We start from the raw sequence: 140,202 nt of genomic DNA, 5'->3' as shown, positions 1-140,202 counted from the left end.
AATAATTTCCTACTGACATATTTTGCGTCTTTTAGCTTACTACAAACAAAGAGGCAACCAAAAGCCATCCTTAGTCCATGTCATTTGCAATAAACACGACTGAATTTGCGAAAGAAACGATTCGATTTGATTAGCATTACCCCAATTGGCCTTAATAAAACTGTGCGCCGACCAGTGCGTTTAGCCGTTTACTATCTAGTCATTCAGACGGCTTCCAGCACATCCACGCCTCACTCACTCTTCGTCTACGCTACTCGTAGTTAGCGCGACAGTTTTAACCCGCGCCCCGCTGGGGGGGGGGGGGGCAGAATCTGCCCCCCTCCCGTTTTTCGCCAATAACTTCTAAACGCGTTACGCCAGCGACGTCAAACTTCCAGTACCTTATCATACATCAATTTGACACGTTCTCTGAAAATTTGAGCGAAATCTGTCGGAATATTTTTGAGAAATTGACGTTTTGGTGACGTCATGTTCGCCATTTTCGCCTCAAAAACGGCAAAATTTCAAACGCCGCTAACATCTTTATTTTTAAAGGAATCAAGATGTAACAAAAAAGGTTATACGTGATTCTACTTTGTCTATCAAATGGTTATCTCGGTTTTTTTGAAAATTTTGGATTTTGGCCCAATTTTCTAAAAAAACTGACTTTTTTGGAAAAATAATTATAAAATCCAAAATTTTGAGTGTATCGAAAAAACCGGAATATATGTCAGAGAAGTGGTCTATGTGCACCTACATACCAATTTTTAGAAGAATCGGTTCAAAAATGTGGGAGTTATTCAAATTGTGTGACGCCACGACACACAAAATTTTTGAAAAAAAAAAGATTTTTTGGAAGTTTTAGACCTCGTACGGAAACAAAAATAGCACCATTCGATTCGCCGTGAAAAACTGCATCAAATAGACACCTTTTCAGGCCTTAACAACCAACTTCAAAATTTGACCTCACTTGACCTGACCTTGACCTGACCTCGACCTGAAATTCATCCAGAGATGGTCCATATAACTTATTCATCCAGATCCATTATCCAGATCCAGATCCATCCATCCATTATTCATCCAGAGATGGTCCATATAACTTATTGAGTGTGCTTATTAGGGGAGAGTGGGGAAAGACGCCCAGGGTTTTACTATGTCTTATATTATTCGAAAATAACGATCGGAAAGCAAAAAGTTGGAGTTTCAACGGAAGCCGACATCATTTTTCTCTAAAAATATGACACTTTCGTGCCTGAAATATGATAACTTTTTTTGCTATTAAGCATTTTCCTGAAGAAGTGAAAGGGGGCATCTTACCCCACAGGGTGGGAAAGACGCCCCCTGGCGTTGGGGAAGATGCCCCCTGCACTATAAGTGGCATAAATGGGCACGTGAATCGCCTGAACGAATCAGTAGTCTCTTCGAGACTGCAGTAGACACCAAACGTCATCGTAAGGGCCCTCAAAAGTAGTTGTAAGGGGCTTCAGAGGTCATCGTTAAGACCATCATAGTCCAGCGCGGCCAAACAAGCCTCCGTGGTGGCGTTCGGAGACCACTGTGGGGCCCTTATAGGTCTTCATGATGCTTGAGGGCCCTCGAGCCCATCGTGGGGACCTCAGATGCCAGCGCGGCCCGTGGAGCCAACGTGGGAGCCCTCAAAGGATGTCGTGAGGGGCCCTGGAGCCAATAATGGGGCCCACAGAGGCCGTCGTGAGGGCTCTCAGAGTCAGATGCCGCCCAAAAAGTCGCTGTGTGTGCCGAGAGACCGGCATGGGGAGCACCCGACCGTACTGGGCTCTCAATAGTCCCAGATCGGCTTTTGTCTCTCATCACAAGTATGTAATAAATGATTTGACGGGCTGCTTGAAGGACAGCCTACGGATTTAGGGGGGCGTCTTTCCCCATCAGGACAGGGGGCATCTTACCCCAAGGTACCGAAGCAACATTAAATCAGTACAATTTGTTAGCCATAAAACTACACCCTGAAACAAACTGTTCGGGACACAGTACACGCATGTTAATGTATCACGACTATAGCAAGGGACTCAAAAATTATCTACCTTCTTTGATATTTACAATGTTTTGACACCAACATATTTTTTGAAAGTAGCAAATAAAAAACATGCAATTATCAGCCAGCCGTTGCCCAACTGAGCTTCGCAAATTTTTGTGCAGTTAACAAGGCAGGCTTCCCCTTTACGCTAAGAACATTAATTTCCAGGTTCGATTCTTTGTTTCGCCGCTAGAGGGGGTGGGGCGTCTTTCCCACCCTGGGCATCTTACCCCACTCTCCCCTAAATTCTATGAGTAAAATGACCCATAAAACATGTGTCACACATGCCCTATTCTATATTTTGTTTTTGGTGACCTGACCTGACCTGACCTTGACCTTGACCTTTGAATGACATTGTATGCAACGAATATTGTCTTGGTAGTCTAAGAACACGTTTTGGGCAATCAGTCTCAGTCCATTCTTCGGCAACTACGGTGCAAGGCCGATACTGTAGAAACTTGCATCTTGTACCCTTGACCTGACCTTGACCTGACCTCTGACCTACTTAAGCAAAAAAAATTGGGGCTCTTTAGATCCGCCTTGTTGAGAGCTTTCGATTGCCGTTTTCCCCGTCTTTCTACGACCATCGGTTCGGAAGTTAGACAGGGGGGGGGGGCAGAATCTGCCCCCCCCCCCATCTGGGCGCGTATGGCTGAATAGCCCAGCGGGGCGCGGGTTAAGCCATTGCTGGTAGGCCTGTCTATTCTAAAACTCGTGACCAGTGTACGCCAAATTTGGCAGCTCCCTATTTCACATTGTTTTTTCAAGACGTCGCTTGGTCACTTCACCTTCCGGTTCCGCTTTCATCACTAATGTCTCTCAGACTTTGCTCCTAAGTCCAAAGTCGCTTTGAGGGCAGAGTCACTGACTGGGAGAGTTCCACTCTACCGTCTTCAACGTTTGAATCAGTGAGCTCTGCCGTCACTAGCGTGACATATGTGACATCTTTCTGCGACACGAGCTCCAACACTGTCTTGATGACCTCTTTTGTTCCGGCCACGGACAGACAAGTCAGAATCGCTGAACGATCCGTGATCCTGATAGAGATGTTGCTGCACTGATGCTGCAATTTTTTGGCTTACGGGACCCTTTTTCGTACACATTTAAGCGGCTTATCCGCTGTGGGTGATACCCAGGAGCTACCAACACGGTCAATTGTGGACGGCCGATACGGAGTGCCAGCTAAATAGTTTCTCTGCTTTATGTCACGCAGCACCATGAACAGTGTAAACATTAAACAAGACTCGTGCAGCGGCTGCATTCTTTTTATGGTGAATAACTGATTTTTTCGGGATCCCGAGATTGGCGGAATCTCGGGATCGGGATTAAAATCCCGCCGGGATCCCGGGATCCCGATCCCGGGATTGCAATCTCTAGTTCCGGGGGGGGGGGGGGGCTATTCATAGCCCCCTCCCGTTTTTCTGCAATGACTTCCAAACCGCTCAATGTATCGACGCCAAACTTTCAGGAGCTTCGGCTGCATCAATTTGACACCTTGTGTCAAAGTATGAACTACGTAGCTACAATAGATCGGCCGGAAATGACGTCAGAGTGACGTCCTGTTCGGCCGATTTCGACTCAAAACATCGAACCACGTCAATTGCTCCCAATAGCTCAGTTTATAGGTCCAGTTTCTTTTCATGAGAAGACTCAGTCAGGGCTGCGGAGTCGGAGTCGGAGTCGGAGTCGGAGTCGGAGTCGGTCGGAGTCGACAGTTGTGACCGGAGTCGGAGTCGGAGTCGGAGTCGATTTTAGAAACCCGAGCCGGAGTCGGAGTCACCGAAAATCTGTCGACTCCGCAGCCCTGCTAGGTCTGCGGAGTCGGAGTCGGGAGTTGGAGTCGGTCGGAGTCGACAAGTCTGCCCGGAGTCGGAGTCGGAGTCGGAGCTGGTTTTTGAAAGCCGGAGTCGGAGTCGGAGTCGGAGTCGCCGAAAATCCATCGACTCCGCAGCCCTGCTCAGAATAGACTTTGCTATCAAACTGCAACCTCGGATTTTCAAAATTTGGAGAATTCTGAATATTGTAGAAATTAAAATTCAAAATTTATATTTTTATTTTTTTTTGAAAAAGTTATTTACTTTTCGAAAAAATATGTGATAGAACACGTGCTTATGACTTATCTAGCAGGTTTGGGCCACATATCTTAAAAAATGGCCAACTTATACGCATTATAGAAAAAAATCAATTGTAAATTTTTCAAATCATTTTTTTTTTTAAGTACGTATTTGACATCGTACACCAATATAAATAGCACCATCGTGTTCCTGAGCTCAAACTGCAGCCGATAGACACCTTTTTGTTGAAAAAATGTTAACCTTAAAATTTGACCTTTTTTGACCTGAAAGTGGCCTGACCTAAGCTATTAGCTATCAGCTCAAAATGACCTCGAATGACATAAATGACATTGAAATCGAAATCTATGGGCTAAATGGACCTTAAAACATATGTCACGTGACCGATGCATGATATAAGATTTCCGTCACCACTCACCTGTGATCACCTGACCCTGACCTGAAAATCAAAATACAAGTTTGGTACACTCAGGGTATCTAAAGCATCTGTTCACGAGTGTGTGTTCACGTGTGTTCACGACTGTTCACGAACCAAAAATGAGCCTGATGTGACTTGTAAGCGGGCGGCTAGAGCCCAAAATGTGAACAAGCCAAACATGAATAATTTTTACTTAGGCCTGACCTGTGACGTCATCGGTGACCTCGAGGTCAATGAAAGTAGGTTTCGCATGACAGTTTTTGCGGGACTATCAGATGCCGTTTGAATTTTGACGATCGGCCCAGTAGTGTCGGAGTTAGGAGGGGGCTATAAAGAGCCCCCCCCCCCCAGTAGGGCGCGTTATACGCAGAACATTTCAGGTAGAGCGGGCGCGGGTGAACATTTGACATTTTTGTTGCAAGCGTTTTTTTTTTTTGGCAATTGCTTTCGCCACCAAGCTTTTACTTCGTCGACAGTTTTACCCAGTATCGTGTTTCACTCAATGAGACAGTCGAATGAACCTATGTTGACCTTAAAAGGTCATCTTAAAAAGTTCGATCTCAGGTACGCGTCGAGAAGAACGCTCCTCTCCTCCCCACCCGCTCTGAGGTGGTTGCAATTACCCTCGGCCGGGTTTAAGTTCGACCTATTGTGTTCTCCAGGCGCCCTGGGTGACCGCTGCTGCTCGGCTGACGACTGCGGACTGGTCTCGGGACGGCACCTCTGTGACACCGCCGGCCGGTGCGCCTGTCTGGACGGACTGCGCGGCCTGTTCAGCGCCTGTCTGCTGGACCCGGAGCGCGGACAGTTCACCGACCGCGTGGCCGGCGCGCCGCCGAGGCTGTGGTCATCCGCTCTCATGTCCACCTCCAGCTCCTCGGCGCGGGAGTGCCGCCGACTCTGCCTGGACACGCCGCGGTGCCTTTCGCTGCTGGTAACCAGCCACGGTGACTGCAGGCTGTTCGACGCTGTGGCCGTCCCCGCGACCGACCCAGTCCAGTACGTGACTGGCTTTGAAGTGTTTTTGTTTCACGGCGAGTCGCAACCCGGGGACGGGTTTCACGAGGACGACCATGGGCGGCTTTTCAGGTACCTGTCGCAGCCGATGACCGTTTACGAAGCACACGCCGCCTGCATGGAGCTGAACGCCATTCTGTACCCGGCTGTCAACGTGTCAGACATGCAGTACGTCTTCAACCTCCTGAATCTGACGGCCGGGCTGGATCCGGAGCCGAGCGCGTCGCCGGAGAACGGCACGGCGACGACGCCTGGCTCGGAGCTGGAGTCGGTGCCGGTGGATGGCGGAGTGCTGGTCGGCCTCGACCGGCAGCTCTACCTGCAGCAGCTGCACACCGCACACCCGGTGGTGGCCGTCACCGAGCTGCCGCACCTCTGGGACGCCAATGACGAGGCGCACCGCCACGACACGCCGCTGTTCGCCAGCGACGGACAGGTGGTGAACGAGGCGCCGTGGCGCCACGGCGCGCCGTTCGCCTTCGACTTCATCGCGGCCGACCTGCGCCCGGAGCCGCCGCGGCTGCTGGACGTGCCCGACTTTATGCTGCTGCCGGCCGTCTGCCAGCGCGTCCCCGGCTACATCGACACATTCTTTCCGATTGACGGCACCATGAACATCACCCTGCAACTGCCGGGGGAGCGCGCGTACCAGCTGAGGGCGGTGCTGGTGGCGGGCGGCGCCGGCCGGCCGCTGCCGCTCCGCGTCACCGGTTCTCTGAACCGCCTCACCATGGGGTCGCTGTGCGCCGAGCTGGGGCCGCTCCAGGCGCCGCCGCGCGGCGTCAGCCGACTGGTCAGCTGCACGCGGGCCGTCTACGCCCACTTCGTCCACCTCCGCTATGAGGACGACTTTTCGGGCGAGCCCGTCCACTGGCCTCCCATCTCTGTGTACGGTGCTATAGTGGAATAGCCGCACGGCGGTGGCGTGGCATATGCATCATGCAGCCTGCCAGTCCGGTTGCATCAACAGGTGGTTTGTAAAGGTGTGCATTATTCTGACCTGTTATCACGTTTATGGGCTCGTCAGGGCGAACGTGTCGTTCTAGCCAGTCGCATAATTATTTTATATTTCTTCATTGGTTCATACGTATGAAGCACATGAGTAGATTGGTCCGGGTCGGTATTTTAGGGTGGGTATCGCCCATTTTTCGCTAATGCCCCGTTGCGTTGTGCCAGTGCCTGGTTACATAAGATTTTTTTGCGAGTCTCTAGATCAGGTAATCTGCCATAATTTCGATGCAGTGCTCTTCGTAGCGTTGAATGAAATGATTGTATTTATTTCAAGACACCATTGGCATGTTTTGCAACATTTCGGGCCAAGTTAGGCGGGTTCGCAACAAACGCTATGTAAACTTGGCTGGTGTACCTACGCTTAGCTCACTTAGCACGTAAGCCGCTCACGTGACGATCCGCATCAGATCAGTGGTCAGTGTCTACAAGTAGGTAAATATTGTGTTGAAAGAGACACATCTACTCGCGTCGTTGGCTTATTTGTGTGGTGTGTAGATGTATCCACATCAAGACCGCGTAGGTATGTATGCCTATGTACGGTATCTACCTACCTACAGTACTTACCTACATACATCAGCTGCATATCTATATCTCATATAGGTGGAATTTGGAGCGTTGTGCCGGGGTGGGGAAGCCAAGGCGCGACAAATCCCCCGCTACCCTAGCGATGACCTTGTCATGCGCCGTCTATTGCGGCTCCAAAGCCAAGCCGGCGTGGAATTAGGAGAGCTCGGGCACCCTCAGCTGGGCACAAACTTCCATCTATGCCTATGTGTACATGTATGGGCTATGGCTAGCATTTAGCAACACAAAATGAGTCACTCTATGGTCACGCCTAATTTAGGCACGATAAGCGAACCCTGAAGGCTCATAGATAATTGTACACTGTATGCCAATAGGGTACGCGAACGGAACCAACAGCATTGTGCAGCGAACGTCTTTCGCTCAGTATAATATAACACCAAAATACGTGTCCTTAGGACGTGGCCTTGCTTTAGCAAAGGTGATGCAAAGCATGGCTCCTGCGTGATGTTTTCCATAGACTTCGCAGACCCCATCCAGCCCTACCAATTCATTAGCCCTATGGCGCTGCATGGTGAGAGCGGCTTTATTGCTATTGAATATGATATTGCTCCGTTGTCCATACAAAATCTCGTGCTCGGTTTACATTCATTTGTGTATATGCGTAAATTAACCCTCGCACATTATATGGGGTCGAACGGAACGGACCCCTTCGGTTTTTCACAAATGTATCGCGCAAAAAGCAGCTGATCGAGACGAATCTTGCAGTACCCCTGGGCCCTGAGCTAACCCTCGCCCATATTGGAGTTTTGCCAACCGCGATCGCGAACGTATGAGGGGAGGGGGGTCCGCTGCTCACCCCTTGCCGTTTCGCCCCTGATCGAGATAGGGCTTCGCGTAACGAGCAACACGCCGATGATACCCATTTCAAGTTTCTAGGTCATTGGTTGACCTTCCAGGTCAGGTCAATGACTAAAAATTCGGGGAAATCGGGACCTGTTAGAAAGTGTGGTGGCAAAGCGTGGCTGCCATGTGGTTTTTCGGGGTGCTGATCACGAATATCATGTTAGTTTTGATCACAGATGATGTCTTCATGCATTTAGACCAGGTCGGGTGATCGTTGGGCCGTAAACGCTTTTGATTTGCGCTAGTCTCAGCTCAAGCTACAAAATTGCTATTACAGTTCAAAACCACCATATTAAAAGTGAACTATTTCCTTTGAGCGGCTGGCAAAACACCATTACGGGGGAGGGTTCAATATATATAAAGCGTTTTTATACGACGTTTCGTGATTTTCTCTAAAAATATGGCTAAATTGCAGCAAGATAACGGCCATTCTCAAGGATGGTTAAAATTTTCATGACGTCATTGAAACAATCAGGAAATGTAAAAGATATAATTTTCGTTAACCTTGATCTCTTTCGTGGTGTGCTTGGCTGTTTTTTTTTTTAATTCCGTGTCAGTGTTGTAAAGCGAAAAATTCGAGTTTTTCGTCGCGTCTCAGAGTGATTGGGGCGTTCTCGATGTTTTAAATTTTGTAGCCTCCTGACATATATTTACTAGTCACTCAAACGGCGGGCTCAAGGTGATATGGCTGATGCCTTAGCGTGAGTTATTTGGAAGAAAATGTCAAGATGCAAGCCATCAACAAAGTTTGTTCCAGCAACAGTTGCATGGTCGCTGCTGTTAGGATGTACAGGAATCTATTTCTATTACCCGTAAGTATTTTTATATTGCCTTGTTTTAGCTTGTACATATTGAGGCTGGGGGCATGAGCATCAGCCGGTTAGTGTTTTAATTGTTGTGGTAAGATGAAAGTAGGTAATTGGTATCACAAGATACTATTATGCACTTATCTAACATTTTCTGCAAATTAACTGCAACATCTTGCCCTCGAACACTGGAAAATTTGATGCTAAAACACCTCTTGAACAGTACACCAACCTGAGCTATGGAGCCTGGAGCCCATGGTACACTACCCGTGATCCTCCAGGAAATCGTGTGTGTCCTGCAATTTGTCAGGTTTTGCAGGAGGGCATCGGTACGCAGATCAAGATCAGCCAACGGAAACACACTGCGTTGCTACTCTGAGCCACACTGTGGGTCACACACGCTCAGTCAAGGAAGTCACATTCAGTCCAGGAAATGGTGGATAGTCTGGATTGTCCACACATTAAGTTCAGAAGTCTGAACTTTTTTAGAATCTACATGTTTGTGTCAGACAGGAGGAAAAATTTCACAAGATATTCTAAGACCTCCTGAATTCATTTCTGATACTTATTCCTTGGAAATTCTGAAAAGCAGAAACTGACATCACTTAAATCCTGCAAGCATTGAAACAAAGAACAGGCTCATATGTACAGGTCTCGCTGGTTTTAGCAGTAGGTTTTGCACCTAGAAAATGTATTGTACTTCAGGCTATATCTCCGTAGTCTTAAGCTTTTAAGTGTTGAAGATGCGATTGACTTGTTGGTTCACAAGCCGGCCACGATCATGAAAAATGGCTTAATCGTAGATCGATTAGTTTCTGAGATAGGTATAACCGGAAATGTAAAAGTGCAAAACCTACCACTTGATCTTGCAAGAGCCGTACACACTTTCTGGATGGCTAGGTACGCATAGTGTAGCCTAGGCTCTATTCATAGCTAAGTGACATTGATGTTGAAATCCAACCAATTCATAAGAGCATAAAAGTGATGTGAATTGTTTTAAAGCTAACCAAACCTAAACTAACCTAACAGTAACCTAACCAATGTGACTGACTTATCAGTGATCCTTTGATGTCTGTCTGTTGCAGGTGCCAGTGGCTTCTGGTGAAACTTTACCCTTGGGGCTTTGTCATACCTTTGTGTCAGGGTATCCTTTCTTTTTTTGTCATAGCAAACTTTTCACTGGCTACCTTCATGAATCCAGGCATTGTTCCGAGAGGTGAGTTATTCATCCTTTTTGCATTCATCTCATTAAATATTAACCCTTGAGTTCTGCACTTTTATTTGATGTTTATTATGGGTTAGTATATTGGCTAAAATAAGTTTTGCATGGGTGCATCTATGCAAGCCTTTGGAAAGTAGTTTGCTCATCTTCATCATTATTTGTATTTGGAACTGGTGCCTTTAAGTTATTATCCACATGAGTTGTTATTTTTATCTTAATCAGTGCTTGCAGCTTGTAACCAATCTGTATTTGTGGATGATTCCAACTTCAACACCCCTTCAATACCACCTGATTGGTAAAATAAGAAGTAAGTGTATCCTGTCATGGTGTGACTTGACCTTTACCCGAGTGTGTATGTGGGGAGGGGGGCGTTTTTGGCCACACCTGCCAGTTTTTGTGTGTGTGTAAAGAAAACTGCAGCGCGCAGCGCCACGAAATTTGGTACCTATAGCTTATGATACGTCAATTTTGCATCGTGTGTAAAACTTTTGACCCCGGGTCACACAAGTTCAGGTCACCGGGTCAACTTAAGTGGCCATGCCTCTTAAAAAACTTTGTGATTCATTCATTCCTGCGCTTACATCCCAGAAGTCTGAAACTCAGGCTATTGCATGAGGGAATCAGTGCCAGCAATTTGTATATCCCGGAATTTTTGTATCGATGACTTAAGGTCAGGTCAACTTTGTGACCTCTCCATAAGTCAATGTGAAAAATTTAAATGCTTTTCTTATGTCTGAAAACACCCTCAGACATCGGAACACGTGAATATAACACACTGAATAGAAAACGCACCTGTGACCCCGTTTTTGCTCTCAGGTCATCTCGGATCATGAAAAACGGTTCTTTGACAGACTTTTGATAGAAACATGCTGGAGCGCTGAAAACTACCATGGATGTGTTTAGCTCAACAATACGAATCGAATGATATGCAACATGACTTTTTCTGTGACCTTGACCTGAGGTCAAATTTTTAAGCTGACCTTTCCAGGTCAACTATGGCTTATTCAACGCGTCTCAACGAGACAAACGCGATGCCGGTATAATCAGCGTAATACAAGCTTGGAGTCAAAACTTATACAGAAAAACTTTTTTTCCGCAAAACATCCAATTTTGAGTTTTGCACTCTGGAGACTAAACCGTTGACCTTCGGTCAAAGCTGAGAACAATATTCAGAAAGGCATATGAAAGAGCTATCGAATGCGCTTTTCCGCGGCGCTATAGCTCTATTGCTGCCGACTTAGGCGCCTCTTTGTGAAAGGCTGTCAAAATCGGGAACAAAAAGTCGCGATGATTTTATCTTTGGTGACCTCCAGTGACCTCAGCGAGATCGAAAACGACCTTCATAATTCTGAAAGAACTCATGCGAGCTATCCAGTGCTTTTTACCGTTTCTTTCTAGTTTGCTTACTTCCCGAGATAACGTGGTGTGGCCAAAAGGCACCCCCCCCCCCCCACACACACTCCACCATGGTGAAGTTGGCTGAGAGGCCCACCCGGGCGCGGGTTATTGTGAAAACTAGAGCCAATGGACTGAATATCAGGCCTGTCCTATTGTTGCTTGGTTGTTATGCAATGTTAATATGACAATCTACCTATTTTCAAATATACAGTGGAAGTACAATATGTAATGACCTAATGATTTTGATGTGCTGATTTTTATGTGATGGTTTTCTCCTTCCCTCGCGGAGCAGCGTCATCCGACGAAGACCGGGATGACGACTTCCGGATGCCGCTATACAAGAACGTGGAAATAAGCGGCATCACAGTGCGCATGAAATGGTGCGCAACGTGCCAGTTTTACAGGCCGCCGCGCTGCTCCCACTGCAGTGTCTGCAACCACTGTATAGAGGTGAGCAATGAGCATTAGTGCCCCTGCAGTGTCTAACTTCTGTACACTGTACAGTGCTGAGCTTGTATTCGAGCTCGTTCTGTGCCTAACTGTTACACTGTGCCTACAGAGTCAGGTGACTATTGACAAGGTCTGAAGACACGGTGGGCGTCGGGTTGGGTGTGTATCCTTTAGTTCAGCTGATGAAACACATGAGGGTGGATCGATTTGGCTGTAAGGGGTGTCAATAACGACCGCCGAGATATAAATAAGTAAAATGGTAAAATGTGATGGATTAATGCTGCGCTGTTTCAGGATATGATTGATAATGTAACAATATTACACAATTTATTGGACTCTTTTTTTTTTACCACTTCCCAACCGACCACGCCCGTTGGAAGTGATCGTGGTACGATCGTCACCGACACCCCGCCGCTGCCGACACGGGCGCTGACAGTCCGTGTTCCGCCGGCAGACGTTCGACCACCACTGTCCGTGGGTGAACAACTGTATCGGCCGGCGAAACTACCGGTTCTTCTTCCTCTTCCTGCTGTCGCTGACGCTGCACATGGTGGCCATCTTCGGCCAGTGCCTGGTGTTCGTGCTGGACAGGAGGCACGAGCTCGGCTCGGTCGACGTCATCGCAACGTATCCTTTATGAACCGGACGGCAGATCTGCCGTATAAAGGCAAAACCCATTATGTTCGGGTGACCTTTGACCCGAGGTAATGGCCTCTGACCCGACATAAGGGTTTTTGCCTTTGCACGGCAGAGATACGCCGGCGGATGGACGGATGGACAGACTGTTGGACTGACGCTCATTCTTTTTTTCCTCATTCCTCATTCTTTTCCATTGGCTCCTCATTCTTTTCCATCGGCTGTGTGTTTGCGGGGTAGGGAATGGGGGAGGGAGCGGGGTAGAGAATCGTCTTGCAATGTCAGGGGATGTACTGTAGCTAGACGTGCTGGCTGTAGAGTGTAGAGGTACCCTTGGGTGCCATTTTATCATTGCTGGTGTTTTTGTTGGTTCTGTTAGATCACACTCGGTTGTACTCCCCGAATCTGTGTGCCTATTTTTCACGTTTTAGGCCGGGTAAAGCAAACTGAGGTTATGTCTCGCTCAGTAATATCTACCTACCTGTAGTTCTACAATACGAGAAGGTTCGGTTTATTGTCGGCAGTGCCCCCTTAATGGAAGGTGTTCCGCCGCTACTGGCTGGGTTGTCTCCAGCGGTTTTCGAAATTTGCCGTTCTACCTGCTTTGTCACCTAGTTTTATCTATGACTGCCGTTGTAAATGGGTTTCAAGGCCTGTAGTCGGCTAATACAAATACAGAATACGGAATATAGAATAGGGCGCAAAATGACCTTTGTAGTCGGCGCATCCTTAAGTCCCATTAAACAAACCAACAGAATACAACAGGCAAATAAAGCTCTGTAATGGTTTCCTGCCAGCGTGGCTAGTGAACCACCATACGAGGGCTCCAGCCTTGCCGTGTCCTGCTGGCTCTTGGGCTCTGCCACACCGGGCACGCGGTGCGGTGCTGGCGTATTTCCGGAACGATAAGAGATCGCTCACGAGGTCGGCTCACCGGTACCGGCCGCCCGGCGCGAGCGGTGGGATTAGCTCAGGAGCCGGAATTTCTGACAGGTGCCAGTCGCCAGCAGAAGTCTAACTCTAGTTCGGCGTCATGCTGTCCTTTTCTCGTAGATAAGTTTTACAATCATATTTGAATAGTTAATTTTCTTCCTTTCGCTGTATGGGGTGACACAATAGCTGCCGTCCATACCATAAAATGGTTTTAGTTTTATACCATCGTTACCTTCATATTTTGTCTTAAAATAAGTAGCGACCTTTCAGATCATGTGGTGGTTAAATTTGCACTCGATTAGCAAATTGCGAGCTCACACATCACTGCATGCACGTCTTAGGCATATATCTGTATACGAGTAGTGTATATTTGCCATATCTGTGATACTACCTACGTCCGTCTGTATATTACATGCTCCCCTCCGCGCCTTGGGTCTCCTTGACTGTGGCCTCTACGTCTATCGGTGCCACGTGCTCTCCCCGTCGCGTCGCGGTTTTCCTTGACTGTGACCCCTCAGTCTGGCGGTGATGGTGGTGATCGGCCTGCTGTTTGTCCCCATCATGGGTCTGGCCGGCTTCCACACGGTGCTGGCCAGTCGCGGCCGCACTACCAACGAGCAGGTCACGGGCAAGTTCCGCGGCGGGTTCAACCCGTTCTCGCGCGGCTGCGGCGCCAACTTCTGCCGCACCCTCTGGGCGCCACAGTACCCCGAGTGAGTATCAAGTACCGAACAGTACCCCGAGTGGGTACCAAGTACCGTGCAGTATCCTGAGTGAATACCACAGTACCCCGAGTGAGTATCAGGTAGCGCACAGTACCCCGAGTGAGTACCGGGTACCGTGCAGTATCCTGAGTGAATACCACGGTACCCAGAGTGAGTACCGCGTAACGCACAGTATCCCGAGTACCGCACGCTGCACAGCTTCGTGAGTGAGAACTGGACGGTGTTTCACCGACGCTGCCAGCGCGCTGCGTCGGCGTAGGGTTTCGGTCTGAGCAGCGGAGCGGCTCCAATTCTATTCGATCAGCGTGGTCTGTGATCAGTGTGGTGGGAAATCGGTCCGTAGCACAGTGATGCAAATGGGGTTCACGAGTGGCCATAAATACGAAAAAGGCCCAAAATTCAAGTTCACTTAATCGAATAAATCGTAATATGGTCAGTCCGGCAAATGTTTGGGGTGTCTGAAAAAGTATGATTTTAATGTTTTTGTCAAAACCGGCCTCGTGTAGGATTGTCAGAAGTCGAGACATTTTCGATGTCGTAAAATGACTGTCAGGTACTTGAAATTCAAGTGCCGCTAGTGTGCGTTCATGTCATACAAACTGCAAAAATACATGAAAATGATCCCCGAAACCTGCTGCTTCTAATGCAACGTCATACAAAGCCGTATCTATTTTGGTATGGCGGTGAGCTAACTATTTGTAATCATGTTGCAACCGCAGTTTTTTACCAAAAATATTTGCTTTCAATTAACCTACAGCACTTCACACAGTGTGTGCCCGGTAGTGCACCATATCATAGCATTCCCTAATCATTTCTGAGTCGCATCGTGAAAGAATTAAGGTGCTAGCACAGGGCTGACCGGCGCTACAGAAGTTTTCGTCCGTCACGGTCGGGTGCTGCGGCGCAGCGGGCGGCCGCGTCGCCGCGCCGCCCGGACGCCGCGCGGCGGCACCCACCCGCCCAACTGCGCGCCCACTGCGGCACCCGACCGCCCGGACAAAAACCTCTGTAGCGCCGGTCAGCCCTGTGCTAGCGCCTTAATTCTTTCACGATGTGACTCAGAAATGATTAGGGAAGGCTATGGTATGGTGGACTAACGGGCACACACTGTGTTAAGTGCTGTAGGTGAAACGAAAGCATTTTTTTCTTAGTAAAAAACTGCGATTGCAACATGATGATAAATAGTCAGATTACCAGCGAAGCGAATGAGGTATGGCTTTTTGTGATCCAGCATTAGAAGCAGAAGGCTTTGGGGATCATTCCCATGCATAATTTTTCCAATTTGTACGAAATGAACGCAAACCAGCGGCGTTTGAACTTGCGAGTGTCTGACCGTCATTTTACGACCTAGAAAATGTCACGACTTCTGACGATTATACACGAGGCCGGTTTTGACAAAAACATGAAAACCATGTGATTTCAGATGCCCCAAACATTTGTCTACCCGGCCATATCGCAATTAACTCGATTTGGTAAACTTAACTTTTTGGTATTTATGGCCACTCGTGAACCCCATTTGCATCACTGTGCGTAGCGGGCTAGTATCACCGGGTTATGTCGCTCGTAATCGTATGTGACTGGTTCCATTTGACCCGTCTGACCTGACCTATGCGACTTTATGCGAGCCATGTGACCGTCTAAGCAGTGCGGCTTATGTGTACTGTCAGACTGTCTGGCCGGTGTGGTTTGTGTCAGCTAACCGGCGCTCTCTGTGCCGCAGTGTGATGGCGCTGGCGCGGCGCGCCCAGCGGCGGAGGCACCAGTACACGCTGCCCACATCGCCGCAGCTGCCGCCGGCTGTCGCCGCCGATCACCAGGTCAAGCTGTATATCGACAACGGTAACGGTGTACGGGGCAAAGGCCATGCCGCCCGCTACACGCAGGTACGTCAGGTACGAGCTCGGGGCACGCCACGCATGGCCGCCCTCCTCCCCGCCGGTCACTGCACGCGTCGGCACGCCACAGATCGAGCCGAGCGATTCGGGAACTGTGAGCATGTATTTCGGTCTGTGTGAGGAGTTTGGCTGTATGTCTGGACGATCTAAGTTAGATTCCTAACAATGCACTCGATACCGATGCATGTGGGTGTGTGAGGTGTTGTGGTGCCGCCTGTGTGGCATTGACACGGTGCAGTGCCTGGTGTCCTTTGTCGGCATTTGACCCGGGAGCCGGACTAATGAGGATTACGATAGGCCGCGGGACTACCGCCGGTGGGGACCGGAAGGCAGAACTGGTGTGTTGTTCGTGGGTCTGGATGGCCGACAGACGCTCGTTCTGTCGGTCGTCCGCGCCATCACCCATACGTTTGGGCCAGGCTATATTATTGACCGTTGGTTTCTCGTAACTTGCTTGAGTTTTGATTGCTTACTGTTCTAGTTTTGATTGCTGTTTCGGGGCTACGCACTTCTTGGTGCGATCAACAATGCCTTGAGCTAAAAGCAGGGCTTTTGTGAAGTTGTTGGCTTTGAAAGTTTTCCTTTTTACTTTAATTTCAATCATCGAGCGTAAACTTGCCCAATATCCAGCCTTTGCAGTTGTGGAAGTTGAGTTTCAGCGTTAAGGTCCTGCATTATTTCAACAGTACATGTTTGTGGTCCTTAGCATTTAGTTGCTTTATTCAGTTAACCAGCGTTGCACCATTTATGTTTCGTTCCCTTCACGTTCAGCTCCGGAACGTTAAGGTTTGTCATTCGTTCAGTCTTATGTTTTGTCTGCTTACAAGCATTGACGACAGGAGCGTTAGCAGCCAGCACGGCTCGTCATTCTGTGGTTTCTGCCTTGTTTGTGCCCGTCTGCCCGTCGTTCTTAGCTGTCTGTGCGTCACCTCGTCGCCTGCCTGCTGCCTGTGTTTGTCTGTCTGTCTGCCACCGCCTGTGGAGACCGGGACCACCAGCACCCGGCCGAGGAGCCGACACCTCTGTTCGCGGCGCACGCTCAGCCCACCCCCGCCCCGCCCCGCTCGTCTGCACGTTCCAGATGCGCGCTGCCGGCTCGGCGGCCCGGCCGGCCGGGCGGACCGCGTCGCCGGCGCGGTCCGCCGTGGCCGCGGCGCCGCGCCAGGCAGTGCCCCGACCGCCGCTGTCGCCGCCGCGGCCCGCCGTGCCCGAGGTCTCTCACCTGCCCATTTGGCACCAAACGGCCGTCTAACGCGCACTGCCCGCTTCCTAAATTGTGTGGTTGGCCGCCGCCCGGGTGAGTATGGGCGGTGTCCTCGACTGGAAAGCTCTGTGGCTGTTCAGTGATGTAGCGTGGATGTCTTGCTGGTCAAGTCGGCAGTGATGTTTTTAGTAGATCCCTAAAATGTCAATTTGGATGCCATGATACACGGGTTCTTTCAGCATGTGTGAAAAGAAGCTGTGCGAACAGATATGGCGAAAAAATAGATGTCCGGATAATTTCGTTACACCCTGTAGATAAATAAATGAAACAATTTTTTCAATAAAGTCGTGTGGATCTGAGACAGAAAGTTTCACCTTTTTGCCTTGCAGTATCATAGAATCTCTTACGTCAGTAATGTCTTCATCTGTACCGCGGATGGGGTGATATCGCCCATTAGTTCCATCGGTCGCGCGCTTGCCGATGAGAAGAACCGAGTGGCCATGTATCAATCGAACATCCTTGGTTTCGGCCATGACCTTTAATTTTCATCCCCAGGCGGCTGACCTGCGCGACGCCGACCAGGACGCTGGCATGTCTCAGTCGCGCGACTGTGAGCCGTCGCCGCCGCTGCCGCACAGTGCCTCGCGGGCCAGCGTGGTCTCTGGAGGCCGGCGCTCGTGTGGCGGCGGCGCCGTACCGGCCGGCACTGCCGGCTCCCTGGAAAGGAGGCCGCCGCCGACGCACGGACGCACGCACGCCACGCTGCCGCGCGCCCAGCATGCCAGGTAAGGCGGAGGATATATCAGTACATCGCGGGGTATCAGGGTGTCTTCACTCATGTCGTTCGTGTTTGTCGTATGGACGAGCACGTCCGGGCGCCTGTGGGCTCTGTTGACCGGTTCGTGTGTACTGTGACCTGTTGATTGTATGCAGGTACCGAGGCCGTGGTTTTTCACTCACCACCTCCGATGTGGCTGTCTATGGCAGGGACGGCCGCCGGTCGCGCAGTCAGACGCCCGAGTCGGCGTGCTCGCCGGACGGCGCGGCGCCGCTGGTCTGGCCGGCCAGTCCGCCGCTGTACATCAGTCCGGCGCGCCGCTCCCAGCCGGGCACGCCGTGCGGCGGCCGCCGGTTCCCGCACACGGACGGCCTGCCGCCGACCATCTACAGCGGCGCGCCGCGCACCACCGCCAGCGGCCTGGCCGGGGAGCCGCCGCCGCCGCCGGCCGGCGAGCCGCGCTACTGGGCCGCGCCGCCGGGCCGGCTGCCGCGCGCGCGACGCACCGCAGACGCCGGCTACGAGATATCCGTGTAGCGGCCGCCGGGCCGGACAGTACAAACGGCCCGCCCTCCGGTCTGTCCCGCGCCGCGCCGGGTCGGCAGGGCCAATTGCGCTCGCTGTGTGTGTCCGTATGTGCGCCAGTGTGGAAGGCATGCGTGCGTTCATGCATTCTTCCATTGTAGCATACGCTTATACAGCTTCGCGCACACATCCACTCACAAACTGCCGGCATATTCGTTGATCTCACGCCGGTACCAATGCGTGGGAAGTTGGTCTTTCGCATCGTATTAGCTTTACAGGACAATAATTTGTTGGTTGTTTTGCCGCTCCTTGCGCGTTGTACTCTGTGCGTATGTGCGCTGTTTGTTGGTGTTTGTCTGGGCGCTCAATGTCTCGGGTGGCGGCTGTTGTCGGTCGGCGACCCGACCAGGCTCGGCCAGCTCGCCACCCGGCCAACTCATCTCATTCCGCGGCGCGCCGGTGTGGTCTCCAGCGTACCTGACGCCGTTCTTGACGCCGTGCGCCGGACCGGTCAGTGTGCCATCGGCGCTATATGTGGACGCGGCCGTGCTGCCGATTGAATCCGGTCCCGGCATCGGTTATATGTGGTCGGAGGTTGGCCGCTCGCACGTGCCATCCGGTGGGGGGGATGAGTGATCTCGGGGGGGGGGAGGGGGGGAGGTGTAGCGATCTGGCCGCCGGGAGTCGTGTGATAATCGACTCAATCCTCATACTCCGGTGGGCAGCCGGCGCCCCGCCCGTCGGTGTGGTGGGGTCGGCTCGCGCGCGGTCTCTAGGTGTCTGTGACCGGCTGGAGCGCTCGTCACTCGCTGTTCTGTTTCCGCAGCCCGTGAACGGCACCTGCCGTGTACGGCCGCGCCGCCGAGACCCATCAGCTACGTGTTTTGAATATCACTAGACGAAATACATTACCTCAAGCTCAACTAGACTGAGTGTTGCTGCCGACCGGTGACGACAGATCAAAAATCGAACACCAGCTGCATTGACGGCTCGGATCGACGATTCTCCGAATAACCTCGGGCTCGATGATAACGGCGTGTATTTCTAGGAACCAGCCGTTCTGTAATCAGTCTGTATCTGACATGCAGCGGATTCGACAAGGGGGCGAGAAACCGGCGCCCTCTGTAGCGGTTTCTCTTCCTGGCACCCGAGCTGTGTACCCGAGCTGGTCTTGTACAGGGACCCGCAGTTGCTTCTGTACACACTAGTATTTCAGCGTATTCTTTGCCTGTGACACCGTTGGAGGCGAATTGTGAAATGATTGTGTGCTTATTAAAACCACCATCTGAAGGGCTTTAAACTGATGTGCTGCTCTCCTAATTCAGTGAACTTTTTATGGCTATATCAGCAAAACATTGTTTTCAGCGCTTTTTCCTGTCCCATTCCTTCTGAAACCTGGAACCGCTTATTCCATTTACTCCTGCCATCTGACGATGGTCGTGCTGACTACTAGTTCCGGCGCTAGTTACTGCTCCAGTTTTGCACCCGGCACAAACTCAGGCGGCACCGGGCCGTGGCTCGACCAGGGGAGGGTCGGACCGAGCCGACTGCCTGGGGCGCGGTTAGATCGGACGCTCTGCTGGGGAAGGGGACGGGAGTGAGGGGAAGGGGAGGTGGTCACGTGGTCCGTCCAAGCTCGCAGACGGCCTGTCCTGCGCCCAGCCATGTTCCGTGATCCAAAATGGCACGAGAGCTGTGGAATGCCTGGAGGAGACGCTTCGAAAGCGAATTTCAGCAGCACTAATTTACCATATTCTGTGGAGATAAATGAATATTATCTTAATGCAGAAAAAAATTATATGCCTAAGCTGTATAAGCTGTATCTTTTTAAAAGTTGTAAATAGGATTATTTTTAGGGACTTATAGGTTTCGTATACACAGTGAATTATGTTACATTAAGCCGTTTCGCTGTTATGGTTACTAACTGAAGAGTTATCCTTTTTTCTCACAGGGAATGACAATACAATAACAATACAAATAAAACAGACGTTTCGCACAAAAAGTGCCTCCGTCAGTGGCAAGAAATAAGTAATTAGGCATGCATGTTTTCTTTCGATAAAATCGATGAAGTAGTTATTTTTTAAGATATATTTTCAGCAGTTTTTTAAGCACATCATGGAAGCTTATAAACATTTGTGTATTTTATCGGCAACCCGGCTGGCCAGACCGAGACGGTGCCGCATATAGTTCTCATCGATGTTAAACCTATACACTTATTTTTCTCCACTGACGAATGCACGTTGTTGTCCGAAACGTTTGGTTTTATTCGCATTGTTTTTATATTGTCATTGTCCGTGAGAAAAACATACCCATATGGACTGGTCTCAGTTCATGTAGAAATTGTTGCATATTAATAACACAGATAAAATGAATATTAGCCCTCACCACACATATAAGTACAGGTAAGTAGACCGCGCCCCCTGTTTTTCACGAATAAATCGCGGCAAAGCGAAGGATTGCGACGATGCTTTGGTGCCCTGGAGTTAATCAATTTTACAACTTCCCGGAAAATTAAATAGCCCTGATAATTTTTGCATCTTGTCTGATAATTTTAAATCCCTGAACCAAATAACCTTTAACCTGTGATTATTTTTCTCAAGATCATGTCAGGCCAGAATAGCAATTGAAAGTCAGCGCACATCTGTGTGTTTCCATAGTCGTTTCGTGATTAGCAACGTGACAACATGTGAAATATGCTATCTAATGTTTGTCTCATTGATTGTTGTGGGTGCCAAGGTCACGTGAAACTCAGGTTAAGGTCATTTACTTGAAATGATCTCGGTCAACTTCCTTAAATTTACACCTTTTTACTGTGGTTTTTAGGAAGTGTTGGTTTGAAATTTAGCACTCATTTTAGCATTTGAAAACTAGGCATACTTAGGTATCAGTTATAGTGCCTATGCAATATGTTGCAAGGCTGTAAGTGCTGGTTAACCCTCGCCCGTATTGGTGTTTTTTTTTTCCAGCCGCGAACGTATAGGGGGGGGGGGTCCGTTGGACCCCCCTCCCTTGCCGTTTCGCCCCTGATCGAGCTAGAGCTTCGCGGAAAAACGAGCGTGTTGCCCGTGACGAGAGGAAGCCGATGATACCCAATTTTAAGGTCCTAGGTCATTGGTTGACCTTGCAGGTCAGGTCAATGACCCCAAAGGCGGAAAAATCGGGACCTGTTAGAACGCCGTAAAGTGTGGCTGCTAAGAGGGTTTTCGGGATGCTGATCACGAATACCATGTTAGTTTTGATTACAGATGATGTCTTCATGTATTTAGGCCAGGTCGGGTCAGGTCAGGTCAGGTCAACCAGTAAGGGTATTCGTAGTAGGTGGCAACCGCCTCTGACAGCTTCGTAACATGTTACGAAGGCACCAAAACTGCTTCGTAAATGTTCATATGGTTGCTAAATTCGAATTCAGCTCCAAAAACTGGCCTAGAAACATGTAAAACTCGAAAAAGTGAACCGAGGTCATCAAAGGTCAATGACCTGACCTTCAGGTGACCTTGACACCCACCCTAATGCATGGGGGCAACATCATATCACATGTTTGAACGCTTGAAACCACGAAAAGACTGCAAACGCGCGTCTAATGCGAGCCGACACACGCCGAATCGCGATTCCAGCCAAACATGGTCTCGAAAAGTAGGTCACAGGTCAAAGGTCATTTGGGTCAGGGTCATGAAATTTTCAGGGTAGGTGTGAAATTGATGAACGCGAGGGTACTGAAAGTTTCGTCGCGATCGGCCGCTTTTTACGCGAGTTATTCGCGAAAAACCATGGCGGGGGGTCCGTTCGACCCCCCCCCCCTATACGGGCGAGGGTTAACATTCTATGGATAGCCGGCAGAACGCCTAATGGGTGATCTGGCGTGACCCGTCCTACCCCAAATGCTTTGATATATCATCTTTGATCAAAGCAAGTGCAAATTCGGAGTCAGAAGCAAGCCAAGTCCCAGCAAACTTCACTTGTAGAAATTCTAGCAGGACCCAATTTTTCGTGCTTTTGGGTTATTAACCTGATCTGGGAGGTCAACCAGTGACCTAGGATCTCAGCATTGACCAGGACATAAAAATAATTGGCTTTCTCTCGTCAGCGATGACCAGGGCCCTCAAATCATCGGATTTCTCTCGCCACGAGTAGCTCGCTCTTTTTTTATTGGCTATTCATGAATGGCTGAGGTTTCTACGCCCCTCCGCTACATATAAGACGCTGAAAAGAAATGCCTAAGTGGGTGAGGGTTAAATATCGATTGGTTTTTAAGTGCCGAAGCCCGAAACACTTTAATTTACTTCGATAGCAATTTTTTAAGACCAACGAGCTCGAATACTACTTCTTGAACAAAGTAAGCACCACATAAAATGAATCGTAAGAGAAGCGGCTCAAGATTAACCATATTAGTGGCAGGCTCCTGGCTACCCCTATTAGTGGCAGGGGGGGGGGCTGTTTACGACCCCCCCTTGATATCTCGAGATCTAACGGGCCGATTTTCAAAATTCAAACGGCATTCGACTTCGCTCAACGTGATCTACATTTCTAAAAAAAAAAATTAAGAAAATGTCAAAAGGGGGGTTGAGGGGGGTAAAAACGGGCAAATTGCAGATACATTTTAGACTGCTTATCACGGCCAGGTTTCTGAACCAATCTTAACGCAACTTTTGCCGATCGATAAAAAATGAACCAGGAATTCACATGGATCCTAAAAATATGCATTTTCAAAAATCATAGGCGGATACAGATCATTGAGATTGGGGGTACACAAAAAGTATAGCAAATAAGGTTTTTGTTGGTACTGTTTCTAAAAAGGGTGGTAATGGTCTTGTTATGTTACAATTTTCTTATGAGAGAACGACTACAATTGTATTGGTCATGCATAGGCGGTGTCAGGGCACCTATGTTGGGAGGTAAAACATAACCCCCCTTTTTGGACGCCTGGATCCGCCTATTATAGCAAAAACGTGTCAAAAGAGGATGCACAATAACTTTGTATATGTTATCACATGATAAAACTGGTGCATACAGTTATAATACATCAGCATCGTGATCATCACCCAAATGACTCGCTTCACGAATAGGACCCCCCAATTCCCAGTGCTCTGGAGCCGCCCTTGGTAAAGTTATGAACTTGAAATTTTCAGGGAATGTGCCCAATTTAGTTTTAGGAAAAGTCAGAAAATTTCAGCATCGTAGCTTCAGCGGTTTCGGAGATATTCCCGAAAAACCTGAGGGGTGGATGAAAACAACCCCCCCTGCCACTAATAGGGATAAGGAGCTATGAGACACTTAATAAAAACGGCATAGGTTAGAAACTGCACCTAACTTGCACCGGTTTTTAAACTTTTTCGTTGCAGACTGGTAGATTAAATTTTAGGATTGATTTCAGCTGATGCTCAAATGGAGCTATTCATTCGTTCATTCATGCGACCATCCAATTCCATTCATAAAAGAAGCCAGTGACAAAATTGTTCATTTTAGATAAGTGTGAAATACAAACTCAATAAAAGTTAATGATACGGTAAATTTGACAGCTTTTATAAATAACAGACAAACAACTTTAACAAATCAAAGTTGAGAGCCCCAAATAGGGGAGAGTAAGGTAAGATGAGCCAAGGGGCAAACTTAGCCACCCCATGTTTCTCAGCTCCTATGGCGCTAATTGACTTGAGCTTCCATGTGCCGTTCGCTTACGATGCTGCAGTCTTTCACGTGAGACGGCAACGTTCTCACGCTCAGCACCCGGTAACATGTGGTATCGCCCCTGATAACTAAGACATGTTTTGCCTTTAAAATGAGATGGTTGTTATCTGCGGTGCATGGTTATTTTCCTTAGCGGGTGTCATTAATCGAAAATGGCCACGGGTGGGGCAAGATGAGCCATTTTCACCTGGGGGAAGATGAGCCGGATAAGCCATTGTTGTCTCCGCTGTCGAAAACCAAACTGAGCTGCGCTTGTTTCTGCTGAATAAAAATGGTAGCAAATTGTTTTTCTTTGTTGATTACACAAGTTGTAAGTGATTTGCAGATTATCTGAAGGATAAAATGATTTCTTCCGTGATAGAAAATTGACGAGCTATTGGAAGGCTTAAAACAGTCACTTTTTGATGGAGGAAAAAACTTTGCCATAAGTATCTATGCCATGGAGTACATAAAAGAGCCCACTCTTCGCCGCGCCCGGGAAAAGAAAAGGTTCGCTTTTTCTATCCATGCTCAACTTTCCCCACGACGTGTCTCAGCTTACCCCGCCCATGGGGTAAGATGAGCAACGTGCAAGATGATTTTTGACGTAGCCTTTCCAGTACAAAAATAAGCGGTATGAACATTTCTGGCCACCATTACATGCGCAAATCACCGCTCTGTCCGTCCAACCCGTAAACGCAGAAAAATGATCAGTAAGTTAGCCTGTAGCTTACGAAAAACAAAAAGCGGCTCAACTTACCTCATTCCCCCCTACGTAACACATTTGAGAGCATTTTTTAGGCCATCACAGTATTTGTCAACAATTGTTGTTTGGGGGACTGGGGAGGGTGGTTACTGGCTCATAATCTGTCCCCCCCCCAAAAAAAAGAAGAAGAAAGAAAACGAAATCGATCATCCGCGAAAAGAACTATTGAGCTCGAACCAAGATGACGAATCGATTTATAGGTATGCAGGATGACTAACGATGCCACTTTTTGACTTCTTGTGTCAAATAAATTCCATCATCTGGATAGCACGTCAACATTCTATTTGACATTTTGCAACAAACGTATACTATTTGGCGCGACTAGCCTCATAAATGTTCTGAAACTAAACCGTTTCTTCGCAATTAACTTGAACCACGTCATCCCAGCTTATGCACGACAAAAATAAAATAATGCTTCAGGATCAGTGGCCTGAATTCCAATGCTTAAAGTTTACTCAAAACCGGTGTGGCTGAGGCACTCTTCGCTACATCCCGTGACGGCCACCATTGTGTTGCATTTTTCGGTAAGCTATAAGTTAATAAGGAAAGGATTGGTGAGTGGGTTGAAACAGCCCTCACCCTCCACCCCCCCCACCCCCTCCTTCTTCTGGAAACATAAGTAACCGAAAGATCTGGCGATGGTTTATCCACCTCCTCTGCCGCCGCGCTGCGAGGCCTCGATTCGTTCGGTATGTGGCTTCCTGAGCGGTCCTCCCCGGAGGCAAGGTGAAAGGTCATGGCCTGTATCAGAAATTTATACGTTGCTGAATATGTTTTATAGTTCTTCCAAGGCCTTGGACACCGTTTTATTATATCGGATAAGCATTGCAATTTCTTGTCAATCAATACATCTAAAGAAAACTTTATCATAATCTCATACTGCGGCAATTGTAGTTCTGCTTACGGTTGCCTCTTTATGATACGGGCCACCACCACCTCCACTGCGCTGGAGCTCTGGCGTTCTACCCCTCCCCGCTACGGACCGGCCCTCGGGCTAGGTGTGTTAGTACTGAGCGCAAACCTGTAGTAGTCACGTGGCTTTCATTCACGTAGCGGGAACGGAAGCTATAGGCGATACCAAGGACGGGCTCTGGGGAGGCAACCGGAGCGGAAAAATAGCACGATAGTAGTTTTGGAAGAATATCTGTTGTGGTAAGAGGAATTATACAAAACATACGTCCTAGGAGCAAACATGTGTTATTCCTCCATACTTTGCACTACATTTCCTTTCTCCAATGGCCAGCACTTGGCAAATAATAGCGCAATTCTAAATTGGTAATATATGTGTACAGTAGCAACTGCGGGTCCCTGTACCATAGGCACACACGACCCTACGGTGCGGGTGGGTGTAACACAGCCTTCTAACGCCCGTACTACTGTCGACGAACCATCGCACAGCTGGATCCTTCCAGCCGATCTCGCACACCCCAATCACAGCTCTGTTCGTAGTCAGCGACCGGACTGGCCAGCTTAACCACCAATCTCGGCCCTGTTTCACCGGTGATAGCAGCAAGCTACTATCAAATTGCGCGAGCTGACGTAATGTGATGACGTCATACTGCTGACGTAAGGGGCAATTCTGGCGCACGATTGCCGCAATATTGTTTTACGTCATCAGCTAAATGTTCGTAGTTAATGTCAAAATTTTTCCTAAACCCAACTTCTTTTAAATACATCATATTGAAAAAATATATACCAAAAATATATATACTATCATGACTGCGTAAACTCTTACTTTTAGGCTCATACGTCACTTAATGCCGCCGCCAAGGTCGCGGCAATCGTGCGCCGGAACTACCCATTACGACAACAGTATGGCGTCACGACATGACGTCAGCTCGCGAAACGTGATAGCAGCTTGCTGCTATCACCGGTGAAACAGGGCCCTCATCACATTCACAGGAGCACGGTACAGCATTACAAACTTGAAATGAAGCCAAGCTCAGGCTCCTTCTCCTTCCACAAATGCTTGTCCATGCCTCGGACATGCCGGATGACTCAACGCGTAGCAAAACACTTCACCGGGCAGCTTACTGACATGAGATGCACTTGTCCATATGGTAACGTTGACCCGGGTATCGCCCCAGGCGGCGCCGTATCAAAGTCAGTGGTCCGCTACCGGCGACGGGCATTCCTGTTACGACCGACGCTGTCCAGCAGTCGAAACATGTCGTCATCGTCGTCCTGACGCGGCTGCCGGACACACAGAATACAGACGTTAAATATTTAGACGGGTGTGTAAAGTGTGGTTGTCATTAGCGGTCACAACATGAGCCAAGGACGGGAGCAACCAATACGGGGCATTTTTAGCTGCAGACACCGGCCTGCATGGGTGAACCACTGTAACATGGACAGACGACAGTGGACACGGGGGTGGCATGGACAATGGGCATTGGCTGATCTGGGACAATGAACACCGTGAGGAAGAAAGTGGACAGGGGAAGCGTTTCAGATGGACGCTTACGGACATCGTATACACAGGTTGTTTGTGAAAAGCTGAAACGCTATAACCCGCGGTTAGAGAAACAACCTACGGCATAAAACACTACCGTAGGCAAAGTCAAAGAACAGAAGAGGAAAACATACGATAGCGAGCGGCAACACGATGTGTTTTGAACGCGTACGCTGCTCAAAATAAACAGTACCGTGCAAAACGTATCATCCACTGTCAGGCATAAAGAGCATCATATTCTAGTAAATTTGTGCGCGCCACACAACACATACTAAGCCGCTGACCGGGTCGGAAGATGAAAGGAAAAACATTCACAGCACAGCCGCCGGAGATCCAAACAGGTCATCTGTCACCGAATAATATAGCCCCACTTTCTTTGACACTGCCATTCCCTCTGGTCAGTGATCGAGCTAAAATAGCAGGTTTGCTGAGCATAGTTTGCTTCAAGACGGCGACTGTTGGTGCACGTTTTCCCGCACCGTCAGCCAAAGTTTCGAAATCGTGCGTCACCGCCTACCGCATTATCTGGCCTGTAAAACTACAGGGTGTCTGCTATACAAGCATTTCGGCTTGTATGCGAGACTTGTTTTGCTACCGTTCGGATTCGGTCTCATCGATTTGAAGAAGACCGACGTACGAAAGAACAAGCCATCCATGTTGTCTTTGATCTCTCTTTGAACCGTTTACTTAACCGATCTCATATGACAGGAGCCACAAATCTATTCTATATCTCCAACACTTTGATCTATACTGTGCCTCCGGTGGCGTTGGAACTTTCTGGCCACATCAGCCTCCCCTGCCGTGCCGAGGAGACAGACCGGCGCCGCGTCCGTCCTCACCAGGATGCCCCGTCCCGGACCGCCGGTCGGGGAGGAGCTGCTCCGGGCTCCGGCTCCGGCTCCGGCTCCGGCACCGGCGCGGGACGCACTCCGCCGGTGGCTGGACCTCACCTCTCTGCACGGCGCCGGCCGACTGTTGCCGGAGACCAGCCGCTGGCGGCCGCAGAGGCTCGTCTGGCTGCTGCTCACCGCCTTCAGTCTGGCCATGGCCACGGCGCAGATCAGCCAGCGCGTGCAGTTCTTCTACTCGAACCCGGTGACGGTGGATATCGAGTCGGCCAGCCGGCGACAGCTCACGTTCCCGGCGGTGACGGTGTGCAACCAGAACTGGCTGCGGCTCTCGGCGCTGGCTAACACCAGCACCTACCACTTCTGGCGCACCTACTGGGACCCGCACCAGCCGCTCACTGAGGCAGACGTTAACCGGACGTTCGGCCCGCTGACGGACGGCGACCTGGAGTTCTACCTGTCCTTCTGGTCCCACCGGCGCCGTCATCTAGTGTTCAGCTGCAGCTGGCATGGCCAGCACAATAACTGCGGCGCGGCGCACTTTGAGCGCACGTTCACCGATTACGGCCTGTGCTACACGTTCAACTCGCACGCGGCAGCGCCGCTGGTGTCGCGGCGCAGTGGCTCAAAGTTCGGCCTCCGCCTGGTGCTCAACGTCGAGCAGTACGAGTACGTGCGCGGCCCCGAGATGACGGCCGGAGTGAAGGTGTTGGCCCACCACCAGCGGCAGCCGGCCCTGATGCAGAACGCCGGCTTCTACGTGCCGGTCGGCTTCAAGGCGGACGCGGCGCTGCGCCTGCGCACCCGCTCGGGTATCCGACCGCCGCACGGCCGCTGCGGCGAGCGGCCTCTGCGCTTCTACCGGCGCTACTCCAAGGCCGGCTGCGAGATGGACTGCATGTTCGAGCACATGGTGGAGCAGTGTCAGTGCCGGGACGTGTACCTGCCGGCCGGGGCCGGCGGCGCCCCGCCGCTCTGCAGCCTGCGGGACTGGCTCCTCTGCGCTCTGCCAGCGCCCGACCACTACCACGCCGCCGGCCGCCAGTGCCGCTGCCCAGAGTCGTGTCACAGCCAGGGCTTTGACGCCAGTGTCACCTACTCCAAACTGTCCTACCGGAACACACCCAGCGTGGTGGCCGGCCACCCAGCCGAGTACAAGGCGGCGCGACGCCGCTTCCTCCACAGCCTCAACACACATGAGCGGCTGGCCCCGGAGCGGGTGCGGCGCCGCCGGCGACTGACGGAGCGCATCACAGCCGCCCTGACCGGCTTCCAGGCCGCCCTGGATGCCTGCTTCGACCGCGCGCATGTCACCGTCCAGGAGTTCAGCGGCACCTTCGACGGCCTCTGGCACCAGTTGGACGTGCTGCTGCAGGTGACGCGCATCCTCAAAGGCGCCTACGAGTCGTTCATCGTTTCTGAAGCGGTGGAGCCGTGCGCGCGGCTGGTGGACGCCGGTCGCGCCGCTCTTGTCACTCTCGGACGGTACGAGATACCGACCGTGGCGGCCGGGCTGGCGGCGGTCCCAGCAGACGCGCGGCCGGCCGCCGCCGCGCCGGCCCGCACGCGGCTGGCGTTCGGCCGCGGCACGGTGGAACAGATGTCCGCCTGTCTGGCCGAGGTGCACAATCGGTCCACAGTGCGCTACCCAGGCCGGTACGGCGTGCTGCGCCGCCTGCCACAATACGCCGACGTCATGACTCGCATCAACGAGCGTCACTCGGCGGCTGCCGACGCTCTGTCCGCCGTCCGCGGGGCTCTTTCTGCCCTGGAGGGCGCGCTGGAGGACGACCCGGCTCTGTTGCCGCCGCTCGGAGACCGGCTGGCCGAGACGACTGAGGCGGCAGCGACGGCGGCCGGCCGGCTGGCCTCGCTGCTCCGACACCAGTACCTGGTGAGTGCCGTGCAGAGCGAGCTCGAGCGGGAGGTGGACGCGCGCGGCGCCGAGCTCGCCAGCCGCCTGCAGGAGTTCAGCCACACCATCGACCTAACGGAGACACTCAACACCACCCAGACTGACGCCGGGGAGCTGTCCGAGCTGCTCCGGACCGAGCTGGCCGAGTTCTGGGCCGACCGCGTCACCAAACTCCAGCTGTCAGAGTTCTTCACGTCTAGACGCATCAGTGACGCCGTGTCGGCACTTCAAAACACCCGCACTGGCCTGCTGACCAAGACCGCCACGCTGCCGCTGACTCGTAAATCGGTGGACACGAGTCTCAGTCACCTGCTGGCCACAACGCGCACCAACAGCTTCAGTCGCTCGATCCTGGAGAACGCCACCAGCAGCACGCTGCGGCAGCTGTACCACTTCAACATAACGGTAACACAGACCCTGGAGCGCGGCACACAGCGCTCTCTGGAGCAGCTGTCGGCGGCTCTGCGCACTCTCCTGGACGCGCTGCAGCTGGCGCAGACTGACGCCGCCGAGTTCCTTCAACAGACCGAATCCCACCATCAGTTCATCCAGGACAACTTCCTCGAGCTGAACGTGTTCTTTTCGGCGTTTGACGAGGAGCTCGTCAGTCAGCGGAAGGCGTACACATTCACCAGCCTGCTGGCCGACATCGGGGGCTCCATGGGCCTGTTTGTTGGCGCCAGCCTGCTCACCTGCGTGGAAATGGTCGAGTTCGTGGCTATCTACCTGATGCAGCTGTGCAGGGCCGGCTGGCAGCGCTGTCGAAACGATCGGCGCCGGCGGCAACGCGCGGCGCGTGTATCCCCCGACCGACCGCGCATCGTCAAAACGATCATCACTGATGTCTGGATGACGTAGACAGCGCATCCGAGGCGATTCTAGCGCGTTAGTTACTTCTCGGTGTCACATAGTTATTATAAGGTCCCACTTCACAGATTCTCCTGACAGCTTTCCAGCAGCAGTCGACGTGAAAGAGCTCTCTTGAATAACCATCACTACTTGTGTTCTACTGTCCCCCCCCCCCCCCCCCCGGTACAGCTTATTCTATGGCATTGAGCGGTCCAGCCAAAGTTGTTTCGGCCCCGCTTACTACCAGTTAAAAGATAGTTTACGACTCCACTGGCACGTTCCCTCACAGTTTCTGCTAACAATTCACAACACATATTTATTAAATCCCGTATGTCATTAGGCATGCAGTGAACTTCGAGATAGTAAACTTCTTGTTATTCAGACTGTGATATTATTTTTTCACGTTCTTACATGCATTCCGTGCTTTATGTGCACGCTCCTACAGACGCTTATGCAAGAGTTGAGGATTGTCACGTGTACTCGACCTTTGCTCACTATTGTCTCCTATGACCGAGCAACCACGTGTGTTTGACCCAGTGCCTCATCATATTATTATCGCCTATGGCAGGTGCGACTTTGTAAGGACGGCCAGTGGGAAAAGAGATAGTAAACCATGCACAAACACACCTGACACCAGTACAAACAAACCCGTCTAATCCCCTCCCGATCGCGGCCCGTCAGTGACCCACCTCGTCGCCTGGAAGATCATCCTCCCCGTCTGACGCGTCGTGCCGTCCCAGACCGTTGGTGGGCCGACCAACCCCATTGGTCATCGGCGCCGCCGAGCGCGGTCGGCTGCCGACGTACAGGTCGGAGCCGCCGATAATCCGCGGACACAGCGGCGCCTGCCGCGACTGGAACGAGACGGAGGGGCAGGTGAGGTCTCCGATCACCCCGTTAGGTGTGCGGACTAACGGGGAAGGGCTGCAAGGACCAGCGGGCAAAGGTGACGAAGGCGAGCGTTAGTCCAGACCATGTCCCAGAACTGTTCCGAGAGATTACCAGTCACTGCAGCCCTTAGAAACCGGGAAAAGTCACAAATAAGCTTCTAAATGCGAGGAGTCACTCATTGTAGCATATATTCAATATTCACCCACAGACAATATAACTTAAAAGAACCGGAGCCATCGAACAATTTGTAAATACACGTTGCTCTGAGATCTGAAGCTCTCAGCGTTCTTTGATCACACCTACCCTTTTGAATCGTTTGAAGTTTGGCCCGCTGATCGAAGTGTCGGCAGCAGTCATGTCCGTTTGCGGCCTCCGGGGACAGATGAGGTCGGAGATCTGTAGCCGGATACAGCTGTGGACCAGGCTCGAGGCGTCGCCGTCCTCCGTCACTGACATCTGGCGGTACACGAGGCAACTACATTGAAATACAGCTCCAAATGTGCGTGCATACAGTGAACTGTTAACTTGATCGAATCAAAACTTTTGAGTGTAGTAATAATGGTGGCAAGTAAAACGTTAGACGAGTCAGCACCAGCAATTTAATAAGCATATCAGAAAAACCCTTCATATAGAACACAGCCACAGCATCATACGATTCAAAAACACATTGAATACCATCACCAAACATCCTCCGCTCATCTCGGCTCAGTTGTAACATCTACAGCACATTTCCAATCCCTTGGCTGCGCCCAGCGACGTCGACCCCTCCCCCTCTTCTTCAGCTCACCTTATCCCGTTTCGGCGGCGTCACTGTCGCGTCTTCTGCGGGCGGGGGCGGGGGCGGGGGCGGCCCCGTCCGGCGGCAGGAGCTGATCCAGCCGTCATCGTCCCCCGGTGGCTCTGTCTTCACCACAGTTGTCCGCTGTTGCTGACCTGACGAACTGGCGTTCGGCTCCCGGGAGGCAGGCGTCTCCGGCACCGGCGAGGGACCCCTGAAGGTGGCCAGGGAGAGCAGACGGGCTGTCAAATGTCGAGCTCGAATCCAAGCAGCCGCATGGACACGAAGAGAGCAAAAAACACTGGCACTTCACAGCAAGCTCTGAATGCAATCGGTCAGAACATCACATGTCAGTGGTTCAGTTTGATACATACTAGATTATATAACCTGTCGTTTTTCTCACCTTTTGATATTGGGTGCGGCCGCGGGGGCAGACGTAGTCGCCGGCGCGGGTGACGCTGGAGCCGGGGCCCGGCCCGGGCGCGGAGGCCGGTGGCCCGACTCCAGGTCAAACTCAAACAGGTCCTCATCGGCGGCAGATGTGGAGCGCGGCCGGGCGGTCTCGGAGAGCCGGGGCTTCTTGAACAGCGGCTGCGGCTCCTCGGCTGGCGGGTCCCGGGACCTGGGGAAGGTGGCGGGGAGTCGTACAGAGCAATTTACGCAAAATAGCTACAAAATGGCACGCTTCACCTATACCGCTGGTAGTACTTATACGGCGTCTGGACGGAGTTCACGCAAAAAGTTTCAATAAACGACCTACAAGTTTCCGATACTCAGTGGACAAGGGGGGGGGGGTTGGGGTCAACAAGTAGCCAGCTAAACTCCATCCACTAGGGTTCCTCAATCCTCACCATCCACCACTAGTTCCAATTATCCGGAAAAATCCTATACTACCCAACAAAATCACCACTAGCTTTATCTGTTACTAACTTCACAGTTCACAGTTACACGATACACTTAAAGGAATATATCGTGTTTACTCAGCGGATTTCGTCACTGTCCAGCACCGTCTACCAGCGATCATTATCCACCACATGTGCCCACCGCTCACCTGCGGGTGACGGGGGTGGTCGCGGCCAGCATCTCCAGACTGGGCGGCGCCGGCCCGACGGCAGCCTCCAGTGTGGATGAGCCGGTCTGCTCCGGGTCCCGGCGCCGCCGTTTGGCCTCCGAGCCGGACAGCCACTCCGACTCCGACGGCCGGCAGGAGGTCGGGCTCGGAGGTATCGCGGCTCCAGCAGGAACTACTCTGGAGGCTGGAGTAGCGGGAGCGGCAGGAGCGGTAGGGGCGGCGGCAGCGGCGGCGGGAGGGGCGGCAGGAGCGGCGGACCCAGCGCCACCCGTGGCCGGAGTCGGAGGTGTCGGCGGAACAAACCGCCGTTTCTGGTGCGGAGTGGCGGCCGCCGGTCCCTGGGACGCCGCCGGCGGCTCAAAGGCCGACTGGGTCTCCTTCGCTAACACAGTGCCGATCTGTGGAAATGACGGAATTCGTAGGTCACTGAATTTAATACACCTAAATCACTGGTATATATGAAGGTAGTAGATCGAGAGAATCAATGATACCACAGGTATCATCACAGACGTCATGATGACACTTGATTTTGTAACTTTTTTCTTTTACGCCATACTCAATATCTGAATGGGCATACGCACATGACAGATAAATAAAAATAAATAAAAAATAAAAATAAAAAGTTTTCCGTTATTAAATGAGGTTACCAGGAGGCAGCACTACAACAGTCACATCCAACAAATCACCGGCCGGAGTGAAAGACATCAGTCTACCACTAACCATGCTCTGGCTCTGAGTGCTGGCGAGCGGTGGTACGAAGGAGACACTGTAATCGAAGGCCGGGTTACAGTCGCGCTCCATGGAGATTCGCAGGATGGCCAGTCCGATCTCCTGGTCCTTCACCATCCGGCGCCGGGCCCGTTTCAGTACCGCTGCCACACGGGGGACAGCACGGTCATTTCAGTACCGCTGCCACACGGGGGACAGCACGGTCACGGCGTGCGGTAGATAGGACAGAAAGATAGCGGGACGGTTCTAGCCACGAACTGATGATAGCTGGAACCAAAGCTGCAGGCTGTCGGGTGATTTCGAATATGTCGTTTCTTTTTAGGTAGATAGCTTTTTTAAGGGAGACATAACTTTTACCGTTGACGACGAATGAAAAGAGGTCATTCGCTCGCATATGATATTCCCCAACTTTTTGCTATTATTGAGCTCACTAAAGGCCAGCCCTCACCTTTGAGTTTGTTGATCTCGGGTGTTTTGAGCTCGGTATGCATTATAATCACGTCCCTTTCGGCGAGCTCCGCAGCCTCCAGACCACAGCTCGAGAGAAGTAATGCCGTTCCGCCTGAACAGAAGACAACACACTGAATGCAGAGACATTTAGAAACCAGGGCAGCACACTATCGTCAAGCGAGAGAGATGCAAAGTGAGATAATACTCTTAGTACGAACACTCCCGAGACAAGGTATACAATATGACTACATGTAAGTAAGAAACCAAAAGAAATAATTCAATTAGGTATTGTTTGCGATATCCTGATCCCCTGGCCGATCAGTGGTCTACTCACCGGCCATCTCGATAGCTTGCTTCATCCGCTTCAACTGTGCTTCCTCCGCGAACACAAACCGCTTCCCGAAGAACAGGGTGCTCCGCTCCTTTGCCACCTACGGGGGGCAAACGGGCATTGAAGTCCCAGCGCGATCAGAAAACATAGCGTAGACGTAGACAGATCTTTGATATCTTTGATAGCGTAGACAGATGCCCGACAACCTTCTCGAGCTAATGAGGGACCAATGCCCTGTTCGGGTATGCGTAAGTTACCGCATAAATTAACTGAATTGCTTGTAATCAGCATCGCATTACAAATCGTACACATTGATAACCACTACACCACCATCAAACGCTCAGCATCGTCAGTCACGAGTGCCACGACCTCCTTCACAAGTTCACCTCTCCACTGGGCACTCCACTCCACTCTCAACAACCCATCTTCTTACCCCGATGGTGCAGCCGCTTCCGATCAGGGTCGGCTCGTCCATGGCCGGCTCAAAGTCGGTCGGGTTGACGTCCGGTGACATCTTGGATCGTGCGCACGTCAGCATCTCATTCAAATACTGAACCTTAACCACCGGAGTACCAGAGGCTAGCGCCAGCACCGCCTGTCACGACAATAAAACACGACGGGTTACGCGTAACATGGGATAACATCGGGTAACATCATAAAGTTCGCCGTATAACGTGTAAAGACGACGTAAAGACAGCGTAAACACAACGTAAAAGGCAACATAAAGACGTAGAAGACAACATATTAGGACGACGTATAAGCAAGCATCACATTGCATCATCGAATCTTTTACTGATTAGTGATGCATTGTCCATACCCACCGCAACCAAGTAACTGAGGGCGGATAGAGCCATTGTGAGCTGTGACTGACCTTGACAGACATTTTGAAGGAGTTCATCACCAGGTAGTTGACTGTTGGCCCCCACTCGGACAGCAGCGTACCGCCCAGCTCCTCCAGCACCGCGTTCAGAGCGGTGCGGTCGGAGGGAGACAGCAGTGAGATGACCACCGCCAGCGGACGCCAGCTCAGGCTGCCGCCGCGCACACAGAGCTCAGTCAGCGCAGCAAACACGAGCCATGGCGCCCACAGAACACGGGTCAGTGCAAAAAAAAAAAACGATCTTTTATAAGAACACTGTCCAGTTGAAAGCTGCCCCGACGAGCGAGGTTAAGACTGCCTCGACGACGGAGGTCGAATCGAATCCTTCCGCCCGTAACGTATGCAAAATACCGATAAAACTGACGGTTCACGACTATTTACAAACTGATAACGAGACCGCAGAACCACCAGCGCGTCGCAAGCACCCGATGGCCGGACTGAAGTTTGTCGCTTATAACCCTCATTTTGCTGGTTCCTTACGTCCAGGAGTTCCACTGGAGCCCGAAGGTGACGACATCTCCGTCTGACAGTGTGCAGTCGCCCTGAGGCTCGATACGCTGACCGTTCACAGATGTGCCGTACTTGCTACGATCCGACAGAGTCACCCGGCCACGCGACGTGGGCGACGCCTGGAAGATGGGGCGATCCAGTGAGGTGTCAGATGGTCAGACCAGGGATATATGACCAAAGCAGCTACGCATTGCCAACAAATCACCTTGGTGTTGGCGAGGATATCCGACAGAACCATCAACTATAACTATGTACCAATCAATTCAAAATATGGACATGGGCCTGCTAGACTGACACAGACTGAAAAAATGTGGGCACCATGTTTATGATAATTGAATAGTGCATGGATGAATTTTGATTATCAAATCTTCATCAGCACAAAAAATATATAACAGTGGTATATATCGTTTTCTTTATGATTATGTCATGCTGATGAAGATTTAATAATTGAAATGCATCCATGCACTATTCATTTTTCTACTTGTCTCTATCAATATACATGACTGATTGGTTGGACTTGGGTTGGACCACAAATCAAACAAAGGCAAAATGCAATGGAAAGAACTGGAATTGAATGCGTTGTAGGGAGAGCTAGTGTTTGGTTACCATCTACAAAAATATGTCATTTCACTGCAACAAACAAATTAATTGTTTAAGTACCAGTCACCTGCTTCAATAACCAAAACTTACAGAGCAGGTAGGTAGGTATCTAAGCCTACCAATGGAATGAACAGCAAGGAACAACCAGCAAATATTCCACAGCTTAAAGCTGCACTTTCTAAATTGCAACAAACCAGTTACCCCATCCTTAAAAAGTATAAAGGCATTCCAAAAGGAATGAATCATGCCCATCCATCTACCCACATTTCTAATGAAGCAAACCATTTAACAACAATTTCAACTTTACAAGGCACAGAAGCAGAAGGCAAATCTTCAACAGGCATGAGGCATGCACATTTTCACATGCACTTGATCCAGATCAACACAATAACATCCTTACCACATCCTCTTGCCTGTAACTGATGTGTATACAGGCATGCGTACGGCTGATGGACTTGTCATCCTCCAATCTGATATCAGTTCGTCTCCCCACCAAGATGTCACGGTTGCAGAGTAGGTAGTGTGTCACTTCTGTCAGGAAAACATCATGGTGATTTAGCCAAAGATATCAATGTCAACAGCAGTAAATAATAAAGTACTTATATGCAAATGATCATTTAATTAATACCAATTCAAGTTGGCTATCTTGCTTTGAGCTAGTTCACTCACCAGGTGACTTCTCATTTCCGCTAAGGACCCACATGACTACACCGGATATGAGCTATATCAGGTGGAACTTCAACTATTCCTTCGCATTCACTGAATAGCATACAAAATTGTCAATTATTAGCGCCAGCCTGCGGGTTGGGCCGAATCCAAATCCAGAAGGCCGAATCAGAATGCGAGCCAAACATAAAAAAATCGTGCACGCGGTACCGCGCTTTGTTTGCGCCGTAATCGAAACTACTGCGCCACACTGCAAAAGAGAAAACTATTTTTTTTGTATTTTATTTTTGCCTCTAACAGAGTTTTATCATTCCCAATAAAATTCACAGATACCATAGATGATACAGTCTCGAAAGAAGCGAAAAGGCTAAAAAGTATGAAAATGTTTTAATGAATATATAGCATCTTGTTGATTCGTGATACAAAATAAATTAGTAGACGTGCTTCAGCTGGGATATTTTTATGTCCAACAGCTTTTATCATATAGAATGATGACGTAAAAATAAATTTCGCAAATGCAGTTTTCTAGGTATACTACAAAGCCTGGCGGATTTCGCTGATAAATGATCAAAAATAATATGTCAAATATTAAAAGAATAAAACCAAAAATAGAATGTGGAAAAGATTGCCGTAAGATAAAAACATCATCAAAATAGTAAAATATTGTATTTTGGAAAACATACGACCTCAAAACAAGTGTCAGGGGAAAAGAGGGCTGTTCACGACGTCGGTTTATCCCGTTTAATAAACCGTAAACATGTTTATTTTTTGAAGCACCAATCAGCGTCGACCTGATCCTGACGTCACATCCCGTCAATGACGTCAGACCTCCGCCGTAAACCGTTTATGCGGTTGATGCCTCCGAGCATCAACATGGCACTGCTGTCAATTTAGCAGCAGTTTGATTATCCAACTACAGTTTGATATTCAGGGTGCGCCGATTTCGCCCAAACCTACCCCAGGGACCAAGTCTGTCACGCTGAGCACGAATCTGGTGTCAGAAATCCGCTATTCTCAACCGATCACCCAAATTTACCGTTTTTGAGTTCGTCCATCTACAGATTGACAAACTCCAGGGGCCCTCGATTTCGCCTAAAAATGGGTCTAGGGGACCAAGTCTGACACGCTGAGCACGAATCTGGTGTCAGAAATCCACTATTCTCAACCGATCACCCAAATTTTCCGTTTTGAGTTCGTCCATCTACAGATTGACAAACCCCAGGGGCCCTCGAATTCGCCCTCAAATGGATCTAGGGGATGGAGTCTGACACGCTGAGCACGAATCTGGTGTCAGAAATCCGCTATTCTCAACCGATCACCCAAATTTACCGTTTTTGAGTTCGTCCATCTACAGATTGACAAACTCCAGGGGCCATCGATTTTGCCGAAAAATGGGTCTACGGGACCAAGTATGACTCACTGAGCACGAATCTGGTGTCAGAAATCCGCTATTCTCAACAGATCACCCAAATTTACCGTTTTTGAGTTCGTCCATCTACAGATTGACAAACTCCAGGGGCCCTTTATTTCGCCCAAAAATGGGTCTAGGGGACCAAATCTGACACGCTGAGCACGAATCTGGTGTCAGAAATCCGATATTCTCAACAGATCACCCAAATTTACCGTTTTTAAGTTCGTCCATCTACAGATTGACAAACTCCAGGGGCCCTCGATTTCGCCCAAAAATGAGTGTAGGGGGCCAAGTCTGACACGCTGAGCACGAATCTGGTGTCAGGAATCCGTTATTCTCAACCGATCACCCAAATTTACCGTTTTTTAGTTCGTCCATCTACAGATTGACAAACTCCAGGGGCCCTCGATTTCGCCCAAAAATGGGTCTAGGGGACCAAATCTGACACGCTGAGCACGAATCTGGTGTCAGAAATCCACTATTCTCAACCGATCACCCAAATTTACCGTTTTTGAGTTCGTCCATTTACAGATTGAAGGGGCCATCGATTTTGCCGAAAATGGGTCTACGGGACCAAGCCTGACACGCTGAGCACGAATCTGGTGTCAGAAATCCGCTATTCTCAACAGATCACCCAAATTTACCGTTTTTGAGTTCGTCCATCTACAGATTGACAAACTCCAGGGGCCCTCGATTTCGCCCAAAATGGGTACAGGTGTGTAGCCACTCTTACACACCTGCACCAACGTTTCCCAAAGTGTCCCTTTGATAAGTGGCACTTTGGCAAAGTGACACTTGCCGACTGGCCTTTCTATATGAACTGGGCCCGGCCCTGGTGAGTTGCCGGGGCTGCGCCTGACCAAAGGATAGGCCGAGCAGCCCCCAACACTCACCGCACCCTGCTACGGGCGAGCTCGGCTTACGGGCAATCCCAAATGGGATAAAGTTTCCCGTCCAGTCCGGATCAGGGGGTTGCGGCGTGGAGGAAGATTTGAGTTTCCTGAGGATATTTTGAATACAGAAGCTCTTTATGAAACATGAAACATGTATTTTATATTATTTTAACGGTCAAAACAGCGGCCGATGTCGGTCCGACGTCGCCCCGACGTCGGCCCGACGTCGGCTGGACCTCAGCAATTGATCTCGGTCCGACGTCGGCCCGACGTCGGCTGGACCTCGGCTGGACGTCGGTACATGCAGGCATATCCGACATCCAGCCGACGTCGTGCCGAGGTTGGACCGGCCGATGCCGAGATGCCGACGTCACCCCGACGTCGGCCGACGTCGGGCCGACGTCGGCATGTTTACTGGGTAAACTCTAGGGGCCCTCGATTTCGCCCAAAAATGGGTCTAGGGGACCACGTCTGACACGCTGTTGTTATAGTCGGACTTTTGTAGATGGACGAACTCAAAAACGGTAAATTTGGGTGATCGGTTGAGAATAGCGGATTTCTGACACCAGATTCGTGCTCAGCGTGTCAGACTTGGTCCCCTAAACCCATTTTGGGCGAAATCGAGGGCCCCTGGAGTTTGTCAATCTGTAGATGGACGAACTCAAAAACAGTAAATTTGGGTGATCTGTTGAGAATAGCGGATTTCTGACACCAGAATCGTGCTCAGCGTGTCAGACTTGGTCCCATAGACCCATTTTTCGGCAAAATCGATGGCCCCTGGAGTTTGTTAATCTGTAGATGGACGAACTCAAAAACGGTAAATTTGGGTGATCGGTTGAGAATAGCGGATTTCTGACACCAGATTCGTGCTCAGCGTGTCAGACTTCATCCCCTAGATCCATTTGAGGGCGAATTCGAGGGCCCCTGGAGTTTGTCAATCTGTAGATGGACGAACTCAAAAACGGAAAATTTGGGTGATCGGTTGAGAATAGTGGATTTCTGACACCAGATTCGTGCTCAGCGTGTAAGACTTGGTCCCCTAGACCCATTTTTGGGCGAAATAAAGGGCCCCTGGAGTTTGTCAATCTGTAGACGGACGAACTCAAAAACGGTAAATTTGGGTGATCGGTTGAGAATAGCGGATTTCTGACACCAGATTCGTGCTCAGCGTGTCAGACTTGGTCCCCTAGACCCATTTTTGGGCGAAATCGAGGGCCCCTGGAGTTTGTCAATCTGTAGATGGACGAACTCAAAAACGGTAAATTTGGGTGATCTGTTGAGAATATCGGATTTCTGACACCAGATTCGTGCTCAACGTGTCAGACTTCATCCCCTAGATCCATTTGAGGGCGAATTCGAGGGCCCCTGGAATTTGTCAATCTGTAGATGGAAGAACTCAAAAACGGTAAATTTGGGTGATCGGTTGAGAATAGCGGATTTCTGACACCAGATTCGTGCTCAGCGAGTCATACTTGGTCCCGTAGACCCATTTTTCGGCAAAATCGATGGCCCCTGGAGTTTGTCAATCTGTAGATGGACGAACTCAAAAACGGTAAATTTGGGTGATCGGTTGAGAATAGCGGATTTCTGACACCAGATTCGTGCTCAGCGTGTCAGACTTGGTCCACTAGACCCATTTTTGGGCGAAATCGAGGGCCCCTGGAGTTTGTCAATCTGTAGATGGACGAACTCAAAAACGGTAAATTTGGGTGATCGGTTGAGAATAGCGGATTTCTGATACCAGATTCGTGCTCAGCGTGTCAGACTTCGTTCCCTAGACCCATTTTTGAGCGAAATCGAGGGCCCCTGGAGTTTGTCAATCTGTAGATGGACGAACTCAAAAACGGTAAATTTGGGTGATCGGTTGAGCATAGCGGATTTCTGACACCAGATTCGTGCTCAGCGTGACAGACTTGGTCACTGGGGTAGGTTTGGGCGAAATCGGCGCACCCTGAATATCAAACTGTAGTTGGATAATCAAACTGCTGCTAAATTGACAGCAGTCAACATGGCGCGTAAACGCGTTAATGTGACAATTATGGCGATATGCGGCAAACTCGTGAGGCGAGTTGTGAGTTAGGAAATGTGAATTCGGATAGTTCAGGGGCTGGTAGGTGGGTAAATGAGTTTTAAACAACCTTGCAGAGGACTGGAATGGTAGATTTTATTATTTCATTGAAATTAATGCCTATTTTGAGCATCGTTGGCTGATAACTAGCGTCTGGCGGCGTGGATATTTTGTGGTGAAAACTGTCATTATTCTTGTAATATGTCATGATATGAGACATATTTCCATCAGATTATCTTTTATTTCCAACTTATACAGTATCGTCTCAACTCTCAACTGCTTATTAGTTGTCACTGTGTTTCGTAAACATTTGTGTTTCGTAAACGTAAACGCCGTGTGACGTCACAGCCGGGAACGTGCCCCGAGGGCAGTTTATGTAAACCACATAAACCGACGTCGTGAACAGCCCTAAGGTTGTTGTAGTCAAGGCCGTTGTAGTGGGTTTTGTCGTTTTGCGCTGTGGGGGTGATATAAATAACGGGTGGCGCTTACTCTGGATTTCTTAAAATTATAAGACTTTTTGTCAGTAGACTGATCGACGACGGCTGCGTAACACTATTATATTTCTTTATCTGGGCCTGGTAAGTCAGATGAAGTAAAACAAGAAGTGCGTAGCTCTACTGCAGGTTGATGTGAACAGGTGTTTTACCTGGTGCCTAGTGCGCTCCATAGTCCATAATCTTATTATTCCAGCGAAGGCAGTCAGTACCAGTGAGTACCTACCTACAATTCCAGCTAAAGAAAGTTGGTGCCAAGTTCAGACATGTAAATCAAGCTAAGCGATTCCTTATGGTGCAAGATCTTCAACCAACATTACTGAATGTCCGCCAGGCGCCAGTAGTACCTATATATTCCCTGAGATTGAGATGTGATGTTGATGTGCATTTGCTGCAAGAATGGGTAATCATAAAGCAGGCATCCTGCGTCACACTTGTTTTTTCAACCAAGGAGAGGCACTTTACTCAGAGATGCTTTCTAATCAAACCAAGCCTAACCATACCTGACCTAACCTTACCTACAACCTAAAACCTATCACCTAAAACATAAAACCTATATCCATTGACCTATAGAAGTGTTATTGAGGTCAATGGGATCATCATAGTGTGGTTTCTGGGCTGTTTTGTGTGTCATGTGAATTTCTGCTCAGTGAAGGCTATTACAGAATGGCTGAAGTGAATACCAGGGGTAGAAAGTGACACAGATAGTGTGCTGTTATTTTCAGAATATCAAAAGATGGACCCTGCTGGAAGAGGTGTCAGCAACGGCTACTATGGTGATGACAGTGGTGGCAGAGGAGGGGGTGACAGCCAGCAGCAGAAACCCAAGGATGACTTTGAGGACTACATGTGGATGGCCAATGAAGAAGAAGTGGAGAAAGAGGTGGGGAGCATGTGAAGGGAGTAGGTACTCTATCAGCATTGTATGTTTGCTTTGGTGTGGTCTGTCAGGGCAGCAGCTGCCTTCAAAAGCAGAAGTTACCTACTAATTTTTTGGATAATGGAGGGCTTCAGGATATATACTGGGCGGGACAGCCAATGTATAAATTCCCCAGGAAAAGAAAGAATTATTGCAGTGCTCCATTTGTTTTCTTTCCATGTCCTTCGTAAATTCACTCAAGCTACATATTCTTGTTTCTCTATTTATCTCAAACATTTCAGTCTTTCCTGATGATAGCAAGAAGTAAGCACATGATCATGGTTTAAAATATGAAACTATTTATCAACTGACTCATAAAGAGCTTGGATAGGTATTCTGGCTGATCTTTTGACCTCATTGCTCTTGATTCGCTCAGATGCTGAAGCAGATCGAGGATGAGCAGATAGCTCAGAAGTGTTTCAGTGAGATGCTGGAGGAAGAAGAGAGGCTCACGTCCCGGCCAGGAGGCTTTGATCAATCAGACATGTGGCAGACAGGGTGAGTGAATTCCTGCAGCGGTTCAGCTGGCTTTCCAACTTTTTATTCCTGCCCCATTTATTTTAATCGGAATCCCGACGATCGATATTTTATGGTTGACGTGATGCAGCACACGACGGGCACCGGACTTCTGGATGATGTAAACGGCCGAATGGTTTTGTTGTTTGTTTGTTTATTGGGGCTTTAGGGCGCGTCGACTGCAAAGGTCATTTTGCGCCCTGGTAGACCTATGCTGAGTACACATGCCACAGACAACCCTTTAGTTACTGAGCAGTGAGCATCAGAGTGTGTGCTTGACATCGTGCAATCAGCTCCAAGCTGTACGCGCGAGCGAGCGTGTCTTGGGGCATCGGATCGTGTTTCTCGGAAGCATATGAGGCATATGGTTGTGGAGCGCGCACGGCCGGTTTTGACCTGTACCTACGTGTCACTGGGATACTCAGGCAGATGGGCTGGTCGACCGGCTGCCTGCCGCCGATGGAACAGCCAGGCCAACAGCAGCAGCAACAACAGCAACAGCAGCCGTGGAGCACGTGCCAACCGGGCGCTCAGCAGCCAGCGGACACCCTGGCACGCGACATCGGCTCCCTGTCAGTCAACGACAGGCCCAAGGTATGTACTCTCCCGGCTGGACCGAGTTGCGAATATCACAAGTCATGTATAGAGGCCAGTTTTACCAATAGACAAATAGCCGCCTGCCGGAATTTTTTGCCTAAGGACCACAGAGCGTAAACGTGATGGGAACGTAAGCGGATAGGGCTTTCGTGTAGGATCGCGCTTACGCTCGGTATGTGAAGCGGCCTTTGGGGAAAAAATCCGGCAGGTGGCTATTTTTCTGTCGGTAAAACTGGCCTCTGGTGACCGGTTTTAGTAAATATGTAGTTAGGGTTTGCGGGCTCAATGATTCACCGCCGCCTTATGCCTAACTACTACATGTGCGCGTGACTAGTTTCGATGGATGATTTGAGCACGCGGATATTATTTCGATGGACAATTACCTGAAATACGTTTTGATTTCTGACATAGTGCGGCCCTTCATAATGCCCGGCCCTGTAGAGGCAGTGGCACACGCCCTTGCCTTGTTTAGTATCGTCCCAGCGCCGTGCTGACCGGTTCGTCCGCCCCGGCCCAGGTGGAGCTGAACCCGCTGGCCGCCGAGTTCGTTCCCGGCCAGTCGTTCCAGCCGGCCTCCGGATGAGAGTGTCTATACCGGCACGGTGACCGGTCGGCCGCGCGCTGAGCCGCGGCGCCGGACCGGGCCGCGCCGGTGACGTCACCGTCCGGTGTGACGTAACCCGTCCCACGGCGCCAGCCCGGGGCGTCGGCCGGCGCCCCAGCTCCGGTGTGGTGGCCTGTCTCGCTCCTCTCGGCTCGCTCAGGTGTCCGGACTTAACGGGAGTACAACTTGCCAGCTTCCGAGCCCCTGCGCTCTCTCGGGGTCGCCGCTGGCGGAAGGTAGCCAGGCGGACTCGCCTGGGACCTCAGCCGGCGTCTCCCGGGATCGGGACGCGGCGGGTGTCTCCATTGGCCGTGTCTGTCGTTCTCTGTCTCGATGGTGCTGTTAGGTGAGTGGGAGCGGTGGGAGAGCGGTGCGACGGCTGGCGGGCTCAGTCGGCCCCGCTGCCGCCGCCGGCACCGCAGTGTGGTACGGGTGAGTGACGGACGTCTGCGTGCGAACCGGGTGGCGGTGCGAGTAACTCGTGTTGTGCCGGCTGTGTCCCAGATGGTGAGCTGATGTGAATGGTACGACAATAAACTCCCAATCACGTTAGTGATCTGGCATAATATCTCGACAATCGTCGCCGATGAATTTTTATTCATGTTTCGCTTTTGTTTTCTGTTGTTGCGCGTGTCACCGTCCGGTTTCGGGCTGTTTTCCACGCTGACTGGCTGAGCGGGCTGTAGCGAGTGGCGCGAGTCATCGTTCATGTTTGCAACAGGGTGCTGCGGTCAACGACCTGGTGGTACAACGGTCCCATATCTTTTAGATATATTTTCTGGTTTTGGTTGTCGGGTTTGTGCTGGATCTCCTGTCCGCGACGTCGCAGAGCCAATATAAATATACTTAGACAAGAGCTGTTTTTTTTTTTTGGCCAAAGTGTTGTGTATTTTGACAGCTGGTTCGAAAACCCCCACGAGCCACGGTTGGTGGGCTTACTACCTCATCAGTTATATGTCACTAGGATCGTGACCCTCGTCTACAGAACACAACTCCGGCGCGTCGGTCCCACCTCTCAGACGCCGCACCGCCACTGTCAGATGGGTGTATTGGCTACCAGCCGGCGTCGTAGACGTACAGTGACACAAAATGGAGCGGAGCAGAGCACGGTCGGTGGATCCTCCGGTCGCGGAGCAGCACAGTGACCCGACACGTTGGGAGGTACTGAGGCCGAGGAGATGTTGTCCTCCCTCCCGTGTCTCCCTTCCCGCCGGCTGTCTAGCCGATTGATGGATCTCGGTAAAGGAGTGTGAAGCCTCACTTCTTCCGGCCTCCTCTCTCCTTCAGCTGAAGCTGAATTGTACTGCCGTTTGCGACGTTGTAATAGGCCAGTGTGTTTGAGTCCTTGAAGAAAATGCCCTGCAACACAGATCAAACAAGCATCGGTCAGGGGGGTTGAGGTCACAAGGTACGGGACCAATTGTCAAGGAGACCTGCAGAATGCATCGCTGAACGGTAATCAACCACATCGGTAAAATATCACTCAAAACATGACCTTGCAAAGCTCCATTTATAATTTGAATCACCGCCGAGCCATCAGCAGCCGTAATGTGACCTTCACTGACATCAAAACTCTTGTCCCACCCTGACCATCCTAGGTCAACTGCTGCTGTAATTCATACGCACCTCTCCGAGCAGCTTCTGTTTGCCGGGCGGCAGGCCGGTCTCGTCATGCAGTCTCGCCTTGACCACGGAGACCAGCTCGGTGAGCGGCATGGTGAGCGACAGCGCCTGGCCGCTCAGCCGCCACTCGGGCTTGTCGGTGACGGTCGGCACAGCCACGCAGAAGGTGACAGTGCCCTGCGGGTGGCGCGCCAGCCACATCTGCTCAGGCACCAGGCTGTCCTCGGTGCGCGCGCGCTTGTTGGGCGGCTCGTCGTCACCGCCGGCCACCATCGGCTCCGGCGCCATCTGTCGGGGGGGGGGGGGGGGGGCGTCAGAGCCGGCAGCAGGGGAAATACTCCAGTGGAACAACACGTGTCGGGAGAACGAGGCCGACCAAACAGGGTTATGGAAACAGGGTTCTGCCCTTTTATAAACGCACTGAGCAAGCTGGCGCTATATCAGTAATACATATGTAGATACAAAATACAACTATGGACCAGTCACTTCACTTTTATCACGTTACGTCGATAGATAAAACAGCGAGCGATGAATTCCTTCAGCATAATAAATAGCCAGTGAATGTAAGTTCGTGCAAAAATCAAACAGCATTGTCGGCGGCGAAGTCTAAACGTTGAGCTGTAGGGAACGATGTCAGCGAGGTTTTCTCACCTGCATGGGAGGCCGTGGCGGCCCGGGCTGCATCTGCGGGATGAAGCCGGCCGGCATCGGCTGCATGAACATTGGCCGCGCGGGCACTGAAACGCATGGTCATAAAGCATGGTTAGAGTCGGGACAGTGAGCAACGAGAATGTGCTCAGCTGAACCGCTCACGGTACACGAAAAGGGCAGCTAGCCAAAGGATAGCAGGTGAAAGGGGTCTGTGAAACGAAATGGGGTAGTGATACATGCATGATTGTCCAGTTGTGAAATAATAAAGTTGTACGTTTAGGGTTAAGTCGAGATCCACAAAGCAACTTTGGAACGATTCGATGCAAAGCAGAAAGACAAGGACAATCAATACATTATTTAAAAGTGTTTCAAATAATTCAAAGACTCGATCACGTCCATCACCTCAAGTCCAACAAGGCAAAATCTTTCGGAGTCACCAAAATTACCACCTCGGCACAAGAGTGAGTGAAGCGTCGCCCCACCCGCCGCTCCGCTGTGCCGCGGTACTCACAGACGACGGGCGGTCTGGGCGCCATCATGACCCCCTGCGGCGCCATCTGTGGAGCCATCAGTTGCGGCCGCAGCAGCAGCGGCTGGGGAGGCTGCGGCGGCTGTGCCGGCGTCAGGCGCGGCGCGGGCGGCGCCGGCGGGGGCGGCTTGGGCGCCTCGCGGGGAGGCGGTGGCGGGGGCGGCGCAGGAGCTGACGTGGGCGGCGGCGGCGGCGCCGGTGCCTTGGGTGTGGGCGGCAGCGGCGGCGGCGGCGGCGGCTGCCGATCGCGCTCCTCACGATCGTCCCGGTCGTCGCGATCGCGCCGGTCGCGTCGGTCGCCACGGCCGCCGCCCTTCTTGGGTCCGATGCGTTCCGTCTCCTCCATCAGACTCCTAGCCTTGTTCATGTGGCTGATCTGCTGGTCCAGTGTGATACTGGCGCGCGCCGCGCTGCGCGTCGACTCCACGCTCGACGAGTGGCCGTCCCAGATGCTCTGAAACAGGCCGGGCACAAACGTCAGGAGGCGATGACAGGTTCCATTGCTGGTTCCAAGCTAATTTCGTCCTTGGAATCAGACGCCACAAACCTAGTCAGTTTCTAACATACGATCAACTGCTTTCTAGCTATCGACTGAGGGACAGAACAGCCACCCAGACAACCAGTAGACAGCCTGCCCCTAGGCACGTCCACCGAGCCTCACCTTATCATCCGCCCTCTTCTCCTCTTCGCCGATCTTCTTTCCGATGATGGTCTCCTCGTCTCCGGCGCCGAAAATATCCGTTCGCCGCTCTGCCAGGTTCTGCAGGTGGGAGCCAATGTCGCCACCTGGTTGACACATGGGTAGAGTCAGAAAACTGAAGAAGACTCGTGGCATCGGCATTCATCTCGCCAATAAAGTCAGTCGAGACTGAATTACTTTTTCTATGGAACTAATGGAAAGACAGAAGCAAAAAGTAACTTACGATGACTGATCGATTACATAAATTCATATTAAAGGCAGTAAATAGCACTAATCACAGACTCAAAACTGTACTGCACATTTCGGCAAACCCGTCCCAAACAAATTATCCGTCAGTCATCACAACTATTCTGGTCCTCAGACCGTCCCAGCATGCCCACGCTATTCCTCTCCGCGTTCCAGCACATCTCACTGACCGGTGGCGAAGACGGTCTCCTGGTTGACCTTCTCGTTGAGCTGGCGGTCGCGCTGCTCCACCCAGCGCGGGTCCAGCAGGCCGATGCGCATGTGTTCGGCCACCTGGCTGGCCGGGATTCTCTCTCCCGTGATGGGCGAGATCAGGTACTCATCCGGAGCGGGGGCGCGAGACGGCTTGGCAGCAGCTGCAGGAAAACAGTTAGATAAGATCAACGGTGGGTATATCGATGGAGGGAAACACATCAACCCATCAGTTCATAAGCCTGGCGTGAGCAGAAGTTTAGTCAAAAGGAAACGTGACTTACTGCGAGATTGAGAGGGTTGCAGCAGATAGCTTCTGAAGACCAGTAAATAAACGGATTACATGGCGAGATCATATGGCGTCTGGTAATAATAATTATTGGTGTTCTACTTCCCTGTTCAATGCTCATAACGCAGCCGAATCTCTTTTATCACCAAAAGCCACTCCTTTCAAACCAAATACCGCGTCTCCTCTCGGGCTTACCTTTCGGGTCGTATTTCTTGATGACCACCTGGTCGGGTTTGGGAGGCATGGGCGGCGGCGGCGGCTGCATGCGCGATATGGAGGGCGGCGGCGGTGCCTGTCGGCGCGGCTCCTCGGCCTCCTCGTCCGAGTCCTCCTCCATGTCCTGCACCTGGGTGTTGTCGGCCACGCCGCGCTCCGGCTCGGCGCGCCCCTCCTGCTCCTCCTCCTCGTCCTCCGAGGACGACGAGGAGCTCTCCTCGGGCTCCGGCTCGGGCTCCGGCTCCTCGTCAGACATCTGCATCTCCTCGCCGTCATCGATCCGCTCCTGAGGACCGAGAAACAGGCAGCTCTGTGTCAGCGATAGCAGAAGAATACCGAACTACGACAGTACTCCGTGAGAAGCGCTACTACATGGGACTTTGTCCACGCAAAGTCGACGAACGTGGCCACCATTACCATATCTGCGGCCGCTCAGTTGCCGTTTGAAATAACGTAACTCTAGAGCTTTGTCGCCACCCCGTCACTGCACTTTCACGTCACAGCTATCCGTTACCATTCCTTGTCACCATCCCTACAACATTCCCAGTTGCCGCACTGCCATTTTGCGGCACTTCCCTCGCCACCATTCCCATCTCCACCTCTCTCACCAGTCACCGCCCCAGTTCATTCACCATTCCCCGCCCCTCTCACCATTCCCACTCCTCGCCCCTCTCACTACTCCCCGTCCCCACCCCTCTCACCCTTCTCCGCCCCACTGACCTGCATGAGCACGCGCTGTCCGACCTGGGCCGGTGTGGTGGGCGGCGGGAACTGGCCCTGCTCCCACGGCTGATAGTCCACCGTCTCCACCACCACAAAGTCGTGCCAGTCGATCTGCGCGTACGAGATGCGCTCGCGCTCGACGGCCTCCTCCTCTCGTCGTTTGCGCGCCTCCTGCACCCGGTCCCACTCGACTCGGTAGCGCACCTGGTCCAGCACCTTGGCCGGTGAGTCGGCCTCGGCGTCCAGCTTGGCCATCAGGTCCTTGGGCGGGATCAGCACCTGAGGGACACGGCGGCGGTCAGATGGACGATCAGGTGGGGTCTCTTCAATCGCAAGCCAAGATTTGTGAAACAAAAATATTATCCGCATGCCATTCCTCCGATGCATCGCGAAATAGATATAACAATAGTATATGTATGTATAGTATATGTATAGTAAATGTATAGTATATGTATATATAGTATATGGAGTATTATGTAGCTCTTCAAAATAAGCTCAACAAATAAAACAGCAAGCAGCACTTCAAAACAAGAACAAAGGTAGTATGATCGAGCTAAAAATGTCGTTTGACTAGTGTTTACTAAGCAGTACATGATTGCGCAGATCGATGTGCAGCGACTCGCTGAGTAATCTCCTGGAGGATTTCCAATTGTTTCTCGTCGTAAAGCCCCCATCCCGGAAGCACATAAAACACTGGTAATGGGATCCATGCAATCGACTACTATATATAGAATGCGGTTCTATGATAATCACTGACCAAGCCAGCCTCATGGCGACAAGTGTATTGGAGGAGCGACATCAAAGACAGAGTGCCAATCGTTGAAAGAGAGAGAGAGAGAGAGAGAGAGAGAGAGAGAGAGTAAGAGAGAGAGAGATAGAGAGAGAGAGAGAGAGAGAGAGTAAGAGAGAGAGAGAGAGAGAGTAAGAGAGAGAGAGAGTAAGAGAGAGAGAGAGAGAGTAGGAGAGAGAGAGAGAGAGAGAGTAAGAGAGAGAGAGAGAGTAAGAGAGAGAGAGAGTAAGAGAGAGAGAGAGAGAGAGAAAGAGAGAGTAAGAGAGAGAGAGTAAGAGAGAGAGAGAGTAAGAGAGAGAGAGTAAGAGAGAGAGAGAGTAAGAGAGAGAGAGAGTAAGAGAGAGAGTAAGAGAGAGAGAGAGAGTAAGAGAGAGAGAGAGAGTAAGAGAGAGAGAGAGAGAGTAAGAGAGAGAGAGAGAGTAAGAGAGAGAGAGTAAGAGAGAGAGAGAGTAAGAGAGAGACAGAGTGAGTAAGAGAGAGAGAGAGTAAGAGAGAGACAGAGTGAGTAAGAGAGAGAGAGTAAGAGAGAGAGAGAGAGAGAGAGTAAGAGAGAGAGAGAGAGAGAGAGTAAGAGAGAGAGAGAGTAAGAGAGAGAGAGAGTAAGAGAGAGAGAGTAAGAGAGAGAGAGTAAGAGAGAGAGAGGGTAAGCGAGAGAGAGAGAGAGAGAGAGAGAGAGAGAGAGAGAGAGAGAGAGAGAGAGAGAGAGAGAGAGAGAGAGAGAGAGAGAGAGAGAGAGAGAGAGAGAGAGAGAGAGAGAGAGAGAGAGAGAGGAGGGGTCAGGGGAGGTATTGTTGGATGGCCCAGAGCCTGCTCGACGCGGGTGGCACGGATAGCTGACAGTCTTGGATGTAGCAGCTGTTGGGATTATTCCAAGTCATTGATCAAAAATGCCCCAGAGAAGATAATCCGTATATGCAGCCTTGACACAAAACATTGCGCAATCGGTGAGTCTACAGACTGACGTTTCCCCCGCCATACAATGCACGATCTCGTCACGAGGCAGAGCGTTTAAAATGAATTTGCTGACAGTCAAGTGCTGCTATCAACCGAATCGAATCGTTTTAGCTCCCGAGCATGAAAAATATCCTTGAAATAACGGCACGATACTGGAACCTAATAAGTTAAAGAGGATTTACTGGGGTAATTCACAGGTTTCAGCATTTTTCGGAAGATGACGGAGATGGTCTATCCAATTAAAGTCACCTTCCCTCTCATTACAATCGTCCGATAATACAAACCGCGTGTCATTGCGGTTACCAACAGCAGCCCGTTCTTCTGCGAATTAGCAGCATAAGCCACCTACTGCCGAGGTAACTAACCGACCGTGTCGCGCGCCCCTTTCCCTTCCCCATCCCCGGGACGAACAAACCGACATGTTACTCCTCTGGGATTGCGAGACGTGCGAATAATGAGTTGGAGATGTAATCTGATCTTGACAATGGCTACATCGGCAAAAACCGTGAGCGAATCGACGACGCAGCGGGGGAGCAATGGTGATCAAGCCTCGAGTCGCATTTTAAGTACGGCTCTCGCGAGATTAAGCGGTAGGTTTTGCACTTTTACATTTCCGGTTATCTCTCAGAAACTAATCGATCTACGATGAAGCCATTTTACATGATCATGGCCGGCTTGTGAACCAACAAGTCGATCGCATCTTCAACATTTAAAAGCTTAAAACGACGAAGATATAGTCTGAAGTGCACTAAATTTTCTAGGTGCAAAACCTACCGCTAAAACCCGCGAGACCTGTACCTAGTTCTAGGACGCGGATCACTCTCAGTGTATGCGAGTAAGATAACAAAGCAGATAGTCAGAAAGTTAGCAGTTGCGAAACTATAACCTGCCTCTCTTTGGGATATTTTGAAAGCAGTGATGGAAAATAAAATCATTCGTAAGCTAGTGATGAAAATATCAGTTATGCGCAGTCGGTTTCCCTGTACTTATTAGATCAAAGCCAGATGGCTGGTATTGAGGAATAAATAACAAGGGAGAAAAGATAACATAAATGTGATTAAAAACTTAAAACTCATGCTAAAAATATTATTAGTCTAATTCTTTTGGCCATTTTGTAAATATACTTTAGCATGAGGCTTAAGTTTTAAATCACATTTATATTTTCAATCATGAGCCTCAAAGCAGCGCTATCTTTCATCATTCAACATAAGAGTAACGATAAGATAAGAAAAGAGGAGCAATTTGGATACAAATAATCACACAGAATCGAATTCGATTTTTTTTCTATTTTCGAGGCCCATTAGCAGCACCAATTCCAAACAACCTAAAAATAGCGGAAAATAGAAATAGTATAGAAATATATAATTGTATATTGTTCATTTTGACAAATGTTTACTTTAATGAAAAACAATATCAAATTCTTATCTGTATTCAATGTAAACGCGTTTCGATTATTTCTTTATCAATACATTGATACAATACAGATAATGAAAACATTGAATCGTGTGTTTTCATTATCTGTATTGTATCAATGTATTGATAAAGAAATAATCGAAACGCGTTTACATTGAATACAGATAAGAATTTGATATTGTTTTTCATTAAAGTAAACAAGTATAGAAATATCGTACTTAAAGAAGCACAGCATCTCCAACATGAAAAGCGGCTCCAACTCGAAAGAGATAAACATTCTACAAGCAGCTACTCCGATAAGCTGGCCATTAATTTACCAACAAGTATTAAACGTCCATGATTTTCGCGTTCCAGTTTGCATTATGCATGAACGGACCGTGGAGTGCAGCAGCATCCCAAGGACGGGGACTGGGAACGAGCCCGCGGCGCGCGGCTTAATCCCAGCACTCGACCAGTCGGTCAGCTACCGTTCGTCCCCGCCTAATCCTGTCTGTGTGTCTCGGCGGTCAGCGCGGCGGGCCATCGCTCAGTCGGAGTCACACTGCCGGACAGGCAGCACGTCCAGCGTTCAGTGCTATCGGTCCTGGGATAGCTACACCGTTCAGTGCCGGCGATATAGGGACACTGGAGCACACAAGTCAAAGCCGCAGTCCTGTGGCTCCTCTGGTTCCCAGAGCTCAGTGTTGTGAGACGACTACAGATCAGGCAATTGCAGGAGCCGCCTGACTGTGACAGAAAACATCCAGCATGACCGCCGATGTGCCTCGTATGCTCTGCATGGTCTTGTTCTTCAGTACCGCGTTCGCACCGACAGCGGCGCTGGGCCGGCGCCCTTCGCGCGTCTGCGCCCGCTCCCAATACGCCTGCTACTCGGGCGGTCAGTGCGTGGCCAAGGCGGCCGTTTGTGACACGGTGACCGACTGTGCGGACGGTTCAGACGAGATCGGCTGCAGGACGGACGCCAGGGCCGAGCTGGGAATGGGTCAGCTGATCGGACTCCTGGGAGGTGCTGGTACTGAGCGCCGCCGGCCGGCCGGTCCGCCTTGCGAGCCTGGTACTCTTTGTACGGAGGAGACAGAAGAGAAAAAGAACACAGCATCTGCAGTGACTTTCCGAAAGAAATTCAGCACCAAATCCTCTTGCACAGGCCAGCAGTTCGCCTGTGTCGCCGGCGGCTGTATCGACATCGACTACCGCTGTGACGGTGACGCCGACTGTCGTGACGCCAGCGACGAGGTCGGCTGTGAGCGCGTCACCTGCGCCGAGGGTCTGTTCAAGTGCACAGACAGCGGCGTCTGCCTGCAGCCCTGGCGGCAGTGTGACGGCACGGCCGACTGTGGCGACGCGAGCGACGAGGCTGGCTGCGAGCGTCGCTGTGCCGCCGGTCAGTTCCACTGCGGCGCCGGCGTCTGTCTGCCGTCCAGCCGCGTCTGTGACGGCGCCGATGACTGCTCCGACGGGAGCGACGAGCGCGGCTGTCCGCTCTGCGGCGTCGGTCAGCTGCGCTGCGACAACGGCGCCTGCGTGCCGACCGACTGGGTCTGCGACGGTAGCGACGACTGCGCTGACGGCACCGACGAGTCAGAAGCCGCCTGCGCTGCTGTGAATGCCACTTGCGCGCCCGGCGAGTGGCGCTGTGGCCGCTCACAGCGCCGCTGCGTGCCGCGGTACTACCTCTGCGACGGCCACCGCGACTGTTACGACGGCGCAGACGAGACGCCGGCGGCGTGCGCGGCTGCGGCGACCGCCCGCCTGCCACCGTTCGACTGTCTGAACGGCACGCAGCCGTCGCGAGTGGACGCTCGATGGGTGTGTGACGGTACGGCGCACTGCCAGGACGGCAGCGACGAGGCACCCGCAGCTTGTCGGGCTGCCCAGGCGCCGTGTTCCGCCAACCAACTGCGTTGCGTCGGCGCCGAAGGCCGCTGCGTATCCGCCGCCGCCATCTGTGACGGCTTTGACGACTGCTCGGACGCCGCCGACGAGACGGTCGCCGCCTGCGAGCGGTTTAACGTCAGCTGCGCGGCCGGTCAGTTCCGCTGCCGCAGCGGCCAGCGCGCCTGCGTCTGGCGACAGTGGGTCTGTGACGGTGACGACGACTGCTCCGACGGCAGCGACGAAACAGCCGCGGCCTGTCGCGCCGTCGGCGTCGAACCCTACTCGAACAAATTCCGCTGCAATCCAGACAGCCGGCATGAGGACGCCATCTACATCTCCAAACGGCAGATCTGCGACCGTCGTAACGACTGTCCCAACGGCAGTGACGAATCGGCCGAGGCATGCGACCGGCCGTGCGGCGCACGACAACTGCGCTGCGACTCTGGTCACCCGCGCTGCGTGGACCGCCTGAAAGCGTGCGATGGCCACAACGACTGTGCTGACGGCAGTGACGAAACATTCGCCGTCTGCTCGATCACCGGCCACCAATGTTTCGCCGGCCAGTTCCGCTGCCGGGGTGCGCCGAAACACTGCCTGCACCGCAGTCAGGTATGTGACGGGGACCGCGACTGCCCTGACGGCAGTGACGAAACTCCGGAGGCCTGCCGCGCCATCAATATCACCTGCGCCGACGACCAGTTCCGGTGCGCACGCTCCTACACACGCTGCGTGTCGCGCTTCCTCATCTGCGACGGTCAGGACGACTGCAAGGACGGCTCGGACGAGACCGAGGCGCTGTGCGGCGCGCGGCCCGCCTGTGCCGCCCACCAGGCCGCCTGCAGTGCCGGACAGCCGGCCTGTGTGTCGCGCACAGCTCTCTGTGACGGCCGTCCCGACTGCGCCGACGGCTCGGACGAACAGGGCTGTCCCGGCGGCCGGAACCAGACCGCCTGTCTGCCGCACCAGTTCCGCTGCGCCGACTCCAGCCGCTGTCTGTCCCCGCTCTGGGTGTGCGACGGCGACGCCGACTGCGGCGACGCCAGCGACGAGGCGCCGTCCGCCTGCGGCCAGAGCGCCGTCACCTGCTACGCCGACCAGTTCCGGTGCGTGTCGCCGCCGGCGGCCTGCGTGTCGTCGCTGCTCGTCTGTGACGGTGAAAACGACTGCGCTGACGGCAGCGACGAGGCGCCGGCCGCCTGCGCCGTCCTCGCCGTCCGCTGCGCTGCCGACGAGTTCCGCTGCGGCTCGGCGCGGCCGCGCTGCGTGCCGCTCGGCGCAGTCTGCGACGGCTTCAACGACTGCTCGGACGCCTCAGACGAAACGGAGCTGGCCTGCAACAAGGCGCCCATCGGCGGCGGTCTGGCCTGAGTGTGTGTCTGGGGCGAGCGTATTGTCCTGGCTTGTTTTTTGCTCCCGATTCCATAGTCTACTTACCATTGAATGTCATTTCCAACTTAGATCTATCTAGTTGTGTGCTATCTGGAATGAGCACGCATGACAGCATGTCTAAAAACGTCTGTTAGCAGTAGCGATATCGCCATTTCACCACCTCTTCCGTTGACAATGACGCAGTTTCGGCGATGTCTGATATTAACCAGTTACCAAGAGTAGATTACCTTTCAGAATAAAGGGCCGCCTCAATTGCTACACAGCCAATACCGCAGAGCCAGAGGTGTGAGCTGTGAGTAGCTTCGGGAAACGTGAGAACGCAGCAAGGTCTTGACAAATAAATGAGCGAAGGAAAACGTGTATGATTGAAAGCAAACATAGAATTTAGGGCCAGAAATATAGAATGTGCGAAGGAGAGCTCCCGAAATACTATGCTGAATATCATAAGCAATCCGGGAAAGCAGTCCATCAGTCATCACTACAAGAGTTTCCATTAATAAATCAAAATCATTACATGAAACATAAAAGCAATAATCTCCTAGCAAAGCTACACAGTCATCTCCTGGCTATCATGCTTAACACCAGCACGCGGCTTTGAAACATCCACCTTCAATCAATGAATAAGCTCCAACCTCTTTGCTGGATGTCCTTCAACGCACGACATGACACCGCCAAGCGTTCATCGGAAGCACCCGATGAGTAACGACCCAACACCAGCAATAAAGTTGCCAGCCGCATTGTTCGCTGCGGGGGTCGTAAGCTGTCCGCAAAGCTATCAGTCGTAAATCCATCGGTCCATCAGCCAGCAGCCGATTCGGAGAGGACGCGAGCTCCGAGTGGTGATTATCATATAAGGTAGCGCTGAATTCAATCCACCGAAAATATGGCAACTCAATGCTACTTGAGAGGAAGATCACTTACGTATGATGTTATAGAAACCATAAGATAAGAAGATGACAGGCTGATTAATTGATCCTGACGATAATTTGACACCCATAGGCTGAAGTCACTAAAAAGCGGCTAATGACGATGACAACCGTTGCCATCTTTTCGAGGATTTAAAATTTACTGCTGGATAAGTGGGCGGTCGTGATCCAGGGCTTCCCCGAGTCGAACATGCAGTAAAAATAGTTGTATGCTACGTAGGACAGAAAACGGAGGATGGAGCAAAGGCTTAAGATTTACAATGATTATTAATCGCTACCCAAGGCAAGGCCGGCTAATCTACGTCCTGCCATGCGGTAAAACCGCGGTATTAAGTGAAAAGCCCTCCTTCAATGTAGCAATGAGTCACCTATATAATTATCCTTTTATTCCAGACGGATCCTGAAAGCCTGCCGCCGCCGGCCTCTGACCAACCTTTCTGTACTGTTCCAGCAATAAAAGTGAAGTACTGTGATAACGAGTGACCCACACTCTTGTGTACTGCTCCCGCACCTTGGTGAAGCACTGGTTACAGCCGCGCCGGACCCACCTTTGTGTACTGTTCCAGCAGCTTGGTGAAGTACTGGTTACAGCGCCGGACCCAGTACCCACCTTTGTGTACTGTTCCAGCAGCTTGGTGAAGTACTGGATACAGCGCCGGACCCACCTTTGTGTACTGTTCCAGCAGCTTGGTGAAGTACTGGAACAGGCTGTGCTGCGGCCGCAGGAAGTCGAACTGGTAGTTACGCTGCTCCCGGTTCATCAGGTTGGTGAGAAACTGGCGACCGTTCCGCGCAACGAACTGGGCAGTCAGCTTCACAATGTCGCTGCAAAACAAATGCCAATTAGTATACATCGAGAGTGATACCTTCATTGTAAACAGGACTAAGGTTGGACGAGAAGGCCGTGCAGGTGCCCACTGCACACTCTACATGCCGCACTCCGGCCTAATGATGCGTCAGCTGGGTCGGTCAGCTATTACTAGCCACTATATCCCACTCACAGGCCACAGTCTTACAGGGCTAAGGTGATGGAAGACCAGAAGAAGACCAAGACCAGAAGAAAATGGTATAAGGTTCGTTTGGGTCAGCTCAATATGTAATGTATACCTCGCTTGCAGATCCACTGAGCAGAAAGATGACAGGTCAGGTCAGGTCAGCTCCGTTCGGGTCACGCCGCACTCACAGGTCGACTGATAAGATGGGCAGCGGGTCGGGTCGGGTAGGGTCGACTCAGGTCAGGTCAAATCACGCCCCACTCACAGGTCGACTGATGAGATGGACGGCGGGTCGGCGGTGAACTCGTAGGCCGGCGGCGGCTCAGTGACCACCAGCTGTTTCTCGGCGGCCGGCCGGAACATCTCCTGACCGGCCCGCACCTGGGTGCCGGCGGCCGCCGCGCCGCTGGAGGCCGCCCCGCCTCCGGGAGCCGTCTGCGGCGTCAGCTGCAGCGGAACCAGCGGCTTCAGCGAGCCTGACACCGGCTCTGGAGGGACACGGAGACGTTACCGGGGATGGTGGAGGGACAGGCGGGGTACCAGAGCTGTCCTCAGGGGGCACAATGTGAAAGGTATAAATGACAAGTTGATCAACAGCCAGCAGAAGCAGAAACAGAGAAAAAAATTGTTGCATCATCATTTCTTGAACCGGACATACCGGAAGATATTGTCGACAACAGCATCAGCTACAATGTACCGTATGCCTGCTAGTTTAGCTAAGCCACCAGTCATCTTCAAACGTAACACGCCACAGAACAAAAGGACCATTAAAACACCCCATCACCGCCCCTCACTGACCTGCCTTGCCCTCCCGAATCTCCTCGACACGGTGCTGATAGTAGGCATGGTACGGGTCGCCGCCGTTCAGAAAGTTGAACTTGGGATTGTTCAGTTCGTTCTGACGAATTCGCGATTCGAATTCCGGGCCGTTTCGGGCCACAAAACTGGCCGTCTTGTCGACGATGTCTATTTGTCTTGGCTAAGGAAAGTATCGCCATACTGGTATTGCTTGCACCGCAGCACCCCATGACAAGACACACATAATGACGGTGTTATATTCTCCAGACTAGCCAAACGAACAAAAAGTGTGCAAAATATATAGGTAAATATGATCAGATATACAATATGTAAATGAAGGTACCTACTTAAACCTTTCATAATCTGATATCTAACACATTGAAGTCTTGCAACTGCAGCAATGTAGTCTTTTCAGGAACTATAAATTATTGTTTCATATAGATAGCTGAAATGCACATGAATCTAGTTGTGTGTGCCAATAAGACTTTATGATGACTTACTGCTGTCAAAAACAGTGGACTTAGGTGATACGTACCTTTGAGCCATTCCATTTTCAGGAGGAAGATGGTTACCTTGGAATACAGAATGGTAATATTTAGCTAAATTCATATTTCACCATGTTGCCCTATTTCATAAAACTTTCATAACATGAATATTACAAGCAGGATGTGCCAAAAGGCAAAAGCAATTAACCAATTATAGAACATGTTCAACACAAAATTTAGACTTACAAACGTTTAGCTTGACCTACCAAAATGTACCTACCTATGGTTCATACATAGGTATCCCAAGAAACAAAACAACAATAAAATTGTAAAGTTAATTGAGCGAATTGAATATTCACACTAAATTATTTTTCACATAGGTACCAGCAAGAATAAGTTCAATGGTCTCATGCTCAAGCTCGATGCTTCCGCCTCATAACCAGCCACTTTCCACCAGTACCTGCGCCTCAGCTCGAGGCGGCAGTCCACCGTCGAAAAAGGATACTTCTAACTTCTGGCGGCGGCAGGATGATGCCGACCACATGTTTGGGCTTGTGCACCTCCTGTGTGGAGGTGTCGGGCGCGTCGGTATCGGCCGCCGAGCCGTCCATCAGCGCCGGCAGCTCCTTGACCACCCGCTCGCCCGACTCCGGGTCCGCCACGGCCGGCGGCATGGCTGGCTGAGGGAGGGGCGCAGAATCACTGTCAGACAGACTGTCGAGTATCGACTGTGGCGGCTGGCTGAACTGGGGCTTCAAAACAACAGCAGTTGTCATGGTAGCAGATAGGCAGTGGTTACCAGAGTACATCTTACTCAGTGAAAGGTCGATGTTTATCAGACAGTTAACATGAATGAATTACACTGAATTGGCGATGTATCTGACTTTGCAAGGGATTAGCAGCTCTCTCAACACTGCATGTCAGACTAATGCAAGGACACAACACAGCTTTGCTGAATGTAAATGTTGACTTAGAAAGTTGGATAGGTAGACTCATAGAGTGTAGTATCACTTGCTGCTTCTGGATGAGAAGTGGGTACACGGAACTGTGTAGTGTAGTGCATGTATTAAGCTACACAATATTTACCTTGGAAATTATTGAAAACAGGTAATAGGTTGCCGGTCCTAGCTGGGGCCTTTGCTTGTAATGGAACAAGGGGCTGAAGGCAAGGCACAGTGGCAAGTGGTGACCTGGAGCTCAAGCCTTGGCTTCATCCATGAATGGCCATCCTGTATATCATTGGATGACTGACTAGAGTCCAACTGACTTTGAATTGGGCGTATGGGTGCCAGCAGTCAGTGCAGTTTGTCATGTTCCCAGATGGATGTGGTTAACCCACATCACACTTGGCTATTTAGCTAAATGTGCCCTGCAGCTGAGGGAGGGGCCAGGGGGGGGGGCACAGATTCTGCCCCCTAAGTTCCAAACAGATGGTCATTGAAAGACAAGAAAAATGACAATCGAAAGCAGTGCTCTTATCCAGACAGATCTTTCGAGCACAAAATTTCTTGCCCAGGCAGGTCATAACTCACAAGTTGGGTCAAGGTCAGGTCAATAGTTCTACATTCTACACCAACAACCAAGTTTCTAGATTACTTGCTAATATGGCTTGGGAGCCCAGCTGGCAAATAATGGAATGAGATCGATCACCCAAAATGCATCCTTAGGCTATCAAGACAAGATCATGATGCATTCCGTAAAATGATGGCCGTTCCGGAGAGTTGGCCGCTGGGCATGCAGCCGTAACCCTAACTGATTTACCAAAAAAATTAACAATACAATTTTTAAAACGTATAGCTCACAGAATCTAATAATTTAAACCTTCAAGAATTTGAATTAATATAATTAAAAAGTGCTGCAATTTCAGTTATGGTCTCAAAATATGTGCCCTCTATTTACCTGCCCCGAAACATCCACATGTCAAACCAAATTCTGAATTGTCCACCCATAACAACATGTCATGAAAAGGTTGAGGTCAGGTCAAGGTCAGCTCCTGCAAGGTCAAAATTAAAAATTGGTTTATGAGACCAAAAAGGCATCTAATTTACTGAACAAGGTCGAGAGGCTAGAACGTAAAAAATAATGATTCCACAAATCTGTAATCCTTTTTTTAGTGGCCCTAACTTACGTTACCGGCCTCGCGAGGAGGGCGGCGACCAAACTACGCTGTGCAAAAGAAACCGGCCATCCTAACTAAGACTGGTGGCCACTTTTACAGCAAGAAAACATGGGAAAACCCATGTCCATGTACTATGCCACGAATATGGGGAAAACCCATGAATTTACGTAAAGACACATAAATGAGTGAAACTTACCATTAAATTAATGTTTGTGAAGGGAAGAAAGGAGGAAGTTTGTGAATGGTAAGGTTACGATGAGAGTTGGATGACAGGAATCAGAATGGTTTGAAGAGTGGGAGATAGGTCGCTGGGAGGTTCCGTATATACTTATGTACACACATAACATGTATAGCTTACCGATTTTCTCGTGCTATCAATATATATATGCTATCAAAAACAATAAATAGTTCCAAACCACTCCCATCCAATCTTCACACCGGCTGCGCACAGCACACACGCACACGCACAGAATATGGAAACGTTCATTGACGCGAGATGCAGATCTGGCGCATCTGTGACATTCCTTGTAAAGAAATCGACTACCAAATTGAATTTTCTCGGAAACGTGTTGGATGATTTATAAACGTAAGCTGCTAGGTAGAAGTTATCTGTTTCGCTGTCACGTGCCTCTCTACAAAACTTTTGCACTAAAATCTGCAGAAAATTTGACCATATCCTACTTATAAGTTGCACAAAGTAATGGCCTTGAGTAGTGGTTAAAACAAACCTTGGTTAAAACTACCACACCCGCAGAGCCCGTCAGCCGTGACCCGTGAAGTCGGCTCAATCTAACTCAATTTGCACATTACTGGCTTTGACAACCTCTCTTTCATTTTTTGTAACTTTCCTTGTCATTCAGGATATTGAGCAGGTAGCTAAATGCCACTCTCAGTGGTCCAATGTTGCCAATAATACTTGGGGTAGCAATTGTCGGCGTGGTGACCCAAGTAGTTCATCTTCTTCGACGAAGAAGACTGGCAGGCGTTCTGAGAGGACGCGAAGCTGCAAGAACACTACTATGCGACTCCCAGGCCTGTTGACATTTTTAGCCGTTTGCACTGTTCAATGCGAGCCAGCTACCGAAGAACCTGCTAGCGGTAGCAGTAGCGACCGTCACTGGAATAAGACCCACACCGCCCCAGCCATTCACGCCCAATTCGCCCTCATCTCGCTGCTGGAAGTGAGCGAGTCGCGCAGCGAGATCGTCTTCTCCTGTTTCCTAAAGGCATCCTGGATTGCCGACCAGGCGCACAGCGGCCAGGAGGACCCGTTTAAGCCACGTCTCATTCCGGCCGGCGCGCGGCGCGTGGACAACGCCGGCTTCCTGACGCCGGTGGTGTCGGTTCACCGGATCGGCGAGCGGTTCCACCAGGTGGCGATGGTGACGGTGACACAGCCGTGCGGCTTCGACTACGGCCTGTTTCCGTTCGACACGCAGACGTGTCTCATCCGGATCTCCCCGGCGCGCGCAGACGCCACGCTGGCGCGCTCCGAGAACGCCTCTGACGTGCAGGTGGAGCCCGGCTACAACTCGTTCCAGCACGAGTTCACAGCGCGCGTGCAGAGGGCCGAGGATTGGTCGCCGGTGGGCGCGGCCGCCGGCGCCGGCCAGCCGCACGAGGCGCTGGCCGTGCGTGTGCGGCTGCGTCGCCGGCTGTGGCCGCAGCTGGTGCGTCTGTTCGCGCCCAGCGGTCTGCTGGTGATGGCCAGCTGGCTGGCGGCGCTGATCCCGGCCTCGCTGATCCGCAGCCGACTGCCCATCACCATCCTGAGTCTGCTGACCCTGCTGCTGGCGTGCGACACGGCGCGGCAGAGCGAGCCGGCCAGCAGCGGGCCCGGCACCGCCGGCCACGTCTGGGAGACCGGCTGTCTGCTCTTCTCGCTGGTCAGCGTGCTGGAGGCCGTGCTGGACATGCACCTGCTGGTGCGCGCTGTGACGCGCGGCGACCCCGCTGCCGAGAGGACCGAAAGGCGCGGCGCGCGCATCTACTTCTGGACGTACGCGCTGTGCTGGACCGTCTTCTGCCTGGCCTACTGGCGCGCTTATGTGCCCAACTGGAGACGCAGCCTGGACGATGACGAGTTTAAGTGACGAGCCGTACGGACTGTAACGAAATCCGTAAAAAGAGACCTTGTCAAAGTCAATTACGTTGATATCATCATGTTGATCGTTACCTATTTGTTAGCGATCTCGCAAGTGTTAGAAGCCGGGAGTGTTGCCGTAATTATTGTTCCCCTTATCGGTGAGACACTGTCGAATGATTCATTATTCTATTGAAAACCACATATATACAAACGTTGCTGCACTATGGTGAGACACGGCAATAGTAATTCAGCGCGATGGCATGGTAAAAAAATACCACAGACAGGTGTATGACTGCCTCCGACAGGCTCGTCGATGAGAGACCGGCGGGAGCCAAGGGGCGCCGCCGGCCGCCGATCCGACTTGGTCGCGATCTCATCTACAAAAGGTGCGCGCACAAGGCCTGGCACGGCTCAGAAAATAAGACTGAGATCACAGACACCGGTAAAGTAACGGCACAGAAACATTGCTCTCATCAGGTGGACATCATCAGCTATCACCGACAAAACAAAACAATAAAACAAAATCGTCAAATGAGCATGCAATATAACAACTAGCATGGCGGAAATTCACCGTCAACAATCGTATAAATAGCATCTAAAATGAAGGCGATCACAGGCCGAGCCACCGCAGGCACAACAGTGGAGGAAGCGGGCAGTGGCGGCGGCCGGTGTTACCGCACAGGGTCGCGGTCACGCGGCGGGTACAGCGTCCCGGGCGGCGGAGGGCCGGCGGCGCCGGGCAGGTCGGCGCGCCGCAGCGGGCCCGGCGGCCGCGCCACCGCGCCCGGGCCGCCGAACGGCGACGCTCCGAAGCCCGGCTTTCCGAAGCCGCCGACCAGCTGGAGTCCACCGGGTGGCGGCGCCGACATGGGCGGCGGGGGCGGCGCCGGCGGCCGCGGGTAGCCGGCCACCGGCGCGCCGTACATGCCCGCCAGCTGCAGCTTGTGGTCGAGCAGCTGCCGGTCGCGCTCGAGCGCCAGCCGCTCTAGCTGCTGGTGGCGCGCCAGCTCGGCGGCCGGCGGCTCGCGGTAGAGCAGCGGCGCCAGCCCGTTCAGCTGCATCAGCTGCCGGTCCCGCTCCAGACTGCGCAGCGGGTCGCTGCCGGCCGACAGCGCCGCGTACGGGTCGAGCCGCGGCCCGGCCGCCGGATCCAGTCCGTACGGCAGCAGCGGGCGGGGCGCGGCCGCCGCCGCCGCCGCGCCGTACAGCTGCGACAGCGGGTCGGGCCGCGGCGCGTGTCCATTCAGCTGGTGTCGGCCGGGCGCCTTCAGCTCCAGGCCGGCCGGCCGGTCCCGCTCGTCCGTCTCCCGGCGGCCGGCCGGCGACTGGGACGGCTCGGCCGGCTTGCCGCGCACCGGCGAGCGCGAGTGGTGTCGGCGCGGCGGCGTGGCGGCGGAGGCGCGCCGCTCGGCCGCGCGCCGCTCCCGGTCCCGCTCGGCGGACGGACTGTAGGCGCTGCTGCTGCCGCCGCCGAACGCCGGCGGCCCCAGCTCCGGCTTCAGCGAGCCGACAGAGATCACCGGCGCAGGGGGCCGACTGAACCTGCGGACAACGGACGGCGGTCAGCGGGCGGCGGTGGCGTCACCGGACACAGGGCACACTACCAGCCTAGATGGGTTTGTCTACCTCCCTGAATATCATAGGATCGGCTATTTATCAGCCGTAGCCGTGACTCCGAAGCCGACCATCGGCCCTATGACAGCCGGCACATGACTAAGCGTCAAGGAATTGGAGGCACGTCGTGCCACTATCCACTACCAGCTGTAGGGGAGGGCGGTGGCCGCATAGAGCACAGCTGCTCTCGTAGCGGAGCATCCGCCGTCCTACAAAAGCATTTCCGCTAAATGGTTCATTACCGAAAACCTGCCAACCGAGCGCCGATTGTCGCCATCGTTCCGTGCCGTGGATCACACAGCGAGATCTCTACCATCTACAGCAACATGTCACCCCGCGTATTGTTCACCGTACACAAACCGTATGCAACGTGCAGATATGCGGCCTATCCGCTCACGGTGATAACCATGTGAGGGGAATTGTGTAATATAAAACATTGAGCGAATAGTTCACAAATTGTTGGTCGGTGCCCGGGGTTTTAAATGTGAGGTGAATAGTTGCGGGTAAAATAGAGTTCATGAAATGATTTCCGAGAATGGTCGAGACTGGCACAATAACCTTAATAAACAGTGGAACAATGTTGCAGAAGTATGAACTACAAACGAAACTAATTTATAACCACCTAGTATTTTCCCTTCTACTAAGGTACTTATGGTTAAGAATTTTCAAACCACCGGGAAACAGATAAGAGTTAAAAGAAAAATCCATATAGCGAAAAGGGACTCAATAAAAAACTAATTAGCTTCTGAAAAACTTTTGGGATTCCAAAAGATAAAGTAAAATAGGTATGATAGCGCTAAGGTTGCCAAAGGTATCATGATGAAAGTGAACACTAATCGCAATCGATCCCCAAATCGTCAGACAATTTAAACACGACCGCCGGGTGCGTATTAATGTTGAACTGCTGACATTTGAGAAATGTGCGCGACTCGGTATAATGGCCAGTCATCTGCCGGCATTTAACTCTGAACGACACGTCAAAGTGCTACTGGCACCGCTGTCAGACTAAAGTGCGTCAAAGACATACCGGATGTCGCGGTCCGATCATAGGCGCCCCACTCCACCAACCCCTCGCGACTGCAAGGATCCGTCACTGCGCGGACGTGCGTACCTGGCCCACGGGTCCAGCGCGCTGAGGCCGGGGTCGGCGACGCTCCTCAGCGGAGAGGGACCGGGCCCGGCCAGGCCGCGGTAGGCCGAAAACTCCGGCAGGGAGGCCTGCAGCGGCTCCGTGGCGCTGGAGCCAACCGGAGCCCCGCGCGGCGGCGGCTGCAGGCTGGGCCGAGCTGCACGAACAGAGGAGGGGACCGGTTAGCATTTAGTACGGACTATTTCTAACAAAGTGTAAAACAAAGCAAAGCACAAAACTCTTCCACAATGCACACAAAACAGAAGAGAAAGCACTGTGTTTATCAAATTACTAAAAATAAACCATTTGTCTACCATCCAACCTATACTTAGCCGCAAAACCCCTCCAATCTCAACACCCATCGCGACCCCCTCCCTCCCCCACCACCACCGCCCTCCAGTCCTCACCTAGCGCCAGGTGCCGCGACGAGGCAGGCTGCGAGTGCAGCTGGTGGGCGCCGAGCACATCCAGCGGGCCGGCACCCGCTGCGCGAGACGGCTGCGGCGCGGACGCCATGAGCAGCGGAGGACCGGCCGACGCGCCGCGCGCCGGGTCCAGGCCGCCGCCGCTGCCCGACGCCGCCTTCCGCTTGTTTTTGTAGATCTCCCAGGCAATACGCACGTGCATAGCGTTCCAGCGACCCGTTTTCTGCAGCAGAAGACGAGAGAGACGGATGTTAGGATAGGACCATACAATAACAGCCTTGGTAGTCAGGTCCATTATGAGCGCTTCATCATCGGGGACCGTTAAGTTTCTTCCCGTTGGGCGTTGAGGGATGATCAATTATGAGGGGGAGGGGCACGAAAGTGATGCCACCGGCCTATCAACCCCTCCACTCCACTAATCAAGTGCCGTTGTCCCAGGGGAAGAAAAGGTTGAACATTGATCTAGCGGTTCTACATCCATTAAAAATCAATTGTCCTATCATCACAAAGCGGTGCTACTCTGATTCAGCGAGTCGGCCAGCCGTGTCGTGATACGACTTTGACGCGGCTGTGACATTCACCAGCGCGAACGGTGACACACGACGGTCGGATTCGAGTGGTCAAATGTCGCGCGCAGAGGGGGTAGGTGATGTCGTCAGCCGGAGCGCAGAGGACGAGGGACCGACGGAGGGAGAAAGGCTGACGGGTCAGCCGCGCCGTCCGGGTCAGGATGTGGTCGTGACGTCATAATACAGGTCAGCATGGGACAGTTGTCATGTGACGGACGAGGAACATCGTCTGCCTCTGGTGACACAGCCAGTGCCGGCACCAGGTCACCGATTGACATAAATGCCAATGACGCACGTCGGATTATTGGAAATTCAAATGCAAACGGATTGCTAGAAAATAGCAGTAGAACTAGAGACGAGTGTCACTGAAAAGTTCAAAAACTTTTCAGTTGTGCAGGACATGAGTGAATAAAAATCCAAAGGGCTTGTGCTTTTCAACAGTGGTTCCCTCTTCCATCTCAGATATGAAAAAACAGCATAGGGCAAAAGCTTAAAGCTCAAGGCAACAAAAAATTTACCCTACGCAAACAGAAAATATTGACCAACGTAATTAGTTACGATCGCACGTCATTTACGACAGTGAATAACTGGCGCTTTTAAGGCTGCAACAAAAAAAAATCACCACAGTAACAGAAAATATTCCCGATGGGCTCAGTAATCGAGCGACTGAATATTCTAACTGAGCTTCTCAGGTAAACATGCTACTCCTTCCAGGCGGTGGGGCGACATTTTTGCCCCCCCCCCCTTTTTAGTTTTTTTTTTCGATATATCTCCAGAACCGCTGCGCCCATCATCACCAAACTTTCAGGACCCTCCCGTGAATAGCTTTTACACATTGTGACCAAAACTTTTCCAAAGGCTATGATAGGTTGGCTGCTAATATCGTCGGAGTGACGTCATTTCTGCCATTTTTGACCCACAAAAGGTTTCGCGGGAAGAGCTGTCAGGCCTACAGCTTTAGAAATACATAAAAAAATGTTTCAGACATAAAAGGTGTATAATAAACAGGGCTAACAAAACTGCTATCTCGGATTTTTTTTTTTGACCCCTAAAAATATTAGCCGAAAAATCCCATAAAGTTTTTTGAATTTCGAAAAAAAAACGGAATATATGTGATAGTTCCTACCGCCTTCTATCCACATACCAAATTTGAGATCGATACCTCTTTTTTAGCCACGTTATAGCGGAAAAACTGTTCAACATTGATGACGTCAAATTTTCGAGCTCAATTTTTAGCGATTCTAGACCACTTAGCGCAAAACAAAGACCCCCATTAAACTCCCGTGACGAGCTGCATCGAACCAATACCTATCTTATGCAAAACTATCACCTTTGAAATTTGACCTGTTTTTACCTGACCTTGACCTGACCACTAGATAATGACCTAAACCGTACCTGATGGTCGTATAACCAGCACCACTGGGTTGGAAATGAAAAATTGGCCATAAAACATGCATCGCACAACCTTAGTAAAGTTGGGTTCATGTGCTGACCTTTGGTGACCTGACCTGTGACCTGACCTGGTATTAGCAGTGACCTCTAATAGCAACATATGTACTAGGCACTAGCCAACTGACGCCCTATCGCTGGTTTTCGACAAAATGCGTTTTACTCGATGTTATAGCGCATTCCCCAGAAGACCCGTAAACGGTGAAACATTTTTATCTTTGACCTGACCTGTGACGTCATCGATGACCCCGAGGTCAATGAAATTTAGTTTCCCTCGACAAATTTGACAGGGCTATCGAACAACGTTTAAATTTTACGGATCCGTCCAGTAGTTTCGGAGATACGGGGGGGGGGGCAAAAATGCCCCCTACACCGCGCGGAAGGTGGCCGGGAGGCCCACCGCCTGCCGGGTTAACCCATCATAATAAACCATCACCCTTACGAAATATCAGTACCTCTTAGCACCAGCCATCAGCCACATCATCGGTCACCCATCAATTATATAACCCGTGACAGCGGTGTCTATCAGCTGTCAGTGGAGCAGCGACCTGCCCGCGCTCTGAAGGTTGCCCTGGCCACGGTTCGCCGCCGTCGGCCGGGGGTCACCGAAAGGTCACCGGCTCCGGTCACCGGCCTGTCGCTGTCACCGCTGAATTACACTGACACGACGGCCGGCGGGTGTATGACAGGCGGCCGCCCCCGCCCCCGCCACCGGTGGGCGGCCGGTAAAGGTCCACAGGTGGGCGGCGGACGGAGTGAACCGGGGTACGACGGACCCCGGGTCTGTGTCAGCGCCATGGCAGACCATGACTGATGGACGGGTGGCCACGACGAGTCAGCGTTTGATTTGTGCAAAAATACCATGCCAGGGAAAACAGATTATTTATAGACTAGTAGCAAGATGATGCGATGCATTCGCATAATTGCGCTGGCATGTGTAGGGTATGAATCAGCTGTCAGTACATCAAAAGTGATCAATTATCGGAACAGCGGCAGATGATGACGGAAAGAGGCACGATGTCCTCTGTATCCGTGTTCCCGTAAATTAGGTACGCTCTGTACCTCCTGAATTTCAATCATTTCTCTAGGTAAGATGCTCTCCCTTAACCAAAACAGTCATCAGACCGGGGCACACGACAGCGGCCCGCGGCGGCGGCGGCTCACCTTCGGCCCGGCCGGCTGGAGTCCCACGCCGGGCAGCAGCGAGCCCGCGCTGACCGAGGCCGCCACCGACGCCGGGGTTAGACCCGAGGCGAGGCCCGGCGTCAGTCCGGGGTTCAGTCCCGCCGTCAGGCCGTGCGCCAGGCCGGGCGCCAGGCTCGGGTTCAGACCGGGCGGCAGGAGTCCGGGCGCCAGGCCCGGAGTCAGGCCCGGAGTGAGACTCGGAGTCAGGCTGGGCGCCAGACCGGGCGTCAGGCTGGGCGGCAGGCCCGGAGTCAGACTCGGAGTCAGGCCGGGAGCCGCCGAGCGCGGAGTCAGCGGAGTCAGTCCCGGTGGCAGGCCGTTCCGGAACAGAGGCGAGTGCGCGCCGCCCATTTTGGGCGTCGCCTTCACCTGCGAATGAGCGAAAAGCAGCCGGTCAGAAAGCAAAACAATATGCGGAAACGTCCGCGTTCGTTACAGCAGTACTCACATCGAGTTACTAAGTGTAGGCAAACCATTCGTCAAACATTGTTTGTGCATCAGTTCAATGACCACGGGCTAGCTACTTACAATACAAATACTGAGACAATGTCCATTCAAACAGTTACTGCACATTGTTATGTCGTCGAACAACGACTTACCATAGGTCTAAACGGCCTTTGCAGCACGGGGTTGCCTACAGAGGCAAAGCTGAATCATAATTTACCAACAAGCAAAAGGTTATTCATCGGCTGAATCTAAATGTAAAGTGATGATTCGAAATTTGCCCACAGTCGAACAAATTCGTGCTCCCTCAGTCTCGCTCGGCACGGCAGCGCACTCACCAGTGGTGGCACGGGCGCCGTGACACGCATGTCGGACGCACTGCTGGTGCCCGGCTGGTGATGCTGGTGCTGGTGCAGCTCCGGCGGACCGACGGCCAGGCCGCCGCGCTCCTGCGACGCTAGGAAGCGGCTGTTGAGCTCTCGCCGCAGCAGCTCGGCACTGTCTGTGGACGGGCGGCCGGGGCGCGGTCAGACTCGGGCGGACCGGGCGGCCGGCGCGCGGTCAGACTCGGCGACTGAGCCGCGGACTGCAGCCGGCGGCTGTCACAGCGACACTGACGGCCGAGCGGGGCGGCACCGGCACCGCCGGCCGCCGCAGGTGGGGGACGCTATCACTGCGTCATCGGCACCAGGCCGGCACTGACACCACACCGCCGGCAGCGACCACCCCGCACTGACACCATCGAGCCGGCAGCGGCCGCCCCCAGCATCGGGCAACGGCCTAACGCACCGGACACAGGCATACATACCTAAACTATATAGGCTGCAATATCACCACCGTACCCACAAAAAGTGATCCATTTTTCCATCTAGTCAAATGAAGCTATAAAAAATGTGCATAGGCGAGTGTGCAGATTGATTTCGTGATGTTTAGGTTTACATAAAAAACATCAATAGCCTGAATAAAGACAGGCAGGCCGTTAAAACTTAAAATGCATTAACCAAATTTACAGAAGCACAATGCATAAAAATAAACAATGGCTAGGGTTCTTGTTCAGCTGAATGGAAAGAGGAAAGGTTACATAATGTTTCCACAAATAGGTTGCACGGCGACCCGGCCGGGGACAGAGGACATATGACTGCGGCGCCGCCCCCTTCTCTACTGACAGCGGTCATACCGTCAGTTAGCAAAGCGAACTGAAATTGTCAGAGCTACTGCAATAAGCGTGACGAGATCGCACATTCAACCAGAAATACACTATATGTGAAACCATTGTGGTCGTTCAATGAAACTCTGCAATCCCGTTGAAACAACTGTCAAATTCAGGTTCACAACGCTGTTTAGGCATAGAAAAAATGACCACCTGCACTGCTACCGCTGGTAACTCATTTATGCTATAAAAAAGTAACATAGCATACAGCGAAGTGGCACGTTACATGGATAACTATATCCCCGCCTGACATCACAAAGCGAATGAGAAGCTCACAGCATCATACTGATACAACTTCAACAAATTTTGTTCCCCACAGTATCTCATTGCCTATGTGATTTTCAAGAGGGTATGAAAATCAAACACCAGGCGATGTATGTACGATTCATATGATGAATTGTAAATTTCAAGTTCCTCTCTAGAAATGGTTCTTTTTCACAACGATATATGGCTAGAAAGCAAGAGATTACGTCTCCATTTTAGATACCACAATTTCACCTATTTCACCTCAGTTCAATAGGATTGAGAGGAGCTTATAAGTTAAATTTGAGCATAATCATTCACGCATCCCCGACTTCAATATTTCGATAGTAAAAAAATACAAATATGACGGCGATGATTAGAAGGCCTCAGACAATGTAAGGAAGACAAGCAGTTCCTGGTGTTGATGGCCACTTACTGGCTGGCGGTGCCGACTCGGGTCCGAGTCCGACGGGCGGGGGCGGCGGCCCTCGGCCGTGGGCGGCCGGCAGGGGGCTGACGCCGAGCCCGGAGTGCGGCCCGGGCCTGGCAGACGGCGCCGCCGAGCTGTCGGCAGATACACCTGGTCAGCGGCGACAGCACGGGATGGGACACAGGCCACGCAACAAAACAACACACGACACTCAACAACGACATTCCAACACGCGGGACTAGGGCACGATATAGGCATGGTTCGAGGCGAGCGGTAGCCGTTGGACGTGCTACACAGTCTGAAGCAACAGTTCGGATGCAGAGACAAGCTTCTACGCCGAGATGCAGCAGGAAAATAGCGAGACAAACATTAAAGGAAGGGTGCCACCTTCCGAAATTTTTGTTCTATGAATCTATTTTACTTATTTGAATTTGTAGACGTGGTTAGCGCGTCCACAATATACAAAAAACCGAAACATTGCATTTAATACATTGGCCAAAAAAAAGATCGTTGTTTATATCACCACTACAACTCAAGGTCGTTTGATGTGGCAGCTAGGACGGCTGGCATATCCTGTTGTCATGGCAACATATCATTCTGCCATTTGCATTGATGGCGCAACTGAGACAAAAAGATGAACAAATAAAAAGGAAGAAGATAACATGATTTGAACTAAGTTGTAGGTAACCAAGTAGGTAACTGTTGGCCATATTTGCCAACAGTTAAAGAACATCAAATAAGTCTAGTAAAGGTTTTTCCTTTACAATGCTTAAGAGATCTATGGAACCCTTCACCCTTCATGCAACTTACTAGAAACACTTCCCAATTAAAATTTTAAAACTTAAGTGTATACCATAAAGAAAAAATATACCCTTTCAAAATGATAAAACATGCTTCAAAAGTATAACTTTTATACATACCTTTGCTGATTTCATGTTTTATAAAATACCCTTAACACGACGAGGAAATAGTGCTGAAGATTTTTGCCTGCCCGAATGCTGGCAGCAAAACTCGCAAATGATAACTTCACGTGCGGATTCAATGCTGACCGTCTCGAGCATAGGTAAGTGAAGCCGGTTTTTAGGTTCATGTGAGGCTAATCTTGTAAAAACTGCGTTGTGTCCAAAAGGTGGCACCCTTCCTTTAACACACAAGAGCGGAGATTATTGCCTATCCGAATTATTCTTAACATCATAAACCATGCTTGTCATTCGCTGCACAACAACCCAATTACGGTTACATCGTGAAACTAAGAACTATTCATTGCACCACCTGCGGCTCGTCATACCCGACTACAGACCCTCCACGTCATCATCATTGCGGCCCGCTTTGTCCCTGTGTTTGTCCGACCTCCGTCAGCGTCGGTTACCTGAGGGACTGGAGCCGGTCGGGCAGCGGGCTGGCCCGACTCGACACCGAAGCCGGAGACTGACTGAGTCGCGCCGCCGGGCTGTGACGAGCCGACAGAGACGCCGGGCTGTAACTGACCGCCTGTGGATGTCGGGAAACAGACGGTGGTGATTAGTACCGAATGGCGTTTCAGGATAAATCAGTGATAATTTCGGTGTCGGTGCAAAACACAAAAGACGTCCCTGCAGTTTTCCGTGGACATTGAACATCTCCAATCCACCAGCTATACAAACTACAGAGTACAGAGTCATTGCAGACCGCCACTCGCACCAGCAGGCGCTCCACAGCTGATCATCCCGGACGTACCTGTCGTCTGGATCCGGCAGGGGGCGGCGCCGGCGAGCCGCCGCCGTTCGCCAGACTGGTGGCCGGCGGTGACGGTGTGGCCACCAGGTCCGAGATGCCGAACTTGAGTCGCGGCGGGGCGGCCGGAGGTGGCGGCGGCGCCGGCTGGCCGCTCGAGACGGTCGGCCGCGCGCCCTCCACCGGGGTCTGACTCGGCTGGCTGACCTGGCCCCCACCGCTGGAATGGATGGGATGGCCCGGATACCGGAGATGATCCGGCGGGGGCGGATGGGCCGGATGGTGGCCCGGATGGCCCTTGTAGGCAGGGTGCGCCGAATAGTCGACGGTTGACGGGTGCGGGAGCCGTATGGGCTGTCCCAGGTGGCTGGGGTGGCCGGCCGACGGCGGCCGCGGACTGGTGTGGTTCGCAGGGGGCGGCCGCGGCCCGGGCTGCTGGCCCGGCCGGGGACTGGGGTGGGGACTGGGCCGGGAGCCGGGGCGCGGACTGGGGTGCGGACTGGGGCGGCCGCTCTGCGCCGACTGTCTGCCCGGGTGGGCCGCCGGCTCGCTGGTCCTGCCCGGGTACGGGCCGGGGTGGTGGCCCGCCAGACCCGACAGGGCAGACAGCGGGCTGGAGCTGCTCGTCGCCGACGGGTACGGACTCAGCCGACTGGTAGGGGCCATATGAGCGCCGGGAAGACCGGCCAGCGCCGGATGGCCGCCCGAGAAGCCGGGCAGGCCAAACACCGGGCCAGGGTGACTGCCTAATAAGTCAGGATATGGGCTGGGAAAGCCTGCTGCACTGGAGACGGGACTCGAGTAGCTCAGTCCCGGTCTGGAGCCTGACAAGCTACTTGCTGAGGTAAGATACTGACTGACAGTTGTACCAGGGTACTTGCTCGTCTGCAAAGACGGATGCTTGGCCATTGCTGAGTAGGAGCTCGAGTGGCTGGGGACAGCAGAACTTGAGCTGGGGTGTCTACCAGACAAGGGATGGGAGTCATTTGGATGCAAGTAGGAGCCACTATGGCTTGATATAGGTATGTGAGCAGATAAGCCCATATGGCCAGCTAGTCCAGGGTGGCCCGTCAGGCCTGGGTATCCCACGAGGCCTGGGTGACTGGTAAGGCCGGGGTGGCTCATCAGACTGGGATGGCTTACTAGGGCCGGGTGGCTGGTCAGACCTGGGTACATGGAGAGAGCGGGGTGGCCGAGCGAGCTCGGGGGTCGGCTGGCGGAGGGGCGGCCTGCCGGCCGGGACGAGCCGTCCCGGTGTGCGGCCATCGACTGCTGGGCGCTACCCTCGCCGGCCCGGCTGGCCTCGGCGGACGCCGGTCTCATGTCGCGGCCCGGCCGGCCCGACCCGGCCGCCGCCGGGTCCGGCTGGCTCCTGGCCGCCTGCTGGTGGCGCGGCGGGCCGCCGGCGGCCGGGTGTCGGCTCGAGTGGCCCCCGGTCGCCGGCGTCTGGCCCGGCTGGCTGGCCGCTGTGGCCAGCGCCGGCGGCTGCTCGGGCCGGCCGGCGGGACCGGCGTGGTGACCCGGCTGGTCAATCAGGCCCGGATGCGGCAGGAACCCGCGGGACACCAACTTGGAGCCGCCCGCACCGGTACCGGTATCCTGCCGACAAACAGTACGTTGTGAGCACGTCCTTAATCAACTTGAGAACTACCTAAAGAAGAAAATAAACCATTTTCTAGACATATTCGATGACGAGTGAAGATGGAAAATGATGTGTGCACAAAGCAGTTCTTATACGGCTGAAACTCGGTCTTACGCAATGTAATTTAGAATGTCAGAGCAGTTGTAAGAATATTGAGATGACAAAGGTTTAATAAACGTCAAACTAGAAGCAAAGACATCATTCAAATACCTAAATCCTAATGTGACTAAACTCAGGTCAGCAAGAATATGTTTGAGCATTACCTGTCGGCTGGTGTGCGGCTGGGCTGGGGTCGGAGGGCCTTCACCGGCGGGTTCATCCTTGATCGTGATCGGAGACGGTCCGGCGGAGCCATTGGTCATCACGGAGGCTGCAGTCGCCGCCACCGGTCCCGGTGGCTCTCCTGAAGGGAATGGAAACAACGGTGTGGTCATCCTCTGAGAAGAGGCTGGGTGATCGAGCAACTCAGTCTGATCATGACTTGAAGCGAAATTACCTAATCAAACACTGGTCACTGAAATGAATGTGTCAGCATTTACTGGAGCAGAGAAGAGAAACACAAAAGTTGAGACAGTCTCATGGTAACATTCACCATGTTAGCACAATTCAATGAATGATTAAATGAATGATTAAATGACTGAAATTCAATGAATGAATGATTAAACAATGATACCTAAATTAATGTTTTGAGCAATATAAAAGGAATTAGTGGAAGTCATAAGGAAGCATATAACAAGAAAAGTCAGAACAGCAGGCATTTGAACACTTACGCTTGCTGACTGAGTGGAAGATCTCTGAACCAGCATCTGAGATCTGAAATATCAGCAAACGAACATGAAGACAGGATGCATTTCCACCAAATAACTTGGTCAAATAATTTTTCTGAGTAACTTTTTGCTATTTGAAGTGCTACAGGCTGAAAAACTTCAATCCTTCACTATAGCTAGGCAAAATGCTTCCTCTGACACCCTGAGTAGATACCTGAGATTTGGTGCACCATATTCTGATCAAGAGTTCATAGTTTCTAAAGAATGCTAAATGTTGACTAGTTATCTTAACCCTCGCCCGTATAGTGGGGGGGGGGGGGGGTCGAACGGACCCCCCCCCCCCCCATAGTTTTTCGCGAATAACTCGCGTAAAAAGCGGCCGATCGCGACGAAACTTTCAGTACCCTCGCGTTCATCAATTTCACACCTACCCTGAAAATTTCATGACCGTGACCCAAATGACCTTTGACCTGTGGGCTGTGACCTACTTTTCGAGACCATGTTTTGCTGGAATCGCGATTAGGCGTACCTATGTCGGCTCGCATTAGCCGCGCGTTTGCAGTCTTTTCGTGGTTTCAAGCGTTCAAACATGTGATATGATGCTGCCCCCATGCATTAGGGTGGGTGTCAAGGTCACCTGAAGGTCAGGTCAGGTCATTGACCTTTGATGACCTCGGTTCACTTTTTCGAGTTTTACATGTTTCTAGGCCAGTTTTTTTAGCTGAATTCGAATTTAGCAACCATATGAACATTTACGAAGTAGTTTTGGTGCCTTCGTAGCATGTTACGAAGCTGTCAGAGGCGGTTGCCACCTACTACAAATACCCTTACTGGTTGACCTGACCTGACCTGACCTGACCTGGCCTAAATACATGAAGACAATAGACATCATCTGTATTCAAAACTAACATGATATTCGTGATCAGCACCCCGAAAAACCCCATAGCAGCCACACTTTACGACGTTCTAACAGGTCCCGATTTTCCTGCCTTTGGGATCATTGACCTGACCTGCAAGGTCAACCAATGACCTAGGACCTTAAAATTGGGTAACATCGGCTTTCTCTCGTCACGGGCAGCACGCTCGTTTTTTCCGCGAAGCTCTAGCTCAATCAGGGGCGAAACGGCAAGGGGGGTCCAACGGACCCCCTCCCCCCCCCTATACGTTCGCGGCTGGAAAAACACCAATACGGGCAAGGGTTAAGATGACAAGCCTTTCAAGTCAAACTTAAGGCTGGCCAATTAAAAGTAAGTTGGGTAGATGCAGTATAGTAAGTTCCAATATGTTCCACAGATGTGATAAAAAAAAATCGAAGTAAAATTTTTCAACCTTGCATATGACAAATAATTAAACAGCTTTGTGATGTTTTCAATAGGTACAAAAAGCAACGAATTTGAAGTTTTAATCAGCGACTTTCAACAGATGCTATAGCTGAGCACATATGGATCCAAGAAGGTGGGTATTCTTACCTTGCCATCATCACTTGCACTATGATCACACTGAAAACCAGAGAAATTATAGATTAGTAAACATTAGGAACAGGTAAGTATTGTCTTGCTTTAGCTTTAGTCATCACAAACCATGGTCTATGAGCCTTGCACACATAATTATTGGTAAAGGTATGTTATTATTGGTAAATTATGCTAGACCTCTTATTAAAGGCAAGAAAAAGGTTAAAGAGAAAAATATGGTTTTATATATTTTGATATCGCAGAACTTGTGGTCACACTAAAGAATGCCAGGTAAAAACTAAAAATAGGAAGGCAACAATTCAAAAATTAATCCTTTATAAAAAAAATCTTAAATATTTGATTGAATGGGAATGATAATATCACATTATGTTTTAGCAAACCCTGATATCCATGCAATTTGCTACAAATAACTTGACAACACTTGGGTAGCTGATGTCAAAAATAAAACTTACAAAATACCCATCTCCAGAACTAGCACCAGGATCCTGAAAAATAAACAACAAATCAATTATGGTAAGCCAGCATGGCAGATATATATGGCAGAATAGCTGAAATCTGCCTTATGCTGATCTTTATTGAATTGTGATGTACTAATTGGAATCAGACTAAATAACAGATGCCTTGAAAGACATAATTACACCATGTGGTAACAAATTACCTTCAAATGCTAATTGTAATAATCTAGAATGTGGGAATGTGAAACAGTCAAGCCTAGAACAAGCAATAATTAACAGTGATTATGTGAAACAACAGGAAAAGTTATAATCTAATTCTTTAAAAAAGATGAATCACAGCATCATTTATGACTTAAGGTGTTCATTGTCATGCAATGCAAAGAGTACCTGAGTGTGATCATCATGGTGCTTTCTTTTCTTTGCACTGACTGAATTCTCTTGAGTTGAGAGTAAGGGATCTAAGGTCTTGAACCCCTTCTTCTCAGCCAACTTCACAGCTCTCTAAAAGGGTGCAGAGGTACCATGAAAACATGTGAACATCAGCAATCTGAAGGAACATCTAGTAGGCTGGTACTTTTAAACATCTTAAATAACTATTCCCAATAATCAAATGAATTGTCAAAATTGAGGAGTAGCAATTACTTCACAATATTATGAATGCTTAAGATTCAGCAGGTAGCTCAGTAAAATGAATAGATAAAAATGGACACCTTTTCAGTTACATTGCACTGACTAACAAATTACTAATTCATAGTAAAGGTATGTTATTGTTGGTAAATTATGCTAGACCTCTTATTAAAGGCAAGAAAGAACAAGCCTAGAACAAGCACTGACTGAACAGACAAGGGATGGGAGTCATTTGGATGCAAGTAGGAGCCACTATGGCTTGATATAGGCATGTGAGCAGATAAGCCAGCATGGCTTATCTGCTCAAATACCTATATCACAGTAAAGGTATGGAAATGTCACTCAATAATTAAAAAATGGACATGATTGTTAATGAACACTTGACGTGTACTGTAGTCTGGCAAACCTAAGAAAGAATGGGTTTTAACAGCCCCAAAAACATACTATAGTCTGCTGCAGCCATTGATGCATGTGCATTTATATTGTGAGAGCATATTTTCTGTCACAACTTTTCACAAAAATTTCTTCCAACCATACATTTCAAGTGACCAAAACATGTGCAAAGTGATTCAGGTGCTTTGACTCCATTATTTCTTAGGTTTGTCAGACTAAAGGTACTGGAAATGTCACTTAACAATTAAAAAAAGAATAAATGAAAGAACAGGTGGTAAGGAAGCTTACCTCAATGTCACTATATGCTTTGAATGAATAAATAGCAAAACCATCAATAATATCTTCTTCGAAGAGAGGTTCTTTTAACTTTCGCTTCCTGTTGGGAGGCCTTGCTGGTCTTGGTTCCAATATATCATCCCCCGTCTCATTTCCATTATCAACATCTTTCACTCCAACTTCCTTCAGCTTTTGGGCCCGTGCCCTTCTTCTGTTTCTTTGCCTGTCTCGGTCCATCACACTTGAGTATATGGACTCATAAGCCCGAAAGCGATGGGGCAAAGTTCAATATCATACTACGCGAAGTTCCAAACACATGATTAGAAAGTCACCTCCGTCCCTTCGCGGTCAGCTGTGGAAGAGGAAAAGCACCAATTCAAATTAATTTTCCAAGGCAATGAGTTTTCTGTTTATGTCAAGGTACCTAAATGGCCGCTGCAGACAACACCAAAACCATGAGAACACCTTCAACTAACAGAACACATAAGAAAAGATGAGAATGATTCTACACCACATATAAATACAAGCATATCAGCCTCACCCTATCAATATTATTTTTCGAAAATATCACACGCTGAATCAACATCCCAACAAAGTCCACGCATTTTGTTTTGCTTTAGTTTAATGGCGGAAGCAGCCCGGCGACACAAATGTGGACTGAGACAGGCGGTATACAAGCTTCTTTTCATTTCAAATGGATAAAATATCCGAATAATACTTGCGAAACGAATCTCGTTTAAATAACATAATGAATTATAAGATAGATAACCATAAATTATCACCTAAAAACCACGTTTTGCCCGACCGTATTCTTTGCCTGGATGTGCTCCTGATACAATGTTCATCCGCAATCCCTTTCCATAGAAAATAGTGACATTGCACTGCGAGATGAGTTGTTTGTAAGCTAAGAACTTCGTTAAAATAAATATTTTTTGTCGTTATTTAATATTTTAAGCCTATGGAAATATCGAACAACTTGGTTATAGAAACCGTTCGGGGATAAGCAAAGCAAAAATATTGGAAATGTCGTTTTTTGTAATTTATTGAATGTGGTAGCTCCAGGATGTTGCCAGTAACGGCGCAAAGAAGGCATTCCATTTTTAGAAGCGACCAGGAAATTTTATTCAGGCATCTTTTCCAGTTGTGGAACCGCTGAATGTGGAGCGTTTTTTCGCTAGAAGAGAAAATCTTATCATTTATTTTCCTTTTGGGCAACTTCACAACAAATAAACGAAAAGATACAATGCGCTTAGGTGGTTGGGTATACTAAAGGCCGCGGTACAATATAGGTATAACTCTGTAACAGTTTAGCCCGCCCCCGCTCGCTTCTTTTCGCTATCCGAGCAGGCAGACGTATCGGTTATCAATCCCATAGGCGGCGGAACGGGGAGGGCACCGGGGCACCTTGCCCCCCTTTGATTTTGGCATTTTAACATTAGCCCTATGGGCGTTGCATGGAAAGAATGGGACCAAAAGTCGGCAGTGCCCCCCCCCCCCTTAATTGAAGGTGTTCCGCCGCTCCTGATCAATCCTGGTAGCAGAATAGTGAATTGTTCTCAACTTTTTGTCTCAATCGCCAGTCCCTCCTCCCAGCCCCAGTTCCACCCAAAGTTCCTAGTGGCACAGCCCTCCCGACTTCTTGCCATCGACTCAGCCCCTCCCCCCCCCCCCCCCCCCGACCCAATGTTAGATCCGTTTGGAGACCGGTCTGTCGTCTGATCTCTGAACTTCATTCAGATCAAATGCAGATCGGTGTGAGACTCCTTCAGACTAGTATTGCGTCCTGAGGCTGAGATCGTTTTAGGCTCCTCGAGTCTTTACCTACATAGACTGGCAAGTGATCTCAGACGGAATGAAGGCTTCCTGAAGACTGAAACAAATTATTCGGAAGTCAGGAAATCGCACATGAGAGCCCTTTTTAAGTTCAAATATAATTAAATCCCACTCGCATGCACCTCCGTGCCTGCAACATGGTGTGAGCGAGAGCTAAATAATTTTAAGGGGATGTTATTTCCTGAGTCCTTACTGCATAAATAATCTTTCAGCATTACGGGCGTCAATGGACAATGTATCATTTTTGTTTTGCCAGGCGACTCCCGCAGACTTTGGGAATTATTCGAATCTCGCATGCGCTGACGCTAGGCAGGCATACAGCGTACCTATACCTACCATTTAGGCACGATGGACGATAAATAAGACAAGCTCGTCTATTTTTTCCTCCAAATATTCATCATTTTCATGATGTTTCGCGGTTACAATTGTGTCTATTTTAGATGCATTTCGTGAAGGCAACGGTGTGATGTGCATTGTGCAAGACACAGTTTAGGTCAATGGGATATATTGGGCTTCAAGTTCAGACACGATCCGGAATATTTTTTCAGTCAATGGCGGTCGGGGATCTTTATTCTTTCTGATTGTCAGCAAGTGTACCTAAAGATCGCTTTGGAATGTATCGATTTCGAATCAAGGCATCTTTTAAAACGACGGGCGTGATTTCGCTGAGCTGCGCGCTTTTTATGTTATTACGGCGTTTCCTTCGTCGTTTTATCATATTTTATATTTACTAGGTAGTAGGTACCTACTTATCAAATGGTCGCACTCGGCACTCGCATTATTTTGTTTTATGGTCGTTTGTCGGTCTGAAATTCACATGCCGTTTCTATCCACGCAAAATAACTATAATTGCAACGACAATCACTAATTAGCTATTATAAATATACACAATTAATTGCCTTCAGATAGGATTTAAACCCGCCGTTAAGGCCCAGGGGAATGCCGTTTCGTACTTATGATCCTCACTGCTCAGTAGGTAGTGACAACATATTTCACTGACGACAGACTGCTTAAATGTAAAAAGCACCATATTCAAAGCATAGTCGGGACGATATTTAAATTCGTATCAACTGGGTGCGATGGAACTCGTAGGTACTCAGAGTTGGAAAAGCCCGGTTGATCTTCTCGTAATAAAACGTCTTTTGTCTGGTGAAGGGCACCATAATTCCTACTTTCTAGAAGGGCGAAATGCCATTGACCGTCCCCACGTTTAGCGCCGTATCGCACCGGGGTGGCGTCGGCCTGAGAGCCTCCCGCCCGCCCGCCGACCCGCCCACGAGCTCCGACCCGCGCTGGCGTTGGCCGCCCGGCCGTGCATTGGCAGCGCAGTCGATCGCGAGCGCCCGGCGGGTCGGGTCGCGCCACCGTGGAGGTGTTCCTGTCGAGTGGGTTGTGTAAACCATGGCGGACCGACCCCCGCCTGTGAAGAAGGTGCCGCTGCATCTCCAGGTAGGCTTAAAAAGTGGCCTCACTTTCTGTCCTGGGACTTGTTATTTGCCATTGTACCTAATTAAATGCGTACGGGTATTGGGCATTTTTCTAGATCATTATATGAATAGACATATCTACGTGCTTTGCTGCTATACATAGACGTCTCATCATCATAAAAACACCATTCTCCTTTAGACATTTGAGGCTTTGTATTCGATCATTAACAGTGGTTCAGAACTAGGTGTAATCAACAATAATTATTCAACAGTATTATCTAACGTTTTCTTACGAATATGTATATTAGAAGCTTTGAACATAAGTGCTATGATTCCATTGTTTTCCGATGTTTGCTTCACACCAGATAATTTTCTAAGGGAGAATGATATATTTATATATTAAACCGCTAGTAGGTAGAACAAGTCTTGTAAACGTGGAGCCGATAGGCGAGACGTTTAAAATATTTTTATACCTACGAGCGGTTTAATATATAATTTCATCCCGTACCACCGATATCTTTCAGGCATATACAGAATACGACATATTTCACACTATAGTCTGTACCATATCAAGCTTGCAGTTGGAGTTTCTTCGGCAGATCGCTCCTCCGCTCAAGAATTTGAGTCTTAAAATGTAAGAGCTGTATATACAGAAATTACGCACTGCTTCCAGCAGGGCACTTCGGCTGCAGCCTGCAAACTTGAAACGGAACAGAGTATAGACAATATCTACTAGACGTTTAACAGTTTAATCGTCTAGACGTTTAAGCACGACATCTGATATCTCTGTTTGCACGCGAAGCAATTGTATACGGTGCGGGATCAATACGATTTTAGGTATAGGTATCACTTCATCAAGCATGTGTAAGTCCTGAACAAACCAGCCCATCTGTTAATCCGAAGCTGCGACGTTTATCAGCAAAAGCTTATATGTTACACTCTATTGTATTCTATTAGATCGCCGGTCACTTGGTCGGATAGTGAGGTACCGGGGCCACCGGCTGCTATTCTGGGGCGATGCCATGGCAGCGAGGGGCGGAGACGGGGGCCGCTGGCAGCGAATGTCAACAGCCGCCTGGCAGGGCTCCGGCTCCGTCCCTGACCCTGGCAGGCCTATTGAGCTGCAGGGCCCGCAGCTGAGCTGACTGGTCAGAACGGGCTGCCAGCCAGCTAGGTGGGCGGGTTCCGCAGTCACCCCCACTCAGAAGCACCCCCCCCCCCCACAGCTGGCATTCACACCTGATAATTATTGTTGTCAATCCGCCAAGTTCTCTGAACGAACTAGGTCGGCTAAGCCAGGTCCAACAATGCCATCTTTACCTACAAAGCAAGACATTAATCTCGAGTTCTTAACACGTCTCCCAGCTTTCAACCGGACGCACAACCAATGTCGTCGTCCCGTCTGACATTGCCAACAGAGCGCCCAAAACCGTCTGCTCATCAAAGGCGGTCGAGTCGTGAACGAGGACCGCATCTTCGACGCCGACATCTACATCGAGGATGGCGTCATCAGGTAGGTCCATTAGTCCAATCAACTTTAAATAACCGCGACGATGATAAAGTACCGTACTCTTTACGTGCCTTAGTTTCCCGATTACTTATAAAATGGGCAACTCGGCTGTTCTAATCTCCAGACTGTATGTGATAACACATACTTTTACAAATTAGACTGTTTGGAAATTGGCGGTTACTGCCACCGTTTACCTCCCTTGCGCGATACAAAGCGAGCGAGCCGGACAACGTGGTAGGTATACATACGATACAATATCGCTCTCTACTTTTGATTCTGCGGGTGACATCGCACAATGCCGACAGGTTTCTCCGTACCTGTTTGTGCGAAAGCATACCACATGGATCAGCACCTGAATACTCGCGGGTGTCACGTTATTTACATTTAGAATAGCTGCAAGAGCCAACAAAACTTTGGACTCCCTGCCCTCGATGCCGAAACATCATGCATGACATACATTTAAAATGTGGTACATGATTGAAAACAATCCATGGAAATACCGATGGAAAATAAGAAATAGCGATCTGGAAAACTTCGACAGCTGGGCTGTGTGTGTTTGTAATGGCAGATTTACGAATAGACGTGATACATTTTTATTTAAAGACGATTATCGTTTGGTGTTGCTGTTCCTTTAGCGCTACTTCTCTACATAACGTTCCGTGTTTATTTACAGGCAAATAGGGCAAAACCTTATAACGCCAGGAGGGGCACGTGTCATCGAGGTCAACGGCAAATATGTAATGCCAGGTAACACACGTCAACTCTCACTCACTATGTTTAATAATTATTTTCTTGGTAAAAACGCTTTACATTTATTTAACCGCTAACTCTTACCAAAAACTCGTACGCTGTGCCTGTTTATGTTCCCTAAATCGTGCGTACGTATAAGATGCCGCACCGTGAGAACCTTTGAACTAATTTTTGTGCCTTCCTTCTTACCAGCTCACCATCTTGACATTTTCGAACTTGTACAACGTCTAAATAGTTTGCAAGCATTTATCCGAAACTATTCTGTTTTACGAGTAACTTATTGTTGATTTATAGTACCTACTTATATGAAGTGTAGTTTATGTCTATAGTGATAAACGCTGCGAAATTGACGTCCCAATGAATCTTAACAAACAAGCAAACAACTGAGACAAGCAAATAATGGTTATTAATTAATAACGAAACAATACCGTGCCGCCACAAAAGTATGTACGTACATAGACACTGAATTTCAATGACGTCCAGACTCCCAAGTTATTTCAATAACGTGATGGTACTGGCATTTATTGGTGTCGGTGGCACACATGATTTAGCCCGAATGCAATTAACAGACACCATAACAGACAGTAAGGTCACCTGACAAAGTATTTGCTTGCTCGTAACCGTCTAGCGTTTTCACAGTCTTGCTCTCGGCCATGCCACCATGTCCTTCTCATCCCTACCCTCATGTTGATGCCGGTGCCTCCCCGCGTACCCCTTGTTATCGGCGCCACCCGTGTGACATCCTGTTTATTCTCGCCTGGAAGTCTGAGCTCATCTCCAGCGGCGACAATAATCAACCGTACTGTTTATAAACATAAGCAGAACGGAGTCGCTGCGATACCAGATGTGCGTAAGGTCATTCACCCACAGTAGGTATACCTGCAGCGCGGCTGCAGAACCTGATATCAGCTGCACGCTGACCCCAGGGGAAATGTCTGCTATCTACGTACTTCCGGCGGCTGGCGGCAGGTGAATGTTGGTGATCTGCTGCAGCCTATCCTTGATCTGAAACGTGGTAGTTAGATTTTAGCCTTTTAGTTTTTTCCTCCTTGCTAATAGTGCGGGTAAATGTCAGCTTACATTGTTGCTTTCTGCTTTGGTGTTCTGGAAACTAGCGGCATGACATTATGTGCACTTGCCCTCTGTACGATTTGTACGCTATTAGCTTCCTTGATAAGGAAAGAGTCACGAAAAATATGGCTACCTATTCCGAAGAAACATGCAACAGTGTGCGGTCAGTCTACTGGGCGCTTATAGCAGTAGTACGTCATGACTTCATTCACAGAGGAAAACCTCCAATATGGTACCTATAGAAGCGGGGAAAAATCTGCCGAGAAGTGGATACTTTGCAGTTTCCACGCTGGGAATGGGAACGTTCCGTTGACCGAATATCATTTAGGAAAAAAACTACAAATCTGCCCTGCTACTCGCTGGCCACTGACTACTGAGTACCTATCTCGCATGCCCTGAGCGGAGGCCCACTTCCCTCCCTGCTAACCAGGCGGGATCGACACGATGACGCGCCTGCAGCAGCCGGCCGACGCGGCCGGAGCGGGCGGCGCCGCCTCTGCCGACGATTTCTACAGCGGCACGCGCGCGGCGCTGGCCGGCGGCACTACCACCGTGCTCAACCTGGCAGCACCGCGCCCCGGGGAGCCGCTGGTGGCAGCCTTCGATAGGTGGAGGGAGCTGGCCGACGAAAAGGTCTGCTGCGACTACGGCCTTCACGTGGCGATTACCTCGTGGACCGATAAGGTACGCCGGTGCGCCCGACTTGGGTGCCAAGTGAGTGAAGTGACCACTTTTATGCTTAACGAACACGGGAGTGCAGTCGATTAGACAAAATTATTTATCCCACAAAACACGTTCGTTTATCGGCTCTGACCGAAATTCTAGCCTTTCTTTTCACTGTGCCTGACATTTGATGCTGTGTCCCTTATCTTCTTTCCTCTGTCTATAACCGTACAACAAATAATGTTCTCTGATCTAGACGGCGGCCGAGATATCTCAGCTCTGTTCGGAGCGCGGCGTCAACTCCTTCAAGATGTCGATGGCCGACGTCCACCAGCTATCGGACGCCGACCTCCTCAAGGTCTTCACTCACTGCAAAAAGATCGGCGCCATCGCCCAGATTCACGCCGAAAATGGAGACGCTGTCAGAGAGGTAAGCTTTTAATTTGTACGCTTTTTGACATTCCACTCCAACATTTAAACTTAACCAGAATAGTTGGAAGCATTGTATCATCAATGATTGACTATCAGCCACGAATAACGGACATCAGTTTGTAAGGCTTCAGGCGGAAAAGCGTATGACGGGCTAAAGTCTGGGCTCTGGAGAGGTCTCGACCGCGAAATATGTTAAACTCATGCTGGCAGTTAGGTAATTCATGAACTTCTAAGAAGAAATTTCAGTCGTACCTACATTTATACACAAATGACCATGCCTCAGATCGATTTTGATATGAAACGAGGTAGCTATAGGAGTAAATAAACGTTTGCTTTCTCTTACATCTCTGTCTTTTGAAATCTGAACGATCCCCGAAACAAATCACGAACTATGCTGTACCGCACGGCTTGACATGTATGTAGGTATATTGGGCTTCTGCTTATATCCTTATCCCTAGATGGCGCGGGTGAAAAGCGCCTGAAGATATGCTGTGCCGCAACACTGTGCTGTACTTTACATACTCGCCGACAGATGTCAGCAGCAGTATACGCCTGAGGAGATACTGTGCCGCGCGACACATTTAGAGCTGGCAGTTTACAATTCACACAGCGGGCAATCAAAGCAAGTTGAATTCATATTGCGGTGTGCTCAATTACCTACGTGTGCCTATGCTAGCTCTTGAGTATAAAAAAGGCACAAGACCCGCAATGTCCGAATAATTACCTGGGAATATGGCATACAAAGATAGGAGACTGGATTTGGAAGGTGGGAATTTACTATCTAGCTGCAAATACTCGAGCTTCCACAAAGTATAAAATTTAGCATCATGATTGCGCCTATATAGCAGTGCTTGTTAATACTGCTGCTGACTAGTGAAATGCATATAATGAAATGAAAAATTATCGCTACCCACCCAGGGAGTACCTATTAAAAAATGCCTGAAACGGCTGGAACCGGCTGCTGTCCATAATCTGCTGGACCGGTCAGGGAAGCGAAGCCCTTCATACACGTGGGATAATGTCTTGGTCGGTGGGCCGGTGTTAGCGCTCGGTCGATAGTTCCAACCTGACCCGACCCAACCCGACGTCAGACGACATCGGGTGTCTGAAATAAAGGACCGACGTGCCGCTGTGCCGAAAGGCAAGCCATCCCGAACGTGATTCCGGTGGGAAGGGAGGGGGGGGGGGTCATCAAGGCTCTTGAGCGTCTCAGCAATAACTGCTGCAAGGTCATTAATGCTGTTCCGTATCTTGCCTGATGGATCAGGATAAGATATATGCCAAATTATGACAAACGGCATTCAGCCGTCACGATGTAGCTACAATGAATGCGACTTGCGATCATTCTCCTTCTAGGCGCTTATCAGTAACTATCACTTCTAAGAACTATCATATGACCGACCAGAATCAAACATATGACCCGGCGAGCTACGGCTGCGTCTGACGCGTCTGACCCACCCGCGGCCCTTCAGATGACCAGCCGGCTGCTGTCGGCCGGCGTCACTGGCCCGGAGGGTCTGGCCCTGTCTCGGCCGGAGGCGGTCGAGGCCGAGGCGGTCCGGCGCGCCTGCATGCTGGCCGCTCAGGTGGGCTCTCCGCTGCACCTGCCGCACCTGAGCTCGCCGGCAGCGGTGGACGAGGTGTCCGCCGCTCGCCGGCGCGGTCATATCGTGTACGGCGCAGTGACAGCGGCCGCGCTGGCCACCGATGGCACCCACTACTGGAACCGCTGCTGGCGCCACGCGGCCGCGCATGTGACCGTGCCGCCGCTGCGACCCGAGCCGGCCACCCCAGATCGGCTCGTCGACCTCCTGGCCAGGTCAGTCGGGAACGCTACAGGGGATGTTGAATTGATACAAGTAGTTCAGCGTTTAAATTTGCTGGCAATGTCTTCATAACGTAATGTAGGCTTCGTGGTGGTAAAATAATCAAGCTCACCTTCGATTTATTTGTGAATTATTTATCGTTGTATCCTTCTACATATTTTACAAACGGCCTTGTAATATTCTAAATCCCCAAGCCATAATATGTCGTCTTTTCCCAGCAACGACCTGCACTGCAGCGCCAGTGATCACTGCACGTTCACCTCAGAGCAGCGCGCCGTGGGCCGGGACGACTTCACTAAAATCCCTCAGGGTATCGGCGGCGTAGAGGAGCGCATGGCTATCGTCTGGGAAAAGGTCGTCGCCCAGGGCAAAATGGACCCGATGCGCTTCGTGGCGGTCACCAGCACCAATGCCGCCAAGTTGTTCAATCTGTATCCCAAAAAGGTAGGCTACCGAACGATATAAGTGCACTTCTACTATACTAGAATTTAGTAAGTGAACCAGATATTTACCAACAACTTAGTCTTCAAATATGCTTTTATCATTTATGTATTGTGACAGTGGTAATTGCCTGCTTATCTCCACTTGTTTTTAATACCCGGTACATTTTGGTTGAATACATAGGTATATGTAGCTCAACTTTCTTTTGCATACGGTCCAATCAGTAGTGGCCGCTTTCTCTCAGGGCGTGGTGGCCGTGGGTTCGGACGCCGATCTGGTGGTCTGGGACGGCGAGACCAGCCGCGTCATCTCTGCCAGCACGCACCACCAGCGCTGCGACTTCAGCGTGTTCGAGGGCCAAACGGTGCGCGGCGTGGCCGAATGGGTGGTGTCGCGCGGCCGCGTCTGCGTCGAGGAGGGCCAGGTGCGGGCCGTCCAGGCGGCCGGACGCTTCTTGCCGATGGCCGGCTTCGCGCCGACTGTCTACCTGCGCGTGCAGCAGCGGGACAAGGCGAGGGCGCCGCGTTCGGTGGACCGCAGCAGTGCCGCTACTGACGGCGGTCCCGGCGCTCCGCCGTCGGTGGCCCCTAAGGAGCCGCCCTCGCCGGAGACTGAGACGGACGGCACGGTGCCGCCGCAGCCACCGTCTCCGGCGGCTGGCGATGGCGGTCACCATCCCAGCTCACCGGACACACCGGATTCGGGTGAGAAAGGGTCGCTAACGGCCCGTCACCAGTTCAGCTCACCGGACACACCGGATTCGTGTGAGAAAGGGTCGCTAACGGCGGTATCGTGTGTGGCGCCATGGCTAGAACAACCATGTTCAACGCAACCTTGAACAATAATGAGCAACAATCAATCGACAAATGTAATTAGTACGTACAATAAAAGCGGAAAATAAGGAAAACATTTATTACGTTCGAGCCTTGATGCATTGATATGGCATTAATTTACAAGTAGATACTTTTATATTTTCTTTTATAATCATATTATCCTTGACTCGAATAAGTCTCAAGCAGAGTCAGTTGATATGGAATAATATGGTTACTTATATTGTTTGTAACCAATGCATTAGAATGAAATTTTTCATATGTTCTCTGAATTGTTTGACAATCTAGGCATGCGATTATGTAGGCACTGGGCATCCATGAATTATGGCCGTGAGATATATATTGCAGCGTACCTATATTGTCTCCTTATTTATTATTCAGTGCAATTTGTGGATGTGACGCTATTCCACCTACTTCCTTTGACGAGACGCGTAAATCGACATTCGCGTCTGGCTGTGCCCCAGGTGACATCATGGGCAGCAGGGTGCCGAAGAGGACCGCAGTGAAGGTGCACGCCCCTCCGGGGGGACGGTCGGCAGGCAGCTTCTGGTAGTCCGGATCGTCCGATCTACATACAGCCTGATCCGGATCGTCTCCGAATGACGGAGTTCCGAAAAGCCGATTCACCCGATCGATCAAATGACAGAATTTATTTACTAACCCAGCCAATGCTATTGGCAATTGTAGGCCTCCCATCCCAGTGGCTGCAGTAAAGACCCGTCGGTCCTGGTAAGCAAGTCACATTTTGTGATGCTCGCTGATCGCTCGACGTGCCGTGCCGTGCCGTGGTGGCGTTTGGTTAGAAGGTATCGGGGTGCTATGTAGTTGTCGAGCCTTACTTTGCGGGTTGATTTTTTCAGCTTGTTCCAAACGGCAGATTTATTGTGATGCGATGTGAGCTATTTTTTTGTCGACCATGTTTTCCTGGGGCGATAAGATATATATGAATACGTTTGATAAGTAGGTGACTTTTATGTCTTTTGGTCAGCTCATGTCTCTGAATATGTTCAGATAAGTACATACTAACGCCCCCACGGCCCACTCGTTTGTTGCACACAGGCCCCAGAGCGTAAACCGCGTATCGATCGGTTCGTACTTCAGCCGATTGCTGAATGCTGAACATGGCTTGGAAGTTGGAACGATGTAATATATTGTGAATGCAGCTAATATTTTTTTTCAAATAACGGTTGAATTTAGCGACCACGTCACCATTGTTGGGCATTACTACTCGTCTCGGCTATCTTATGACTATATACCTACCTAAGCCTTGACTGTTGGAGGTGACAGAGATGTAAATTTGGCTTCGTATTCAATGCAGTTGACTACTACGTCCTCGTTGTTTTGTGAGATCAAGCTGGCCATCCTTGAGGGGCCTTTTTTCACCCCAGTCGCCGGAGCCAATGTTGCTCCGACCTCCCCGGCTTCCGGTCTCTGTGACGGTGGATAAATATAGGTACATTATACCTACAAATGACGGCATGGCGGGAGAGCCGTTCAATCCAGTTCCCATGAGCCGCATGGTGAGAGTGAGTGCCCACTGTGCAGGCTCATCTCTGATTTTTATCACCGCTTGTTCTGAAATCGGAGGAAATCGTTAGTCCCGATTGTATCGATCACTGCTAGCTTGTTTCCATTACTGGATCCGGCCGAGGGTACCTAGGGTGGGTTAGCCAATCCAGTGGCAGGCGGTATTGGATCGGGTGCGTGGACGTGATGAGTGGGTTTTTACCCCCAAAAAGTTTTTAGTTTTTTTTTCAAAATTTCTAGAACCAATCGCGTCTCACTTTCGTAGGTATACCTACTTTGCTAGCTAACTTTAAAGTTTTTTTCTTCAATAGATAGAATAAGAAATGATAGGTGAATAGGGTAGGTAGGTTTGGTAGGCACCTACCTACAGCTGTAGGTAGGTGCCCTAGCCCACCTACACTTTTGGTTTTATTATTTTTCTTGAAAAATGACCTATCGTCAATTTTGGATGTTTGAGTAAACGCAAATGCACCAAATGGCAAATATTATCACCCCTAGGATCTACCAGTGCCCGGACGCTTATGAAATCTGAAATAACCACTATCGACCATTGGGAATTTGGGATAGCCATTATGCCTATGCAATAGCCCACATGCCCGTTGGAAGTCGTTGAAATGTGAAGCAGGCAGGGTTACCAACGGGAATTTTTCTAAATCCCAAGATCGCCGCGCGAATTTCCCAAAATCGAGCTCCATATCCCAAGGTCGACAGAATCAAAGCCCAATGTGCATCCCAAGGTCTATAGAAACCAAATATAGAGCAAATAAAGTGTATTTGACGTATTTCCAAATCTTTGGTTGACTAAATAAATCAATATCGTTAACATAACTTGCATTCGGCACAGTTACACACGCAGGCATAGGTACAGAGACACAGCAAGTTACCTGTCTGGGTTTTACGTTTATTTCCCGTTTCACGCGGTTTCAGTCTGGCGGCAAAACCATCCAAAATGTGCGCACTTGACTAGCATCGATAACCCGAACAAATATTGGGACAGCTCACACAGCTTTAGACAGCTTTAGAAGGTGGGATAGTTCCTTAAATCGACGCGGAAGCCACTGGGTATTTCGCTAACTGCCTCACTTGAGAGCTGAGACGAGGACGAGAGAAACAAAGTGAAGACGCGTCAAATAAGGATAACTTATTCAGGGGCGGATCCAAGGGGGGGGTCACATGGGTCATGGCCCCCCCCTTGAGGCCCGGTGGCCCAAAGACCTTCCAGGGGCACCACCGGCCTATCAGGGGTATCACAGTCCTGACAGGGGCACCACAGGACCGCCAGGGGCACCACAGGCCTAGCAGGGACACCACGGGCCTGGTGCCCCTGGGCCCTGACAGGACTGTAACGCCCCTGACAAGCCTGAAGTGTCCCCGGCAGGCACGTGGTGCCCCTGACAGGCCTGAGGCGCCCCTGCAAGGCCGGTGGTGCCCCTGGCAGGCCTGTGGTGTCTATGGCAGGCCTGTGGTGCCCTTGCTAGGCCTCTGGTGCCCCTGACAGGCTTGTAATGCCTCTGGAAGGACTGTGGTGCCCCTGGGCCCTGACAAGCCTGAGGTGCCCCTGACAGGACAGAGGTGCCCTTGATAGGCCTGTGGTGCCCCTGGCAGGCCTCTGGTACCCCTGACAGGCTTGCGGTGCCCTTGGAAGGACTGTGGTGTCCCTGGGCCCTGACAAGCCTGAGGTGCCCCTGACAGGCCTGTGGTGCCCTTGTTAGGCCTGTGGTGCCCCTGGCAGGCCTCTGGTGCCCTTGCTAGGCCGCTGGTGCCCCTGGCAGGCCTCTGGTGCCCTTGCTAGGCCGCTGGTGCCCCTGGTAGGCCTCTGGTGCCCCTGCGCCCGGAGAGGACTGGCGCCCCTGAAAAGTCTGAAGTGCCCCTCGGCAGGCCCGTCGTGCCCCTGACAGGCCCAAGGTGCCCCTGCGAGGCCGGTGGTGCCCCTGGCAGGCCTCTGGTGCCCCTGGCAGGTCTGTGGTGTCCCTGGCAGGTCTGTGGCGCCCCTGGCAGACCTGTGTTGACTGGTGCCCCTGCTAGGTCGCTGGTGCCCCTCACAGACCTGTGGTGCCGCTGGGCCTTGACAAGCCTGAGATGCCTGGCTATGACAGGCTCGTGGTGCCCCTGATAGACCAGTGGTGCCCTTGCTAGGCCTGTAGTGCCCCTGGCAGGCCTCTGGTGCCCCTGCTACCCCTGCGCCCTGAGAGGACTATGGTGCCCCTGAAAAGCCTGAAGTGCCTCTCGACAGGCCCGTGGTGCCCCTGGGCCCTGACAGGCCCAAGTTACCCCTGCGAGGTCGGTGGTGCTCCTGGCAGGCCTCTGGTGCCCCTGGCAGGTCTGTGGTGCCCCTGGCAGGCCTGTGTTGACTGGTGCCCCTGCTAGGCCGCTGGTGCCCCTCACAGGCCTGCGGTGCCCCTGGAAGGACTGTGGTGCCCCTGCCCCTAGGGGTGCTCATGGGCCCAACAGGCCCGTTGTGCCCCTGACAGGCCTGTCGTGTATACTTGCTAGACCTGTGGTGCCCCTGCTTCCTGGCAGGCCTGTGGTGCCCCTGGCGGGCCTGTGGCGCCCCTACAAGGCCGTAGGTGCCCCTGACAGGTTTGTGGTGTCCCTGGAAGGACTTTGGTGCCCCTGACAAGCCTGAAGTGTCAAGGACAGACCCTTTAGACGCCAGGGTCAAGTTCGTCGGACTGACAACGATTTGCTTACCTGATAACGTTCCTGGTAAGTACTCATTACTCAGCGTCCACAACATATATACACATAGCACATTCATATATACTTGCTTACAATTGGTAAATGTGGTTGTGGCTAAGAGGTAAGATACTGACTAAAAATAAAAAATAAAAATAAAAAAGTGAAAATGGGGGCACCACCAAAATGAAGTGGACGAAATCCGTTGAGTTTTTAATTTTGGGTATAGGTAGGGGCACCACTTCGATTCATGACCCTCCCCTTGGAGTTTTCCTGGATCCGCCCCTGAACTTATTCGTGCTTCGTTGGTTGCTTGGTAAGGTACAGTGAAACCAAACGAAAGAACGCTCGGTTGTGTTCGTCCAAAAAGGACGGTTTGCAAAAAAAAAAAACAATTAAGTTGTGTTAGATGTATTCCTGATTCCTTTGTTTGGTCTTTATTAATACTTTTCCTTTTTCCAATGATTAAAAAAATGTGCTAAAATTAGCGGGAGTCGAAAGCTCGGGACAAATCCCAAGGTTTGCTGTTGAATCCCAAGGTCCCAAGGTCGGGTTCAATATCCCAAGATCTTGGGACAAATCCCAAGCTTTGGTAACCCTGGAAGCAGGACGAGCAGATGCCATTCAAGCCGTTGACTGGGAAAATTTATGGTCCTGAAAACTGAAGGGCTCAATGAAGTATCTTCTTTTCATTGATTTAATGATTCATCACTTCTTTTCTCATCTATTTCTAGTTATAACTTATATTATTTTAAATTGTAACATCATAACATTTATTGATTATGTAATGGTAATGAGACTTTTGATTTAGTAGCAGCTTTCTTCAAGGGTAACGTACGCAAAATTATGCTACGCCTAAATGAGTTTTCTTTTCATTTCATATTGTCTTTCGAAATGATGTTTTCATTCATTTACTAGGCTATTATTTAGTTTGAAGCTACTTTGAAAGAAATTATCGAAAAAGTAAATTTATTTTGAAAACTATTTCTTATAATAATTTCATTGTCAACTGGCGGCAACCGACGCGCAGTTTTCTCGACGCCATGTTGTGTAGCGTGGTCGGCGAATCTGTGTCGCAGTGATGGCTACCCAAGATCGATGGTTTTTCTCGAAGGAAAAGCTTGTAAACACCCCAAGCAAGAAGGATGGGATAGATATGAGGAAGGAGCTATTCTACAGGCAACAGGCGGCAACGCTAGTGCAAGATATGGGACAGAAACTCATGGTGTATCCTTTGCGTGCTGCGCTTTTGCCGCATTTTTATCAGTCTTTCATTTATTGCTTAAAATTGTGTTTTATCGAGCTTTTAGCTGTATAAAATCGTTGAATTTGTTTTCTTTAATATCTCTTGTATGTTTGTTATTGGTCTTTAACTTGGTTGTAATGTTTTGAATCTTTCTGCCATAAAGTCGCCATGTTTGTCGTGAATCTTTTTGTCAACTTTCCAGGTAGAGGTGTTCCATTTTTCAGAATTTTGGGTAGAAAATGACACTAAATTATCGTTTTTTCATCCCAGTATTAGAAAAGAGGGATTATTTTATCTTCAAATTAAATTACATGCATTTGAACTAGGGTACGTAATGACTTGTCAGTTGATGCTTCCACATCAATTTCTTGCAAATCCTGTCAAATCCCTGACATTAAATCATACTTAATCAAGTGGCACTATAAATGACATTTCATCATTTCCCTAAAATATGGATGTTGCTTACATCCCCTTTTCTCCTCCTAGGATTTCTTTCTTCATTGGCATACTTAACCAATATCCAGTTAAAGGATGCTGCCAGGTTGATTGTGTGGTCTGTCGATACTGAAATATTAAGTAAGGTTACTTTTATTTTAATTTTGCTAGAATATAATAGCTCATGGTAATAAAGATAAGCTTTAAGCTAGGTATTTCAAAAGGATATTTTGAAAATTGTTCTTTTTACACTGGTGATGCAGTAAGTTAGTTCAGTAGGGATGTAAATTGGTGTGGTGTCAGGTAGTTGTTAAGTTAGAACATGCCTTTTCCACAAGAATGGATTTAATGCGATCTTCTGATAGGGCATAACAAAATCTGCCATTTTATGCTGTATTTGAGATTCTTTTTTATTGAAGTGTCCAGAATTTTGAACAGGCTTGCACCTTTTTTGATAGATGAGTGGTGAACCTGAAGTATTATCTTTTTTTCCATTGCCTGTTTTCATTGCTATTAGTGCTCTCTCCAATGAAAGCTTTTTGTGCTTGTGTATCTTTGAAAATCTCCCTAGCTCTCATTGTAGATATTTCTTATTTTTGTTACACTTATTTTATCATCATCAAATTTTCTGTTACTATAAAATGCCAGCTTTTTGAACAATCTTGGTCTTATTATGGTTTAAAAAAGTTGAAATAGGTAGACAGTTTCAAGTTGCAAGTTTTACTGTAAAATTTGCACTTAGGTTGAAATTATTTGCCTCCTGTTGATTGCAGATAGGTAAATGTTTTTTTCTTGAACCTGCCTTTTGTCAAATCCGCTCATGACATGTTTATTACAGCATACCTTATCAAAATTTTATGCAAGGCTGCCTTTCTTACTGGTCTGTGACATTAAGCATACTGAAGGATGGTTGTATGTAGGCATCAGATAACCCTCAGAGGTTGGGCAATGGTCACATTATCAAACCCAATCATCAGAGGGATGTGTGTAGGGATTTTGTGTGATTCAGAGAGGAAGTAGTTGCTTCAGGAAGCAGTTGCTTCCTGTAATTCTCTTTTACTACTGGATAATCCCAACATTATATTTTGGCTTGGGTGTTAAAGGGGAAAATTTATCACCAACAAACAGACTAGTGTTGAAAATTGCTGGTCAGATATAGACTAAGTTCAATCAGTGGGAAAAGGATCAGCATAAATTTCATTGGTAGAATGTAGAGTGTAAAATGACCATCCACACAATGCTTTTCCTCCATGAAATTGGAGGGTGGAAAATTGTGTTAAGAATTTAGGGTAGGAGTGCAAAATGATTTTTATTTTAATGTCATTTTCCGCCCAAATATTGGGGCACATAAACAACAAATCTGGGGATCCTTACTACTGGCATTCAAATTCAGCTATTCTAGTTTACCAATTGCAGATGTTTCCTTAGTACTGACTTGGACATAATCAAATGCTAGCATGAGCCATAAGGACTACCGACTATCTGTCAGCTTTTGTAATCACATCCATGATGGAAATGTTGGTCCTTAATCAATAACCACTGCTTGCTATCCTCATACAGAGATAAGGTTTCCAGGAATTTTTTGCATTACCTACCTATCACATTTTCCCCATGCTTCTGAAGTAACACTGAAACAGTATGACTTCTATGGGGTTTTTGGGGTGCTGATCATGAATATCATGTTAGTTTTGATCACAGATGATGTCTTTGTGCATTTGGGCCAGGTCAGGTCAACCAGAACATAGGAGTCCTGCCAGGTTTTCATAGTAGGGGTCAACTGTCTGACAGCTTGGTAACATGTTACGAAGGCACAAAAACTACTTTGTAAATGTTCAAATGGTTGCTAAATTCGAATTCAGCTCCAAAACGTAGCCAAGAAACATGAAAAACTTGATTAAGTGATTGTGAACCGAGGTCATCAAAGGTCAATAACCTGACCTGACCGTCAGGTGACCTTGACACCCACCCAAATATGCATGGGACCAACATCATGTCATATGTTTGAACGCTTTAAACCACGAAAAGACTGCAAACCGAGCCGACATACGCCGAATCGCGATTCCGGTCAAACATGGTCTCTAGAAATAGGTCACAGTCAAAGGTAATTTGGGTCAGGGTCATGAAATTTTCAGGGTGGGTATAAGATTGATTAACTCGAGGGTACTGCAAATTTCGTCGCGATCGGCTTCTTTTTACGCGAGTTATTCGCGAAAAACCGAGGGGAGGTCCGTTCGACCCCTCCCCCTGTACGGGCGAGGGTTAGTGCACTATGTCTGCTTGTATTTTCTTGCATAGTCTCACAATATTTGATAGTGTAGCTGCCTATTTAGTGTCTGTCAGTATTATCAAGTGGATATTACAACTGAGTTTCACCGTGGATTCCTTAACCAATAACATCAGATCCCAGCTGTGCATCAACTCAGCCATCGTGTACATGCATCGGTTCTACATGTTCCACTCATTCTCCAAGTTCCACCGAAACCTGATGGCACCATGCTGCCTCTTCCTGGCCTGCAAAGTGGAGGAACAGCCCAGGAAGCTGGAGCACCTTCTCAAGGTCGGCTGGAACTGCATGAACAAGGAGCCCCTGGACGTCAAGTCAGACGTGAGTTGCCGTTTGGTTTGCAGCTGAGCTGCTTAGATAGACAGGTGTGACTGTGTAATTCTGGTTCCATACTGCCTTCAAGTGCACTTAATGGGATGTTTTTGTTTATTGTTGAGGTGCTTACTGGACAAATTGTCAGTTGGGTATTGCATTGGTACTTTCTTGTGTATCGTTGTCAAGGGGCTTTTAAGCCCGTTGTACACGGGCAACTCCCGTCGGCAACTCCCAGCAATCGGTTGCTCGGCGACAGCCTTTTCTGTTGCTCTGGGTTGCTGAAGTGCTGCCAAATGCTATTCAGGGTTGTTCAAATATTGCCCAATATGTCGGCAACATCCGACGATCGCCGACGGTCGCTGAGCGTGACGTCACGATAATTATAACCAATGGACGAGCTGTTGCTCTCGATCGCCGAGAAGTTGAATATTTTGAACTTTCTGGCTGTTGCTGCGGTGTTGCTGGCCGCTTCTGCTGTACGAGCATGCAGCTATGGAGCAGCAAATAGGCAAAATATTTACAAAATACCGTCCTCTTAGATTTTTCAATGCCGATTACTAGTCAGGATATCTGAAAGGGATTTTGACAGGTTGGATATTGGTCTCAATTCTGATTTGTTGGTGGGGATCAGTGCCGGAGAAACCGTGGGGGACCGTCCCCCCGGGCCCCATTAATTCCATTTTCTGGGGGGACCTGGGGGCATAATATATAACGAAAGTGGGCCATTTTTACTTATGTTTAAAGAAAATTAACCACTTGGGCCTGTATTGGTGTTCTAAATCTCATTCCAAATATCGGAGCCCTATATCAGTGAGTAGATCTCAATAAGTCGGAGTTCACAGCAAGCTAGTGGGCCCAGTCTGAAGATTCCAGAACAAATCTTCGTATGGCATTTCTTCGTCGCGCAATTCTTCGTCCGCAAATCTTCTTCGGCGCATTTATTCGTGTCGTTTTATTTCGTCTCGCATTTCTTCGTAGGCGCAAATATTCGTAGCGCATTTCTGCGCCCATGAAGGGCGCAGAAATGCGCTATGAAATGCGTATGACCCCTGAAAGCACCCATTCAATAAAACAATCGCTTTGGACTAATTATCATTTTAGTGATTATCAACCCATGCCACAGATAAACAACATACACAAGCTACTCCAACCTTTGATATTTGTTTTAACTTTTAATACCACGTTTTGGCGTTCAAAAGATAGTGGCATCACTAGCGAACGATGGCACAGGCAAGCTATCATTACCTAATACATATCGTCTATCGATGCATATATAATATGCAGAAAACTTTAATATCCAACGCCACAAACCTCAAACAACATCTGCGTCCGGTTGTCGGTGGGCTCTGGAATGCCGGTTGTCGAGAGTCGCCCAGTTCCTCGGCGTGACGTAATTGTGACGTCAGCAATGTGAAAGCAAATTCATCGGTGTTGCTAGGAGTTGCTCGCATGCTGCCACCGGTTGCCCGGCGATCGGTTGCCCAGAGTCGCCGAGCAACCGATTGCTGAGAGTTGCCTGCGGAAGTTGCCCGTGTACAACGGCCTTTAGAGTTAACAGTTATGTTGCTTTCATTTGCCATCATAAGTTGATGTATTAAATCATTGTATTCGAAAATCACATCCATTCCTATCTTAATTTTTTATTTGCTGTATTATTTCTGGATGTTTGTATTCTTTGTTCTGCAGCTAATGATGTCTGTAGCTTTTCATTTACACCAGATGTGCCAAGCTTGACTTTTTGTGTGCATTTTCAGAAATTCAAGCAGCTGTATGACGAGCTGGTGAGGAACGAGAACATCCTCCTCGCAACTCTTGGGTTTGACTGCTCTATTGATCACCCTCACACTCATGTTGTAAAATGCTGTCAACTCATTAAAGGTGAGAATGTCATTCACAATGCTGGTTCAGCTACAGCTGGCGATAATGTGATTTGTGTGTGTTCTTTGTTTGTGCATCTTAGTAACCACACTGTATCTTGATGCAATTTTGTTTTGTTTTGTCTATTTATGTCAGTGCCAGTGTGCTTAGAGGGATAATCTTGCAAATATTTTATTTGAATTGTTTCCCATGTGATGTCATTTTATCATGCTAATGATAAAAATGTAAGACAACAGCTAAGTCTATATTTTCTTCTGCTGTGTTTTGAGCTAGTTTTTGAACTGTTTCTGGCTCTCATAGTATATTACAAAGTAGATTATTCTAAGCTCAGTAAGTACAGTTAGGGTGGGTTTTTCCGTCAATGGGGCCAGTTTGTTAGCCTGTCGCTGGAAGTGCCCGTGCGGAGGGAATGGTAACCCAGTCGGCAGCAATGCTAACTGGAGGCTCTCCATTTTCCATGGGTCGGCCGGCCGGCTGACCCGCTCCGCACCGCGCGCTGCTGGCTGGTGTCTCTTGTCCGTGTGGCAAACGCACCCACAGCTAGCAGGGACTTGGCGCAAACGTCCTACTTCATGGCCACAAACAGGTGATTGCCCTGGGAAGGACGGGGGGCCAGCCTGGCCACCGGCCGAGACTGGCGCGTCCCGGCCACACGTTCCCCGGCTCGCGTCGTAGGTCTGGTCAGCCTTCGGCCTCACCATGTATGGTCAAACCACCCTTTTGTATTATGTAATAGGGACTTAATGCTTTCGGTTTTGTTCACCACATCAGTTATTTGATTAAGAAATGTAGCCCGAAGTGAATTTCATCCCATGATATCTTTGCATTTTACCTATTTTTTATTTAGTTATGTGCGCATGCAGTAGTTATCTTCGATTCTATTTTTTAAAGTTTTTATGCGTGAATAGACGTTAGCAATGTAAGCAGTAAAGCTTCAGCTCTAAGGCGACTCTGAGTCAATTCGTCGCTTCTCTTGTGCCACGCTTCCCCTCTTTACGCCATACTGTTAGGCCGAAGGCTGACCACTCCTGTGACGCCGCCGGGTAATGTGTGGCGTGGCTGATACATGCGCCGTCTCCGGCCGCTGGCCAGGCGGCGACTGCTGAGTAGAGGTAGCGCCGGCTCTGGCCGCTGACTGATCGGTGGCGGGTCTCTCTTCTCACTGTCCCACTCCGCAGACGTGTCTCACCGTACCTGAGTGCGGCCCGGCGGCCGGCGCCCCCAGGCCGAGCCGTGGCCGCGGGGCGCCGCCGCCCCGCCCAACAGCACCTTTTCAGGCCGACACGCGCCGCGTCGGACACGCCTGAGCCCAGATATTGTCTGCGCGCATGCGTGCTCTTTCTCGGTCTGGCGGGAGCGCGGTTGTGTTGCGCTCGGCCGGACTGGCTGGTGAGGCGGTGTGCCGGTGTTGGTAAGGAGCGCCGCAGTGTGTCTGTGTGGTCTGTCCGCGTGTGTGAGGTGTCCGGACTCGGGTGGCTGACAGTCCGCCTCCCCCTCCCTCTGCGTGCTGACAGCCTGCACCTGACCATGATGTGCCTGGAGTACCGCTCCACCCTGGTGGCCTGTGTCTGTATCTACCTCGTCCACAAGTGGTCGGGCCACGAGGTAAGACACGCTGATGACCGACCGCTACGTGTGCTGGACATGCAATTCTTATAGAATTGTAAATCAGTATGTGATTGGTTGTTCTTACGGTTAGCTGTTATTGCATTTCTTGAAAAGAAACAGCGCACTAATGTGAACGAGGTGTTGCAACGTAAACCCGACTAGACAGGAATGTTTAAAGGTAGTGTGCCACCTTTGAAAGATTTCCCATTTTATTTTTCCTAGGATAAGAAGCTTCTGTTTTTACCTAATATCGCAAAAAAATCAAAAATGGGCCTGGAATAGTGCCTTTTTCGCCTAAAAGTTTTTTCGGTTTTTAGATATGTATAACAACTGTAGTGGGCTCACCTGCAAACAGGCGTCGGGCAACAATCGCGATTGCGGCGCACTTGTGACAATAAGCAAAGGTCATTATAGTGTTACGACCATACGACGTACGGGAATGAGTTATCAGCTGTCTAATCGTAGACAACACAATGTCGAGCCTTAAACTGTAAGCCCGTATTGGTATTGTTTCTTTTATTTGGCTGTCGAACATTATTTATGGTTTGAAATATGATTTTATGTAAAATAATTGATATGAAAAAGCCCTCTTATAAGTTATGACCCCATTTCACCACACGCAAGTGGCAGAAATGACAATGATCAGCTGACGCATTTTTCTTGGCCGAAGTCAGAGCGCGCGGCCCGACGCACCACGCGTATTTGGAAATTCCGACCTCGACGAGCATCAGAAGCCACCTAACAGGCGTGTTCGAAACCGCAGGAGATGATGATGAACGGGTTTATCGAAACTTGATTGGATGAGCATATCGATAAAAGCGATTTCAGTGTGTGCATTTATTGTTCATAGTGGTGTGAAATGTGGTTGGGGTACGACCGACAACCCGTCGGGGCGAATTTCGCACTGGGGTACTCAAAATTTGAAGAATTTAAGACGTTTCCATGAGTTTTGAAGGTATGGATAAGTTCTAAAAATCCGGTTCTCCTTATCTGGGCCATTAACTCCATACGGTCCAAGAAAGCTGGCACACTACCTTTAAGATGCTTAATTTTTGTCTCGTTCTTTACCAACATTGTGTCGCTTTCCAGATCCCGAAGTCGTCCAAGGGCAAGGACTGGTTCTGGTACGTCGACCGGGACGTAACTTTGGAACAACTAGAGCGCGTTAGTGAGGAGTTCCTGCTCATCTTCAATCAGTGCCCCTCCAAGTTGAAGAACAAGATCATGAAGTCCAGCCGGGCCATCAGTGATCAGGTAAGATGATATATCTTGTCATTTGTCAAGTCTGAAAGAAGGCCATGATTTCTTTACCTTTTTTGTTATTTCTTAATTTCCGTGAAATGTATTTGCAAGCTTCATTTGAAGGCTGGGGAGACTTGCACTTTTACTAACCAAATTGTTCAGTGTTCACAGCTGTCTATTCAAGTTGCATTGACTAGTTTGATGTCCACTTGTCCCGTCTTCTCCATTTCTGAGCCGGGAGGGGTTAGGTAGCGCGCACCGATCGTCACACCTCTGTGCCCGTTTGTGTGTCTCCAGGAGGCGGAGCAGATGAAGCGGCAGCGGAACGAGGCGTCCCGTCCGCGCCAGCCGGCGCCGCCGTCCGCGGCGAGCTCCGGCAGCGCGCCGGCGGCGGCTGGAGCGGGACCGTCGGCGCCGCTGCTGGCGGGGCCGCCGCCGCCGCCGTCCGGGGCCTCGGCGTCCGCCGCCGCTCCACCGGCCGCCGCCGCCAGACCCACCGGTCAGTGCCCGACAGTCACAGTATCAGCTATCCGTCTCAGCAGTTCTGCCTATATCTGTCTAGATCGTCTCGCTCTTCTCTCTTCAATTATACTTGCTTCTCCCATCCCTTCTTCTCTGTTAATCACCTCAATTCTTCAGCCGCTTTCACCCACCCCTCTTGATGGTTTATCCTCTAACCTTTTCTCCTCTCCTCTTCGATCCTCTTCATGTTCTTTCACCTGACTCTTTTCGCCTCTTATCTCTTCTCTTTTTTTACAGTGAGCTTTTATTTATTTACTTTTTGTGATGTTTTGTAATTTTTTTGTGTAGGTCTTTTACCGACCACTGAAAAAAACTTGCCTTTGACCCGGTGCACCCCGAAAATAATCAGCTGCCAAAAAACTTACCCATCACTCAGTGTACCCTGAAAAATGTAGCTACGAAAAAAGTAACCTATCGCCTAGTGTACCCTGAAAAAGATAAGTTACCAGGCTATGCGGCTTGTGCTGCGCATGTGCACTCGCAGGTTTGTGTTGCTCCAGCTGTGTAACTGTCTCGTTCCCGCCCAGGTGCTCCGGAGCACGGCGGATCGTCGCGGACGGCGCACCAGCCGCCGCTGCCTCCGTCGCACTCGTCGAGTGGCTCTTCCTCTGGACAGCGGCCCGACTCGCACAAGCTGGCAGCGCGCGCCTACCGCGACAAGAAGGAGCGCGAGCACTTCAAGGTCGACAAGAAGCGTGACAGCGAGCGCGACCGGAGACCAGCGCCCCGGCCGCCGCTGAAGCAGGAGCCGGGTGCCTCTGGCGACTCGCACAAGCCGCGCCAGGACGCACTGCACAAACCGAGCAGTGTCAGTGACGTGCGCGACTTGCTGAAGGACGTGGACGCTCGGCACAGTCTGCTGAATAGCATGGAGCACCCGGCGCAGCGCGGCGCCGAGCCGCCGCGGCAGTCGCACTCTCGGCCGCACCCCGGCCACGCGCGGCCGCACCCGTCCGCGCCGCCGTCGGCCGCCGCCACCGCCGACAAGCCGCCGCACTCGCGGAGTGGCCAGGAGCTGTCGGGCAGTCACGGGGCGCGTCACCCGTCGTCGCAGCGGCACAGGACTGACGGTGACTCGGCCCACAAGTCGGGCCATCACCGGCGGTCGGCGCCGTCCGCGGCCGCCGGCTCCGGCGCGCCGCCGCCCTCCTCCAGCAAGGCGCCCAAAGTGGAGCGGCCGCCGCCACCGCCGCCGCCTCCCGTCTCGTCCTCGGTGCCCACCAAGCAGGAGAAGCGGTCGCCGCTGCGGCTTGACCAGCCGAACGGCGTGTCTCTGCCGACGGCGCCTCCGCCGCCGCCGGTCCGGGACCCGCTCTCGGCCAGCCTGGCTCTGGCGCAGATCAAGGACGAGTTCATGCCGACGCCGATCATTAGTCCGCTGCGATCGCCGCTGTTCAGCACTACCTCACCGGACCTTGCCGACGCGCTGCCGCCGTCAGAGCCCGAGCCGTCGCTTGCCAGCATTGTGCCAAAGATGGAGAAGAAGTTGTCTCCGCTGTTCTTCACCGAATCGTCTCCTCCCGCCCCACCGCCGCCGCCTCCGCCGGCTCCGGCGCCGCCGCCTATAAAGGTAGAGCACAAGACTCCGCCGCCCGTGGTGCCGCCCCCGCCACCGGCCGCGGCGCCGGCGCCTCCGCGCGCCCCACCTGCCGAGTCCAAGTCGCGACCGAAGCCGCTCTCGCCTCTGAAGCTGCCCACGAACGGCAGTGGTGGCGGCTCCATCTTCAGTCCGCCGGCGACGCGGCCCTCGCGCGGTCCGCCCACCGATCCGGAGCTGGTGCTGCCCAAAGTGGACGACATCCCCATGTTTAGCCCTCTGAAGGGCGGCACTACGGGGAGCATCCGTCTGCCGCGCGGCGGCGGCCCGCTGCCCGGCGAGCCGCGCTCCAACTCCATCAGCAGCCACGACAGTGACTTTGAGCTGGTCGCTCCCGCTCCGTCGCTGCCGCCTCCCCCGCCGCCGCCGCCGGCCCCGGTGGCGCCCGTGTCTGCGGCTCAGGCGGCCGTGCCGTTCAAGACGGCTCCGTCGGAGGACGTGGCGCTGGCGAAGGTGCCGTCGGCGCCGCCCTCTCTGATGAATGCTCCGATCTCGACGAGTTCTCTGCTGGGAGAGGCGGGCCGCGAGGACCGCCACAAGCACAAGGAGAAAAAGAAGAAAAAGAAGGAGCACAAAGAGCATAAGGAGCATAAGCACAAGAAGGAGAAGAAACACAAGGAGCATAAGGAGAAGAAGAAGGACAAGCACCGTGATCGTGAGGAGCCCAAGCTGAAGATAACCATTTCCAAAGACAAGCTGGAGGGCACGGAGTCGGCGGCGGCGGCGGACACGTTCATTCCCAAGTTGACCATCCGGCGTGAGAGCAGTCCGCTCTCCAGCCCGGGCAACTCGCTCAAGATCCGCATCGGCAAGGGCCAGGTGACGCCGGCCGAGGCGCCCAAGGCGAAACGTCGCCGCGAGAGCTCCGAGTCGGACCCGGGCAGTCTGGTGGCCTCGCTGCACACCTCGGCGCCCAAGCACAAGCACAAGCACAAACGGCACCGTCAGGTGAGTCCCGCCGCCGGCTGAGCGCCGCGGCCGGCCGAATCGCGACTCATTGCGCGGGGAACACACTAGGGATCATTAATATTTTTATAGGGGTGTTTTGGGGGACATGGTAATCATGGGCTGGCAGCCAGACCGTTCCAGTTACTTATTGCTTCAGATTTAGCTCACTTGCGGTGGTCAGTTGTGTCTGTGGCTGTGTCTGTCTGTCTGTCGGCCGAGTGTGGGTCTGATTGGCTGCGGCTGACCGGGCCCCCTCCACCGGCAGGACTCGGACCGCTCGGACGCTCTCCATTTCTAGCCGATCGGCCGACCGCCGCCGCCGGCTCGCCCCGCGGCCCCGGCCCCGGCCCCTGCGCGGCGGTGGCGCTCCGCCCGCCGCGCGCCAGCCGCCTACCCCGGGCTCTAGCTAATGTGTATTGTGTTCATGGACTCTGTGATGTATGGCGTGGTGCGGACGCGCGCTTCCCGGCCCGCCCGGCGCTCTCCAGCGCCAGGGGCGGCGCCGGAAACTTGAGTGCTGTGATGATAAAAAACGTGTAAGTCTTTCCGAGGTGGGCGCGCACGTCCTGGAGCGCTGGACCCGGCATCGGCACTGTCTCCAGCCCTCCCGTCCGCGCTACCCCGCCCGGCGCCGCCCTCGCTGCGCGCCGTCACTCACTACGCGCTCCCATCGCGCGTTGTTGCTCAGCCGGCCGGAGCTGGCCGGTCCGCCGCCGCGGCGCCCCGAGCGCGGCCCGCGGCTGTTGGTATTCGTGGTGCAATGTGGCCAGAGAGGCTGCCTAATCTGCGCCCGCCGGCCCAAGGTCCTGTTTTGTACCTACGTATATTTTGTATGTATCCGTAACATGCATGTTAATGTATGTCTAGGTATGTTGTGTGCGGGGATTCGTCCCTATGATAAATGCCTGGCTACCGCCACATTTATGCAATATATCGTAAAGTGTGATGCTGCCTCTCGGCCACGGCCATCAGTCGCACACCAGATACGCAGTATCCGCGCTGCAAGAATATCGCAGAACTGCCACTTAAGTGAACTCTTAACTTAAAGTATTTAACTTGACTAAGTTAAAGTGGGCCCACTTAAAGCGGGGGCGCGCCCCGTTCGGTTTCCAAATATGAGAACACGAACTGACTAAATAGGAGCCACACACGTCTACAGACGTCACATGCTAGAACCGAACCCATGAGACATTCATCACCAGTGACCCAGACAGTTTGACCTACGCGACACAAAGTCCTTTCCTTCGTGACGTGGCTATCGAGGCAGAACGCCGTTATCGCGCCGCTACGCTAGTGTCAGTTCGTAATCAGTGCAGGCTCTGGATGTTTCATCAGTCAGTCTGAGAGTGGCTCTGACCATGATGCACTGCGTGGCCCTCCGTAGCCGTGTTACTATCGGAGATAACGACGCTGTGGTTATCGTGTAGCGGATTGTCGTCAATCAGTACTAGACGATCACTTTTCTTCAGTGTATCGAAGAACGACCAAAAAACACGCACTAACACAATGACAAGTGTACTGGCGTATCTCAAATGATTGCCCAAGGAAGCTCCAACAAACATCACAAACACAACATGGCCCAGTTTGTTAACAGATCTCGGCGCGCACCCCCATCAATACGGCAATTCTATTCCTGCACACTCCCCCCCCCCCCCCCGAGGTCAGGTCGGGCGGTCACACTCCCGGGTCGGTACGGCTCAGAGCGTCCCTCTGTTTCTGCTCCCTGCGTCGGCGCCGGTGGCGGGACCGGTGGACCGCCGGCAGCTCCCCGTCACCCTCGCTCGTCGCCAGGCCGGCAGGTGCGCTCAGCACTGTCTCCGAGAGCCGTCCACCGGCCGGGCCGCCGCGCGCCACCTCGATCACAGAGTCCAGACGGTCCAGGATGGCCTGGAAGCGGCGGTTCTCGTGTTCGTCCTCGGGAGGCTCGTCACGGGCCGGTGGTGGGGTCAGCGGCGGCGCTGTGAAGTCGTCAGTGGGTGCCGGCTGGATGGCTCGCGGCAGCAGCGACAGGCCCAGCTGCTCCCCATCGGCCTGCCGTTCGTGCTGTATCAGCTGGACGGTGACGCGCGGGTCGCGGTGCGACGCCACGGCCGTCATGTGCTCCCACGGGTGAAAGTGGACCCCTACCACGGGTCGCGTCCCGCCCAGCGCCGTGTAGGTGGCGCACCGCTCACCCGAATCGAGCGCCCAGACGTGCAGGCACCCGTCCTCCGCCCCGCACAGGTAGTAGGTGCCGCACGGGGTCACCGCTCCGCGCACCAGCGTCCGGCTGTGCAGGTGTCCCCCGAGCGTGCGCAGCGTTACCAGATGGTCCGTGTCGAGCACGGCGATCACACCGCGGCGCGCCTGCACCAGCAGCCGCCGGCCGGCCGGGTGCAGCTCCAGGTGATCGATTGGCGCGCCTCCGACCTCCTCCGGGGCCAGTCGACGCTCCAGGGTCACCTGAGGTCGGCCGCCGACCTCGCGCCACGACCAGACGCTCAGCCGACCGCGAGCGTCACCGGCGTACAGACGACGACCGTCCGCCGAGCAGCAGAGGCTGTTGACGGGCGTCTCTCCGGCGACCAGCTCGTCCGCGAGCCGCGGCTCGGCGCCGGGCGCGTCCCGCACTCCGCTCTCCCAGAGTCGCACCACGCCGTCGAAGCAGCCGGTGACCAGGAACTGAGGGGCAGTCAGGTGGAACAGCGCCGAGTACACGTAGCCCGGGTGTGGCAACACGAGCGCCGTGTACCGGCCGGCCTCGTTCAGGTGCCACAGACGGGCGGTCCAGTCGGCCGAAGCGGTCACCAGTCGGTCGTCAGCCCAGCGCAGGTCGTACACCAGACCAGCGTGGCCGAGCAGCGCGTGCGAGCGCTGGCCGCTCGCCACCTGGTACACCAGCACGGGGAACTGGGCGGCCCGCTGGACGGCGCACGCCAGCCGCTGCCCGCTGCCGTCGAACCGCAGCGTCTGACAGGACTCGCAGTCGTCAGCGAGCGTGGCGCGCCGCGTGTTGGGCAGCCGGCACTGCTGGCCGCTGAGCCGACTCCAGGTGGGCAGCAGCGGCGAGCTGGGCCGCCGGGCTCCCGGCTCCGGGCTGGCTGCCGCTCCGGCCGCCTCCTCCGGCTGGGTGGGGTACAGTGAGCGCCGACCGGGCTCCAGAGCCGGCGGCAGCAGCGCGCTGACGGTGACGTGCAGCGTGGCGGCCAGCCGGTGCCGCCGGCCGCCGGAGCGCCACCAGTTCAGCGCGGGTGTGGTGCGCGCCGCCCGGTCGCCCGGCGGCCGGTACAGCTGCAGCCGCAGCCGGCGCTCCGTGTTGAGCCGACCGCCGGGCGCGGCGCTGCGCAGCCGCAGGAACGCCCAGGCGGTGGTACTCAGCTCCGGCCGCGCCGTGGTCAGCTCGAACAGGAGGCAGACGCGCGGCTCGTCGGCCGTCAGCCGGCTGACCGGCTCGTTGAACAGCAGCAGGTCGTCCCAGGTGATGAGGCCGCCGCCGATTGCCGTGCCCGGCTGCGTCAGAGCCGGCAGGATGGTCTCCACGCCGTCGGGCTCGTAGAAGTAGGTGACGTGCCGATGCGGGTCACACTTGCGCACTGGCTGTCCAGTGGCGTCGTCCACCAGCTGCACGCGCACCATGGGCCGGCTGAGGTGCCAGCTGGCGCCGTCCAGCCGGTCGGCCTGGTGCACCAGCACGCCCAGCACCTGGTCAGCCGCAGCGGCCGGCTCTCCGCCGCCCTCCTCAGCGGTGTGCGGAACGCCGTGCGTCTCAGCCAGCTCAGCCGCCTGCTGGTCGCTCGGTACATGGGCCTTCTTTCTGCCACGGCGGCCCGGGCGACGCGGGGGTCTGCTGGGCGGCTCGCCAGGGTTCGCCGGCCCATCGCCCTGACCGGCGGCAGTTTCATCGACCACCCTCAAACTGGCGCCGGGATCAGCGGAGACACTTTTACCTGGCCTCTCTTCCATTTCATGTTCTTCAACGAGAACATCCGGCCTCTTACGACGTTCGCGATCCTTTCGACGACCTTTTGATGCGTGTCGATCGGTCTTCTTGACCCTCTTCCCACTCTCGACATTGCCATCATCCACATCGGCTTCCTTGACCTCGACCTCCTTGCTCTGTTCCATTTCGGTCATTTCATACGAAGGATTCTGCCAGCCTTGCAGTTCATTATTTCCCTGGCTGTTTCTGCCGGTCGTCTTGTGCTTTTTGTCGCCGAGCACCGCCGACAGAGAGCGCCGCGTCCGTTCGACCAGGCCCTCGGGCATCTGACTGCCGCCCTCTGCCGCCGTCAGGGGCTGCTTGTCGCCAGCCGAGACCATATTTACTCTCAGCTGCTTGCTGTTCTCAACACAATCACAACCATAAGGCACGCGGCACAAACATCAAAGGCGATGGTCCACTGCGATACTCCTCGAAAAGGGAGAAACACTGTAAGCTCTGAACTCTGAAGTTTAGGGAACACTGTTAGCTCGGCGGACTGATCTCTCGAACATAGCCTGCTCACCCAAACACGGTATCCCACCCACTCACACCGTCTACATCAAACACGAGCGTAGTCTGTTGCTCGGCGTTCCTGGAGCCGTGCTATCGGTGGTTTGTTGTGTGGAGAGGCCGTTGCCTAGCAGCGGAAATCGATCGCCCGGCCGCACCTGCCTCCCAGTCCACCGCACTGGGTCCGTCCTATGTGGCCACCAGGCACCAGACGGCGCGGCCGGCGGCCTGTACCACTCACAGGGGACGCTGGTAGCTCGAACCACATCCACTCGAATCCTGCTAGCATCTGCTCCGGCTTCGCTAGTGCTCAACGCACCAGAGACATGCATTGGGAACTTTAGCTAAGCCTGAGCCGGTAAAATGCGCATTATATAAGAATAGGTTAATCGATTTAAGGGGCTAGTATTTCATTTGGCCTGCCTATAGTACCTAGATCACACCCGTCGGATGTAAGTGGGGATGCAAATGTAAGAAAATGGTGCGGCATATAGGTAGTCGGCGCAGGGCTAAATCCGTTTTTACCAGTAGTTCAGGTATCGACTATCGAGGAAAAGGGTTTCCCGGCTTTTTACATGTATGTTGAAGCTCATATTTGTGGTCATATTTATGGTGCACCAAGTATCTGCTCCTGTTATCGAATGAACATTTATTTTGCACCGCATTTAAAACAAACCTCAAAGAAAAATGCAGCAATATTAAACACATGATATGAAATATAACCCAACATAAACGGCGAATAATAATAACATGAACACTGAACAGTAATAAATAGGAACACGATCAGTTCTGAGCAGCATGTTGACGGCAAAACATTCGACTCTTACCGAAAGAAAATGCACGACGGCGGACGGAGAAGCATATTTAGCACCGAGCTCCGTCCAACAGTATTAGATCCTGAGCTGCAGGTCTCTGGCCACCTAACCGGCAGCCGGCACCAAAGTCTGCAGCATTTCCCACGACACACGTGTGCCCTCCAAAGGACCTTGTCAGGCACTCAATGAGACAAACGGGAAATCGAGCGGTAGGTGTGTCGGTACGGCATTCATCAAAGGCCACCATATCAAAATTTAAAGTTAAAACATCAGTGAAAAAAATAAGTTTGGATGAGGCCCTCGATTGCAATGAAGGTAAAATTATATGAAAAGCAAACATTCGTATAAAAGGACTATAAAACAAGCAATGACGCGAGCGAATGTATTCAGTCTTCGATCCTGCCGATCATTGAATCTCCATAGTGAAGGCAGGAAAAAGACGCGGTTCACTTTAGATAAACGAATCGATTACATAATAGGCAATAGGCATGCCGCAATGATGGGCGACACATGGACACACATAAAATATCAAAAATACACACAAACATAACTCGCCGCCAGCACCCTCCGCCGTTCCTCCCACTCTGACCTATAGTTCCCCATGTCACCCAGCCTTTGACCTAGCTCAGTACTCCTGAGACAGACGGGAGGCCGGTGACTGCGGGGGTGGCAGCAGCGGACGGCCCAGCTGACGAAGCAGCACCCGCTGCACGTGTGCTGGGGACAGCTGTTCGCAGAGCGCCAGCCCCTGGTAGCGCGACTGGCTGCTGAACTTGTTGCGGGCTCCCTGTCGTACATGCGAACATATCACACACGCACGCAACCGAGTAATTTACGGCAGCACAACGCTCCTACGATTTTTGATACATAATCAAAATGTTATGCAGGCGTTATAAAGATAAACCTAAGTTATTTATTGTGCATACCTGCTGTAAAGACTTACTTCAACAGGTCAATTGAATGCTTATGCTGAAAATATTAAATATGTAACAATAGGTATCTAAGTTGAACAGCAGAAAACTAAACGGCAGTTTTAAAACTTAATTGAGCCTTGTTTAGGGTTAAAGGATGCATTTGTCAGTTTGTGAATCCTTTACCTATTTAGTGTTGTCCATATATCAAAAGATTAACGCGCATATGCTATAGCCATTTAAATAGCGTTTAACTTCTATCTCTCTAGCTATCTCCAATAGCTCATAGCTCAAGTAACTAGACCCAGGGATTTCCCGAGCAACATGGACGTTCCGATCGATACATGGTGTAGTAATGTCAATAGACAGCGGAACGGGGGGGGGGGCACCGGGGCACCGTGCCCCTTTGATTTTGGCATTTTAACATTAGCCCTATGGGCTTTGCACGGAAAAATGGGACCAAAAGTCGGCAGTGCCCCCCCCCCCTTAATTGAAGGTGTTCCTCCGCCACTGGCAATGTCAGTTTCAGTTCATTTAGTTAGTTACCGCTAATTACCTTTAGTTTTGAGGTATGAGAGTCACGCAGCTCCAACAGAAGTAATGTCGATATCGACAACACGTCTTCTTCCCTGGAAGTGGAAGATAAAGGCATGAACAAGCGCATCGCTGGAGAAAGTACGGCGATCCATAATTTTCACTACTGGGGCGTGGCTCGATGATAACCATTGTTTAGTGTGGGTTGTTAAAAATGTGTTCAAATAGAACAGATTTATTTAACCCGGCGGCCGCTGGGCCTCCGCGCCACCCGCCGGCCGCTGGGGGGGCATAAAGTTGCCCCCCCCTTTACTTCTGCGACGATATCGTCGCAACGCGAGGAGATAGAGAAGCGAAACTTTGCACACATCTTCCTGAATACCTAGCCGAGGTTGTGTCCAAATTTGGTGTCGATCCCATTTGAAATGACGTCACAGTGACGTCATAAGTGAAATTATAGATTTGCGACTCTCATATTCCTCACGATACATCACATATATGGGACCGAACATAAAAAGCCGATTATTGGTCAGAAACTAGATGGAAGTGTAGTAAGATGTTTTAGGATGACAGCAGGTGCTGTCTAGTTCACTTACAGTCGAGTTTCATGCTCAGCGTCATCAGAAACGGTCCATATCGGAAAACGACAAAACTTTATGACGTCACTGTGACGTCATCTTAGGTGCTACAACCACCAAACTTTCCTCAAACATTGCCTAGGTATTCATTTGAAGCTATGCCAAGTTTCACGTTCGTAGCTCATCAGGTTTCGGAGATATTTCACAAAACGTAAAGGGGGGGGGCAACTTTATGCCCCCCCCCCAGCGGCTCGTGGGTTAATCGAAATTTGCCTGCAATTATTGAAAGACGCTTCATAGACACCTGAACTGTATTTTAGCATCCACAATTCGTTAAATGGTCGGCAAAATAAACAAACCAAATAGAATACAATTCTCAGCTGCTAAACCATGGACAAAAAGTGTTGCAGTTCAGCTTAATGTACAGAGTACACCAATCCGTCTATAATGCAAGAGTAGATGTTTATTATACTAAACGTCTTTCCCCACACCAACTTTTTTACGCATTTTCCAAAACGCTGTTCTCATCTCATCGAATTTCACAGCCAATTCCACTTTGAACGAAAAGTTCTCCGTATGCTGCCTGACAATCTGTTCGGTATTCAGTGGACTTCCCCTTCGCGATTATTATTCTGTCAGTTTTTTCCTAGTCTCTCAAACAATATCCGATTTTCTCAATTTTCTCAAGCGAACGCCTATCCAATGCGCGCCCGCAGTGCTTAGTTCATACCCCTGCCAATAGATGGCTCTCGTATATGCGCCTGTAAGATGCTGTGCCGCACGACCCCATGCCAACGCACCGCTGCATGCACGCACTCGGTGAGCTCGACCCGTCGAACCTGAGCCGTTGAGGCTTTGAAAATGACCCTTTTACTCAAATATACCGGTGTACCTGTGGTAGAGGAGATCGTCGGGCGAGCAGGGAGGCGTCTCGTCTCCGTGTCTCCCCGTCACGTCTCCGTGCCTCCCTGCCGCGTTTCCGAGCAGCAGCAGAGCTGTGTGGATGACTGCGACGGCGACCAGCGAGGGCGGACGGTGAACCCCGCCCAGACGACAACCGGCCAGATCCAGCAGGTACTCACAGGTGTGAGTGAGCCGTTCACCCTGCGGACAGACCGGTCGTAAGGCCACTGACGGCAAAGCTCAGAGAAGACGGTCTTATTGCGAATGTAGGCAAACTTTCCGTGCAGGTAGCCGTTCAAGGACTTGAGACATCACAGACATCTCGTGCAAAAGCTACGTCATACAAGCAAGCCATAAGATTACTGCTTAGAGAAGCCGAATTGAGAGGCGACAGGTAGGTTTACACGATAGAAAATTACCTTACGGGTACACTTACTTTGCATCACTTATATTTACGAGTACCTATAAGCAATGGTAAGGACATTGTGTACCTACTACCTTCAAGCAATGTGCCATGTTTACATTTTAGCAAGAAGGTCCTTGTAGTTGCAAGGTAAGTTAATCATTCGCCGCTTCTCGCCAGAGAGAGAACATTGCTCCTTTGACCCTGCAGGCTTGGAAGTCTAGGAAAACGTTGCTTTGATGAAGTTGAATTGAAACAAAATAACCAAAGTAATTAGGGCCGCCAGAAATGGTCGGTGCGCCGCCATTTTGTCAGGCATATTTTGCGCTGATAACACGTTATCTGGCTCCCACAACCTGTCTGACCTCCAAACACGGTGGACACGAGAATCCGGGCTTAGTGCAGACCCATTGCTAGCCGCCATTAGCTCAAGGAAAACAAAGGCTTTCTGGAGGCACATCAAACACACAGATAAGCCAAGGAACAGCTCTTCGTTTCAACAAAACAGGGTGTATAAGACCTAGAAAGTGGAAACGCCTGATGATGTGCAAAGGCAGGACTTAATTTCAGCAGGAGAAGCATGCATGTAAATATTTGAACTATCCGAGACAAAGGAGAAGTTATCTAGTAAAGTTTGCGCAAGGATAAAAAGTTAAAGAAAGTAACTAACTTTTAATCCAGGAAAACAAAAAACAATGAAGTTGTCAACAAACACTAGCGAAGGAAAACCAAACTTAGGCATCACGATAAGCTGAAATGCCTTAAAAACCATACGGCATAGCGACAGACGAAGTGGCTCACTAAATTATATATTATACCATCCGGCCAGATGCATATGTCGTACAATTAATTGCACTTTCTGATTAGGACCCGGTGAATCTAGGCTCCAGAATGTGGGATGCCGGAGTCTCTCGAGGTCTGGAAGTCGGATGTCAGGGCTCACCCGATGTCCAAAAGTCAGGAATGTGGGGGAGGCGGGAGGGCCTGAGGTCTGCTGACGTATGGTGGTCAGAGAGCTAATCGGTTGCGATCAATCACCTGCTCTCCGGCGGTCAGACGTCGCCGGTGCAGCTGCAGCGAGACGAAGGCGCCCGGGTGGACGCGCAGCAGCCGGAAGTCGGTCACACGCACCACCAGCAGCTCCATGTTCAGCAGGCTGCCGAGCGCGTACCCGTCCATGGTCAGCTTCAGCAGCTGGCGAGCCTGCGGCAGACGAGGACGGCCGTCAGCCGCCGCGCCGGTCTGTCCTCTGCGGTCTGCGGGGCCGCCTCGGTCGGTCGATGACTCGCTCTCGTGACCGCACAGGAGTGACACTTTATAACAGACCGGCTCTCTCAAAAGATGAGGCGCCTTTGTTGGTTGAAAAATTGCGGTTGTCTGTTAAAAGTGGAGATCACTTCGCAACATGCCGTGAACACAACTGGTCTACCACAGATAACATCGTTTTCTCTACGTATATTCCGGCGGAACAAATACAAACATTATTTCATTTTATCTATCTTCCTCATATCTGGCCTTCCCGGCAGCTACGTTATTAAACCTACTGCAGCACGTTCCTCTTAACCTCATCGAGCGCCTGGCTCCATCCGTGGCCTCCCACCCACACCATAGTGCGTTAGTAATCAGGCCGTTCCTCACCGAGGGCAGGCGGGGATCCTCCATTTTGGCCGCCAGCCAGAGACAGGCGACTCCGAGCAGCTGCAAGTTGTCCAGCGGGCAGCTCAAGTCAGCCAGCACCCGGTCCAGCAGCGCCAGAGCCAGGTGCAGAGTGCCGCCGGTCAGACGCAGGTAGTGCTGCGAGCAGACGTGCCTTCGACGTCACAGCAAGCAATGATGGGAGTGCCACGCCCGCGTCCAATTAGCGGAAACGGTAATGCGCAACGAAACTGGCTGCTGTATATCACCTTTGGAAAACAGAGCAGATACCTTTCTCGATGCACCTCAATCGCGCAGGTTTAGCCGGATGTCAACAAACCAAAATTACTGGAAAACTCAAAGCGCACTTCGTTAGTTTAAAGCCGACAATCAACAGGCGGTAGATAAGGTTTGTGATACTTAACCATTCACAAGGGACAAACTTCTTACAAAGCATCTCGGAAGTTCACTTAAACTTCAAAACTGTCTTCGGTCTCTTGGGATCCAGGACACTAAAAGAGACGCGTGCGTGACTGATCCCTCAGCAGCCGACGAGGAATGAGGAGAAGCTGCCTTTAGAGCCTTAGACTATGGGCTAGGAGGGGCAGTCAGCGTAGGGATCGTGCCCAATCAACATGCATGGCCGCCGCCTAGACCAAGAAGACCGCCGAAATGGTCAATAAAGGAGGCGCCGCGATATCCGTTGCGGTCTATATTTGGTCTGATTGGTGCACCGGGGAAAACTGACCCCCGTCGTCGGCTTTCCGAAAAGCATCAGCGGGGCTATGCCAGCTCTGCGCTCTCAGCCTAACAAGATATCAACGCATCAAGCTACCGATCCCGGCATCGCACTTTTGGTGCACATCAAGTGGCGAATTATGAATATAAATTATTTTCGTTAGCAGATAATTCTGAACTTGTTTTATAGTTACGAACTTTTTTAACGTTAAGTGCTTCTGCTGCTAGATAATGCACATGCCAACGATCAATCAAAACCTAAAGGTACAATTTGCTGTCCCCGCAAAGCACTCAAAACGTCAAACGCTTTCATCAGAATTCAGAAGTTTAACAATATAAATGAACTTATTGAATATAACATAACTTCAGTAATAATTGAACCGCCCACAATTCTGCGTAGTAACCATGCTCCACAATATACCGCCTATTTGTGTGCAATATTGCAACAAGAGAACCTGCCATCCCATCAAGCCTCGCAAGCCGCGCGTGCCTCGCCACAAAAACCGTGCCGGCTCTAGCTCCCATTTGAGCCCGGGGCGCCGGCTGAAGAGCGGGAGGAGGCCAGGTATTAATGTGACGACACAAACCCATTAGACGGACAGTCGAGACCCGCGCCAACAAACCGCCGCCTCCCGGCCCCGGGAGGCGCTCGATACCGACTGCGCCGGTCCCGGGGCGACCCGGCCCAACCACCGAGAGTCGGCCCGGGCCGCGCCGCGGTAACTTCCCACATCGATCGCCCATGGGAGCGATCTGGACCGCAGCCCAGGGGCGGCAATCAAACCGACGACCAAAGTAGCCGAAATTAGTCCCTCGGTAAAATAGGAGCGTGACTTCTTCAGTTGAGTGGGTACAACTTGAAATAGATCCAACAGTGAAAGACTCGCAAGTAGCGGGAAATTTTAATGAGGAAACTTCTCCCTGTAATTAACAGCTCCTGCCTTCTATATTATTCTTTTATGCGATTTGGTATCAATATTCCCACGGGGTCTCACGCAGAGTATCAATATTCCTTCTATGCCCTGACGCCCTGTTGAGCTGTGCTGATGACCTCACCTGGACCATAATCAGCCAGTCGACCACCACAGCTCTGTCGGAGGCAGTCACCGAGGGCTGGCCGGCCAGAAAGTCCGTGTCCAGACGCTGGAGCTCCTCCTGATCCAGCAGCTCCTGCAGGATGTCCTGATGGACACACGTTCAATCAGTGGATCATGGCCTACAGTGGCCTTTCAGTGCAGCGGGTCAAAGCTGTATCATATATGGCCTATGCAGAGGAATGCTATAAGACACACGTAGGTGAAAAATGAAGAGAGTAGCACCAAAGTTACGAGCAATTTGTACACGTTATATCGCTCATAGCGAAGGCCGGGACCAAATCGCAATAAAATTTTGCAATCTACAAATAACCTAACATCAGACTAAAGCATACTATCCTTATGCTGATTATGTAAGAACATATTTGTGTTATGAGGTTATCGGTGCAGCCAACAAATAACTAAATGAAATTACTTTTATTGACGTTTCGGTTCCAAGCAACTTTTGTCAGAATTACAAGTTCTAAACACACGTATCAAAATGCACATATTTCAAACACACTGCGACTGAAAATCGTTTGTATTTATTTGTTGGCTACACCGATAACCTCATAACACCTACTATCTTTATAAAAGAGTACGCAATACGCATACCGCCCAGACTTCATCTAAGCCAAGCCGGTTGCTAAACCGTTAAAGAGCACCATTTTACCTCAACATACTCGTCCTCGGCGGCTTTTGTCGTCTCGGGAACACCGCTCGCTGCTTTCGTCTGGTCAGCCGGGAGGAGCGGCTGAGCGGTCCCTGGCTCGGCTTCATCAGCTGGTGCTGTTTCATCAGCAGACGGTTGTCGCTCCTCAGCAGACAGTTTTCGCTCCTCAGCAGCCAGCTGTCGCTCCTCAGTAGACAGTTGTCGCTCCTTAGCAGACAGTTGTCGCTCCTCAGCAGCCAGATGCTTTTCGCTCGCTGGCTCAGATTTTTTCTCAGCAGCGGCCGCTGCCTCCTCTGTTCATAGTCACACACGGACAGTGTAAAAAGGTGACTATAAATTATGCTAACGTACGGATGTGCATTGCCCACGGATGCGAACGTGATGGTTTCCTTATAGGCCTGGATGTGGTCAACAGCGTATGCTGTCTAAAATGATCCTGAAGACCCCGTCACGATTGACGGTGTCTTCTCAGCAGCCTTTTGTTGTTTCCAAACGTCCAGCAAATACATATGTCGTGCACTGCTCAGCAGCTTTTTAAATTGAATGCAATGCTGGATGGCTGGCACTTATCAGCAGCTCATCTATGCTGGTTTGTCCAATTTAAACAACCAGTTTTGAGTTTACATGGACGACGCCATGTTTGACGTGACCATGTTAGACAACATACGCTGTTGAACACATCTCGTGTTTGTGAAAAATACACGAGAGCTCTCAAAACTTCTCTGCAATCTGGGGGACGGGAAACATGTCGGTCCATTTCTCACAAATACGGACGGCCTGGGCCGATAACCAGGCCGGAAACCAGCTTACGTCCGCACACGTCGGTCCGGAGTAAACAAACTGATGAACCGTCGCCGGACCGTCCGCGCGCCGTCTCCCCTCACCGTTGCCGACTGAGCCCGGGGCTGGGATTGGATTTCGGTAAGGCTGAACATGGTGGCTCGTGTTTCATCACGCTATTGCGACCTGACTGCTAGATTCTTTTAAAAATGCATATCAAAATAACTGATCGGCAATGAATGCAAAAGTTCAAACACAAGCTGTGGACACTCAACCCCAGCCATTCGCCACACGCTCAGTTGCTCCTTATACTCGTATCTCGCTACGTATGTACCTGCTCGTTTCCTGTTGACCGCTGCTCGCGTTTCGTACCCATGACAGATCTTGGCCGGCTGACGGGGCTGCGCAGCGGTCGTGGCTCGCGCCCCACCCCCGGCCGGCACCCGTGAGCGGGGTGCCTCTACACACCCGTCCACCAGCGAGGACCTCTTGACGAGCGGCGGTTTCGGGCGACGCCGAGACTGCTGAATCGGTCTGAGCGGGGACCGGCTCTGCGGCGACAGACAGAGTTCCACCGTGAGGAGCCCTTCCATCCTTTGATACAGTGACTGACGACAGAAAACTGAACGACAACAGTCCGAGACTCCTTGAAACTGTGAAACACACATCACACGTTCAAGTCCACTTAGCTCTCTTACACTAACAAGCCTACTTCTATCGTGCAATGCACGGGATAATTTTTATGATTGCGCTCAATAACTTAATATGTATTGAAGAAAATAAACATGTGCTCGGGGGGGGGGGGCTCTGCAGAGCCCTCCTCCCGTTTTTCGGCAATATCTTGTTAACAGTTTGACGGATCGACACGAAACTTGAGTACCTTCAGCGGTATCGATTTGACACGTTGTGTTACAATTTCAATCTTCTAACTACCATATTTTGGCCGGAAATGACGTCAGACGTTGGCCGATTTTGATGCGATTGAACTACGGCAAACGCTCTCAAGAGCTCAGTTTTAAAGCTAGATCCAATTTCTTTAGGTACATGAGTGGACTACAAATACACGTAGGTAGCTTTCAAACTGCAATCTCGAATTTCCGATTTTTTATTATAAAATATTTATTTACAATAACAGAAAATATAGGTATTTTTGATTTTTTCAGAAAGCTTCATTTCTCGCAAAAACCGGAATACCTTTATGTGATAGAACACACCGATAAATTACTTTAGCAAGTTGTAGCCCAATATCTTCAAAAATAGCCAAGTTTTTTGCATTAGTATTAAAATTTTACAATTATATATTTTTCAAAACCGATTTTCAGCACGTTTTTGACATCAAACAGCAACATAAGTGGCACCATCGTGTTCCTTAGCTCAAACTGCATCTGATAGCCACTTTTTATTTAAAAAGCATTTTATTTTCAAAATTTGACCTTTACTGACCTGAAAGTGACCTGACCTCCGGTAAACTCAGCTGAAAATGACCTCAAATGACACAGACGACATTGTTTTCGAAATGTAATAGTAAAATGGACCATTAAAACATGCGTGACATGCATAAAACATGCGTCACGTGACCGATACATGATATACAATTTTTGTGACCTAGGATGACCTGGCCTTGCCCTGAAAAATTCGAAGTAAAAGTTCGGTACCTTCAGGGTTTCTTAGGCATCAAAGAGTGCGTAAACCAAAAATGAGCCTGATCGAACTTGTCAGCCGGTGGTCAGAGCCTAAATTGTGAACAAGCAGAAATGCTGATAATTTTTACTTTGACCTGACCTGTGACGTCATCGGTGACCTCGAGGTAAATGAAAATAGGGTTTGTTCGACAGTTTTTCCAGGGCTATCAGACGCTGTTTGAATTTTGACGATCGGCCCAGTAGTTTCGGAGATAGGAGGGGGGGGGGGCTCTGGAGAGCCCCCTTCAGTCACTCGCGTTACGGGGAATACCCAAGTCATGCGCGGGTTAACGTTTACGTGTGCGGTTTAACATAACGTTTTGTGAGACACAATCAATCCGTAGTCAAATTGTTAAACCATGTTCTAGCAACAGCTACAAACCTCTCCATGACAAGACTCGACTATCTCTGACATACCTATCTCTGCTCCGGAATCTCCGTCAGTGCCGACTACTATTATGGACTATGGTACTGACCAGGACAACGCTGAGTCGGCAGTGCTTGCGGTCCGGCTCCATCTCTGGTGCGGAGGCGTTGCTCAAGATACGTTTCCTCCCGGAATGGCCGGACTCTGCCCTCATCACAGTCTTTTGCCTGTGGCCCGGGCGTGGCAGGTGGAACAGACACGGTTAACACTGCTCCAGTTCGTTAGCATATGTGAAAGAAAACAGTCGGAGGAATGCTAGCGATTTAACTTTAATTAAGATACATTAAAGGAATAGGTAGGTGATTTGAACGGTTACTGAATTTTCGCCATGAGCACAGCTGTGAAAAATGAAAACAATGCGAACTCGATAGTCATGTGCAAACTGTAGATCTGTTTGATATGCGTTTAGCTGCAGTTAATCGCGTTACTCACTTTGGCCAACCCGTCTGCAGACCGCCCACCACCAAACCTACGCGCCGGCCGCGGCTCACTGGCCTGCGCAGGCTTCAACTCCAGCTGAGCGCTGCCTGGAGTGACGTCATAATGCCTCAGGCTACCGGGTCGGTCAGATGGAGATGCCGATTTACTTGGCCTGATTTACTGGCAAACGCGGTTACAGCTCGATAAAGTGATAAGACGTGCGGTAAGACGAGTGATTTATTTTGTTTAGATTACAATGCTGTACGAGGGTGACGTTTTTTGTGATCGTTACTGATATATTAAGCGTAAATGTATAAATGCCTACTATACGAGCAACATGAGCACATCTATAAAACGATATGCGAGGGATTCATAACATTTATTTCAGTGACTGAGAGAGTGAGTGGTTGAGTGAGTGAGTGATGAGTGAGTGAGTGAGTGAGTGAGTGAGTGAGTGAGTGAGTGAGTGAGTGAGTGAGTGAGAAAGAGAGAAAGAGAGAAAGAGAGAAAGAGAGAAAAAAAAGAGAAAAAGAGAAAAAGAGAAAAAGAGAAAAAGGGAAAAAGAGAAAGGGAGAAAGAGAGAAAGAGAGAAAGAGAGAAAGAGTGAAAGAGAGAAAGAGTGAAAGAGGGACAGAGGGACAGAGACAGAGAGAGAGAGAGAGAGAGAGAGAGAGAGAGAGAGAGAGAGAGAGAGAGAGAGAGGAGAGAGAGAGAGAGAGGAGAGAGAGAGAGAGAGAGAGAGAGAGAGAGAGAGAGAGAGAGAGAGAGAGAGAGAGAGAGAGAGAGAGAGCGAGAGAGAGGAGGGAGAGATAGGGAGGGAGGGAGGGAGGGAGGGAGAAAGACATGGTAGGAATATGGTAAGGAGGAAGGGGAAAACAACGGTACAACAATGATGGAGACTCGTTCAACTGTTATTATGACTGCAACTGTTTTGCATTCTGAAGGTAAAGAAGCGGTCGCATCTAATGCGATGTTTGCCTCACTCGCAGCCAGCCGACAGAGCGCATCGTTACTGCAGGCCTGTTTGTAATAAAAGACGCGCCCGCTGGAGAGAGAAACTACCTGAGTCAGTTTGACAAAGCTGCATATATGTCGAGTGAGTCTAAAGCCGAGTGGGTTGGGTTGTCATATCGCTATCATCTCTGAGGAGGTCGCCTTGTGAAGACTGCGACCGTGAATGCCACACTGCGTTCGGAGTAAAGATGAAAATGTACTCAGCATGCAGACAAAGCGAAAGAATGGAAGGTCGAGAAGAATCGACTCATATGCTTCGACAGCGTTTGAAAAGAAAAGAATGCACCTTGTCATCAGAAGAACGTTTTAAATCCATAGAAGCTCCAGGCTAGCCTTGGAAATTTGTATACCTACTTAACTTGATTATTTCACCTTGCTGGCCATAGAAGTAATCTGCTTATGAAGTCCACCAGCGTAAAAATGTTAAGTCGGTATGCGTAGGACATAAAAGTGACGCATTTTCGGAAAGATGATTTTTAAAACACGGAAGCTTTCAATTGATACTAATTGAACTCAATTTTTATCAGATATCTTAGTCTAAATACCCAACCGTCCTTTAACCCTCGCTGGCCGAGGGGGGTGCCTCCCCCCATAGGGTTTTTTTCGCGATAGCTCCGAACACGCTGGTGATGGAGAGCTGAAAGTTGGTATACCTAATTGTTGATTCAAGCCGTATCTTCTGACATCAATCGAATTTTCGGGTCAGGTCAGGTCACTGACCTATGACGTCATAAGTGAACCTCTGCACGGTCTTCAGATGTCGCAACTTCGCAACGTCCTCAGTGCCAGAGGAGCTTTCACAGGGAGATGAAACTTATGGAACCTAGTATCCATCAGAGTTCTCACAACTTGTATATCTCGGATTCTTTCTAAAGGTCACTTGGGGTCAGGTCGGTCACGTGACCTCACCATTATAAGTCAATAAAGAAAAATGAAAAATGCTAATTTGGCGCCGGGAACGATTTCAAACCATCTCAACCACACGGAATCGTGATTTCATGTGCACTCCTGGCAAGCTTCGATGCTTCACTTTAACATTGCTGACCTTGCGTGACATCATTTAGGACGTCACCAGGGTCATATTAGTTTTCGTCAATCTCCTGTAAATGGGAAGATAAGAGCCCGTTGGAGGGAAGCCTGAATACAAAAAAAAACGATCAAATTGAGCTAGCGAGTCGGGACAGCCACCAATGGACTCGGGAAGGCCTGCCAAATCGAATGACATGCAACATGACCTCCTTCGACCAATTTCGTGACCTGGGGCTCTGACCTGACTGTGACCCGAGGTCAATACTTCAAGTTGACCTCACCCAAACAAAAAGTAGGCATTCCATTCGACGCGCCTGAGCAAGTCGAACACGATGCTGTCAAAATCTCGGCTCTGCGGCCATTTTTACGGAACTCGTACCGTGGTCTACTTGACCTGACCTCAGAGGTCACCGGTTGACCTGAGACCTTAAAATCGGGTATCAGTCGCTGCTTTTTGTAACGGTGCACACGCTCGTTTTTTTCGCGACGCTCTAGCTCTATCTGGGGCGAAACGGCGAGGCGGGGGGGGGGGGGGAGGGTCGTACCCGTCCCCCCTCGGCCGGCGCGTATGTAGAAAACCAATAGGTCCTGCGAGGGTTTTAAGTTTTTTTTTAACGAATGCCGATTTATTCAAGCCTGTATTTCACTTTCACTTGACAAAACAAATACCTGGCCTCTGTTCTATTTTACCCAGACACCCTGTTCCTGCCATGCGCTTTACGAGAAGAAAACTATCGGCTCCCTGCTGACACGGACACTCCTTCCTGCTGCCCCGGGCGTCTCGGCACCTCGCCGAAGCAGTTCCAGCGCCTGGCGTTGCGACTCCGGTGGGCGCCCCGGGGCCGCTGACCACCGTGTAAAGTGTCCCCGGGGTCTCACTGCACACCCAATATTGCCAGCTGTCACGCCGGCAGCGAACAATACAGGGCCAATTGGGAGCCGGTCGAGCGAGCCGGGCTATAACGCTGCGGGTCCGAGCAGGGGTGGAGCTGGTCAGAGCAGGTCGGTCAGAGTTTGTGGTCAGAGTTGGTCAGCCAAAGTTGGTCCGTCAGAGTTGATCGACCAGACCTAATCGGTCAGAGTTTGGTCGATCAGAGTTGATCGTTTAGTGCTGGTTGGTCAGTTATTCGGTCGGAGCTGGTCGGCCAGAGTTGGTCTGTCAGAATTGGTTGGTCCAAGCTAGTCGGTCAGTTGGACCGTCTGAGCTCGGATGGTGGTAGGGGAGCAGAGTTCGAGCTAGCCAGAGCTGAGATCGTTACCAGGACAGGGTTGTTTAGAACAATACCCGAAAACCATCATTCAAAGCTGGGTCGATGCAGGGATTGTCTGGTGATGATCAGAGCTGAGCCGGTAAGATATGGCTGCTAGTGGTCAGACAGAGGTAAGTCGATCAGAGCTGGGCTAGTCAGACCAGCGTTGGAGCTGCGCAGAACTGGGCTGGTCAGAGCTAGAATTGGCCATGTCTGGTATTAAGCGATTATATGTAGATGCTGTTATAATCGCTAAACCCGGCAGGCGGTGGGCCTACCAGCCACCTTCCGCGCGGTGGAGGGGGGGGGGGCATTTTTTTGCCCCCCCCCCGTATCTCCGAAACTACTGGACGGATCCGAAAAATTCATACGGCGTTCGATAGCCCTGTCAAATTTGTTGAAGGAAACCGAATTTCATTGACCTCAGGGTCACCGATGACGTGACAGGTCAGGTCAAAGATAAAATGTTTCACCGTTCACGGGGCTTCTAGGGAAAGCGCTATAACACCGAGTAAAACGCATTTTGTCGAAAATCAACGATAAGGCGTCAGTTGTCTAGTACATATGCTGCTATTAGAGGTCACTGGTCATACCAGGTCAGGTCACAGGTCAGGTCACCAAAGGTCACCAAGGGTCACCACATGAGCCCAACTTTACTAAGGTTATGCGATGCATGTTTTATGGCCAGTTTTTCATTTCCAACTCAATGGTGTTGGTTATAAGACCATCAGGTACGGTTTAGGTCACTTTCTGGTGGAGGTCAGGTCAAGGTCAGGTAAAAAAAGGTCAAATTTCAAAGTTGATATTTTTGCATAAAATGGGTATCAATTCAATGCAGCTCGTCACGGGAAGTCTAATGGTGGTCTTTGTTTTGCGCTACGAGGTCTAGAATTGCTATAAATTGAGTTTGAAAATTTGACGTCATCAATTTTGAACAGTTTTTTTCGCTATCACTTGGCCAAAAAAAGAGGTATCGATCTCAAATTTGGTATGTAGATAGAAGGCGGTAGGGACTATCACATATATTCCGGTTTTTTCGAAACTCAAAACACTTTTTGGATTTTTTGGCTATTGTATTCAAAAAATCTATTTTTTATTTTTTGGGGTCAAAATCCAAAAAATTTGAAAACCCGAAATAGCAGTTTTGTACTGTAGCCCTCTTGATTCCACACCTTTTATGTCGAAACATTTTTCTGTATCTCTAAAGCTGTAGGCCTGACAGCTCTTCCCGCGAAACCTTTTTTTGGGTCGAAAATGGCAAAAATGACGTCACTCTGACGTCATTAGCGGCCAACCTATCATAGCCTGGTCACCATGTGCGCTAGCTGCTCCCGGGAGGCTACTGAAAGTTTGGTGACGATCGGCGCAGCGTTTCTCGAGATATATTGAAAAAACTAAAGGGGGGGGGGGGCAAAAAAATGCCCCCCACCGCCTGGAAGGTTAATACTATATACATAATGTATAATATGCTATAATCTGATGTTAAGCGGCTATTCATGAATCGCAGCTGACGTTATGTGCTCCCCTATGAGACGAATCAGTGCATCATTGCACCCTGATTCGGATCAATACCAACGGAGCAATCGGACGATGAACAAACGGTTCATCAATGATCAATCGCGACTGAATGATTCCAGTTCTCCAATTGGAACCGCCAATCATCCATTGTTTCCTGCAGGTAAGCGCTGCTTTGTGCAGTTGAGAGGGGGCTTGACCTTTGCTCGAACGGGACTTATATTATTGTTATTTGCAACTTCTTCTGACTACTTAAAAGCACTGCAGCACTTACCCATCAAGAACTGCAGCATTGTTGGGGTCTGTCTTATAATGAGCATCTTGCTTCGGTTCACTGGTCGGCTGCAGGCATCATTAGGACATTTCTGTAGGAACGGCAATAGCAACTAAATCAGTTTCAGTCATTGCAGCCAAAACAGCCAGCAACAGCGTTCAAAGTCAATTTACAAAAGCAGCTCAACTGCAGTCCAATTGTTTCATGCAATACCATTTGAAATTATGTTGGATTTTGAATGATTTCAAAGGGGTTTGAACAGTTCGAACAACAATAGCCATTTCCACGACGGAACATTGGACACCTATGTATTTTACATTAGTTGAAAGCAAAAGCCAAGCAGTCGACACTTATTCGAAAGGTGGAAAGTCGCCATGCAGCCCTAAAGAAACAACTGCTGCTAAAACTGTACCAAATACACCAAAGTGATCAGATAGGTCCCTAATATTCCTTCGTAAAAAGAATAGTGTGTATTCATGTTAGTTTTTTTTCCCCATTTTATATCTCTTTTCAACACTTAGTTGGAAACAATTACCTTTTCCCTTTCCCGGCGGCGAGATATAATCGATGCATTGGGCGCTTCAAGGTCTGATTATGGTACGATCGATGCGCCATTGGTGGGCTTCGGAACGTTCTGTGAAGCGACGGGGCTGTTTGACACAGGCCCGAGGTGTCGACGTGACTGCCACCAATGGACGGGAGAGAGAGAGAGAGAGAGAGAGAGAGAGAGAGAGAGAGAGAGAGAGAGAGAGAGAGAGAGAGAGAGAGAGAGAGAGAGAGAAAAAAAAAAGAGAGAGAGGATGTGGCGTGCAATAGTGTACACAAGTACACTATATATTTGAACATTGTATATTTGAACATGCATATTTGAACATTGCTAAGGTTAAGGACGCTAAGAAGGATTTTAAGTTTTTGATTTTATTGTGAGCCACATACTTAAGCCGAACTGAGCATTATTTTAGGACTCTCTGTGTGACTAACAACATCCCGTTTGTTATGTAATCTACTACGAACATACGAAGCCATAGAATATAGACAGAGGTGATGGCTGAATCTTTACGCCATTGCACATTCGTGTGCAATCTACGTGGGCGCCGGGGAAAGGTTTTCCGTTTTCAATCGACCGTTCTCAACCGATAAGTACGACGAAGAATGTGGTGTAAAAGAACGTGGTGTAAGCCGACAAATGGTGTAACAAAAATGCATGGCTCAAATCTGTGGTCATAAGGTTTGCACAAATTTGTATCCACTTGGGTAACTCCAGCACAGCTTGCGGTTCTTCGGAACCGCCACGGCAGTGTTGACAGAAATAAAGCAATGCTAGAGCGAATAACTGAATAACTTGGATTGGATGGATGCATTGGATCCATTGGATAGACAGTGCAGACAAAGGTCGCTCATTGGTCGTCCTTTGGCAGCTATAAAAAGGAAGCCGAGGTGACAAGGAGCTGCGGTTGATCACCTCTGGTACGATCGCGGTGCGTCAAGATGGATCCAAATCAACCGTACTCTGATAGCATTGAAGTGGTACTCGGTAATCACATACGAGTAGCAACAATAGCTAGAAACCGATAACGACTTAGCATTGTCTTCTGTTCTGGTCAATATTAGTAATAACCGTTCGTTATACCATCATGATGGAACGCGATGTTTATGCTGCGGCTGCTGAATCGACTCTTGCTATTGACCATGAGGCATTGATGTGTGAATGCTCAGTATTGCTACTACCTGCGAGTATATGCGTCGCGCTCGCATTGTGGTTTTCAGTGCTAAAGAGTCTGTTGATGTTCAAAATGACTTTCGCCGTTAACATTAAGTTTCTTTCCTGTTACAAATACTTTGGCCCTTGTCAGAAAAGACTGCATAATAAGGAATTAATTAGTGTCAACAGCTGACAAAGACAATTTAATTACCTACATACCGTCTGCGCTCTTCCTCCTCAGCGTCTTGCAGCTTTTAAGCCATTGTTGTTCCTCACTAATCTCAATCCTTTATCCCTTCATTATTTCCTCTGCACTATATAATTGCTTGCTTTTTACGGTCGTACCAAAGCTTCCCAGTTCCCAATGTATTTCAGTGTCTACAGCATGACGTACGTTCACGTCTTTCGTTTCCCTGGTTCTCGCCCGTTCCTATCTCTGCGTCATCGGCGACCCTCTCTGCGGCGTCGGTCTCTGTGTCGGGTGGCCGGGGAGGGCCGGGTAGGAGGCAGAGGCGCGGCCACGAGCACCGGTGATTTGTACAATCACTCCATTGCCCGCCAGCTAGGCGCCTAGATCTCATCAGTCAGGCGTCCCAGCCCCCGCCCGGTGGTGGCCGAGACGAGGGGACCAAACAAGGAGAATAAGCGCACCCAGCGGCCAGCGTGGCACGGAAGAGGGAGGAAGCGACTCGGGGTAACCAGTGGGGCACTGCCATCATTACTCTACTAGCACTTCCGCCGCCGTCTCTGCCGCCCCCGCCCCGCCGCCGTCCGCCGCCGTCCGCCGCCTCGCCCAGTTCCTCCCGCGCTGGATGCTCATGATCGAGTGGCCTGTGTCGCCAGAGGTCAGGAAGTCCGGAACACTTCCTGAAGGCTAAGTGACCCGTTTCTTCAGGATGTTTGTGCTGTAGACGGTCTCAGATATGGAAATCTCAGATATGGCATTTGGTGGTCCCCGAAAACACGAATGATTGGTTGCGCTGAGAAGGACGACTATATTTCTAGGCCTTATTATGCTACTCACTGGTGAATGTTGGTTTACCAGCGCTGTCGCCTTGGGGATGTTGTTTGAACGAAACGTTAATGAATTGGTTAAGGCAAGCACGCACATTGGGAGCTTGTACGGTGACATTAATATTCATTTTGAGTGCGGCAGTTCGTCTTTCTGAACTTTCTGCTGAAATCAGGTACCTGAATTGTTAATTAGCTGTGTACCCCAAATGTAAACGAACCTGGGCCCAATCTTACCAAATGCCGTGAATGCGCATTCACGGCATTTGGTAACATTCAGAACTATTCCACATTCACTTGTTCATTCGTTCAGGCAACATTTATAATAATTCACGCTACCAAACCACTGGACAAGATTAGCTGGATGTAAAAAAGGATATCTTTGATTCAGTGCCGTAAACTCCGGCCAATGCTGCCAAATCCTATTTACGGCATTGGTAAGATTGGGGTGCCTAAATCACGTTTCCATACATTCAAATCACTATATTGCACGCCCTCTACAGATCCCTCCTTTGAATGTTTCACGTAACCAATACCGTAAACGGTATTGACTTTGCCATGCTGGGTGACTTTGCCATGCTTCTCAAAAAATGTTTTAGGGTGATCTCCAGTGATATTTTACGAATAATGTAATAAGTTTGTATGCACAAATGAAAGATAATTGATGGGCCTTCCAACATAACCAACACTGAGAGATAAGTTACCACTAAATACCGAACTGGGCTCCATTTTATTGGAGTCATTGAAATGGTCAAATTTGAAGAGGTCCGAACTTTTTATTATCTAACCATGTTTTAGACCAACTGCGATGCTGAAACTTGATATGGTTGATCATGACAAGGCTGTTAAGTTGGCATATCCAACAAAACTGGCATTTGTCACTTCATTTAGCTAAAAAAAAATTGTGGCAATTCTTCCAAGTGAATTGCAGGCCACATCCCAGCCAGCAATTCGCTTGGGCTGAACTGTGGCAAACGTCGGGCAGCTTGGGCTTAGCTTGGGTTTGCCCACTTTGATCAAAACCAATGCATTTTTTTACTAGGGCTGAGCTGAGGCATGCCGCAGCTATGCCCACGTGCGGATAGCAGTAGCTCAGCCCGACATCTGCCCGCGCATCCAAAACAGGCTTAACTTGGGCGGAGCGCGGGCTGATCAAGCTGGCTGTGTCCTTCGGCTAACTGGAGTAAAGCCGGAGCTTAGCCATACTTGTTCGGCTGTTCGCGCATGCGCAGTTCTGCGCCAATCATGTGCAGCGTTTGTGACAGTCTGTGCGCTGTGCGACGAAACGACACACCGGTGGTGAGGCATTTGGTGGTTGATGTTTGGGCGCGTGTGACAGCGCGAAGAAGGGATAGTGCTCACTGCTCTTATCAAGTGGACTGGCGTGGAGTTTTACGGTAGGTAAGTGTATTGAATGGTGCGCTTGATCGTATGTAAACGTCATGATTTTGACTGAGTTTCACGCCATCAAACATGAATCTGAATAGCTGTTCAGCCTGGCGACTTATACCCTCGCTCAGAAAAGCCGCATTCCGTGCCTTTATATCTTTGTGAAATACCAGCACTTCTGAACCAGGAAAATGAAATACAAAACACAAATATTTATCTACTTATCACCGAGCACGCTCATTCTCTGTCCGCGTTGAAAATCGAATGACCATTTTATACGGATCAATGAGAAGTGCTTTTACAGTATTGATGCAACAATAAGTTATTTTTCAAGCAAACATGCAGTGTAAATTAAACCAATTAATCTCTTTTTCAGGTACGTACCATTAGAGTAAATGGCTCCGAAAAATGGAATAGTTATACAAACCAGGACCGGGTGGACGCCGCAGTCGCCCTCGCCAAGTGGTTTAGCGGAAACTGCCTGCTTATAATTAAGTAGGTATATCTACGGAAATACGGTATACCTACGGAGATACGGAAACTGCGCCGAAAGTTGGCCGACCACCTACTGCAGATGTGTGTGTGTGTGGAGGAGCCAGACGCCTCCAAAGCTCCCATTCACCAGAGTAAAGTTCCTTATAAACGATTGTTTGCTAATTGCTTTATGTCTTATGAGTGATTACTTGCTGTCCTTACTTTGTGCTTTCGGTTGAGTGTTCAACCAAGTATTATGAACGGGGAGGGAGGCTAGCGGGTCTTTGATTGTTTTATAGTTTTGATGGCGCTTTTTCATAACTCATGCCATATTATTGCTGCAGTTTGCAGTCCACTGTTTCATGTATTTGTGTTTCATTTGAGTGTCTGTAGTCGTTTGAAATATACATTCAATCAAAGTCAACCACTACTCTCCTTTCGCAATGCTCGATGACCGGTTAACAGAGCATATATGTAAGTGACCGTAACAATTTCAAATATGCATTGAAACCGCACAACCTGCTGAAAAGCGCATTGGCTGCTCCTTGCTACTTGATCCAGTGTGAAGCAAAAGCAAGATGAAGTCAAGTCGAGACTTGAGAAAACAGGAGCCGTCACTCGAGCCGAACCCGAGCAAAGCCACAGCAGTTTACAATGTATAAACCCCATTCACTTCTATGGCTTAAGTCGGGATAGACAGGGGCACACAGAGTGGGCTTGCCGGAGTTCAGCCCGCTCGGGCCCAGAGTAATCTCCATTATATAAATGGATTCACTGCTCAGGCTTAAATCGGGCTAATGCCAATCGTCGCTCAACTAGGGCTAAACTACGGCTGTCCGGAGCTCGCAGAGCGGGCATACCTCCGGCAGAGCATGGGCTTTAGTCGGCGTTTTTGTGTCATACGCCGACTTTAGCCCAAGCCCTAGCCGACTTTAGCCCGACTAAAAATCTCGGGCAATCCGCACTTGAGCCTGCTTGGGCCCGGAGCAAAATTGCTGGCTGGGATGGGGTGACTTTGCCACCATGTTATCAATGCAAAAATGAAATACTTATCCGATGCAATTCAAAATATAAGTTTTAAATGTAGCATCATTTTGATCTCCAAACTGGTTTTTTAAATGTAAAAGTTAACCCGCGCGGGGCTGGGGTCTCCAGCCGAACGCGCGGGGCTGGAGGGGGGGGGGGTAAATTTTACCCCCCCCCCCCTGTTATCTCCCGAACTAATGGTCCGATTTGGAAAATTCAAACGCCAATCGAAAGCTCTCATCACGAACTACTAAAAACATGTACTTAATTTAAAGTTTGAGGTCAAGGTCAAGGTCAGGTCAAGGGTACAAATTGCAAGTTTCTACAGTATCGGCCTTGCACCGTAGTTGCCGAAGAATGGAGTCATGGACTGAGACTGATCGCCCAAAACGTGTTCTTAGGCTACCAAGACAATATTCGTTGCATACAATATCATTCAGAGGTCAAGGTCAAGGTCAGGTCAGGTCAGGTCAGGTCACCAAAAAACAAAATATAGAAAAGGGCATGTGCGACACATGTTTTATGGGTCATTTTACTCATAGAATTCAATAGGCACACTCAATAAGTGATATGGACCACCTCTGGATGAATTTCAGGTCGAGGTCAGGTCAAGGTCAGGTCAAGTGAGGTCAAATTTTGAAGTTGGTTGTTAAGGCCTAAAAAGGTGTCTATCTGATGCAGTTTTTCACGGCGAATCGAATGGTGCTATTTTTGTTTCCGTACAAGGTCTAGAACTTCCAAAAAAGTCATTTTTCAAAAAATTTGTGTGTCGTGACGTCATAAAATTTTGAATAACTCCCACATTTTTGAACCGATTCTTCTAAAATTTGGTATGTAGGTGCACATAGACCACTTCTCTGACATATATTCCGGTTTTTTCGATAGACTCAAAATTTTGGATTTTATAATGATTTTCCCAAAAAAGTCAGTTTTTTGAAAAAATTTAGGCCAAAATCCAAAATTTTCAAAAAACCGAGATAGCCATTTGATAGACAAAGTAAAATTACGTATAACCTTTTTTTGTTACGTCTTGCTTCCTTTAAAAATGAAGATGTTAGCGGCGTTTGAACTTTTGCCGTTTTTGAGGCGAAAATGGCGAACATGACGTCACTAAAACGTCAATTTCTCAAAAACTTTCCGACGGATTTCGCTCAAATTTTCAGGGAACGTGTCAAATTGATGTAAGAAAAGGTACTGAAAGTTTGGCGGCGCTGCGCGCCGCCGTTTTTGAGATATCGCAAAAATTCGCGAGGGGGGGTAAAATTTACCCCCCCAGCCCCGCGCGGGTTAATATGTTGAAAATTAACACAGAAATGCACAGTGGGGCATATTTACGTCTGGACAACGAGTTGCGGTAGAGAGGCCGGAAATAGTGGCGATTTCAGGACCGCAAGAATGGACCGTCATTGGAAGGATTCTTTTTTTAACCGTGCACTGTTTTCAGCTGGAATTTAATAGTTACTACAAAATATTTTGTAATTACGTTTCCACCAAGAAAGAATGCCATCAGGGCTAAATTTTTAATACTATTGCATTTTGTCAAGAAGCATATAGTGCTGTTATATTGCAGTTTTAGCGCGTTTGTTACAAAATATGAAGCGAATAAGCCAAGCATTTGGTCTTTCTCGTTTATAAGCAGTGGCTAAGAAAAGGTTGATCAATCCTGAAGTTCAGTCATCGTACCTCAACTTGGCAGCAAGATCCCCCAAGGACAGAGGATATATTGTATACATGTCCTGTAAATCAAAACAAACAAGCATTTGATCTTTCTCGTATATAAGCAGTGGCTAAGAAAAGGTTGATCAATCCTGAAGTTCAGTTATCATACCTCAACTTGGCAGCAAGATCCCCCAAGGACAGAGGATATATTATAAACCTGTCCTGTTAATCAAAACATTTTTGTGCCTTCAAAGGCTTAAGTTATCTGTGGTGTGTTCGGAGTTAGGCTATATGGCCGTTTTTGTTGTATGTTTATGTGGAAATTGAATATAACTGTGACCCTGTGCTTGTTTGTTTACTTACGGTCAAACAGGGAACAGCACATTCACATAACATACTCACCTAGCACCTAACTCATAGCTGTACCCTGCAGGATCTGTACTTGTTCATGTCTCGAGCATTAACAAAGCACTAAAGTAGCTTAGTAATCATTTCCCACATTTTCTGAGCATCTAACATGACATACAGCAGTGCAGAGCAGCTTCAGAGAAGAAACACTTTAAATGCACAGACTCACACCAGCCACCCAATGAGCCAGTTCCTCAGTTGACTGTTTCCCTGGACACAGCTTGGCAATGTGAGCTAACTTTTGGCAAGTTCAAGGTTAGCAGGTAAGATTGAGTTAGGGTGAGTACCTACCTATAACTGGGTGCTACTGCCATGCAGGTCTTGGGTAGGCTGCAAATATGTGTGATGATTGAGGTTAGGTCAGCTGTCAGGTTAGTCAGGTTCAGGTATGCTCATTGCTCAGGTCACATTTTTATGGACATTTGGCAAATTAAAAAACTAACAATCTGATCTAAGCTAACCCGACTAAACATACACAACTACTGACTATAGGAACTGAGCACCTACCTACTTGTGCCTACATCTCATACCATGTCAAAGTAGAGTTCCTTGGTGGAAGATAACCTTCAGTACTTTTTATCCCAGCCCTGTGAAGAAAACTAATACTTCTAAGCTCTGAGTCACTGCTGGCCATCCACAGGAAGAAACGCTGAGACTGAGAGCTTTGCCATTGTATATTGGACCAATAATGACTATCACGAATGACTACGAACACATAATATGATCACATCGTTGCATGGATTGTCACATTGACAATTTTACTACAATCCTTTTTTTCAAGAAATACAGTGATGATGATTAACATCAAAATCAACATAAAGTGGATTTAGTGATCCAAGCTTTCTCCTCCAGTAGCAATGGAATGATCGCATGTTTCATTTGCCAGACACTGAGTACCTGATGCACATTACAATCTGCATAGCATCTAAGCATAGTAAAACTGCCCAAGCATTCATTCTAGATTTTAACTTGATAGTTAGCACTAATTTATCTTGCTGTTGTAAGTTATCATTCAATATTCATACCAATACATCAATATGCACTCATCAGTCAACATTTTCTGGCATGATCCTGCTCAGCGCGTGCTCTTCAGTATTGCTCCAAGGTCTGCAATATTATAGCTTGTTTTTGGACAATAAGCTCTTTTAATTTTACTTTTTCTTGCTGATATATGAGCCCCATCAACTTGCGTTTATCAACTAAAATTTCATAACTTGTTCAACTTGATATTGATATTGCTCAGTAGTCAGGACCTCTGTCGCCTCCTGGATACTTCAGATTGTTTTCAGTCAACATGCTTCTTAAATATGATATAAGTCAATCTTAAGGGATTCAAAACATCCAACAAAACGACGTACAAGAGCAAGAAAACCACCAGATAAACTAAAAAATGGCCTTGGAACAGAGCCAAGTGGTGCTCCATTTGTTTGTTTACAATGATTGTAGTGCTGATGTATTTTTAGGACTCTGAACGTCGGCTTATGAAAAAATGAAACGTTTTTACAAAAGTTGTAAGGCAAGTAATATTTGTCTGAAAGAACTAAAATATTCAAAAGCCAAACACTATGAAATACATGAATCGGAACGAAGAAGTAACCCAAAAATCCAGCCTAATCACCAGCTCCTAAAACTGCAACACAATCAGCACTTTTCCCCGCAACTCGTTGTCCAGACGTAAATATGCCACAGTGGGAGTATAAAAAGGCAAAGGTTACCAAAATAGAAAAATGGATGAAGCTGGGCCAAACTTTTTAGCACAGCCATGATCATCTACAACTCCTGAGATTGCCAATAAGACTGGCTGAAGAAATCTGTGTATCATTTTATAGATCAAAACGCTGATAATAAGGGTGTCGGTAAGTTCCCGCAAGAACGTCCTCTTTCTGTTCCTCTTATGTCGCTGGAAAAACGCGACAAGGTCCTAGAGTACCGGTACAATAATATCGTTGCTTATTTATCTATTCTGAACCATTTTCAGTTTCTATTTACGATCAAATCTCAGTTATTTTCAACAAATATAATGTATGACAAAAAGTAAGGTATCTCTCCTTTTTTTTACATCGTTTAAGAGCAAAAAATATCGAGTTGCTTTATTTTTTCCAATTAAACAATTAAGGATGGTTGCCCTTCCCCATACAATGGAACATAAATGCTTGAAAAGTATTTGTTAGCGTTAAAAAAACATTATTTGGCATAGTGGCAAAGTCACCCCTTTTTCAGTTTAACTTTACCACGACTCATTTTCCTTAAAAATTTATATTTTTAGGCGAGATATAAATACGATAATAGCAAAAACCAAAGAGCTAATCTTCATCCGTGTTTTGAACATAGAGTCATCCCAATAAGTTAACAAGCTTAAAGAATACAGGCGTCTAAAGTTGAAAACATGGCAAAGTCACCCCCGTTTACGGTACAAAAAGAGAACAACATACAATTCAATTTATTTTGGAACATTTTGTCTGCTAGATGTTTTAGACACAAAAACTAGTTAATCTTTAATTTCTAGTATTTTCTCATTTTAACCCTCGCCGGTACAGTTGATGCAACCCCCCCTAAGGTTTTTCGCGAATAACTCGCGTAAAAAGCAACCGATCGCAACGAAACTTTCAGTACCCTCGCATTGACCAATTTGACACCTAGCCTGAAAATTTCATGACCCTGACCCAAATGACCTTTGACATGTGACCTACTTTCCGAGACCATGTTTGGCCGGGATCGCGATTCGGCGTATGTCGGCTCGCATCAGCCATGCGTTTGCAAGCTTTTCGTGGTTTCAAACGTTCAACCATGTGATTTGATGTTGCTCCCATGCATTAGGGTGGATGTCAAGGTCACCTGAAGGTCAGGTCAGGTCATTGACCTTTGGTGACCTCGGGTCACTTTTTCGAGTTTTACATGTTTCTAGGCCAGTTTTTTTTAGCTGATTTCGAATTTAGCAACCATTTGAACATTTACGAAGTAGTTTTGGTGTCTTCGTAACATGTTAGAAAGCTGTCAGAGGCGGTTGGCACGTATTACGAATACCCGTCACGACCCCTACCGGCTGACCTGACCTGAGGCCAGTTTCACCAATAAAAAACAGACGACTGCGATTATTTTTTGACAAAACGATAGTCTCAAAATGTCATTTACTGCTAAAAATACTAGTCGCTGACTTGAAAAATGTAATAACGCAGCTTTCAAGTGCTATATTATCTGGTCAGCAATTACTTTTTCCACCGGTAAATAGGATTTATAGACTATCGTTTTGTCAAAAAATAATCGCAGCCGTCTGTTTTTTATTGGTGAAACTGGCCTCTGACCTAACCCGACCTGGTCTAAATGCTTAAAGACATCATCTCTGATAAAAACTAACACGATATTCGTGATCAGCACCCCGGAAAACCCAATAGCTGCCACACTTTACGACTTTCTAACAGGTCCCGATTTTCCCGATTTTCGGGTCATTGACCTGACCTGGAAGGTCACCCGGTGACCTAGGACCTTAAAATTGGATATCATCGACTTCCTCTCGTGACGGGCAACACGCTCGTTTTTTTTTCTGCGAAGCTCTAACTCGATCAGGGGCCAAACGCGAGGGCCAAACGTTGGTGTGCCGTCGAAGGACGCAAAATGGCCTGTGCCGGCGAGGGTTAAAGTTCTAGATAATTCTCAAATATAGAAGCCCGTTTCTTATAACTTCAATTATAATGTTCATAACTGCATCAAAGTTATATGCCGCGCAGCATAAACACCTAAAAACTCACCAAACAGTCCCACCACGCCACATGAGTTCTCCTCTGTCCATCCCTGATCCTCTGACTGCCCGACTGAGATGAGGCCTGAGCTGACCCTGCGCGTCAGGAC

The 140,202-nt window shown here is 50.2% G+C and overlaps 9 protein-coding genes across 13 annotated transcripts; 4 read left to right on the top strand and 5 right to left on the bottom strand.

The window, feature by feature from the left end:
* Nucleotides 1–8,368: 8,368 nt before the first annotated feature.
* Nucleotides 8,369–19,181, top strand: LOC122370577 (palmitoyltransferase ZDHHC8B-like). Its single transcript, XM_043346273.1, has 8 exons — nucleotides 8,369–8,790; nucleotides 9,870–10,000; nucleotides 11,697–11,854; nucleotides 12,309–12,481; nucleotides 13,942–14,136; nucleotides 15,869–16,031; nucleotides 17,803–18,032; nucleotides 18,235–19,181. The coding sequence occupies exons 1-8, from the start codon at nucleotides 8,699–8,701 to the stop codon at nucleotides 18,560–18,562; spliced, it is 1,470 nt and encodes a 489-aa protein (XP_043202208.1). The 5' UTR covers nucleotides 8,369–8,698; the 3' UTR covers nucleotides 18,563–19,181.
* A 7,591-nt stretch (nucleotides 19,182–26,772) lies between these two features.
* Nucleotides 26,773–38,142, bottom strand: LOC122370582 (nibrin-like). Its single transcript, XM_043346283.1, has 14 exons — nucleotides 37,955–38,142; nucleotides 37,686–37,816; nucleotides 36,656–36,804; nucleotides 36,167–36,326; nucleotides 35,729–35,890; nucleotides 35,299–35,395; nucleotides 34,963–35,076; nucleotides 34,506–34,657; nucleotides 33,765–34,183; nucleotides 33,117–33,335; nucleotides 32,723–32,927; nucleotides 32,239–32,391; nucleotides 31,734–31,898; nucleotides 26,773–27,173 (listed from the first exon to the last, which is right to left on the bottom strand). Exons 1-14 carry the CDS (start codon nucleotides 37,986–37,988, stop codon nucleotides 27,096–27,098), a joined length of 2,238 nt encoding a protein of 745 aa, XP_043202218.1. The 5' UTR covers nucleotides 37,989–38,142; the 3' UTR covers nucleotides 26,773–27,095.
* A 4,596-nt stretch (nucleotides 38,143–42,738) lies between these two features.
* On the top strand, nucleotides 42,739–46,310 carry LOC122370574 (polyadenylate-binding protein-interacting protein 2B-like). 2 transcript variants are annotated; one of them, XM_043346269.1, is made up of 5 exons: nucleotides 42,739–42,904; nucleotides 43,546–43,703; nucleotides 44,116–44,237; nucleotides 44,681–44,849; nucleotides 45,370–46,310. In XM_043346269.1, exons 2-5 carry the CDS (start codon nucleotides 43,557–43,559, stop codon nucleotides 45,433–45,435), a joined length of 504 nt encoding a protein of 167 aa, XP_043202204.1. In that variant the 5' UTR covers nucleotides 42,739–42,904; nucleotides 43,546–43,556; the 3' UTR covers nucleotides 45,436–46,310. The 2 variants fall into 2 exon arrangements, with proteins under 2 accessions (XP_043202204.1, XP_043202205.1); XM_043346270.1 differs by lacking the exon at nucleotides 42,739–42,904 and adding an exon at nucleotides 42,941–43,034.
* A 177-nt stretch (nucleotides 46,311–46,487) lies between these two features.
* On the bottom strand, nucleotides 46,488–62,849 carry LOC122370573 (splicing factor 3A subunit 1-like). Of its 3 annotated transcripts, none has more exons than XM_043346267.1 (13): nucleotides 62,731–62,849; nucleotides 60,759–60,933; nucleotides 59,769–59,936; nucleotides 59,236–59,458; nucleotides 58,641–58,800; nucleotides 50,623–50,904; nucleotides 49,882–50,188; nucleotides 49,376–49,561; nucleotides 48,921–49,045; nucleotides 48,242–48,713; nucleotides 47,731–47,816; nucleotides 47,083–47,367; nucleotides 46,488–46,815 (listed from the first exon to the last, which is right to left on the bottom strand). In XM_043346267.1, the coding sequence occupies exons 2-13, from the start codon at nucleotides 60,925–60,927 to the stop codon at nucleotides 46,714–46,716; spliced, it is 2,565 nt and encodes an 854-aa protein (XP_043202202.1). In that variant the 5' UTR covers nucleotides 60,928–60,933; nucleotides 62,731–62,849; the 3' UTR covers nucleotides 46,488–46,713. The 3 variants fall into 3 exon arrangements, with proteins under 3 accessions (XP_043202202.1, XP_043202203.1, XP_043202201.1); XM_043346268.1 differs by having other exon boundaries at nucleotides 62,789–62,795; XM_043346266.1 differs by lacking the exon at nucleotides 62,731–62,849 and adding an exon at nucleotides 62,569–62,686.
* A 1,781-nt stretch (nucleotides 62,850–64,630) lies between these two features.
* Nucleotides 64,631–81,131, bottom strand: LOC122370572 (collagen alpha-1(I) chain-like). Its single transcript, XM_043346265.1, has 15 exons — nucleotides 81,043–81,131; nucleotides 80,514–80,853; nucleotides 79,593–79,706; nucleotides 79,203–79,235; nucleotides 78,748–78,777; nucleotides 77,282–77,324; nucleotides 76,775–76,914; nucleotides 74,873–76,468; nucleotides 74,526–74,647; nucleotides 73,163–73,290; nucleotides 71,612–71,775; nucleotides 70,809–71,198; nucleotides 67,609–67,849; nucleotides 67,184–67,358; nucleotides 64,631–66,000 (listed from the first exon to the last, which is right to left on the bottom strand). Exons 2-15 carry the CDS (start codon nucleotides 80,736–80,738, stop codon nucleotides 65,130–65,132), a joined length of 4,272 nt encoding a protein of 1,423 aa, XP_043202200.1. The 5' UTR covers nucleotides 80,739–80,853; nucleotides 81,043–81,131; the 3' UTR covers nucleotides 64,631–65,129.
* A 2,536-nt stretch (nucleotides 81,132–83,667) lies between these two features.
* On the top strand, nucleotides 83,668–92,344 carry LOC122370580 (dihydropyrimidinase-like). The gene is made up of 9 exons (XM_043346282.1): nucleotides 83,668–83,783; nucleotides 85,180–85,274; nucleotides 85,945–86,018; nucleotides 87,523–87,776; nucleotides 88,012–88,185; nucleotides 89,660–90,006; nucleotides 90,232–90,457; nucleotides 90,699–91,158; nucleotides 91,749–92,344. The coding sequence occupies exons 1-9, from the start codon at nucleotides 83,736–83,738 to the stop codon at nucleotides 91,835–91,837; spliced, it is 1,767 nt and encodes a 588-aa protein (XP_043202217.1). The 5' UTR covers nucleotides 83,668–83,735; the 3' UTR covers nucleotides 91,838–92,344.
* A 4,187-nt stretch (nucleotides 92,345–96,531) lies between these two features.
* LOC122370576 (cyclin-T1-like) lies at nucleotides 96,532–108,508 on the top strand. Of its 2 annotated transcripts, XM_043346271.1 has the most exons (9): nucleotides 96,532–96,714; nucleotides 99,569–99,773; nucleotides 101,522–101,645; nucleotides 102,186–102,231; nucleotides 103,160–103,250; nucleotides 104,343–104,507; nucleotides 104,793–104,994; nucleotides 105,545–107,562; nucleotides 107,828–108,508. In XM_043346271.1, the coding sequence occupies exons 1-9, from the start codon at nucleotides 96,569–96,571 to the stop codon at nucleotides 107,858–107,860; spliced, it is 3,030 nt and encodes a 1,009-aa protein (XP_043202206.1). In that variant the 5' UTR covers nucleotides 96,532–96,568; the 3' UTR covers nucleotides 107,861–108,508. The 2 variants fall into 2 exon arrangements, with proteins under 2 accessions (XP_043202206.1, XP_043202207.1); XM_043346272.1 differs by lacking the exons at nucleotides 96,532–96,714; nucleotides 99,569–99,773; nucleotides 102,186–102,231.
* A 728-nt stretch (nucleotides 108,509–109,236) lies between these two features.
* LOC122370571 (jouberin-like) lies at nucleotides 109,237–111,861 on the bottom strand. Its single transcript, XM_043346264.1, has one exon. It carries the CDS (start codon nucleotides 111,859–111,861, stop codon nucleotides 109,237–109,239), a length of 2,625 nt encoding a protein of 874 aa, XP_043202199.1.
* Nucleotides 111,862–112,662: 801 nt separating this feature from the next.
* Nucleotides 112,663–123,669, bottom strand: LOC122370568 (cyclin-P-like). The gene is made up of 10 exons (XM_043346262.1): nucleotides 123,618–123,669; nucleotides 123,235–123,352; nucleotides 121,411–121,627; nucleotides 120,297–120,589; nucleotides 119,607–119,732; nucleotides 117,816–117,971; nucleotides 117,216–117,380; nucleotides 115,764–115,975; nucleotides 114,316–114,388; nucleotides 112,663–113,635 (listed from the first exon to the last, which is right to left on the bottom strand). The coding sequence occupies exons 2-10, from the start codon at nucleotides 123,337–123,339 to the stop codon at nucleotides 113,474–113,476; spliced, it is 1,509 nt and encodes a 502-aa protein (XP_043202197.1). The 5' UTR covers nucleotides 123,340–123,352; nucleotides 123,618–123,669; the 3' UTR covers nucleotides 112,663–113,473.
* Between the last annotated feature and the right edge of the window lie 16,533 nt (nucleotides 123,670–140,202).

This window comes from Amphibalanus amphitrite, unplaced genomic scaffold (genome assembly GCF_019059575.1).
Source record: "Amphibalanus amphitrite isolate SeventyFive unplaced genomic scaffold, NRLGWU_Aamphi_draft 001146F_arrow, whole genome shotgun sequence".
Taxonomy (NCBI): Eukaryota; Metazoa; Arthropoda; class Thecostraca; order Balanomorpha; family Balanidae; genus Amphibalanus; species Amphibalanus amphitrite.
This window is presented reverse-complemented; position numbering and strand designations above follow the sequence as displayed.

Coding starts and splice junctions, on each gene's coding strand:
- LOC122370576 (XM_043346271.1), top strand. CDS start 96,569: ATGGCTACCCAAGATCGATGGTTTTTCTCGAAGGAAAAGCTTGTAAAC. Junction 99,774..101,521: donor CCCTGGACGTCAAGTCAGAC/GTGAGTTGCCGT, acceptor GTGCATTTTCAG/AAATTCAAGCAGCTGTATGA. Junction 104,508..104,792: donor GCCGGGCCATCAGTGATCAG/GTAAGATGATAT, acceptor GTGTGTCTCCAG/GAGGCGGAGCAGATGAAGCG.
- LOC122370573 (XM_043346266.1), bottom strand. Junction 58,801..59,235: donor TCCATCTCATCAGTCGACCT/GTGAGTGGGGCG, acceptor TTTGTTTTGCAG/CGACATTGTGAAGCTGACTG. Junction 48,714..48,920: donor AGAAGAGGGCGGATGATAAG/GTGAGGCTCGGT, acceptor GGCCTGTTTCAG/AGCATCTGGGACGGCCACTC.
- LOC122370571 (XM_043346264.1), bottom strand. CDS start 111,861: ATGGTCTCGGCTGGCGACAAGCAGCCCCTGACGGCGGCAGAGGGCGGC.
- LOC122370574 (XM_043346269.1), top strand. CDS start 43,557: ATGGACCCTGCTGGAAGAGGTGTCAGCAACGGCTACTATGGTGATGAC. Junction 43,704..44,115: donor AAGAAGAAGTGGAGAAAGAG/GTGGGGAGCATG, acceptor TGATTCGCTCAG/ATGCTGAAGCAGATCGAGGA. Junction 44,850..45,369: donor CAGTCAACGACAGGCCCAAG/GTATGTACTCTC, acceptor GCCCCGGCCCAG/GTGGAGCTGAACCCGCTGGC.
- LOC122370582 (XM_043346283.1), bottom strand. CDS start 37,988: ATGTGGGTCCTTAGCGGAAATGAGAAGTCACCTG. Junction 36,327..36,655: donor CTCCAGTGGAACTCCTGGAC/GTAAGGAACCAG, acceptor GCGCGGCGGCAG/CCTGAGCTGGCGTCCGCTGG. Junction 34,184..34,505: donor GCACTCAGAGCCAGAGCATG/GTTAGTGGTAGA, acceptor TCATTTCCACAG/ATCGGCACTGTGTTAGCGAA.
- LOC122370572 (XM_043346265.1), bottom strand. CDS start 80,738: ATGGACCGAGACAGGCAAAGAAACAGAAGAAGGGCACGGGCCCAAAAG. Junction 79,707..80,513: donor AAGCATATAGTGACATTGAG/GTAAGCTTCCTT, acceptor GCACCCTTTTAG/AGAGCTGTGAAGTTGGCTGA. Junction 66,001..67,183: donor GCGCTGGACCCGTGGGCCAG/GTACGCACGTCC, acceptor CGTTGTCCGCAG/GTTCAGTCGGCCCCCTGCGC.
- LOC122370580 (XM_043346282.1), top strand. CDS start 83,736: ATGGCGGACCGACCCCCGCCTGTGAAGAAGGTGCCGCTGCATCTCCAG. Junction 85,275..85,944: donor ATCGAGGATGGCGTCATCAG/GTAGGTCCATTA, acceptor GTTTATTTACAG/GCAAATAGGGCAAAACCTTA. Junction 91,159..91,748: donor ACCGGACACACCGGATTCGG/GTGAGAAAGGGT, acceptor GCTGTGCCCCAG/GTGACATCATGGGCAGCAGG.
- LOC122370577 (XM_043346273.1), top strand. CDS start 8,699: ATGTCAAGATGCAAGCCATCAACAAAGTTTGTTCCAGCAACAGTTGCA. Junction 11,855..12,308: donor TCTGCAACCACTGTATAGAG/GTGAGCAATGAG, acceptor TTCCGCCGGCAG/ACGTTCGACCACCACTGTCC. Junction 18,033..18,234: donor CCGCGCGCCCAGCATGCCAG/GTAAGGCGGAGG, acceptor TGTCTATGGCAG/GGACGGCCGCCGGTCGCGCA.
- LOC122370568 (XM_043346262.1), bottom strand. CDS start 123,339: ATGAGGGCAGAGTCCGGCCATTCCGGGAGGAAACGTATCTTGAGCAAC. Junction 121,628..123,234: donor GCCGACTCAGCGTTGTCCTG/GTCAGTACCATA, acceptor CTGTCGCCGCAG/AGCCGGTCCCCGCTCAGACC. Junction 115,976..117,215: donor GTCTGACCGCCGGAGAGCAG/GTGATTGATCGC, acceptor GTCTGTCCGCAG/GGTGAACGGCTCACTCACAC.